The sequence below is a fragment of the Oncorhynchus kisutch genome, unplaced genomic scaffold, assembly GCF_002021735.2.
Source record: "Oncorhynchus kisutch isolate 150728-3 unplaced genomic scaffold, Okis_V2 Okis09a-Okis19a_hom, whole genome shotgun sequence".
In the NCBI taxonomy this organism is placed as follows: Eukaryota; Metazoa; Chordata; class Actinopteri; order Salmoniformes; family Salmonidae; genus Oncorhynchus; species Oncorhynchus kisutch.
In genome coordinates this window covers 14,237,893-14,347,892 of record NW_022261985.1, presented here as the reverse complement: position 1 = coordinate 14,347,892, position 110,000 = coordinate 14,237,893, and the positions used below count along the sequence as shown (strand labels likewise).

At 44.8% G+C, this 110,000-nt stretch overlaps 2 protein-coding genes across 8 annotated transcripts; both read right to left on the bottom strand.

The window, feature by feature from the left end:
* Nucleotides 1-41,913: 41,913 nt before the first annotated feature.
* On the bottom strand, nt 41,914-87,377 carry LOC109886565 (serine/threonine-protein kinase B-raf). Of its 5 annotated transcripts, XM_031815392.1 has the most exons (19): nt 87,178-87,377; nt 80,800-80,901; nt 75,645-75,932; nt 70,462-70,565; nt 68,989-69,091; nt 68,406-68,554; nt 67,342-67,461; nt 66,812-66,971; nt 63,239-63,278; nt 62,510-62,638; nt 57,972-58,108; nt 56,811-57,013; nt 52,738-52,914; nt 49,783-49,829; nt 48,214-48,332; nt 45,593-45,724; nt 45,176-45,310; nt 43,750-43,900; nt 41,914-43,247 (listed from the first exon to the last, which is right to left on the bottom strand). In XM_031815392.1, the coding sequence occupies exons 1-19, from the start codon at nt 87,331-87,333 to the stop codon at nt 43,225-43,227; spliced, it is 2,475 nt and encodes an 824-aa protein (XP_031671252.1). In that variant the 5' UTR covers nt 87,334-87,377; the 3' UTR covers nt 41,914-43,224. The 5 variants fall into 5 exon arrangements, with proteins under 5 accessions (XP_031671252.1, XP_031671253.1, XP_031671256.1 ...); XM_031815393.1 differs by lacking the exon at nt 62,510-62,638 and having other exon boundaries at nt 87,178-87,376; XM_031815396.1 differs by lacking the exons at nt 80,800-80,901; nt 87,178-87,377 and adding an exon at nt 80,292-80,334.
* Nucleotides 87,378-98,068: 10,691 nt separating this feature from the next.
* LOC116360573 (28S ribosomal protein S33, mitochondrial-like) lies at nt 98,069-107,034 on the bottom strand. Of its 3 annotated transcripts, XR_004207023.1 has the most exons (4): nt 106,095-106,283; nt 100,144-100,364; nt 98,992-99,169; nt 98,069-98,826 (listed from the first exon to the last, which is right to left on the bottom strand). XR_004207023.1 is itself a non-coding variant. In XM_031815404.1 (3 exons), the coding sequence occupies exons 2-3, from the start codon at nt 100,356-100,358 to the stop codon at nt 99,064-99,066; spliced, it is 321 nt and encodes a 106-aa protein (XP_031671264.1). In that variant the 5' UTR covers nt 100,359-100,364; nt 106,806-107,034; the 3' UTR covers nt 98,069-99,063. The 3 variants fall into 3 exon arrangements, 2 of the variants coding, with proteins under 2 accessions (XP_031671264.1, XP_031671263.1); XM_031815404.1 differs by lacking the exon at nt 106,095-106,283 and adding an exon at nt 106,806-107,034 and having other exon boundaries at nt 98,069-99,169; XM_031815403.1 differs by having other exon boundaries at nt 98,069-99,169; nt 106,095-106,327.
* Between the last annotated feature and the right edge of the window lie 2,966 nt (nt 107,035-110,000).

Sequence of the window (110,000 nt, the reverse complement as noted above, 5' to 3'; positions counted from 1 at the left end):
ATCTAAAGGTTGTCTGGTCCTCATTAAAGTCCCGTAGATCACTTCCTACTCATCACTATATCCTGTATCTAAAGGTTGTCTGGTCCTCATTAAAGTCCAGTAGATCACTTCCTACTCATCACTACATCCTGTATCTAAAGGTTGTCTGGTCCTCATTAAAGTCCCGTAGATCACTTCCTACTCATCACTATATCCTGTATCTAAAGGTTGTCTGGTCCTCATTAAAGTCCCGTAGATCACTTCCTACTCATCACTATATCCTGTATCTAAAGGTTGTCTGGTCCTCATTAAAGTCCAGTAGATCACTTCCTACTCATCACTACATCCTGTATCTAAAGGTTGTCTGGTCCTCATTAAAGTCCAGTAGATCACTTCCTACTCATCACTATATCCTGTATCTAAAGGTTGTCTGGTCCTCATTAAAGTCCAGTAGATCACTTCCTACTCATCACTATATCCTGTATCTAAAGGTTGTCTGGTCCTCATTAAAGTCCCGTAGATCACTTCCTACTCATCATTACATCCTGTATCTAAAGGTTGTCTGGTCCTCATTAAAGTCCCGTAGATCACTTCCTACTCATCACTATATCCTGTATCTAAAGGTTGTCTGGTCCTCATTAAAGTCCCGTAGATCACTTCCTACTCATCACTATATCCTGTATCTAAAGGTTGTCTGGTCCTCATTAAAGTCCAGTAGATCACTTCCTACTCATCACTACATCCTGTATCTAAAGGTTGTCTGGTCCTCATTAAAGTCCCGTAGATCACTTCCTACTCATCACTATATCCTGTATCTAAAGGTTGTCTGGTCCTCATTAAAGTCCCGTAGATCACTTCCTACTCATCACTATACCCTGTATCTAAAGGTTGTCTGGTCCTCATTAAAGTCCCGTAGATCACTTCCTACTCATCACTATATCCTGTATCTAAAGGTTGTCTGGTCCTCATTAAAGTCCCGTAGATCACTTCCTACTCATCACTACATCCTGTATCTAAAGGTTGTCTGGTCCTCATTAAAGTCCAGTAGATCACTTCCTACTCATCACTATATCCTGTATCTAAAGGTTGTCTGGTCCTCATTAAAGTCCCGTAGATCACTTCCTACTCATCACTACATCCTGTATCTAAAGGTTGTCTGGTCCTCATTAAAGTCCAGTAGATCACTTCCTACTCATCACTATATCCTGTATCTAAAGGTTGTCTGGTCCTCATTAAAGTCCAGTAGATCACTTCCTACTCATCACTACATCCTGTATCTAAAGGTTGTCTGGTCCTCATTAAAGTCCCGTAGATCACTTCCTACTCATCACTATACCCTGTATCTAAAGGTTGTCTGGTCCTCATTAAAGTCCCGTAGATCACTTCCTACTCATCACTATATCCTGTATCTAAAGGTTGTCTGGTCCTCATTAAAGTCCCGTAGATCACTTCCTACTCATCACTATATCCTGTATCTAAAGGTTGTCTGGTCCTCATTAAAGTCCAGTAGATCACTTCCTACTCATCACTATATCCTGTATCTAAAGGTTGTCTGGTCCTCATTAAAGTCCCGTAGATCACTTCCTACTCATCACTATATCCTGTATCTAAAGGTTGTCTGGTCCTCATTAAAGTCCCGTAGATCACTTCCTACTCATCACTATATCCTGTATCTAAAGGTTGTCTGGTCCTCATTAAAGTCCCGTAGATCACTTCCTACTCTTCACTACATCCTGTATCTAAAGGTTGTCTGGTCCTCATTAAAGTCCCGTAGATCACTTCCTACTCATCACTATATCCTGTATCTAAAGGTTGTCTGGTCCTCATTAAAGTCCAGTAGATCACTTCCTACTCATCACTATATCCTGTATCTAAAGGTTGTCTGGTCCTCATTAAAGTCCCGTAGATCACTTCCTACTCATCACTACATCCTGTATCTAAAGGTTGTCTGGTCCTCATTAAAGTCCAGTAGATCACTTCATTATTTCCTTTCTGTTTACAAAGCTCTAATATACAAGCTTCTGACTTACCTAACTTGTTAAAGTATAAAAACATGAGATACCAAATACTTGTTATTGTGTCTTGTAGTTTTAGTCACGACCTGATGTTTCACCTGTCTTTGTGATTGTCTCCACCCACCTCCAGGTTTCCTGTCTTGTTTCCCCCGTTAGTTCAGTGTATTTATCCCTGTGTTTCCTGTTTCTCTGTGCCAGTGTATTTATCCCTGTGTTTCCTGTTTCTCTGTGCCAGTGTATTTATCCCTGTGTTTCCTGTTTCTCTTGTTCAGTGTATTTATCCCTGTGTTTCCTGTTTCTCTGTGCCAGTGTATTTATCCCTGTGTTTCCTGTTTCTCTGTGCCAGTGTATCTATCCCTGTTTCCTGTCTCTCTGTGCCAGTTCGTCCTGTTTTCCCCGTTAGTTCACAGTGTTTTTATCCCTGTGTTTCCTGTCTCTCTGTGCCAGTTCGTCCTGTTTTCCCCGTTAGTTCACAGTGTATTTATCCCTGTGTTTCCTGTCTCTCTGTGCCAGTTCGTCCTGTTTTCCCCGTTAGTTCACAGTGTATTTATCCCTGTGTTTCCTGTCTCTCTGTGCCAGTTCGTCCTGTTTTCCCCGTTAGTTCACAGTGTATTTATCCCTGTGTTTCCTGTCTCTCTGTGCCAGTTCGTCCTGTTTTCCCCGTTAGTTCACAGTGTATTTATCCCTGTGTTTCCTGTCTCTCTGTGCCAGTTCGTCCTGTTTTCCCCGTTAGTTCACAGTGTATTTATCCCTGTGTTTCCTGTCTCTCTGTGCCAGTTCGTCCTGTTTTCCCCGTTAGTTCACAGTGTATTTATCCCTGTGTTTCCTGTCTCTCTGTGCCAGTTCGTCCTGTTTTCCCCATTAGTTCACAGTGTATTTATCCCGGTGTTTCCTGTCTCTCTGTGCCAGTTCGTCCTGTTTTCCCCGTTAGTTCACAGTGTATTTATCCCTGTGTTTCCTGTCTCTCTGTGCCAGTTCGTCCTGTTTTCCCCGTTAGTTCACAGTGTATTTATCCCTGTGTTTCCTGTCTCTCTGTGCCAGTTCGTCCTGTTTTCCCCGTTAGTTCACAGTGTATTTATCCCTGTGTTTCCTGTCTCTCTGTGCCAGTGTATTTATCCCTGTGTTTCCTGTCTCTCTGTGCCAGTTCGTCTTTTCTTGCCAAGTCAACCTAGCTCCTATTTTTTCCCAGTCTCAGATTTTTCCTATCCCTCCTGGTTTTGACCCTTGCCTGTTGTGACACCGAATCCGCCTGCCTGACCACTCTGCCTGTCCTGACCTCTCGCCTGCCTATCCCACTGGTACTGTATGGACTCTGACCTGGTTGATGAACTCTCGCCTGTCCTGACCTCGAGCCTGCCTATCCACTGGTACTGTATGGACTCTGACCTGGTTGATGACCTCTCGCCTGTCCTGACCTCGAGCCTGCCTATCCACTGGTACTGTTTGGACTCTGACCTGGTTGATGACCTCTCGCCTGTCCCCGACCTGCCTTTTGCCTACTCCCTTTTGGTATAATAAATATTGGAGCTCAACCATCTGCCTCCTGAGTTTGCCTTTGGGTCTCGCCTTGTGCCCTTGTAGTTTTACCTTGTTGTTACATCCTCATGGCACCATTGGAAATGAGACTCTGGTCTCAACTGGTCTCCTCACATTAAATCAGTTAATAAAAACAAGAGAGTTGAGAGAGACTCAGTTGTCACTTCTTTTTTTAAATCGAGTCACTTTGTCCCGCAGAGGGCTGTCTGCGACACCCTCAGGTGTCAATCTAAAGAGAAGGACGAGAGAGAGGGAGAGCGTAGAACAATTAACTGACATATCAATCTGAAACTTATTTTAGAGACGCTTCTTCTCTCCCGGTGGTATAGTTGAAGTGGAACACACTCACGAACCCGCGCCCCACCTCACCTCGTCTCACCTCACCTCACCTCGTCTCACCTCGCCTCACCTCACCCAGCCTCACCTCACCTCGCCTCACCTCACCTCACCCAGCCTCACCTCACCTCGTCTCACCTCAACTCGTCTCACCTCACCCAGCCTCACCTCGTCTCACCTCACCTTGTCTCACCTCACCTCAGCGCGTCTCACCTCACCTCAGCGTGTCTCATCTCACCTCGTCTCACCTCACCTCGTCTCACCTCGTCTCGTCTCACCTCACATTCCTTACCTAAGAGGAGAGGGATGACAGAAATGTAATTTCTCTCTCTCGTGTATCTCTGTGGAGAAACATATGAAGCTGTTGAGGTGTGACTGCAGGATGAAAGGATGGCATTAACTGGATTCACTCTTGAGGATCCTTTCAGATAATGAACTCAAACAGACTCCCAGATGTTTTGCATGGAATAATCTGCACTTATTTTGCCCCGCAGAACGTTGCATACGTGTAGTTCATTCTGATGAAAACACTATGAGACATCTCTAGTAATGGGGGGAAAAAAAAGTTTATACCCAAAACGCACTTCAGCCCAGTTTAAACACGAAAAGGAGAATCAGTTGAAGTATCCTGGGGTTAAGGAATGTTCTCTGGACATGTTCATGGCAAGTGGGAAACAGGGAGAGAAACTGTCACGTCAACTTCACGTCATGTCACCGTGGCGTAATATACCAGCCCCCTCTACTGGTCACATGTAGACATGACAACCAGTTGACAGGGTTCCCAGCTGAGGGTCTCCTAGTATTATAGTGGGCAGCTTTGTTTAGGGACTTTAACCACACGAAGACCATTACTTGTGAAACGACTGAGGAATGAGAATAGACAGCTGAATCCAGGAAGAATCATAAGTGTTTATGTCAGTTTGGAAACGACATTGATTTACTGAGGACGTGAGGACTTCTAGGAATGTGACGTTGTACCAACCTGTCACTTAAGTTGTCAGTAGCTCCCCTGTGTTCCTATTCATCATTATAGCTACATCTGTTCTTCAGACATTAGGAATCTGTGACAGTCAACTCTCTCAACCAAACACACTGACAGGGAGAGGGGCCACTGTGGCAGTAAACACGTTCTCCCGTACCAGACACAGAGACTGGCCTGTCATACCAGACTCTGATACACAGAGACTGGCCTGTCATACCATACACAGAGACTGGCCTGTCATACCAGACACAGAGACTGGCCTGTCATAGCAGACACAGAGACTGGCCTGTCATACCAGACACAGAGACTGGCCTGTCATACCAGACTTTGATACACAGAGACTGGCCTGTCATACCAGACACAGATACTGGCCTGTCATACTATACACAGAGACTGGCCTGTCATACCAGACACAGAGACTGACACAGAGACTGGCCTGTCATACCAGACTCTGATACACAGAGACTGGCCTGTCATACTATACACAGAGACTGGCCTTTCTAGGGAGTTTTTCCTAGCCACCGTGCTTCTCCACCTGCATTGCTTGCTGTTTGCTGTGTACTCTTCCTAACCTTTCTATACAACCTACCCCACATGACCCGACCCGGCCTACCACGCCTGTCCCGCTGTCACAGAGAGAGGGGGGGGTCTTTCTCATGGCCTACCCATGTATTTCTATACAACCTACCCCACATGACCCGACCCGGCCTACCACGCCTGTCCCGCTGTCACAGAGAGAGGGGGGGGGGGGGGGGGGTCTTTCTCATGGCCTACCCATGTATTTCTATACAACCTACCCCACATGACCCGACCCGGCCTACCACGCCTGTCCCGCTGTCACAGAGAGGGGGGGGGGGGGTCTTTCTCATGGCCTCCCCATGTATTTCTATACAACCTACCCCACATGACCCGACCCGGCCTACCACGCCTGTCCCGCTGTCACAGAGAGAGGGGGGGGGGGTCTTTCTCATGGCTACCCATGTATTTCTATACAACCTACACCACATGACCCGACCCGGCCTACCACGCCTGTCCCGCTGTCACAGAGAGAGGGGGGGGGGGTCTTTCTCATGGCTACCCATGTATTTCTATACAACCTACACCACATGACCCGACCCGGCCTACCACGCCTGTCCCGCTGTCACAGAGAGAGGGGGGGGGGGTCTTTCTCATGGCTACCCATGTATTTCTATACAACCTACACCACATGACCCGACCCGGCCTACCACGCCTGTCCCGCTGTCACAGAGAGAGGGGGGGGGGGTCTTTCTCATGGCTACCCATGTATTTCTATGGAAATATAAAGTTTATTTGGAAAGTAATAAATATATATATATATATTTTTTAAAGCATTCATGATTTGCGTAAATATAATATACTAACTATTACTCTTGATAAAAATATGAAATTGTATTAGGTTTGGTGAAGAGCACATTATGACTTGTTTAGGACTCAAAACTCAAAGTTTAGGACTTGAGACCTGACTTGATACTTGACGGTCTTGACTTGAGACTTGACACGGACTTGCCTGTCTTGACTTGGGACTTGCCTGTCTTGACTTGGGACTTGATTGCTAAGACTTGAGACTTACTTGTGACTTGTTAAACAATGACTTGGTCCTACCTCTGTGATTAACTGTTCAGCAGTCTAATGGCTTGTTGGTAGAAGCTGTTCAGGTGCCTTTTGGTCACAGACTTGGCACTCCGGTACTGCTTGCCTAGATGGACCTGGAGGACTGAAGAGTGAGTGGTTCTGTTCTCTCTATCTATCTGTATGGTTCTGAACCCCCTCTGTTCTGTTCTCTATCTGTATGGTTCTGAACCCCCTCTGTTCTGTTCTCTGTCTGTATGGTTCTGAACCTCCTCTGTTCTGTTCTCTGTCTGTATGGTTCTGAACCTCCTCTGTTCTGTTCTCTGTCTGTATGGTTTTGAACCCCCTCTGTTCTGTTCTGTTCTCTCTATCTATCTGTATGGTTCTGAACCCCCTCTGTTCTGTTCTGTTCTCTCTATCTATCTGTATGGTTCTGAACCCCCTCTGTTCTGTTCTCTGTCTGTATGGTTCTGAACCCCCTCTGTTCTGTTCTCCATCTATCTGTATGGTTCTGAACCCCCTCTGTTCTGTTCTCCATCTGTCTGTATGGTTCTGAACCCCCTCTGTTCTGTTCTCTATCTGTATGGTTCTGAACCCCCTCTGTTCTGTTCTGTTCTCTATCTGTCTGTATGGTTCTGAACCTCCTCTGTTCTGTTCTCCATCTATCTGTATGGTTCTGAACCTCCTCTGTTCTGTTCTCCATCTATCTGTATGGTTCTGAACCTCCTCTGTTCTGTTCTCTGTCTGTATGGTTCTGAACCCCCTCTGTTCTGTTCTCTATCTCTCTGTATGGTTCTGAACCCCCTCTGTTCTGTTCTCTATCTCTCTGTATGGTTCTGAACCCCCTCTGTTCTGTTCTCTATCTCTCTGTATGGTTCTGAACCCCCTCTGTTCTGTTCTCTCTATCTATCTGTATGAGGGGTTATGTGAAGTAATTCATATCAGTCTCCCGGGTAACTGAGGGATTTAGGAAAGTTAAACAGATTGATTATGTGCATAATGTAATGTAACGTAGCATAGCGGATGAGGGTCCAGAGAGAGAGAGAGAGAAAGAGAGAGTCAGACAGACAGACAGAGCGAGAGACAGAGAGAGACAGACAGTCTAAAGACACCCTGAGACAACTACTAATGGAGACACCCTGAGACTACTACTAATGGAACTAAAGACACCCCGAGACTACTACTAATGGAACTAAAGACACCCTGAGACTACTACTACTAATAGAACTAAAGACACCCAGAGACTACTACTAATGGAACTAAAGACACCCTGAGACTACTAGTAATGGAACTAAAGACATCCTGAGACTACTACTAATGGAACTAAAGACACCCTGAGACTACTACTAATGGAGACACCCTGAGACTACTACTAATGGAACTAAAGACACCCTGAGACTACTACTACTAATGGAACTAAAGACACCCTGAGACTACTACTAATGGAACTAAAGACACCCTGCGACTACTACTACTAATGGAACTAAAGACAACCTGAGACTACTACTAATGGAACTAAAGACACCCTGAGACTACTACTAATGGAACTAAAGACACCCTGAGACTACTACTAATGGAACTAAAGACACCCTGAGACTACTACTAATGGAACTAAAGACACCCTGAGACTACTACTAATGGAGACACCCTGAGACTACTACTAATGGAACTAAAGACACCCTGAGACTACTACTAATAGAACTAAAGACACCCTGAGACTACTACTAATGGAACTAAAGACACCCTGAGACTACTACTAATAGAACTAAAGACACCCTGAGACTACTACTAATGGAACTAAAGACACCCTGAGACTACTACTAATAGAACTAAAGACACCCTGAGACTACTACTAATGGAACTAAAGACACCCTGAGACTACTGCTACTAATGGAACTAAAGACAACCTGAGACTACTACTAATGGAACTAAAGACACCCTGAGACTCCTACTAATGGAGACACCCTGAGACTACTACTAATAGAACTAAAGACACCCTGAGACTACTACTAATGGAACTAAAGACACCCTGAGACTACTACTAATAGAACTAAAGACACCCTGAGACTACTACTAATGGAACTAAAGACACCCTGAGACTACTGCTACTAATGGAACTAAAGACAACCTGAGACTACTACTAATGGAACTAAAGACACCCCGAGACTACTACTAATGGAACTAAAGACACCATGAGACTACTTCTAATGGAACTAAAGACACCCTGAGACTCCTACTAATGGAACTAAAGACATCCTGCGACTACTACTAATGGAGACACCCTGAGACTACTACTAATGGAACTAAAGACACCCTGAGACTACTACTAATGGAACTAAAGACACCCTGAGACTACTACTAATGGAGACTCCCTGAGACTACTACTAATGGAACTAAAGACACCCTGAGACTACTACTAATGGAACTAAAGACAACCTGAGACCACTACTAATGGAACTAAAGACACCCTGAGACTACTACTAATATAACTAAAGACACCCTGAGACTACTACTAATGGAACTAAAGACACCCTGAGACTACTACTAATGGAACTAAAGACACCCTGAGACTACTACTAATGGAACTAAAGACATCCTGAGACTACTACTAATGGAACTAAAGACACACTGAGACTACTACTAATAGAACTAAAGACACCCTGAGACTACTACTAATGGAGAAACCCTGAGACTACTACTAATGGAACTAAAGACACCCTGAGACTACTACTAATGGAACTAAAGACATCCTGAGACTACTACTAATAGAACTAAAGACACCCTGAGACTACTACTAATGGAACTAAAGACACCCTGAGACTACTACTAATGGAACTAAAGACACCCTGAGACTACTACTAATGGAACTAAAGACACCCTGAGACTACTACTAATGGAACTAAAGACACCCTGAGGCTACTACTAATGGAGACCCCCTGAGATTACTACTAATGGAGACACCCTGAGACTACTACTAATGGAACTAAAGACACCCTGGCTCTACTACTAATGGAACTAAAGACTGCGACCTCAACTAACGGGCTAAGGATTTTGTCTGAAATGGCATCCTGTTCCCTATATAGTGCACTATGCGGCCTGTTCCCTATATAGTGCACTATGCGGCCTGGTCAAAAGTAGTGCACTATATAGTTGACAGGGTTCCTTTTTGGGACACAGCAGCACTATTATACAAGGTGAAGGAGAGGATCAATACACTATGTGTAATTATGAACCCACTGTCATTAATAAGGCCACATTGTAAATCAACATCTCCTTGGCAGTGACATATACCCAAACCATAGATATCTCGTAAAGTCTTATCAAGGTAGACACAAAAACTTCTTTTTTTTGTTCATGTGTAGTTTCATCACTGTCTGAAAAGCTCCCTGCCTTAAAATATAGCTATTCATCGTGTGAGCCCTTAAAAATCAATCAAAGATTAAATGAAGTGTGTTATAGAGCCTGCTCTGTAAATCAGAGGGATTAGAGTCTTTAGAGCAGTGTATTATTGAGCCTGCTCTGTAAATCAGAGGGATTAGAGTCTTGAGAGCAGTGTGTTATAGAGCCTGCTCTGTAAATCAGAGGAATTAGAGTCTTGAGAGCAGTGTGTTATAGAGCCTGCTCTGTAAATCAGAGGAATTAGAGTCTTGAGAGCAGTGTGTTATAGAGTCTGCTCTGTAAATCAGAGGGATTAGAGTCTTGAGAGCAGTGTGTTATAGAGTCTGCTCTGTAAATCAGAGGAATTAGAGTCTTGAGAGCAGTGTGTTATAGAGCCTGCTCTGTAAATCAGAGGAATTAGAGTCTTGAGAGCAGTGTGTTATAGAGCCTGCTCTGTAAATCAGAGGAATTAGAGTCTTGAGAGCAGTGTGTTATTGAGCCTGCTCTGTAAATCAGAGGGATTAGAGTCTTGAGAGCAGTGTGTTATAGAGCGTGCTCTGTAAATCAGAGGGATTAGAGTCTTGAGAGCAGTGTGTTATTGAGCCTGCTCTGTAAATCAGAGGAATTAGAGTCTTGAGAGCAGTGTGTTATAGAGCCTGCTCTGTAAATCAGAGGAATTAGAGTCTTGAGAGCAGTGTGTTATAGAGCCTGCTCTGTAAATCAGAGGAATTAGAGTCTTGAGAGCAGTGTGTTATAGAGTCTGCTCTGTAAATCAGAGGGATTAGAGTCTTGAGAGCAGTGTGTTATAGAGTCTGCTCTGTAAATCAGAGGAATTAGAGTCTTGAGAGCAGTGTGTTATAGAGCCTGCTCTGTAAATCAGAGGAATTAGAGTCTTGAGAGCAGTGTGTTATAGAGCCTGCTCTGTAAATCAGAGGAATTAGAGTCTTGAGAGCAGTGTGTTATTGAGCCTGCTCTGTAAATCAGAGGGATTAGAGTCTTGAGAGCAGTGTGTTATAGAGCGTGCTCTGTAAATCAGAGGGATTAGAGTCTTGAGAGCAGTGTGTTATTGAGCCTGCTCTGTAAATCAGAGGAATTAGAGTCTTGAGAGCAGTGTGTTATAGAGCCTGCTCTGTAAATCAGAGGAATTAGAGTCTTGAGAGCAGTGTGTTATAGAGCCTGCTCTGTAAATCAGAGGAATTAGAGTCTTGAGAGCAGTGTGTTATAGAGCCTGCTCTGTAAATCAGAGGGATTAGAGTCTTGAGAGCAGTGTGTTATTGAGCTTGCTCTGTAAATCAGAGGAATTAGTCTTGAGAGCAGTGTGTTATAGAGTCTGCTCTGTAAATCAGAGGGATTAGAGTCTTGAGAGCAGTGTGTTATTGAGCCTGCTCTGTAAATCAGAGGAATTAGAGTCTTGAGAGCAGTGTGTTATAGAGTCTGCTCTGTAAATCAGAGGGATTAGAGTCTTGAGAGCAGTGTGTTATAGAGTCTGCTCTGTAAATCAGAGGGATTAGAGTCTTGAGAGCAGTGTGTTATAGAGCCTGCTCTGTAAATCAGAGGAATTAGAGTCTTGAGAGCAGTGTGTTATAGAGCCTGCTCTGTAAATCAGAGGAATTAGAGTCTTGAGAGCAGTGTGTTATAGAGCCTGCTCTGTAAATCAGAGGGATTAGAGTCTTGAGAGCAGTGTGTTATTGAGCCTGCTCTGTAAATCAGAGGAATTAGTCTTGAGAGCAGTGTGTTATAGAGTCTGCTCTGTAAATCAGAGGGATTAGAGTCTTGAGAGCAGTGTGTTATTGAGCCTGCTCTGTAAATCAGAGGGATTAGAGTCTTGAGAGCAGTGTGTTATTGAGCTTGCTCTGTAAATCAGAGGAATTAGTCTTGAGAGCAGTGTGTTATAGAGTCTGCTCTGTAAATCAGAGGGATTAGAGTCTTGAGAGCAGTGTGTTATTGAGCCTGCTCTGTAAATCAGAGGAATTAGAGTCTTGAGAGCAGTGTGTTATAGAGTCTGCTCTGTAAATCAGAGGGATTAGAGTCTTGAGAGCAGTGTGTTATAGAGTCTGCTCTGTAAATCAGAGGGATTAGAGTCTTGAGAGCAGTGTGTTATAGAGCCTGCTCTGTAAATCAGAGGAATTAGAGTCTTGAGAGCAGTGTGTTATAGAGCGTGCTCTGTAAATCAGAGGGATTAGAGTCTTGAGAGCAGTGTGTTATAGAGCCTGCTCTGTAAATCAGAGGAATTAGAGTCTTGAGAGCAGTGTGTTATAGAGCCTGCTCTGTAAATCAGAGGAATTAGAGTCTTGAGAGCAGTGTGTTATAGAGCCTGCTCTGTAAATCAGAGGGATTAGAGTCTTGAGAGCAGTGTGTTATTGAGCTTGCTCTGTAAATCAGAGGAATTAGTCTTGAGAGCAGTGTGTTATAGAGTCTGCTCTGTAAATCAGAGGGATTAGAGTCTTGAGAGCAGTGTGTTATTGAGCCTGCTCTGTAAATCAGAGGAATTAGAGTCTTGAGAGCAGTGTGTTATAGAGTCTGCTCTGTAAATCAGAGGAATTAGAGTCTTTAGAGCAGTGTGTTATTGAGCCCGCTCTGTAAATCAAATCAAATCCAATTTTATTTGTCACATACACATGGTTAGCAGATGTTAATGCGAGTGTAGCGAAATGCTTGTGCTTCTAGTTCTGACAATGCAGTAATAACCAACAAGTAATCTAGCTAACAATTCCAAAACTACTACCTTATAGAGTAGATCAGAGGGATTAGAGTCTTTAGAGCAGTGTGTTATAGAGCGTGCTCTGTAAATCAGAGGGATTAGAGTCTTTAGAGCAGTGTGTTATAGAGCCTGCTCTGTAAATCAGAGAATGAGTCTTGAGAGCAGTGTGTTATAGAGCCTGCTCTGTAAATCAGAGGGATTAGAGTCTTGAGAGCAGTGTGTTATTGAGCTTGCTCTGTAAATCAGAGGAATTAGTCTTGAGAGCAGTGTGTTATAGAGTCTGCTCTGTAAATCAGAGGGATTAGAGTCTTGAGAGCAGTGTGTTATAGAGCGTGCTCTGTAAATCAGAGGGATTAGAGTCTTGAGAGCAGTGTGTTATAGAGCCTGCTCTGTAAATCAGAGGAATTAGAGTCTTGAGAGCAGTGTGTTATAGAGCCTGCTCTGTAAATCAGAGGGATTAGAGTCTTGAGAGCAGTGTGTTATTGAGCCTGCTCTGTAAATCAGAGGAATTAGTCTTGAGAGCAGTGTGTTATAGAGTCTGCTCTGTAAATCAGAGGGATTAGAGTCTTGAGAGCAGTGTGTTATTGAGCCTGCTCTGTATATCAGAGGGATTAGAGTCTTGAGAGCAGTGTGTTATAGAGCCTGCTCTGTAAATCAGAGGAATTAGAGTCTTGAGAGCAGTGTGTTATAGAGCCTGCTCTGTAAATCAGAGGAATTAGAGTCTTGAGAGCAGTGTGTTATAGAGTCTGCTCTGTAAATCAGAGGGATTAGAGTCTTGAGAGCAGTGTGTTATAGAGTCTGCTCTGTAAATCAGAGGAATTAGAGTCTTGAGAGCAGTGTGTTATAGAGCCTGCTCTGTAAATCAGAGGAATTAGAGTCTTGAGAGCAGTGTGTTATAGAGCCTGCTCTGTAAATCAGAGGAATTAGAGTCTTGAGAGCAGTGTGTTATTGAGCCTGCTCTGTAAATCAGAGGGATTAGAGTCTTGAGAGCAGTGTGTTATAGAGCGTGCTCTGTAAATCAGAGGGATTAGAGTCTTGAGAGCAGTGTGTTATTGAGCCTGCTCTGTAAATCAGAGGAATTAGAGTCTTGAGAGCAGTGTGTTATAGAGCCTGCTCTGTAAATCAGAGGAATTAGAGTCTTGAGAGCAGTGTGTTATAGAGCCTGCTCTGTAAATCAGAGGAATTAGAGTCTTGAGAGCAGTGTGTTATAGAGTCTGCTCTGTAAATCAGAGGGATTAGAGTCTTGAGAGCAGTGTGTTATAGAGTCTGCTCTGTAAATCAGAGGAATTAGAGTCTTGAGAGCAGTGTGTTATAGAGCCTGCTCTGTAAATCAGAGGAATTAGAGTCTTGAGAGCAGTGTGTTATAGAGCCTGCTCTGTAAATCAGAGGAATTAGAGTCTTGAGAGCAGTGTGTTATTGAGCCTGCTCTGTAAATCAGAGGGATTAGAGTCTTGAGAGCAGTGTGTTATAGAGCGTGCTCTGTAAATCAGAGGGATTAGAGTCTTGAGAGCAGTGTGTTATTGAGCCTGCTCTGTAAATCAGAGGAATTAGAGTCTTGAGAGCAGTGTGTTATAGAGCCTGCTCTGTAAATCAGAGGAATTAGAGTCTTGAGAGCAGTGTGTTATAGAGCCTGCTCTGTAAATCAGAGGAATTAGAGTCTTGAGAGCAGTGTGTTATAGAGCCTGCTCTGTAAATCAGAGGAATTAGAGTCTTGAGAGCAGTGTGTTATAGAGCCTGCTCTGTAAATCAGAGGGATTAGAGTCTTGAGAGCAGTGTGTTATTGAGCTTGCTCTGTAAATCAGAGGAATTAGTCTTGAGAGCAGTGTGTTATAGAGTCTGCTCTGTAAATCAGAGGGATTAGAGTCTTGAGAGCAGTGTGTTATTGAGCCTGCTCTGTAAATCAGAGGAATTAGAGTCTTGAGAGCAGTGTGTTATAGAGTCTGCTCTGTAAATCAGAGGGATTAGAGTCTTGAGAGCAGTGTGTTATAGAGTCTGCTCTGTAAATCAGAGGGATTAGAGTCTTGAGAGCAGTGTGTTATAGAGCCTGCTCTGTAAATCAGAGGAATTAGAGTCTTGAGAGCAGTGTGTTATAGAGCCTGCTCTGTAAATCAGAGGAATTAGAGTCTTGAGAGCAGTGTGTTATAGAGCCTGCTCTGTAAATCAGAGGGATTAGAGTCTTGAGAGCAGTGTGTTATTGAGCCTGCTCTGTAAATCAGAGGAATTAGTCTTGAGAGCAGTGTGTTATAGAGTCTGCTCTGTAAATCAGAGGGATTAGAGTCTTGAGAGCAGTGTGTTATTGAGCCTGCTCTGTAAATCAGAGGGATTAGAGTCTTGAGAGCAGTGTGTTATTGAGCTTGCTCTGTAAATCAGAGGAATTAGTCTTGAGAGCAGTGTGTTATAGAGTCTGCTCTGTAAATCAGAGGGATTAGAGTCTTGAGAGCAGTGTGTTATTGAGCCTGCTCTGTAAATCAGAGGAATTAGAGTCTTGAGAGCAGTGTGTTATAGAGTCTGCTCTGTAAATCAGAGGGATTAGAGTCTTGAGAGCAGTGTGTTATAGAGTCTGCTCTGTAAATCAGAGGGATTAGAGTCTTGAGAGCAGTGTGTTATAGAGCCTGCTCTGTAAATCAGAGGAATTAGAGTCTTGAGAGCAGTGTGTTATAGAGCGTGCTCTGTAAATCAGAGGGATTAGAGTCTTGAGAGCAGTGTGTTATAGAGCCTGCTCTGTAAATCAGAGGAATTAGAGTCTTGAGAGCAGTGTGTTATAGAGCCTGCTCTGTAAATCAGAGGAATTAGAGTCTTGAGAGCAGTGTGTTATAGAGCCTGCTCTGTAAATCAGAGGGATTAGAGTCTTGAGAGCAGTGTGTTATTGAGCTTGCTCTGTAAATCAGAGGAATTAGTCTTGAGAGCAGTGTGTTATAGAGTCTGCTCTGTAAATCAGAGGGATTAGAGTCTTGAGAGCAGTGTGTTATTGAGCCTGCTCTGTAAATCAGAGGAATTAGAGTCTTGAGAGCAGTGTGTTATAGAGTCTGCTCTGTAAATCAGAGGAATTAGAGTCTTTAGAGCAGTGTGTTATTGAGCCCGCTCTGTAAATCAAATCAAATCCAATTTTATTTGTCACATACACATGGTTAGCAGATGTTAATGCGAGTGTAGCGAAATGCTTGTGCTTCTAGTTCTGACAATGCAGTAATAACCAACAAGTAATCTAGCTAACAATTCCAAAACTACTACCTTATAGAGTAGATCAGAGGGATTAGAGTCTTTAGAGCAGTGTGTTATAGAGCGTGCTCTGTAAATCAGAGGGATTAGAGTCTTTAGAGCAGTGTGTTATAGAGCCTGCTCTGTAAATCAGAGAATGAGTCTTGAGAGCAGTGTGTTATAGAGCCTGCTCTGTAAATCAGAGGGATTAGAGTCTTGAGAGCAGTGTGTTATTGAGCTTGCTCTGTAAATCAGAGGAATTAGTCTTGAGAGCAGTGTGTTATAGAGTCTGCTCTGTAAATCAGAGGGATTAGAGTCTTGAGAGCAGTGTGTTATAGAGCGTGCTCTGTAAATCAGAGGGATTAGAGTCTTGAGAGCAGTGTGTTATAGAGCCTGCTCTGTAAATCAGAGGAATTAGAGTCTTGAGAGCAATGTGTTATAGAGCCTGCTCTGTAAATCAGAGGGATTAGAGTCTTGAGAGCAGTGTGTTATTGAGCCTGCTCTGTAAATCAGAGGAATTAGTCTTGAGAGCAGTGTGTTATAGAGTCTGCTCTGTAAATCAGAGGGATTAGAGTCTTGAGAGCAGTGTGTTATTGAGCCTGCTCTGTAAATCAGAGGGATTAGAGTCTTGAGAGCAGTGTGTTATTGAGCTTGCTCTGTAAATCAGAGGAATTAGTCTTGAGAGCAGTGTGTTATAGAGTCTGCTCTGTAAATCAGAGGGATTAGAGTCTTGAGAGCAGTGTGTTATTGAGCCTGCTCTGTAAATCAGAGGAATTAGAGTCTTGAGAGCAGTGTGTTATAGAGTCTGCTCTGTAAATCAGAGGGATTAGAGTCTTGAGAGCAGTGTGTTATAGAGTCTGCTCTGTAAATCAGAGGGATTAGAGTCTTGAGAGCAGTGTGTTATAGAGCCTGCTCTGTAAATCAGAGGAATTAGAGTCTTGAGAGCAGTGTGTTATAGAGCGTGCTCTGTAAATCAGAGGGATTAGAGTCTTGAGAGCAGTGTGTTATAGAGCCTGCTCTGTAAATCAGAGGAATTAGAGTCTTGAGAGCAGTGTGTTATAGAGCCTGCTCTGTAAATCAGAGGAATTAGAGTCTTGAGAGCAGTGTGTTATAGAGCCTGCTCTGTAAATCAGAGGGATTAGAGTCTTGAGAGCAGTGTGTTATTGAGCTTGCTCTGTAAATCAGAGGAATTAGTCTTGAGAGCAGTGTGTTATAGAGTCTGCTCTGTAAATCAGAGGGATTAGAGTCTTGAGAGCAGTGTGTTATTGAGCCTGCTCTGTAAATCAGAGGAATTAGAGTCTTGAGAGCAGTGTGTTATAGAGTCTGCTCTGTAAATCAGAGGAATTAGAGTCTTTAGAGCAGTGTGTTATTGAGCCCGCTCTGTAAATCAAATCAAATCCAATTTTATTTGTCACATACACATGGTTAGCAGATGTTAATGCGAGTGTAGCGAAATGCTTGTGCTTCTAGTTCTGACAATGCAGTAATAACCAACAAGTAATCTAGCTAACAATTCCAAAACTACTACCTTATAGAGTAGATCAGAGGGATTAGAGTCTTTAGAGCAGTGTGTTATAGAGCGTGCTCTGTAAATCAGAGGGATTAGAGTCTTTAGAGCAGTGTGTTATAGAGCCTGCTCTGTAAATCAGAGAATGAGTCTTGAGAGCAGTGTGTTATAGAGCCTGCTCTGTAAATCAGAGAATGAGTCTTGAGAGCAGTGTGTTATAGAGCCTGCTCTGTAAATCAGAGAATGAGTCTTGAGAGCAGAGCGGGCTCAATGGCCCTTTTGCACAACGTAGCAACGCCCACTTCCGCTCATTCTGATTGTAGCTATAACAAACTTGAAGTCGCTCGTCTTATCATTAACTCAGTATATTAATATAATCATATTTCTATAGTGTTTATCATTAACTCAGTATATTAATATAGTGTTTGTCATTAACTCAGTATATTAATATAGTGTTTATCATTAACTCAGTATATTAATATAGTGTTTATCATTAACTCAGTATATTAATATAATTATATTTCTATAGTGTTTATCATTAACTCAGTATATTAATATAATCATATTTCTATGTATCGGGTAGGAAGTTATGCGGAAGTGGGCGTTGCTACGCTGTGCAAAAGGGCCATTGAGCCCGCTCTGTAAATCAGAGGACAAGTGTCTTGAGAGCAGTGTGTTACTGAGCCCTCTGTCTCCTCTCTGCCTCCTCTCCTCTCAGTCTCCTCTCCTCTCCTCTCTGCTTCCTCTCCTCTCAGTCTCCTCTCCAACTCCTCTCCTCTCCGTCTCCTCTCCTCTCCTCTCTCTTGGCAGTGGCACTGATCCTGTCTAGAGTCCAACAGCACAAACCACTCCAGTGATTCAGCCTAGTGTTTGTAGGACAACACTTCCAGCTGCTCTCCAAGGCTCTTCTTTTCGCTGTGATTCTGATCCAAGTGTCAAGCCATTGAGAAAGAGACATTAAAGGGCCTGCAATTTCTCTCCGGATAGACAGTTTGCTAACCAAAGTGGTCATGTCCAGGCAGCACCATCCACAGTCAGACAGCTCCATCCACCGTCAGGCAGCTCCATCCACAGTCAGACAGCTCCATCCACTGTCAGCCAGCTCCATCCACTGTCAGGCAGCTCCATCCACTGTCAGGCAGCTCCATCCACCGTCAGGCAGCTCCATCCACAGTCAGACAGCTCCATCCACCGTCAGACAGCTCCATCCACTGTCAGGCAGCTCCATCCACTGTCAGGCAGCTCCATCCACTGTCAGGCAGCACCATCCACTGTCAGGCAGCTCCATCCACTGTCAGGCAGCTCCATCCACCGTCAGACAGCTCCATCCACAGTCAGGCAGCTCCATCCACCGTCAGACAGATTGAAATGGAGACATGGTCCTCTCCCTGCAGTCAGTGAGTCTAATCCCCATAGTTTGGTCATCACATCACCAGACGACGGCTTGTCTCTAACAGACTCCCTGACAGAACTGAGATGGACCTGATGTTTACTTTCTGTAGCGTATAGACACTGTTTCCTGAATAATAATGTCTCTGGATGAGACTGCTGATACTGAGTAAGTGAGCTAGTTGACACATGAACACTTTGTCTAGATACAATAGCGATCTCTCTCAGAGTCTATCAGATAACTTTCTTTCCATCAGTAGTCAGAGTTTTTAAAGATAGTCTTCTAAATGTGTCTGTTTCTCCTCCCCTCCTTCCTCCTCTCCTCTCCTCACCCATTCCCCTTCTAGCTCCTTCCTCCTCTCCTCTCCTGCCTCTACTCTTCTAGCTCCATCCTCCTCTCCTCTCCTCTTCACCCTCCTTCCTCCTGTCCTCATCCATTCCTCTTCTAGCTCCATCCTCCTCTCCTCTCCTCTTCTCCCTCCTTCCTCCTGTCCTCATCCATTCCTCTTCTAGCTCCATCCTCCTCTCCTGCCTCTCCTCTTCTCCCTCCGTTCCCCCTCTCCTATCCTCCTCCTGCCTCTGCCCCTCCTCCCCTCTCTCCTTCCCGCTCTCCTCTCCTGCCTCTCCTCTTCTCCCTCCGTTCTCCCTCTCCTTCCCCTCCTCTTCTCAATCCTTCCCCCTCCTCTCCCCCCCATCCAGTTTTCTGGTGCTGCTGATACAGATGAATGATTACACACTTACACTCGCACAAACGCACTCACCCACACGCACTCACACACACCCACGCACACACCCACTGACCTTCAGAATCAGTGAATACGTTTCAGGTTAGCGTTTTTTGGTCATGAATATGGTTCTGGAGGCATTTCTGCAGAGTGGTCACTAGCTGGTTTTAACCATAACCTTATCCACACTGCTAACCCTAATGCCTAACCTTAACCACACTGCTAAACCTAATGCCTAACCTCAACCTTATCCACACTGCTAACCCTAACGCCTAACCCTAACCACACTGCTAACCCTAATGACTAACCTTATTCACACTGCTAACCCTAACCCTAACCACACTAACCCTAACCACACTGCTAACCCTAATGCCTAACCTTAACCTTATCCACACTGCTAACCCTAACCACACTGCTAACCCTAATGACTAACCTTATCCACACTGCTAACCCTAACCACACTAACCCTAACCCTAACCACACTGCTAACCCTAACCCTAACCACACTGCTATCCCTAATACCTAACCTTAACCTTATCCACACTGCTAACCCTAACCAGACTAACCCTAACCACACTAACCCTAACCAGACTAACCCTAACCACACTAACCCTAACCAGACTAACCCTAACCACACTGCTATCCCTAATACCTAACCTTAACCTTAACCACACTGCTATCACTAATACCTAACCCTAACCACACTGCTAACCCTAACCAGACTAACCCTAACCACACTGCTAACCCTAACCAGACTAACCCTAACCACACTGCTAACCCTAACCAGACTAACCCTAACCACACTGCTAACCCTAACCACACTGCTAACCCTAACCCTAACCACACTAACCCTAACCACACTGCTAACCCTAACCACACTAACCCTAACCACACTGCTAACCCTAACCACACTGCTAACCCTAACCCTAACCACACTAACCCTAACCACACTGCTAACCCTAACCACACTAACCCTAACCACACTGCTAACCCTAACCACACTAACCCTAACCACACTGCTAACACTAATGCCTAACCTTAACCTTAACACTTCTTAGGGCTGCAATCCCGTTAACGGGATCGATATGACACCAGCCAGTGAAAGTGCAGGGCGCCAAATTCAAAACAACAGAAATCTCATAATTAAAATTCCTCAAACATCTTATAGCGTTTTAAAGGTAGTCTTGTTGTTAATCCGTTAGTCCGATTTCAAATGGGCTTTACAGCGAAAGCACCACAAACGATTGTTAGGTCACCACATAGCCACAGAAAAACACAGCCATTTTTTCCAGCCAAAGAGAGGAGTCACAAAAAGCACAAATAGAGATAAAATGAATCACTAACCTTTTGATGATCTTCATCAGATGGCACTCATAGGACTTAATTTTACACAATACATGTATGTTTTGTTTGATGAAGTTCATATTTATATAAAAAAATCTGAGTTTACATTGGCGCGTTTACGTTCACTAGTTCCAAAAATATCCAGTGATTTTGCATAGCCACATCGATTCAACAGAATCAGAAATACTCATCATAAATGTTGATGAAGATACAAATGTTACACATGGAACTATAGATATACCTCTCCTTAATGCAACCGCTGTTTCAGATTTCCCCAAAAGTTTATGGGAAAAGCAAACCATTCAATAATCTGAGACGGCGCTCAGGGAAAAAAAACAATTATCCGCCATGTTGGAGTCAACAGAAATCAGAAATAACATTATAAATATTCCCTTACCTTTGACGATCTTCATCAGAATGCACTCCCAGGAATCCTAGTTCCACAATAAATGTTTGATTTGTTCGATAATGTCCATTATTTATGTCTACTTTTGTTAGGGCGTTTAGTACACAAATCCAAACGCTCGTGCAGGTCCAGCCGAACGTGGGACGAAAAGTTCAAAAAGTTATATTACAGGTCATAGAAACATTTCAAACTAAGTATAGAATCAATCTTTAAGATGTTTTTATCATACATTTTCAATAAAGTTCCAACCGGAGAATTCCATTGTCTGTAGAAAAGCCATGGAACGCAGGTCGCTGTCATGTGAAATGCGTGTGACCAGGACCTGGCTCTTTGCCAGACCGCTGACTCAAAGAGCTGCCATCCGGCCCCACATCATAGTAGAAGCCTCATTCAAGTTTCTAAAGACAGTTGACATCTAGTGGAAGCCCTAGAAAGTGCAACATAACCAATATCCCACTGCGTATTCAATAGGGCTGAGTTCAAAAACTACAAACCTCAGATTTCCCACTTCCCGTTTGGATTTCTTCTCAGGTTTTTGCCTGCCATATGAGTTCTGTTATACTCATAGACATCATTCAAACAGTTTTAGAAACTTCAGAGTTTCTAAAACTTCAGATACTAATCATATGCATATATTAGCAACTGGGACTGAGGAGCAGGCCGTTTACTCTGGGCACCTTATTCATCCAAGCTACTCAATACTGCCCATGCAGCCATAAGAAGTTAACCACACTGCTAACCCTAATGCCTAACCTTAACCACACTGCTAACCCTAATGCTTAACCTTAACCACACTGCTAACCTTAACCTTAACCACACTGCTAACCCTAATGCCTAACCTTATCCTTATCCACACTGCTAACCCTAATGCCTAACCTTAACCACACTGCTAACCCTAACCACACTGCTAACCCTAATGCCTAACCTTAACCACACTGCTAACCCTAATACCCAACCTTAACCTTAACCACACTGCTAACCCTAATTGCCTAACCTTAACCACACTGCTAACCCTAATGCCTAACCTTAACCACACTGCTAACCCTAATGCCTAACCTTAACCACACTGCTAACCCTAATGCCTAACCTTATCCACACTGCTAACCCTAATACCCAACCTTAACCTTAACCACACTGCTAAACCTAATGCCTAACCTTATCCACACTGCTAACCCTAATGCCTAACCTTAACCACACTGCTAACCCTAATGCCTAACCTTATCCACACTGCTAACCCTAATGCCTAACCTTATCCACACTGCTAACCCTAATGCCTAACCTTAACCACACTGCTAACCCTAATGCCTAACCTTAACCACACTGCTAACCCTAATGCCTAACCTTATCCACACTGCTAACCCTAATGCCTAACCTTAACCACACTGCTAACCCTAATGCCTAACCTTAACCACACTGCTAACCCTAATGCCTAACCTTAACCACACTGCTAACCCTAATGCCTAACCTTATCCACACTGCTATCCCTAATGCCTAACCTTAACCACACTGCTAACCCTAATGCCTAACCTTAACCACACTGCTAACCCTAATGCCTAACCTTAACCACACTGCTAACCCTAATGCCTAACCTTAACCACACTGCTAACCCTAATGCCTAACCTTATCCACACTGCTATCCCTAATGCCTAACCTTAACCTTAAATTAAGACCAAAAAGCTATTTTTAGTTTTTGTGAATTTTTCACAATAGAGGCCCATTTTGACTTTGCAAGCTGACCCATCTTAGCGGAAATCTCTCAGTTCTGCCTTCGGTACAAGACTCATCCCAAAACAACATCCACCTCCGAATACATTACCAGTGGCGGGGGAACAACGATTAATCTCCTTACCCTTTAATGCCACCCTGTAGATAGGAGATACAACTCCAAATGAATCAGATCTGTCTTAGGAGAGTATTGAGCTCTGGGGGTAATTGAGTACCTTAGTTCCACACGCCCTTTTTTTACTCTAAGATGGTAGTTCCCCTGAAACGACATATCACACAGCTGGAGAAAACCCCCTATACACTATTATACTATACTATACATTGAGCCAGGTGCTGTTAGTCTGCGAGGTGATCTATAGCATCAGTCGATATCATCGGTCTTCCACAGCACATTGATCTATAGCACGCTGCTCTCAGGTTCAACGCCCCCCCATTACAGACCAATACATCACATTGTTAGTGGGGGCGTCGGCATGGAGACAGAGGAGGAACCTGTGAGGGCGAACAGGCATCACACCGAGCCTCTGTAATTAAAATGGCGTTGGGTGAAATATGATGAGGGGTCCACCTATAAACTGTGAGAGGGTGTTGGGGGAATCCAGGTCCCAGGTCTCCATGTATCGACACTGGGGGTTCATAAATCTCACAGGACCCCCATACCTTCTCTATCATCTCATCCCTCGCTTTCTCTTTCATCCCACCTCTCTCTCGCTGTCTCTCTCTATCCTCCCACTTATTTCTCTTTCATCCCACCTCCCTCTCTCTCTGTCTCTCTCTCTCTCTGTCTCTCGCTCTCTCTCTCTATCACCTCTCTCTCTGCTGAAGTATGACCCACTTACAGCCCAGCTAATCTTCTTCCTATGTGTGTGAACTTGTGTGCAATTAAGTGTTAGGAAATAGTAGACACGCAGGCCTGCAAGGAGCAGAGAGTTGTCTATCCCTGGATTACAAAAACTATTAAAGTGTCACCCAAGACTCGTGATGACAGAGGATCTTCTCCTTGTCCATCCTAGTCTATGCTGCTGTCTGAGTGGGTGGGTGTCTGAGTGAGTGGGTGGGTGTCTGACTGAGTGGGTGGGTGGCTGTCTGAGTGGGCGTCTGAGTGGGTTGGTGTCTGAGTGGCTGTCTGAGTGGGTGGGTGTCTGAGTAAGTGGGTGTCTGAGTGGGTGTCTGAGTGGGTGTCTGAGTGTGTAGGTGTCTGAGTGGCTGTCTGAGTGGGTGTTTGAGTGGGTGGGTGTCTGAGTGGGTGTCTGATGTACTACTGGGGTAGTGATGATGGGAGCCTGATGGGAGCCTGATATAAACTTGGTAAAAACTGTGGGTGTCTGATGTACTACTGGGGTAGTGATGATCGGAGCCTGATGGGAAACTTGGTAAAAACTTCAGGTCGTAGTGAAGTAAAGTTCAGCTGACATGTTGACTTTGTGACTTCATCTGATACTAATGAGTTTTTTCTCTCGTCATCTCTCCGTCGATCTCTTTCTCTCTCCATCTATAAATATCTCTCCCCTTTTCTCTCTCCTCTCTCTCTCCATCTATAAATATCTCTCCCCTTTCCTCTCTCTTCCTCTACCCGTCACTCTCTCATTCCCTCTCCCTCTCTCTCTCTCTCCCCCAATTTCGATTTCTGTCTCTCCCTCTCTCATCCCCTATTCCGTACACGTAGCGCTCTCTTTGCTGGTACTGCCCTAGGCGTTGCCTCTCTTGAGTGATTAATTGTCTTTCAAGGCTGCTTCTGCTCTCTCTGCAGTCCTGTCCCAACTCACACCCTCCTCCTGCTGATTAATGTGAGAGGAGAACTTCCACTGAGACAGACAGCAGTACAGTATGAGAGGAGAACTTCCACTGAGACAGACAGCAGTACAGTTTGAGAGGAGTACTTCCACTGAGACAGACAGCAGTACAGTTTGAGAGGAGAACTTCCACTGAGACAGACAGCAGTACAGTTTGAGAGGAGAACTTCCACTGAGACAGACAGCAGTACAGTTTGCAGAGTTACTGGAAGATAAACAGGACATAACATTCAACATTCCTTTTAGCCATTTTCAATTAAAACCTATTTTTGCACAGATTTTGTCTCATAACAACCCAATTAGGAGAGGAGCGGTATGGTACCAACAACAAGACACCAGAGAGACGCCTATAACCACGGAGGAACATGGAGACTCAGAATGCATCACAAATAGCCCTCTGTTCCCTTTATAAGGGCTATCTGGTCAACAGGTTCTGGTCAACAGTAGTGGACTAAGAAGGTAATAAGTTGCCATTTGGGACCAACCTCAGAGATGCTCAATACAGAAATTCCCAATGCCGACTCTGACCTTGGATGTGTTCTTTGTCACACGTTGGAACACTTTGCTCATCAACCCACATCGGTTTAAAAAAAATCACCATAAATGTATGTGATATGCCTGTTAGCAACATGCTAATGTCTCAAGAGAGAGATAGTCTGTCCATTATTATAATGCTAACCGCGGCTAGCATTAGCAGCACGGGGGACTTTGAACTCAGAAAGTCAAAAACAATGTAATTATAATATGAAGGACTAGCTGGTAGGGCCTATAAAGTATATGCAGTGAAATACCTGGGGATTTGACTACAGTCAAAAACAATGTAACTATAAGATGTCATGCTATGTTGTTGTCTTAGGTCTCTCTTTATGTAGTGGTGTCTCTCATGTCATGCTATGACAGAGCCCTATTCCCTATATAGTACACTACTATAGACCAGAGGCCTATTCCCTATATAGTACACTACTTTAGACCAGAGCCCTATTCCCTATATAGTACACTACTTTAGACCTACAGGGAATGCCATTTGGAAGATAAACGTTCTTTAATCTACCCACCGAGGGAAACGTTTGTGTCAGACAGAGAGGAGCTCCAATCCTCTCTCCTTAATTTCCTCATTAAAATAACAACGCAGGATATTGACAGTGTTGCGTTAACCGCCCTGCAGCGCAGTTTCAATCCACACATTGATTACTTCATTTAATCTTTGGCTCCCGTGAATAGCTTTCCACTCCGGTTTAAGAGTCGCTTTAATTTGGTGTGTTTGTCTCTCTCTGTGTGTGTGTGTGTGTGTCTGTTTGTGTCTGTCTGCGTGTGTATGTGTGTCTATATTTGTGTGTGTATCTGTGTGTGTCTGCATTTGTGAGTGTGTGTGTGTGTGTCTGCGTGTGTGTCTGTTGTGATGACAACACTGCGCCTCAAAGCAAAACAACTTGATAAATCAATAGGTGGATGAAGACATTGTAACAACGTTGTTGTATGTCATCAATCAGACCAAGATGTTTGTGCCCCAACATCCACTATACAGCAGTATGTGGACACCCCTTCATACACTATATATACAGCAGTATGTGGACACCCCTTCATCCACTATATATACAGGACACCCCTTCATCCACTATATATACAGGACACCCCTTCATCCACTATATATACAGCAGTATGAGGACACCCCTTCATCCACTATATATACAGCAGTATGAGGACACCCCTTCATCCACTATATATACAGGACACCCCTTCATCCACTATATATACAGCAGTATGAGGACACCCCTTCATCCACTATATATACAGCAGTATGAGGACACCCCTTCATCCACTATATATACAGCAGTATGAGGACACCCCTTCATCCACTATATATACAGGACACCACTTCATCCACTATATATACAGCAGTATGAGGACACCCCTTCATCCACTATATATACAGGACACCCCTTCATCCACTATATATACAGCAGTATGTGGACACCCCTTCATACACTATATATACAGCAGTATGAGGACACCCCTTCATCCACTATATATACAGCAGTATGAGGACACCCCTTCATCCACTATATATACAGGACACCCCTTCATCCACTATATATACAGCAGTATGAGGACACCCCTTCATCCACTATATATACAGCAGTATGAGGACACCCCTTCATCCACTATATATACAGGACACCCCTTCATCCACTATATATACAGCAGTATGTGGACACCCCTTCATTCACCATATATACAGCAGTATGAGGACACCCCTTCATCCACTATATATACAGGACACCCCTTCATCCACTATATATACAACAGTATGAGGACACCCCTTCATCCACTATATATACAACAGTATGAGGACACCCCTTCATCCACTATATATACAGCAGTATGAGGACACCCCTTCATCCACTATATATACAACAGTATGAGGACACCCCTTCATCCACTATATATACAGCAGTATGTGGACACCCCTTCATCCACTATATTTCCAGCAGTATGTGGACACCCCTTCATCCACTATATATACAGCAGTATGTGGACACCCCTTCATCCACTATATATACAGGACACCCCTTCATCCACTATATATACAGCAGTATGGACACCTCTTCATCCACTATATATACAGCAGTATGTGGACACCCCTTCATCCACTATATATACAAGACACCCCTTCATCCACTATATATACAGCAGTATGGACACCTCTTCATCCACTATATATACAGCAGTATGAGGACACCCCTTCATCCACTATATATACAGCAGTATGTGGACACCCCTTCATCCACTATATATACAGCAGTATGAGGACACCCCTTCATCCACTATATATACAGCAGTATGAGGACACCCCTTCATCCACTATATATACAGGACACCCCTTCATCCACTATATATACAGCAGTATGAGGACACCCCTTCATCCACTATATATACAGGACACCCCTTCATCCACTATATATACAGCAGTATGAGGACACCCTTTCAAATGAGTGGATTCGGCCTGGGCCATCTGTCTCCCTGATCTGCTTCAGAAAAAAGCAGAACCCGTTTTAGGAGCAGGGATGCAGACTGGTGAGGGCCCAAAAAAGGAGACACCTAAAACATGCAAAATAAATCCCTGTTAGGGGGGAAATGCAGGTTTTAACTAATTAAACAACGAAGAATATGATCTATATGATCAGTCTGTCTGTAAAACTAAAAAGTGGTTCATGTGAACCTAATTCCCAGCTAAAAAAATGTAAAGAAAGCAATCCAATGATATTTGTTGTCTAGACTTTACAGTAAATGACACTCAAGTCTTGAGACAAAACAATACACTAATATTACAGTTACCATGACAGCCTTTATAACAGAACGCTTGTTACCACGACAGCCTTTATAATAGAACGCTTGTTACCACGACAGCCTTTATAATAGAACTCTTGTTACCACGACAGCCTTTATAATAGAACGCTTGTTACCACGACAGCCTTTATAATAGAACTCTTGTTACCATGACAGCCTTTACAATAGAACGCTTGTTACCACGACAGCCTTTATAATAGAACGCTTGTGACCACACACCTAAATATTGCACTTGGGAGAAAAACATCTTAAAAGTAGAAATAGAATGAAACAAACAGGAATTCTATTTTTGCTCTATTATAGTAGCCACTATACCAAACATTATCAAGTCAAATAAAACCAAATCTAATTTGATTGGTCACATACACATGGTCAGCAGAGGTTAATGCGAGAGCAGTGAAATGCTTGTGCTTCTAGTTCCGACCGTGCAGTAATATCTAACAAGTTATCTAACAATTTCACAACAACTACCTTATACACACACAAGTGTAAAGGAATGAAGAATATGTACATAAAGATATATGAATGAGTGACGGTACAGAACGGCATAGGCAAGATGCAGTAGATGGTATAGAGTACAGTATATACATATACATATGAGATGAGTAATGTAGGGTATGTAAAAATTATATAAAGTGGCATTGTTTAAGGTGGCTAGTGATACATATTAAAGTGGCTGGAGATGAGTCAGTGTGTTGGCAGCAGCCACTCAATGTTAGTGGTGGCTGTTTAACAGTCTGATGGCCTTGAGATAGAAGTTGTTTTTCAATCTCTCGGTCCCAGCTTTGATGCACCTGTACTGACCTCGCCTTCTGGATGATAGCGGGGTGAACAGGCAGTGGCTCGGGTGGTTGTTGTCCTTGATCTTTTTGGCCTTCCTGTGACATCGGGTGGTGTAGGTGTCCTGGAGGGCAGGTAGTTTCCCCTGGTGATGCGTTGCACAAGGCTACATGTGTGCAAAAAGAAATAATGTTCACTGAGTAAAACATGTAATAATCCCCTCTCACTCACACGTGTGTTGCTGTCAAGTTCAACACAACAAAAGGCATTATCTTTGGGCTACACATTATCACATTGTACACTTTCTGCCTGCGGACGTCTGTTCTACAATGTGCCAGCAGAGCATGATACCCTTTGTTGGCATAATTGATCTCATTCAGACAGAGAGTAACACCTGACATACCCCTTTTTATCCACTGTATTGAAGAAGTGAGAAAGAGGGAAAGTGTGTGTTGTTCCATTCACCTCTATAGTGGCATCCAGCTAAAACCAGGCCCAGCTCCAGCTACACTTGATCCCAGAATCCACTTGTTTAACAAGCAACGCCTCATTTTCTCCTAATTCTCTCATTCTGAAAATCAACCACATCGTTACTATAGAGGGAAAACATCCGTTCACATAGTAGTTAGCTAGTTAACTAGTTAACATTTCACACAGATAGTTAGTTAGCTAGTTAACTAGTTAACAATTCACAGATTGCCAGGCTCCAGTAAGCAACTAAGGCGTTATAACTTGAGGAACGTGAAGGAGTTGTATGCCAGTTAATACTATAGCGAATTGGTTAGGTTACTAATGTTAGCTCACCTGATGTTGTAACGTTAGCGCATCTGACTTTATTAATCAGCTAATTTTAACTTAAAAAATAAATAATTTGATCAGTTAAACTGGCTAATGTTGCTCAACATTTCACTGGCTAGCTAACGGTGAATTCGATCCAGCTAGCAAGATACTAAACAATACTTTCCCCACAACACTTTCTCACTCACCTCAAACTTTCGAAATGCAAGTATTTTTTGGTTATAGTTCACGTTTCATTACCTTCTCATCCCCGGTCTCTGTGGTCAGGTTTCTCACCTACCTCTCCGTTACCGTTCAGGGGACGTGCTGCTGTAAGTGAACTGGTAAACTGCCTTTCCATTCTCCCGCTCTTTCCAGAGCGCGCGCTGATGCTGTAACTAGAACATTGGTTTTCTCTTCTGTCGCGTGCGGCGTTCTGTTGTTATGGGAACGATTGGCTGAGCCTTGGATACAGATAGTATTGTGCTGCGTTCTGTTGTTATGGGAACGATTGGCTGAGCCTTGGATACAGATAGTATTGTGCTGCGTTCTGTTGTTATGGGAACGATTGGCTGAGCCATGGATACAGACAGTATCGTGCTGCGTTCTGTTGTTATGGGAACGATTGGCTGAGCCTTGGATACAGCCAGTATTGTTCTGCGTTCTGTTGTTATGGGAACGATTGGCTGAGCCTTGGATACAGACAGGATTGGTCCAAACGCGCATCACTCGTTCGTTTACAGCCAGTAGTGATCCAAAGCCCCCCCCCCCCACCCGTCTAAACTTTTCTCATAGGATCTACACAAATCACATAGGTCACCTATTTAGGATTCAAAACAGGTGAATTTCGCAGAAAGCTGACTAGTTTGTATCCCTGAGATAGACAAGTCGGGGCTCACTGGACAGACAGACAGGTCTACTGCTGCTAGACAGCTAATACTGCTGGACAGGCTCTACTCTCTGAGGGGGCACGTTCAGTTAACCCCTCTGTCTGTCTCTCAGTGACAGGGTCATGGCAGATGGGTGCAGGGGGAGGAGGGAAGTTGAGAGACACAGCCTTTCTGCTGACAGGCTCCATAGCAAATTCAGGCAAACTTAAATGTGTTTTATCTCATTTCTACCAGCATGTCACATGTGCAACCAGAGGGGGAGGGGGGGGATGCATACAAAGCTCTCCCTCACCCTCCATTTGGCAAATCTGACCATAATTCTATCCTCCTGATTTATGCTTAAAAGCACAAATTAAAGCAGGAAGTACCAATGACTCGGTCTATAAAAAAAGTGGTCAGATGAAGCAGATGCTAAACTACAGGACTGTTTTGCTATCACAGACTGGAACATGTTCCGGGATTCTTCCGATGGCATTGAGGAATACACCACATCAGTCACTGGCTTTATCAATAAGTGCATTGAGGACGTCGTCCCCACAGTGACTGTACGTACATACCCCAAGCAGAAGCCATGGATTACGGGCAACATTCGCACAGAGCTAAAGGGTAGAGTTGCCGCTTTCAAGGTGCGGGACTCTAACCCGGAAGCCAATTTGCATGCCGCCCAAACAGATTCACAGACGATGCAATCTCTACTGCACTCCACACTGCCCTTTCCCACCTGGACAAAAGGAACACCTCTGTGAGAATGCTGTTCATTGACTACAGTTCAGCGTTCAACACCATAGTACCATCAAAGCTCATCACTAAGCTAAGGACCCTGGGACTAAACACCTCCCTCTGTAACTGGATCCTGGACTTCCTGACGGGCCGCCCCCCAGGTGGTGAGGGTATGTAGCAACACATCTGCCACGCTGATCCTCAACACTGGAGTCCCCCAGGGGTGCGTGCTCAGTCCCCTCCTGTACTCCCTGTTCACCCACGACTGCATGGTCAGGTACGACTCCAACACCATCATTAAGTTTGCAGACGACACAACAGTGGTAGACCTGATCACCGACGACGACGAGACAGCATATAGGGAGGAGGTCAGAGACCTTGCGTGATCAAGACTAAGGAGATGATTGTGGACTACAGGAAAAGGTGTCCACATCACCAACAAACTATAATGGTCCGATGGCATTAATGGTCCAAACACACCAACACATTCGTGAAGAGGGCAGGACAAAGCCTATTCCACATCAGGAAACTAAAAAGATTTGGCATGGGTCCTGTGATCCTCAAAAGGTTCTACAGCTGCAACATCGAGAGCATCCTGGTTGCATCACTGCCTGGTGCGGCAATTGCTCGGCCCCCGACAGCAAGGCACTACAGAGGGTAGTGCGTAACGGCCCAGTAGATCACTGGGGCTAAGCTTCCTGTCATCCAGGACCTCTACACCAGGCGGTGTCAGAAGAGGTCGCTAAAAATTGTCAAAGACCCCAGCCACCCCAGTCATAGACTGTTCTCTCTACTACCGCATGGCAAGCGGTACCAGAGTGCCAAGTCTAGGTCAAAAGGCTTCTCAACAGTTTTACCCCCAAGCCATAAGGCTCCTGAACAGGTAATCAAATGGCTACCCGGACTATTTGCATTGTGTGCCCCCCCCCCCAACCCCTATTTTATGTTGCAGCTACTCTCTGTTTATCATATACGCATAGTCACTTTAACTATACATTCATGTACATACTACCTCAATTGGCCTGACCAACCAGTGCTAACCGGGCTAACTGCATTGTGTCCCACCACCCGCCAACCCCTCCTTTTACACTACTGCTACTCTCGGTTCATCATATATGCATAGTCACTTTAACCATATCTACATGTACATACTACCTCAATCAGCCTGACTAACCGGTGCCTGTATGTAGCCTCTCTACTGTATATAACCTCTCTACTGTATATAACCTCTCTACTGTATATAACCTCTCTACTGTATAGAGCATCTCTACTGTATAGAACCTCTCTAATGTATATAGCCTCTCTACTGTATATAACCTCTCTACTGTATATATCCTCTCTACTGTATATAGCCTCTCTAATGTATATAGCCTCTCTACTGTATATAGCCTCTCTACTGTATAGAGCCTCTCTAATGTATATAGCCTCTCTACTGTATAGAGCCTCTCTACTGTATAGAGCCTCTCTACTGTATATAGCCTCTCTACTGTATATAGCCTCTCTACTGTATAGAGCCTCTCTAATGTATATAGCCTCTCTACTGTATATAGCCTCTCTACTGTATAGAGCCTCTCTAATGTATATAACCTCTCTACTGTATATAGCCTCTCTACTGTATATAGCCTCTCTACTGTATATAACCTCTCTACTGTATATAGCCTCTCTACTGTATATAACCTCTCTACTGTTTATAGCCTCTCTACTGTATATAGCCTCTCTACTGTATATAGCCTCTCTACTGTATAAAGCCTCTCTACTGTATATAGCCTCTCTACTGTATAGAGCCTCTCTACTGTATAGAGCATCTCTAATGTATATAGCCTCTCTAATGTATATAGCCTCTCTACTGTATATAACCTCTCTACTGTATATAGCCTCTCTATTGTATAGAGTCTCTCTACTGTATATGGCCTCTCTACTGTATATAGCCTCTACTGTATATAGCCTATACTGTATATAGCATCTCTACTGTATATAACCTCTACTGTATAAAGCCTCTCTACTGTATATAACCTCTACTGTATATAGCCTCTCTACTGTATAGAGCCTCTCTACTGTATATAACCTCTACTGTATATAGCCTCTCTACTGTATAGAGCCTCTCTACTGTATATAGCCTCTATATAGCTTCTCTACTGTATAGAGCCTCTCTACTGTATATAGCCTCTATATAGTCTCTCTACTGTATATAGCCTCTCTACTGTATATAACCTCTACTGTATATAACCTCTCTACTGTATATAGCCTCTCTACTGTATATAGCCTCTCTACTGTATATAGCCTCTACTGTATATAGCCTCTCTACTGTATATAACCTCTACTGTATATAACCTCTCTACTGTATATAACCTCTCTACTGTATATAACCTCTCTATTGTATATAACCTCTACTGTATATAGCCTCTCTACTGTATAGAGCCTCTCTACTGTATATAACCTCTACTGTATATAGCCTCTCTACTGTATATAGCCTCTCTACTGTATATAGCCTCTACTGTATATAGCCTCTCTACTGTATATAACCTCTACTGTATAAAGCCCCTCTACTGTATATAACCTCTACTGTATAGAGCCTCTCTACTGTATATAACCTCTACTGTATATAACCTCTCTACTGTATATAACCTCTCTACTGTATATAGCCTCTACTGTATATAGCCTCTCTACTGTATAGAGCCTCTCTACTGTATAGAACCTCTCTACTGTATATAGCCTCTACTGTATATAGCCTCTCTACTGTATAGAGCCTCTCTACTGTATAGAACCTCTCTAATGTATATAGCCTCTCTACTGTATATAGCCTCTCTACTGTATAGAGCCTCTCTACTGTATAGAACCTCTCTACTGTATAGAGCCTCTACTGTATAGAGCCTCTCTACTGTATATAACCTCTCTACTGTATAGAGCCTCTCTACTGTATATAGCCTCTACTGTATATAGCCTCTACTGTATATAGCCTCTCTACTGTATATAGCCTCTCTACTGTATATAGCCTCTCTACTGTATATAGCCTCTACTGTATATAGCCTATATATATATATTGTTGTATTCAGCATTTCACTGTCAGGTCTACTACACCTGTTGTATTCAGCATTTCACTGTAAGGTCTACTACACCTGTTGTATTCAGCATTTCACTGTCAGGTCTACTACACCTGTTGTATTAAGCATTTCACTGTCAGGTCTACTACACCTGTTGTATTCAGCATTTCACTGTGAGGTCTACTACACCTGTTGTATTCAGCATTTCACTGTAAGGTCTACTACACCTGTTGTATTCAGCATTTCACTGTAAGGTCTACTACACCTGTTGTATTCAGCATTTCACTGTAAGGTCTACTACACCTGTTGTATTCAGCATTTCACTGTAAGGTCTACTACACCTGTTGTATTAAGCATTTCACTGTCAGGTCTACTACACCTGTTGTATTCAGCATTTCACTGTGAGGTCTACTACACCTGTTGTATTCAGCATTTCACTGTAAGGTCTACTACACCTGTTGTATTCAGCATTTCACTGTAAGGTCTACTACACCTGTTGTATTCAGCATTTCACTGTAAGGTCTACTACACCTGTTGTATTCAGCATTTCACTGTAAGGTCTACTACACCTGTTGTATTCAGCATTTCACTGTCAGGTCTACTACACCTGTTGTATTCAGCATTTCACTGTAAGGTCTACTACACCTGTTGTATTCAGCATTTCACTGTCAGGTCTACTACACCTGTTGTATTCAGCATTTCACTGTGAGGTCTACTACACCTGTTGTATTCAGCATTTCACTGTAAGGTCTACTACACCTGTTGTATTCAGCATTTCACTGTGAGGTCTACTACACCTGTTGTATTCAGCATTTCACTGTGAGGTCTACTACACCTGTTGTATTAAGCATTTCACTGTAAGGTCTACCACACCTGTTGTATTCAGCATTTCACTGTGAGGTCTACTACACCTGTTGTATTCAGCATTTCACTGTGAGGTCTACTACACCTGTTGTATTCAGCATTTCACTGTGAGGTCTACCACACCTGTTGTATTCAGCATTTCACTGTGAGGTCTACTACACCTGTTGTATTCAGCATTTCACTGTGAGGTCTACTACACCTGTTGTATTCAGCATTTCACTGTAAGGTCTACTACACCTGTTGTATTCAGCATTTCACTGTGAGGTCTACTACACCTGTTGTATTCAGCATTTCACTGTGAGGTCTACTACACCTGTTGTATTAAGCATTTCACTGTGAGGTCTACCACACCTGTTGTATTCAGCATTTCACTGTGAGGTCTACTACACCTGTTGTATTCAGCATTTCACTGTGAGGTCTACTACACCGGTTGTAGTCAACGCCCGTGACAAATAAACCTCGATTTGATCCCTGGTATGACACTCTTGAAACAATTCCACGTTAGCTTAGTAGAACACATGATCCAATATGATGCTGAATAGCCATTATATTCACAATAAAAGACACATACAAACAGAACCGTTTTCATGCACTTCTTTAATAGATAAGGGTTTTAAATATTCACAACAAATACATTAAGCTCTTTCATCATCTTCTTATATAATACAGTTCTTAAATTATTTTAAACATTTTTACACAACATTTCTTTTTTCTCAGAATGTCATTCTATCAAAACGTCTTTCTCAATCCTTTTATTTCTTCATTTTATATATATGTGTATCTCATTCCATGTTGAGAGTCACCATGCCTCCTATTTTCAAAAACGGCCAGTATCTCCTTTATACAGCTATATACAGATGACGACGATCAGGAGGATGAAGGTGTCGTTTGGGAGGTGGCTTGTGGAATACGTCGGCTTCAGGTGCAGGCAAGGACAGATATGGGGTTCGAAACGACTTACAGTAAAGTAACACAAATAGAAGTAAACCAGAACAGGCAACAACGCTTTGATGGAGAGGAGGACAACTCAACAGGTTATCAGAGTCTCATAGCTTTGATGGAGAGGAGGACAACTCAACAGGTTATCAGAGTCTCATAGCTTTGATGGAGAGGAGGACAACTCAACAGGTTATCAGAGTCTCATAGCTTTGATGGAGAGGAGGACAACTCAACAGGTTGTCAGTAGAGTCTCATAGCTATGATGGAGAGGAGGACAACTCAACAGGTTGTCAGTAGAGTCTCATAGCTTTGATGGAGAGGATGACAACTCCACAGGTTGTCAGTAGAGTCTCATAGCTTTGATGGAGAGGATGACAACTCCACAGGTTGTCAGTAGAGTCTCATAGCTTTGATGGAGAGGACAACTCAACAGGTTGTCTCCATAGCTTTGATGGAGAGGAGGACAACTCAACAGGTTATCAGAGTCTCATAGCTTTGATGGAGAGGAGGACAACTCAACAGGTTGTCTCCATAGCTTTGATGGAGAGGAGGACAACTCAACAGGTTGTCAGTAGAGTCTCATAGCTTTGATGGAGAGGAGGACAACTCAACAGGTTGTCTCCATAGCTTTGATGGAGAGGAGGACAACTCAACAGGTTGTCTCCATAGCTTTGATGGAGAGGAGGACAACTCAACAGGTTGTCAGTAGAGTCTCATAGCTATGATGGAGAGGAGGACAACTCAACAGGTTGTCAGTAGAGTCTCATAGCTTTGATGGAGAGGAGGACAACTCAACAGGTTGTCAGTAGAGTCTCATAGCTTTGATGGAGAGGAGGACAACTCAACAGGTTGTCAGTAGAGTCTCGTAGCTTTGATGGAGAGGAGGACAACTCAACAGGTTGTCAGTAGAGTCTCGTAGCTTTGATGGAGAGGAGGACAACTCAACAGGTTGTCAGTAGAGTCTCATAGCTTTGATGGAGAGGAGGACAACTCAACAGGTTGTCAGTAGAGTCTCATAGCTTTGATAGACCAATGCTTGTGAAGACATCCACAGTCTGCTGCAACAGCATATATATCATAACATAAAGAACATGGCTGTATGCATCCTAAATGGAACACTATCAAATGGAACCCTATCAAATGGAACCCTATCAAACGGAACCCTAGCAAATGGAACGCTATCAAATGGAACCCTATCAAATGGAACCCTATCAAACGGAACCCTAGCAAATGGAACCCTATCAAATGGAGCCCTATTCCCTACATAGAGCCCTAATTCCCTACATAGAGCCCTATTCCCTACATAGAGCCCTTTGGGCCCTGGTCAAAAGGGGGCACTATAAAGGGAATAAGGTGCCATTTGGGATGCCTGTCGATCTGTAAAATAATAAGAGCACTCGTAACAGCTCCTTCCTGCCGTTAGCTCCTTCCTGCCGTTAGCTCCTTCCTGCCGTTAGCTCCTTCCTGCCGTTAGCTCCTTCCTGCCGTTAGCTCCTTCCTGCCGTTAGCTCCTTCCTGCCGTTAGCTCCTTCCTGCCGTTAGCTCCCCCCGGGGTCCTATTGATTCATATTTACAATGATGCCCTAGCACCGGGCCAAACCCGGACCACCCTGGGCCAATTGTGCGCCGCCCCTTTGGGACTCCCAATCACGGCCGGGTTGTGATACAGCCCGGAATCGAACCAGGGTCTGTAGTGATGCCTCTAGCCTTGGATTGCTGCGCCACTCAGAAAAACCCTATATTTTACAGATTCCTGCTGTTAGTCCCTCGGGGGTCATATCGGCTGTTAGTCCCTCGGGGGTCATATCGGCTGTTAGTCCCTCGGGGGTCATATCGGCTGTTAGTCCCTCGGGGGTCATATCGGCTGTTAGTCCCTCGGGGGTCATATCGGCTGTTAGTCCCTCGGGGGTCATATCGGCTGTTAGTCCCTCGGGGGTCATATCGGCTGTTAGTCCCTCGGGGGTCATATCGGCTGTTAGTCCCTCGGGGGTCATATCGGCTGTTAGTCCCTCGGGGGTCATATCGGCTGTTAGTCCCTCGGGGGTCATATCGGCTGTTAGTCCCTCGGGGGTCATATCGGCTGTTAGTCCCTCGGGGGTCATATCTTGGGTTGGGTCACAGTGAACTGAAGACCCAGTGTAATGGAAACGATGTCCTTCAGAAAAATCCATAACATTATACATCTCATGGCAGAAGTCCACATCTCTATTCTGGTTAAACCTCCAGTATTATAATGTTCTCCTCCTGGGCCTAATCTATGACCCAGTTTCCCTAGACACAGTTTCCCTAGAGACAGTTTCCCCAGACACAGTTTCCCCAGACACAGTTTCCCCAGACACAGTTTCCCCAGACACAGTTTCCCCAGACACAGTTTCCCCAGACACAGTTTCCCCAGACACAGTTTCCCCAGACACAGTTTAAGCAATGTCCTAAACTGATCATGTCAAATGGTAGATTCTCCATTGACTGTTCTTCTACAGCGGAGAAACCAGCCATATCCGTCCGTTCATAGGAGGTCCTCGTCACGTGACGACCGGTGTCTTCGTCCCAAATGGAGACCCTCTTCCTTCTCCGGGGAACACTACCTGAGCCAACCGAGTGCAGGGTAAAGTGAATGGGGAACCGTTTTGGGGACGTAGCCGATGCCCCATCTTACACAGCTTTTTGGCTTCCCCAGCAGAACATCAACTGTGTTCCCTTTACAGACGGAACACGATGCGTTTGGAAATTGAGTTTAGGGGTGTTAGTCAACAACTTAAAAATTCATGTTGTGACGGGATTTATTTGTTAATAAAAAAATAAAAAATAAAAGGGAAGTCTCTATTTTTGCTTCTTCGATACATCCCTCCCTTCTTCGATACATCCCTCCCTCACAAAGACACAGACGGAGTTAAAACACTAGATGGCTCTCCTGGTCTCAATAACCACAATTCAGAAAATGTCATTAACAAACGACTCAATAGTTTTACAGGCCTGCCTGTCTACAAAATAATAAAAGGCAAAACGACATCGACAAAAGATGAGTAAAAAAACATCTCCTTCAACACCCTGGAATGACCGCTGCATGACTATAGAAAGGACTGATGGATAGGCAGAAAGGACAGATAGGCAGAAAGGACAGATAGGCAGAAAGGACAGATAGGCAGAAAGGACAGATAGGCAGAAAGGACAGATAGGCAGAAAGGACAGATAGGCAGAAAGGACTGATGGATAGGGAAGAAAGGACAGATAGGCAGAAAGGACAGATAGGCAGAAAGGACAGATAGGCAGAAAGGACAGATAGGCAGAAAGGACAGATAGGCAGAAAGGACAGATAGGCAGAAAGGACAGATAGGCAGAAAGGACAGAAAGGCAGAAAGGACAGATAGGCAGAAAGGACAGATAGGCAGAAAGGACAGATAGGCAGAAAGGACAGATAGGCAGAAAGGACAGATAGGCAGAAAGGACAGATAGGCAGAAAGGACAGATAGGCAGAAAGGACTGATGGATAGGGAAGAAAGGACAGATAGGCAGAAAGGACTGATGGATAGGGAAGAAAGGACAGATAGGCAGAAAGGACAGATAGGCAGAAAGGACAGATAGGCAGAAAGGACAGATAGGCAGAAAGGCAGAAAGGACAGATAGGCAGAAAGGACAGATAGGCAGAAAGGACAGATAGGCAGAAAGGACAGATAGGCAGAAAGGCAGAAAGGACAGATAGGCAGAAAGGACAGATAGGCAGAAAGGACAGATAGGCAGAAAGGACAGATAGGCAGAAAGGACAGATAGGCAGAAAGGACAGATAGGCAGAAAGGACAGATAGGCAGAAAGGACAGATAGGCAGAAAGGACAGATAGGCAGAAAGGCAGAAAGGACAGATAGGCAGAAAGGCAGAAAGGACAGATAGGCAGAAAGGCAGAAAGGACAGATAGGCAGAAAGGACAGATAGGCAGAAAGGACAGATAGGCAGAAAGGCAGAAAGGACAGATAGGCAGAAAGGACAGATAGGCAGAAAGGACAGATAGGCAGAAAGGACAGATAGGCAGAAAGGACAGATAGGCAGAAAGGACAGATAGGCAGAAAGGACAGATAGGCAGAAAGGACAGATAGGCAGAAAGGACAGATAGGCAGAAAATCAGACACAGGATCCATTTCAAAAACACAGCTTGGGGAATACGTTTCCCCCTTGGTACAGCTCTAGGACCAGCTCCCCCCCCCAATCAGAACCTTAACCAATGGGGAGGGAAATTCAGAAGTGACCCAAGACCCCCCCACCCCACCCCCCCAATCAGAACCTTAACCAATGGGGAGGGAAATTCAAGTGACCCAAGACCCCCCCAATCAGAACTTTAACCAATGGGGAGGGAAATTCAAGTGACCCAAGACCACTGACTTTACCCCCCCCACCCCCACATCAGAACCTTAACCAATGGGGAGGGAAATTCAAGTGACCCAAGACCACTGACTTTACCCCCCCACCCCCACACCCCAATCAGAACCTTAACCAATGGGGAGGGAAATTCAAGTGACCCAAGACCACCGACTCCCCCCACCCCCCCAATCAGAACCTTAACCAATGGGGAGGGAAATTCAAGTGACCCAAGACCCCCCCAATCAGAACTTTAACCAATGGGGAGGGAAATTCAAGTGACCCAAGACCACTGACTTTACCCCCCCCACCCCCACATCAGAACCTTAACCAATGGGGAGGGAAATTCAAGTGACCCAAGACCACTGACTTTACCCCCCCACCCCCACACCCTAATCAGAACCTTAACCAATGGGGAGGGAAATTCAAGTGACCCAAGACCACCGACTCCCCCCACCCCCCCAATCAGAACCTTAACCAATGGGGAGGGAAATTCAAAAGTGACCCAAGACGACCGAACCCCCCCCCCCCCCCCCCACCATTAAAATCACACTAGTCTTTCAGGTAGGTGACAGCAGCCATCTTGTTCACAGGTGCAACAGGTGAATGGAGCTTCTGCTTCCTCTGTCTGCGATATTAAAGTCCACGACAAGAAGAGTTGGGGGGGTGGGGTTTGATTGGATGAGTTGGGGGGGTGGGGTTTAATTGGATGAGTTGGGGGGGGGGTGGGGTTTGATTGGATGAGTTGGGGGGGTGGGGTTTGATTGGATGAGTTGGGGGGGTGGGGTTTGATTGGATGAGTTGGGGGGGTGGGGTTTAATTGGATGAGTTGGGGGGGGGGGGGGGGGGGGGGGTTTGATTGGATAGTGTTCTGGGAATGTAACCAAGCTGAGAGGAGGAGCCGTGTCTCGTTGAAGGAGAGCAGTCAAACTTGTAACAGCACAACGCAAATGTAAAACCTTGGACAACAGCAGCTGCTATCCAACATCTAGACTAGAGCAGAACCGCTATTCAATCATTCCCTTCTGACGGGAATATCAGGACGCAGTCCTGGCTCTTCCTTCCTTTAGACTTCACTCTGACCTTCAGCTAGAGGGAGTACCATTGTACAGCGTTCTTGTAAGCTTCCATCCTTCCTCGTACAAACTCACTAGAAAAAAGTCAGTGTCCCCCCCCCCCTCCAAAATAAAACGGTCAAAGAGTCTCTCCGTCCTCCACACCCCCTGTAAACTCGGTCCTAGAGGATTGTGATCGGGATCTCCGTCCTCCCCCCCTCAAAACACCAAGTCAAAACACCAAGTCTGAAGAGGCACTGGCAGCCATCTTAGATTCACACAGTTTCTTTTTCTAACAGACCTGTTGTTGTCCCTTCCAAAACAACGGTCCTCGGCTGATTTCATAAAGGCTCTTTGTGACGCTAACGTTGCGAGCGGAGTTCCCCACTTCTGGTTTTCAGGGGAAAGGGAAGTTAGGTTGAACACACTGTGTGTCCCTGAAAAAAAAAGCGTCTGTTGGCGTTTTTCCGGTCGACTCCACATAAACTAATCCAAATGATCCAAACAAGGGGTTAACATGGAGCTGCTGTGAGCGAAATGACAAAGGCAAGATCCCGGAGTCTGGAAAAAAATGTGGAAAAGCATCCTTCATTGGAAAATGGATCTGTGAGAGAGAGCGCTGAGGGGACAGTCTCAGAGTCGCTGTCCTTTCAGTGAGGCTTGAGTCGAGACAGATCTGTGAGAGAGAGCGCTGAGGGTACAGTCTCAGAGTCGCTGTCCTTTCAGTGAGGCTTGAGTCGAGACAGATCTGTGAGAGAGAGCGCTGAGGGGACAGTCTCAGAGTCGCTGTCCTTTCAGTGAGGCTTGAGTCGAGCATATTCGTGTCTATCACCGGGTAGGAATGCTTTGTAGTGACAGTAAAAACATCAACAATCTCGTCAACAAAAACAAAAACAACATAAAGCTCAGAGCCCCCCCCCCTCCCCACATATCCTTAAAATCCCAAAACAAACAAGAACTGGGGATTTTTTTTCTTCAAATAAATAAATTCTTTCAAGTCCTCTTCCCAAAGGGTCGACTCCGCCCCCCTGGGAAATCCAGCTCATCAGCGATTGGCTCAGACCTGGCCCCTTCATCTCGGGTAACCAATGAGCAGCCAGGAAAAGAAGTGTGGTTTCCTGTTTCTGTAGCTCCTCCCTCTTCGTCATGGAGGGGAGTGAGAAGGCGTGTGCTGCCCAAACCCATCGACCTCTAACCTCTCTTGACCCCTAACCCCAATCCTGTCCTTGTGCTCTCAACAGTTACATTCCTCCTTCATCAGTCCTAGAATCAAGAAGTGCTGTTCTCTCCTTTTACAGTTCTCTCTTCTTCCTCTGGTTTGGTTTCTTCAGTGTGTCTGGTTGTGTGTCATTCAACTTTTCTTTTCCTTGTTTCTAAAATCAGATGTTGTAGTTTTTCCCCGATGTGGTGATTCCCCAGATCTCATCTGTAGAGCTCCTGAGACGTGGCTCGGAGAGAGGAAGAGGCTGGCCGTCTGTCTCTCCAGGTGTGGAAAGTAGAAAACAGCACGTTCTTTTGAGACTAGGATGTTGGTTTTTGGTTAAATGGATGAAGAAATCCACCGCAGGAACACAAGACTTGTTGAAGAGGGACGAGGGATGGACTGGCTGAACTGGTGGAATCTGGATCAGCATCTTATTTAAATGCTGAAAACTCCCCTGGAATGAAGAGAAGAGAGAGACGATCAGGTTGGAAGAGAGGAGAGAGAGACAGCAGTACAGAGTGGGAGAGAGAGAGAGAGAGACAGCAGTACAGAGTGGAAGAGAGAGAGAGAGAGAGAGAGAGAGAGGAGAGAGAGACAGCAGTACAGAGTGACGAGGGATGGACTGGCTGAACTGGTGGAATCTGGATCAGCATCTTATTTAAATGCTGAAAACTCCCCTGGAATGAAGAGGAGAGAGAGAAGATCAGGTTGGAAGAGAGGAGAGAGGAGACAGCAGTACAGAGTGGAAGAGAGAGAGAGGAGAGAGATAGCAGTACAGAGTGGAAGAGAGAGAGAGGAGAGAGAGACAGCAGTACAGAGTGGAAGAGAGAGAGAGGAGAGAGAGACAGCAGTACAGAGTGGAAGAGAGAGAGACAGCAGTACAGAGTGGAAGAGAGAGAGGAGAGAGAGCAGTACAGAGTGGAAGAGAGAGAGAGGAGAGAGAGCAGTACAGAGTGGAAGAGAGAGAGAGGAGAGAGACAGCAGTACAGAGTGGAAGAGAGAGAGGAGAGAGAGCAGTACAGAGTGGAAGAGAGAGAGGAGAGAGAGCAGTACAGAGTGGAAGAGAGAGAGAGGAGAGAGACAGCAGTACAGAGTGGAAGAGAGAGAGATCTATTATTTCAACAGTAACACTCTGTACATGGAGAAACTACAGGACCCCCAGGGCGTGTGGCCCCTCACCGTATCCCCCCTGTATCGGGGTTTTGGGGGAGGAGCAGGCGTACAGGCTGAAGTCCTCCGTCTGGAACCCGGCTCGGTTCAGTGAGGGTTCCGACGCGGAGCGGTGGATCTTGGGTAAAGAACGCGCCAGCAGCTCAATGGAAGCCAGGATCTGACAGAGGAGGTCAGAGGTAAAAAAAGAAAGAAAAAAAAGGTCACCACCAACAACATCAGGAGAAAACACAGGAGGTTATTAGGTCATCCCTAGCCAATCACCTCTCTCGAATCACTCGTCTCAAATAGGGACATAGCTGACAGCCAAGTCAGAGAAACTTAGATTGAGGCTGTCAGCAGAACCTCACCTGGGCTTTCCAGTAGCTTTTAAAAACACAGTGAGACGTTAGTGTGAATGTATTTCTAGTACTCTGAGGCCACCTGGTGGTGGAAATAACACATTCTCCTTCATACATACAAGTTAAACAACGCCAAGGAGGCGTTAACCTCATGAGCAGGAAGAGGTTTCTGGTGAGGTGAATATCTTGGTGGGGTGGATAGTCTTGGTCATTTTAAAAGATTCAGCTCAACCCCTGGCATGTACAGTGAAGTGTTCTCCGTCGTTACCGGAGGGAATAGGGGTCCCGTCTCCATAGTTACCTGAGGGAATAGGGGTCCCGTCTCCATCGTTACCTGAGGGAATAGGGGTCCCGTCTCCATCGTTACCTGAGGGAATAGGGGTCCCGTCTCCATCGTTACCTGAGGGAATAGGGGTCCCGTCTCCATCGTTACCTGAGGGAATAGGGGTCCCGTCTCCATCGTTACCTGAGGGAATAGGGGTCCCGTCTCCATTGTTACCTGAGGGAATAGGGGTCCCGTCTCCATAGTTACCTGAGGGAATAGGGGTCCCGTCTCCATAGTTACCTGAGGGAATAGGGGTCCCGTCTCCATAGTTACCTGAGGGAATAGGGGTCCCGTCTCCATAGTTACCTGAGGGAATTGGGGTCCCGTCTCCATAGTTACCTGAGGGAATAGGGGTCCCGTCTCCATAGTTACCTGAGGGAATTGGGGTCCCGTCTCCATAGTTACCTGAGGGAATAGGGTCCCGTCCTCCGTCGTTACCTGAGGGAATAGGGGTCCCGTCCTCCGTCGTTACCTGAGGGAATAGGGGTCCCGTCTCCATAGTTACCGGAGGGAATAGGGGTCCTGTCTCCATAGTTACCGGAGGGAATAGGGGTCCAGTCTCCATAGTTACCGGAGGGAATAGGGGTCCAGTCTCCATAGTTACCGGAGGGAATAGGGGTCCCGTCTCCATAGTTACCTGAGAGAATAGGGGTCCCGTCTCCATAGTTACCGGAGGGAATAGGGGTCCCATCTCCATAGTTACCGGAGGGAATATGGGTCCTGTCTCCATAGTTACCTGAGGGAATAGGGGTCCAATCTCCATAGTTACCTGAGGGAATAGGGGTCGTTCCTCTCTCTTCTTCTTCATACAGTCAGCCATCAGCCTCCTCATGGCTTTAGGACAGTTGGAGCGCACCTTACTGAGGTCAGGAGACAGGTATCCCCGACCCACCATGAAGATTATCTAGAGGGGAGAGGTGGAGGGTTAGAGGTCAGAGGTCAGGAGACAGGTATCCCTGACCCACCATGAAGATTATCTAGAGGGGAGAGGTGGAGGGTTAGAGGTCAGAGGTCAGGAGACAGGTATCCCCGACCCACCATGAAGATTATCTAGAGGAGAGAGGTACAGGGTCAGAGGTCAGGGGTAGGAGACCTTGCTCAGGTAGGACAGGACCCCAGACATCAATTCCTAGAGAACATTATAAATGAATATTATAGATGTATATAAAACAGGAGAGATATCTACCTGGTCTCTGTTATTGATGTTGGAGTAGGGCAAGGCCCCAGACATCAACTCGTAGAGAACTATCCCGAAGGCGTAGACGTCAGACTGGAAGCTGTAAGGGTTCTTATCCTGCAGACGGATGACCTCTGGGGCCTACAGGCAGACGGGGGGGACAGCAGAGTCACACAGTTTACCAAGATATACAGCCTTCATTGGGCAGGGTTGGGCTCAATTACAGTCAAGTCAAGAAGTACACTGACAATTACAATTCTCTTCAAATGGAGGAACATTTGGAATTATAATTTTTGGGTTTACTTCCTGAATTGATTGGAATTGACCTTTCACCCTGTACACTGGGTCTCAAAAGTATCGTCCTTGCGCCTTCCGTCCTCGCCTCCTCCTCAAACCGCACTGGAGGAGAAGATTTGAGGTACCGCCCCCCCCAGACCCTCTCCACCAATGAGCTTTGAGATGGAGGCCAGAAGAGGGTAAGGAATTGAAGAAAGACTAATTGCGTCCCATTAAGACTGATGCGTCCCGAGCTCATGTCCCATTTAGACTGATGCGTCCCGAGCTCATGTCCCATTTAGACTGATGCGTCCCGAGCTCACGTCCCATTTAGACTGATGCGTCCCGAGCTCACGTCACATTTAGACTGATGCGTCCCGAGCTCACGTCACATTTAGACTGATGCGTCCCGAGCGCACGTCACATTTAGACTGATGCGTCCCGAGCTCATGTCACATTTAGACTGATGCGTCCCGAGCTCATGTCACATTTAGACTGATGCGTCCCGAGCTCATGTCCCATTTAGACTGATGCGTTTATTGACTTTGTTTCCTAGAAACCAACAGATATCTGATCCTTTCAGAGCAGCTCTGATCACGTAGATTACACATTCTGACAACGCAGATTACATTCTGACAACGCAGATTACATTCTGACAACGCAGATTACATTCTGACAACGCAGATTACATTCTGATAACGTAGATTACATTCTGACAACATTCTGATAACGTAGATTACATTCTGATAACGTAGATTACATTCTGATAACGTAGATTACATTCTGATAACGTAGATTACATTCTGATAATGTAGATTACATTCTGATAACGTAGATTACATTCTGACAACATTCTGATAACGTAGATTACATTCTGATAACGTAGATTACATTTTGACAACGTTACGTTCTGATAATGTAGATTACATTCTGACAACGTCACATTCTGATAACGTAGAATACATTCTGACAACATTCTGATAACGTAGATTACATTCTGATAACGTAGATTACATTCTGATAACGTAGATTACATTCTGATAACGTAGATTACATTCTGATAACGTAGATTACATTCTGATAACGTAGATTACATTCTGATAACGTAGATTACACATTCTGACAACGCAGATTACATTCTGACAACGCAGATTACATTCTGACAACGCAGATTACATTCTGACAACGCAGATTACATTCTGATAACGTAGATTACATTCTGACAACATTCTGATAACGTAGATTACATTCTGATAACGTAGATTACATTCTGATAACGTAGATTACATTCTGATAACGTAGATTACATTCTGATAATGTAGATTACATTCTGATAACGTAGATTACATTCTGACAACATTCTGATAACGTAGATTACATTCTGATAACGTAGATTACATTTTGACAACGTTACGTTCTGATAATGTAGATTACATTCTGACAACGTCACATTCTGATAACGTAGAATACATTCTGACAACATTCTGATAACGTAGATTACATTCTGATAACGTAGATTACATTCTGATAACGTAGATTACATTCTGATAACGTAGATTACATTCTGATAACGTAGATTACATTCTGATAACGTAGATTACATTCTGATAACGTAGATTACATTCTGATAACGTAGATTACACATTCTGACAACGTAGATTACACATTCTGACAACGTAGATTACATTCTGACAACGTAGATTACATTCTGATAACGTAGATTACATTCTGATAACGTAGATTACATTCTGACAACATTCTGATAACGTAAATTACATTCTGATAACGTAGATTAATGTGGTTAGAGGGTTGGGCCAGTAACCGGAAGGTTGCTGGATCGAATCCACGAGCTGACAAGGTAAAGAAATCTGAGCAAGGCAGTTAACCCACTGTTCCCCGGGCCCTGAGCAAGGCAGTTAACCCACTGTTCCCCGGGCCCTGAGCAAGGCAGTTAACCCACTGTTCCCCGGGCCCTGAGCAAGGCAGTTAACCCACTGTTCCCCGGGCCCTGAGCAAGGCAGTTAACCCACTGTTCCCCAGGCGCTGAAGACGTGGATGTTGACTAAGGCATCCCCCCCGCACCTCTCTGATTCAGAGGGGTTTGTGGGTTAAATGCGGAAGACACATTTCAATTGGACAACTGACTAGGTATCCCCCTTTCCCTAGATTGAATTCTAATAATGTAGAATAATGTAGATTGAATTCTAATAATGTAGAATAATGTAGATTGAATTCTAATTATGTAGAATAATGTAGATTGAATTCTAATAAATGTAGAATAATGTAGATTGAATTCTCTTTCTGGTTGTTTAGTCTATTCAGGTTCTCCTCTTAATCCCTGCAGTATCACTCACCATCCACAGGATGGAGCCAGAGAGCTGTTCAAACTGGTGGGAGCCGCTCCAACGGGACTTCACTGTGGCCAGGCCGAAGTCTCCTATCTTCACGGTCAGGTCCTCGTGTAGGAAGATGTCTGGGAGGGGAGGGGTTAAGGAACAGAAAGCTAAGGGACCGCTGTCTGGGAGGGGTTAAGGAACAGAAAGCTAAGGGACCGTTGTCTGGGAGGGGAGGGGTTAAGGAACAGAAAGCTAAGGGAGGGGAGGGGTTAAGGAACAGAAAGCTAAGGGACCGTTGTCTGGGAGGGGAGGGGTTAAGGAACAGAAAGCTAAGGGAGGGGAGGGGTTAAGGAACAGAAAGCTAAGGGACCGTTGTCTGGGAGGGGAGGGGTTAAGGAACAGAAAGCTAAGGAACCGTTGTCTGGGAGGGGAGGGGTTAAGGAACAGAAAGCTAAGGGACCGCTGTCTGGGAGGGGAGGGGTTAAGGAACAGAAAGCTAAGGGAGGGGAGGGGTTAAGGAACAGAAAGCTAAGGGACCACTGTCTGGGGCGAGGGGGAGCGGGGGAGCTCCGTCTGGGGAGCGGGGGAGCTCCGTCTGGGGAGCGGGGGAACTCCGTCTGGGGAGAGGGGGAGCTCAGTCTGGGGAGAGGGGGAGCTCAGTCTGGGGAGAGGGGGAGCTCAGTCTGGGGAGAGGGGGAGCTCTGTCTGGGGAGAGGGGGAGCTCTGTCTGGGGAGAGGGGGAGCTCTGTCTGGGGAGAGGGGGAGCTCTGTCTGGGGAGAGGGGGAGCTCTGTCTGGGGAGAGGGGGAGCTCTGTCTGGGGAGAGGGGGAACTCAGTCTGGGGAGAGGGGGAACTCAGTCTGGGGAGAAGGGGAGCTCAGTCTGGGGAGAGGGGGAGCTCAGTCTGGGGAGAGGGGGAGCACAGTCTGGGAGGGGAGGGGTTAAGGAACAGAAAGCTAAGGGACCGCTGTCTGGGGCGAGGGGGAGCGGGGGAGCTCCGTCTGGGGAGCGGGGGAGCTCCGTCTGGGGAGCTCCGTCTGGGGAGCGGGGGAGCTCCGTCTGGGAAGCGGGGGAACTCCGTCTGGGAAGCGGGGGAACTCCGTCTGGGAAGCGGGGGAACTCCGTCTGGGAAGCGGGGGAACTCCGTCTGGGAAGCGGGGGAACTCCGTCTGGGAAGCGGGGGAACTCCGTCTGGGAAGCGGGGGAACTCCGTCTGGGAAGCGGGGGAACTCCGTCTGGGGAGAAGGGGAGCTCAGTCTGGGGAGAGGGGGAGCTCAGTCTGGGGAGAGGGGGAGCTCAGTCTGGGGAGAGGGGGAGCTCTGTCTGCACCAACACTTGTCTCTGTCTCACCTAGTCCACCTGAAGATGGAGGCACTAACTGTAGGTCCCTCTGAATAACAGCGTCCTGCTAAATGACTACCATGTAAAAACAGATCTGAACACAAAGACTATGTCCTATCGAAGACATGTTGATTAGGTGACACAGCGGAGAGAGGTGATTATGACTGCCTTCCTTATAGAATGGGTCAAAGGTCAGACAGACTGAAAGGTGCTTGTTGGAAAAAAGGTGAAAGGTCAGAGAGGATACTGTTGCTCTTCAGGTCTCTGTGGATGATGGATTTGGCGTGCAGGTAACTAGGGAGGAAAACCACAACAATGCCATGTTAGTTAGTAAACAAACACTGGTACACTAGACATATTTACAGTCCCAGGTTAGTTAGTAATCAATAAACACTGGTACACTAGACATATTTACAGTCCCAGGTTAGTTAGTAATCAATAAACACTGGTACTATCCACGTTAAGACTCTCCTAACCTCCACTGTACCAGTCTGTCCACGTTAAGACTCTCCTAACCTCCACTGTACCAGTCTGTCCACGTTAAGACTCTCCTAACCTCCACTGTACCAGTCTGTCCACGTTAAGACTCTCCTAACCTCCACTGTACCAGTCTGTCCACGTTAAGCCTCTCCTAACCTCCACTGTACCAGTCTGTCCACGTTAAGCCTCTCCTAACCTCCACTGTACCAGTCTGTCCACGTTAAGACTCTCCTAACCTCCACTGTACCAGTCTGTCCACGTTAAGACTCTCCTAACCTCCACTGTACCAGTCTGTCCACGTTAAGACTCTCCTAACCTCCACTGTACCAGTCTGTCCACGTTAAGACTCTCCTAACCTCCACTGTACCAGTCTGTCCACGTTAAGACTCTCCTAACCTCCACTGTACCAGTCTGTCCACGTTAAGACTCTCCTAACCTCCACTGTACCAGTCTGTCCACGTTAAGACTCTCCTAACCTCCGCTGTACCAGTCTGTCCACGTTAAGACTCTCCTAACCTCCACTCTACCAGTCTGTCCACGTTAAGCCTCTCCTAACCTCCACTGTACCAGTCTGTCCACGTTAAGACTCTCCTAACCTCCACTGTACCAGTCTGTCCACGTTAAGACTCTCCTAACCTCCACTGTACCAGTCTGTCCACGTTAAGACTCTCCTAACCTCCACTCTACCAGTCTGTCCACGTTAAGACTCTCCTAATCTCCACTCTACCAGTCTGTCCACGTTAAGCCTCTCCTAACCTCCACTGTACCAGTCTGTCCGTCTTAAGACTCTCCTAACCTCCACTGTACCAGTCAGTCTGTGTTAAGCCTCTCCTAACCTCCACTGTACCAGTCTGTCCTTGTTAAGACTCTCCTAACCTCCACTGTACCAGTCAGTCTGTGTTAAGCCTCTCCTAACCTCCACTGTACCAGTCTGTCCACGTTAAGCCTCTCCTAACCTCCACTGTACCAGTCAGTCTGTGTTAAGCCTCTCCTAACCTCCACTGTACCAGTCTGTCCTTGTTAAGACTCTCCTAACCTCCACTGTACCAGTCAGTCTGTGTTAAGCCTCTCCTAACCTCCACTGTACCAGTCTGTCCACGTTAAGCCTCTCCTAACCTCCACTGTACCAGTCAGTCTGTGTTAAGCCTCTCCTAACCTCCACTGTACCAGTCTGTCCTTGTTAAGAATCTCCTAACCTCCACTGTACCAGTCAGTCTGTGTTAAGCCTCTCCTAACCTCCACTGTACCAGTCTGTCCACGTTAAGCCTCTCCTAACCTCCACTGTACCAGTCAGTCTGTGTTAAGCCTCTCCTAACCTCCACTGTACCAGTCTGTCCTTGTTAAGACTCTCCTAACCTCCACTGTACCAGTCAGTCTGTGTTAAGCCTCTCCTAACCTCCACTGTACCAGTCTGTCCACGTTAAGCCTCTCCTAACCTCCACTGTACCAGTCAGTCTGTGTTAAGCCTCTCCTAACCTCCACTGTACCAGTCTGTCCTTGTTAAGAATCTCCTAACCTCCACTGTACCAGTCAGTCTGTGTTAAGCCTCTCCTAACCTCCACTGTACCAGTCTGTCCACGTTAAGCCTCTCCTAACCTCCACCGTAGCAGAGTTGTGAGTTCTGCAGGTACCTACAGTAGTTCAGAGGCTGACTCATTTAAATGCAGCTCTATCTGCTCTGTTGTGTTGGCCAGAGACTGAGCACATCAATGCCTTATGAGACAGACAATGGAGAGTAGGAGAGTCAGCGTAGGGGACGAGGGAGTCAACCAGGAGAGGCAGCGTAGGGGACGAGGGCGTGAACCAGGAGAGTCAGCGTAGGGGACGAGGGCGTCAACCAGGAGAGTCAGCGTAGGGGACGAGGGTGTCAACCAGGAGAGTCAGCGTAGGGGACGAGGGCGTGAACCAGGAGAGTCAGCGTAGGGGACGAGGGAGTCAACCAGGAGAGTCAGCGTAGGGGACGAGGGCGTAAACCAGGAGAGTCAGCATAGGAGACGAGGGCGTCAACCAGGAGAGTCAGCATAGGAGACGAGGGAGTCAACCAGGAGAGTCAGCGTAGGGGACGAGGGCGTCAACCAGGAGAGTCAGCGTAGGGGACGAGGGAGTGAACCAGGAGAGTCAGCGTAGGGGACGAGGGCGTCAACCAGGAGAGTCAGCGTAGGGGACGAGGGCGTGAACCAGGAGAGTCAGCGTAGGGGACGAGGGCGTGAACCAGGAGAGTCAGCGTAGGGGACGAGGGCGTGAACCAGGAGAGTCAGCATAGGGGACGAGGGCGTCAACCAGGAGAGTCAGCGTAGGGGACGAGGGAGTCAACCAGGAGAGTCAGCGTAGGGGACGAGGGCGTGAACCAGGAGAGTCAGCATAGGGGACGAGGGCGTCAACCAGGAGAGTCAGCATAGGGGACGAGGGCGTCAACCAGGAGAGTCAGCGTAGGGGACGAGGGCGTCAACCAGGAGAGTCAGCATAGGGGACGAGGGAGTGAACCAGGAGAGTCAGCGTAGGGGACGAGGGCGTCAACCAGGAGAGTCAGCGTAGGGGACGAGGGCGTCAACCAGGAGAGTCAGCGTAGGGGACGAGGGTGTCAACCAGGAGAGTCAGCGTAGGGGACGAGTGTGTGAACCAGGGGATGCATCCCAATAGCAGCCTATTCCCTATGTCTGGGACTAGTTCTGGGAACAGGGTGCTAGTCGGGGTACATCCTGTGTGTTGTGGACTAACTCACTCCATGCCCTGTGCGGTTTGCCGGGCGATGTCTATGAGCTTGATCATCTCAAACTTGGTCTCTATGATGTGTAGATGGTGGTAGAGGGAGGAGCCCTCACACCACTGGGTCACGATGGCCAGCTGAGGCTTGGTGGTGTAACCCATGAACAGCAGGATGTTGACGTGACGCGTCTTCCTGTTAGGAAGCAGGGAGAGGATGTCAAAACCACTGAGAAGGAGCTTTTAGTTACCTATCCAGCTATTTCATGACAAAACACAGAAGCCCTGCTATTTCATGACAAAACACAGAAGCCCTGCTGTTTCATGACAAAACACAGAAGCCCTGCTGTTTCATGACAAAACACAGAAGCCCTGCTGTTTCATGACAAAACACAGAAGCCCTGCTGTTTCATGACAAAACACAGAAGCCCTGCTGTTTCATGACAAAACACAGAAGCCCTGCTGTTTCATGACAAAACACAGAAGCCCTGCTATTTCATGACAAAACACAGAAGCCCTGCTATTTCATGACAAAACACAGAAGCCCTGCTATTTCATGACAAAACACAGAAGCCCTGCTATTTCATGACAAAACACAGAAGCCCTGCTATTTCATGACAAAACACAGAAGCCCTGCTATTTCATGACAAAACACAGAAGCCCTGCTATTTCATGACAGAACACAGAAGCCCTGCTATTTCATGACAAAACACAGAAGCCCTGCTATTTCATGACAAAACACAGAAGCCCTGCTATTTCATGACAAAACACAGAAGCCCTGCTGTTTCATGACAAAACACAGAAGCCCTGCTGTTTCATGACAAAACACAGAAGCCCTGCTGTTTCATGACAAAACACAGAAGCCCTGCTGTTTCATGACAAAACACAGAAGCCCTGCTGTTTCATGACAAAACACAGAAGCCCTGCTGTTTCATGACAAAACACAGAAGCCCTGCTGTTTCATGACAAAACACAGAAGCCCTGCTATTTCATGACAAAACACAGAAGCCCTGCTATTTCATGACAAAACACAGAAGCCCTGCTATTTCATGACAAAACACAGAAGCCCTGCTATTTCATGACAAAACACAGAAGCCCTGCTATTTCATGACAAAACACAGAAGCCCTGCTATTTCATGACAAAACACAGAAGCCCTGCTGTTTCATGACAAAACACAGAAGCCCTGCTGTTTCATGACAAAACACAGAAGCCCTGCTGTTTCATGACAAAACACAGAAGCCCTGCTGTTTCATGACAAAACACAGAAGCCCTGCTGTTTCATGACAAAACACAGAAGCCCTGCTGTTTCATGACAAAACACAGAAGCCCTGCTGTTTCATGACAAAACACAGAAGCCCTGCTGTTTCATGACAAAACACAGAAGCCCTGCTATTTCATGACAAAACACAGAAGCCCTGCTATTTCATGACAAAACACAGAAGCCCTGCTATTTCATGACAAAACACAGAAGCCCTGCTATTTCATGACAAAACACAGAAGCCCTGCTATTTCATGACAAAACACAGAAGCCCTGCTATTTCATGACAAAACACAGAAGCCCTGCTATTTCATGACAAAACACAGAAGCCCTGCTATTTCATGACAAAACACAGAAGCCCTGCTATTTCATGACAAAACACAGAAGCCCTGCTATTTCATGACAAAACACAGAAGCCCTGCTATTTCATGACAAAACACAGAAGCCCTGCTATTTCATGACAAAACACAGAAGCCCTGCTATTTCATGACAAAACACAGAAGCCCTGCTATTTCATGACAAAACACAGAAGCCCTGCTATTTCATGACAAAACACAGAAGCCCTGCTGTTTCATGACAAAACACAGAAGCCCTGCTGTTTCATGACAAAACACAGAAGCCCTGCTGTTTCATGACAAAACACAGAAGCCCTGCTGTTTCATGACAAAACACAGAAGCCCTGCTGTTTCATGACAAAACACAGAAGCCCTGCTGTTTCATGACAAAACACAGAAGCCCTGCTGTTTCATGACAAAACACAGAAGCCCTGCTGTTTCATGACAAACACAGAAGCCCTGCTGTTTCATGACAAAACACAGAAGCCCTGCTGTTTCATGACAAAACACAGAAGCCCTGCTGTTTCATGACAAAACACAGAAGCCCTGCTGTTTCATGACAAAACACAGAAGCCCTGCTATTTCATGACAAAACACAGAAGCCCTGCTATTTCATGACAAAACACAGAAGCCCTGCTATTTCATGACAAAACACAGAAGCCCTGCTATTTCATGACAAAACACAGAAGCCCTGCTATTTCATGACAAAACACAGAAGCCCTGCTATTTCATGACAAAACACAGAAGCCCTGCTATTTCATGACAAAACACAGAAGCCCTGCTATTTCATGACAAAACACAGAAGCCCTGCTATTTCATGACAAAACACAGAAGCCCTGCTATTTCATGACAAAACACAGAAGCCCTGCTATTTCATGACAAAACACAGAAGCCCTGCTATTTCATGACAAAACACAGAAGCCCTGCTATTTCATGACAAAACACAGAAGCCCTGCTATTTCATGACAAAACACAGAAGCCCTGCTATTTCATGACAAAACACAGAAGCCCTGCTATTTCATGACAAAACACAGAAGCCCTGCTATTTCATGACAAAACACAGAAGCCCTGCTATTTCATGACAAAACACAGAAGCCCTGCTATTTCATGACAAAACACAGAAGCCCTGCTATTTCATGACAAAACACAGAAGCCCTGCTATTTCATGACAAAACACAGAAGCCCTGCTATTTCATGACAAAACACAGAAGCCCTGCTATTTCATGACAAAACACAGAAGCCCTGCTATTTCATGACAAACACAGAAGCCCTGCTATTTCATGACAAAACACAGAAGCCCTGCTATTTCATGACAAAACACAGAAGCCCTGCTATTTCATGACAAAACACAGAAGCCCTGCTATTTCATGACAAAACACAGAAGCCCTGCTATTTCATGACAAAACACAGAAGCCCTGCTATTTCATGACAAAACACAGAAGCCCTGCTATTTCATGACAAAACACAGAAGCCCTGCTATTTCATGACAAAACACAGAAGCCCTGCTATTTCATGACAAAACACAGAAGCCCTGCTATTTCATGACAAAACACAGAAGCCCTGCTATTTCATGACAAAACACAGAAGCCCTGCTATTTCATGACAAAACACAGAAGCCCTGCTATTTCATGACAAAACACAGAAGCCCTGCTATTTCATGACAAAACACAGAAGCCCTGCTGTTTCATGACAAAACACAGAAGCCCTGCTATTTCATGACAAAACACAGAAGCCCTGCTATTTCATGACAAAACACAGAAGCCCTGCTATTTCATGACAAAACACAGAAGCCCTGCTATTTCATGACAAAACACAGAAGCCCTGCATTTCATGACAAAACACAGAAGCCCTGCTATTTCATGACAAAACACAGAAGCCCTGCTATTTCATGACAAAACACAGAAGCCCTGCTATTTCATGACAAAACACAGAAGCCCTGCTATTTCATGACAAAACACAGAAGCCCTGCTATTTCATGACAAAACAGAGAAGCCCTGCTATTTCATGACAAAACAGAGAAGCCCTGCTGTTTCATGACAAAACAGAAGCCCTGTTATTTCATGACAAAACAGAGAAGCCCTGCTGTTTCATGACAAAACAGAAGCCCTGCTGTTTCATGACAAAACAGAAGCCCTGTTATTTCATGACAAAACAGAAGCCCTGTTATTTCATGACAAAACAGAGAAGCCCTGCTGTTTCATGACAAAACAGAAGCCCTGCTGTTTCATGACAAAACAGAAGCCCTGTTATTTCATGACAAAACAGAAGCCCTGTTATTTCATGACAAAACAGAAGCCCTGTTATTTCATGACAAACCAGAAGCCCTGCTATTTCATGACAAAACAGAAGCCCTGTTTACACTATACTTGTCGGTTATACTCTAAGACCTATAAGGTAGCAGTTAATTACCTCGACGTCTGAAGGTAAAACTAGTATTCCACCACTGTGTACATGCCGAGCTTTTCATGACATGACTTCACCGTTAAAACGTGTCTTACCGGAGGACACCCACTTCGTTCTTAAAGGCCTGTAGCTGCTGTGGGGTGGGAGCTGTCACGTTCAACATCTTCACAGCCACGTCTCCGTGCCACTTGCCCTTAAAGACGGTCCCAAAGGATCCAGAGCCTATCCTCTGACCCAGGGTGATCTGACCTTCTGGGATCTCCCAGTCGTCACTAGAGTCCCGTCTGCCCAGGGTTTTCTACATGGGACACACACACACACACACACACACACACACACACACACACACACACACACACACACACACACACAGATGGTTTTACTTCCTGCTTTACAACAGAGCCGGTCTTAAAGTGGCTGCGCACGGCGACAGGCTCTGTGCGTGTCACCACACTGTGTGTGTTTTTACTAGGTCTTTCTCCAACTGAATACCTGGACATCTTGACAACTCCTGTAGTCATTGGTTGGCATCTCAGTCATATTGTAAACTTATTGATCCTGCTTTGTGATACACCAATCAGCTCTAAGGTCTGTGTTCCTTATACACCAATCAGCTCTAAGGTCTGTGTTCCTTATACACCAATCAGCTCTAAGGTCTGTGTTCCTTATACACCAATCAGCTCTAAGGTCTGTGTTCCTTATACACCAATCAGCTCTAAGGTCTGTGTTCCTTATACACCAATCAGCTCTAAGGTCTGTGTTCCTTATACACCAATCAGCTCTAAGGTCTGTGTTCCTTATACACCAATCAGCTCTAAGGTCTGTGTTCCTTATACACCAATCAACTCTAGGGTCTGTGTTCCTTATACACCAATCAGCTCTAGGGTCTGTGTTCCTTATACACCAATCAGCTCTAGGAAGGTCTGTGTTCCTTATACACCAATCAGCTCTAGGAAGGTCTGTGTTCCTTATACACCAATCAGCTCTAGGAAGGTCTGTGTTCCTTATACACCAATCAGCTCTAGGGTCTGTGTTCCTTATACACCAATCAGCTCTAAGGTCTGTGTTCCTTATACACCAATCAGCTCTAAGGTCTGTGTTCCTTATACACCAATCAGCTCTAAGGTCTGTGTTCCTTATACACCAATCAGCTCTAAGGTCTGTGTTCCTTATACACCAATCAGCTCTAAGGTCTGTGTTCCTTATACCTCAATCAGCTCTAGGAAGGTCTGTGTTTTGTAGTGGTTGTGTCTCACCATCTTATTGCGGTCGTCAGACGAGGACGATGACTTCCTCTCTCTCTGTGGACACGGAGACTTCTGAGGAGCCTTCACATTGGTCAATGAGCCAGGCAGCGAGGCTGGGGGCGTGGCCGACAGCCCTGCAGTCGACCCTAATTGGAAGTAGGAGAGGGAGGGAGGGGGTTAGGGAGGGAGGGAGGGAGGGGTGGAGGAGGAAAACAAAAGAAAAGGAAAGATGAGGATGAGGAGGAACGGAGGGCAAACAGAAGGCGGTAGGAGGAGGAAGAGGAGGAAGAGGAGGAAGAGGAGGAAGACAGGGCTTGAGTGATAGAGAGAAGGGATATGTCCAGTCCCAAACTGACCCCTAGACCCTATGCCCTGGGATCGACCCCTAGACCCTATGCCCTGGGATCGACCCCTAGACCCTATGCCCTGGGATCGACCCCTAGACCCTATGCCCTGGGATCGACCCCTAGACCCTATGCCCTGGGATCGACCCCTAGACCCTATGCCCTGTGATCGACCCCTAGACCCTATGCCCTAGGATCGACCCCTAGACCCTATGCCCTAGGATCGAACCCTAGACCCTAGGATCGAACCCTAGACCCTATGCCCTGGGATCGACCCCTAGACCCTATGCCCTAGGATCGACCCCTAGACCCTATGCCCTAGGATCGCCCCCTAGACCCTAGGATCGACCCCTAGACCCTATGCCCTATGCCCTAGGATTGACCCCTAGACCCTATGCCCTAGGATCGACCCCTAGACCCTATGCCCTAGGATCGACCCCTAGACCCTATGCCCTAGGATCGACCCCTAAGGTCTAGGGTCTGATCACAGGCTCTAGGGGTCCGCTCACAGGCTCTAGGGGTCCGATCATAGGGTCTAGGGGTCCGATCATAGGGTCTAGGGGTCCGATCATAGGGTCGATCATAGGGCAAGGTTCCCCAATGGGCGATTTTATTTGGCTCCCAAAATGTTCAGATCCAAAAATATTTTGTACATATTTTATTAATAATAATAATAGTTCATTAATGAAACATAAAGAAACTGTAAAATCAGAAAATGAGCTCAGGGATTTTACATTGAGGAAATCTGTCCAACTATTCCAACGCATAAAGAGACTGACATGTAATCAAGGCTTGAAATGATGTTTCCTCTAATATATATCTATCTATCCATTTGGGATCCTTGCGGTCAATTTGCAGCGATACAAATGATAACTATAACTATGATAACTATAACTATGCTCCAGCAACCCCTTACCATCCGCTCAAGGATGAAGAGGGATCCTTGGCGTAAGGTCTAGGGGTCTATTTGGGATTGGGCCATAGAGTGGGTTTCAGAGAACAGGAGGGTTGAGGGGAGTCGGAGTGTTGTGTCCTGGTGGTGTTGGAGGTGAGGGGTGATGTCACAGTGGGAGGTGAGGGGTGATGTCACAGTGGGAGGTGAGGGGTGATGTCACAGTGGGAGGTGAGGGGTGATGTCACAGTGGGAGGTGGTACTGATGGTTTAACAGAACTGATGGCTTCTACGCTTGTGGCTAGAGCACAGCACTGTTCTCCCTAACCTGAACCTGATTCTCCTAACCTGTCAAATTCTCTCTATCCCGCCACCTCAAATCCTCCCTAACCTGTCAACTTCTCCCTAACCCACTACGTCAACTTCTCCCTAACCCACTACGTCAACTTCTCCCTAACCCGTCAACTTCTCCCTAACCCACTACGTCAACTTCTCCCTAACCTGTCAACTTCTCCCTAATCTGTCAACTTCTCCCTAACCCACCACGTCAACTTCTCCCTAACCCACTACGTCAACTTCTCCCTAACCCGTCAACTTCTCCCTAACCCACTACGTCAACTTCTCCCTAACCTGTCAACTTCTCCCTAATCTGTCAACTTCTCCCTAACCCACCACGTCAACTTCTCCCTAACCCACCACGTCAACTTCTCCCTAACCCACCACGTCAACTTCTCCCTAACCCACCACGTCAACTTCTCCCTAACCCACCACGTCAACTTCTCCCTAACCCACCACGTCAACTTCTCCCTAACCCACCACGTCAACTTCTCCCTAACCCACCACGTCAACTTCTCCCTAACCCACCATGTCAACTTCTCCCTAACCCACCACGTCAACTTCTCCCTAACCCACCACGTCAACTTCTCCCTAACCCACCACGTCAACTTCTCCCTAACCCACCACGTCAACTTCTCCCTAACCCACCACGTCAACTTCTCCCTAACTCACCACGTCAACTTCTCCCTAACTCACCACGTCAACTTCTCCCTAACTCACCACGTCAACTTCTCCCTAACCCGTCAACTTCTCCCTAACCCGTCAACTTCTCCCTAACCCGTCAACTTCTCCCTAACCCGTCAACTTCTCCCTAACCCGTCAACTTCTCCCTAACCCGTCAACTTCTCCCTAACCCGTCACCTCCTCCATCTAGCCACAACCGTAGAAGCCGTCAGTTCAGAGGAAACCATCAGTGCCACCGGTGTGTGAAGGAGAGGGTGTTGCTGAGATGGGGGGAGGTGCCTGGTGCAGTAGGCAACTCTGGGTAATGTAGTACTTTAACTGCATCCTCTACTTTATAACCAATACATCTCAATGTGGCTTCCAACAATACATTAAAAAGACAACAACCTACTCACTCTGGAAGGTAGTGAATACATTACACTGTCAACTACAGTCAGTCAACACTGTCAGTCGACACATTACACTGTCAACTACAGTCAGTCAACACAGTACACTGTCAACTACAGTCAGTCAACACAGTACACTATCAACTAGTCAGTCAACACATTACACCGTCAACTACAGTCAGTCAACACATTACACCATAAACACAGTACACTGTCAACTACAGTCAGTCAACACAGTACACTGTCAACTACAGTCAGTCAACACAGTACACTGTCAACTAAAGTCAGTCAACACAGTACACTGTCAACTACAGTCAGTCAACACAGTGTACTGTCAACTACAGTCAGTCAACACAGTACACTGTCAACTACAGTCAGTCAACACAGTACACTGTCAACTACAGTCAGTCAACACAGTACACTGTCAACTACAGTCAGTCAACACAGTACACTGTCAACTACAGTCAGTCAACACAGTGTACTGTCAACTACAGTCAGTCAACACAGTACACTGTCAACTACAGTCAGTCAACACAGTACACTGTCAACTACAGTCAGTCAACACAGTACACTGTCAACTACAGTCAGTCAACACAGTACACTGTCAACTACAGTCAGTCAACACAGTGTACTGTCAACTACAGTCAGTCAACACAGTGTACTGTCAACTACAGTCAGTCAACACAGTGTACTGTCAACTACAGTCAGTCAACACAGTGTACTGTCAACTACAGTCAGTCAACACAGTGTACTGTCAACTACAGTCAGTCAACACAGTGTACTGTCAACTACAGTCAGTCAACACAGTGTACTGTCAACTACAGTCAGTCAACACAGTGTACTGTCAACTACAGTCAGTCAACGCAGTGTACTGTCAACTACAGTCAGTCAACACAGTGTACTGTCAACTACAGTCAGTCAACTACAGTCAGTCAACACAGTGTACTGTCAACTACAGTCAGTCAACACAGTGTACTGTCAACTACAGTCAGTCAACACAGTCAGTCAACACAGTGTACTGTCAACTACAGTCAGTCAACACAGTGTACTGTCAACTACAGTCAGTCAACACAGTACACTGTCAACTACAGTCAGTCAACACAGTGTACTGTCAACTACAGTCAGTCAACTACAGTCAGTCAACACAGTGTACTGTCAACTACAGTCAGTCAACACAGTGTACTGTCAACTACAGTCAGTCAACACAGTCAGTCAACACAGTGTACTGTCAACTACAGTCAGTCAACACAGTCAGTCAACACAGTGTACTGTCAACTACAGTCAGTCAACACAGTGTACTGTCAACTACAGTCAGTCAACACAGTACACTGTCAACTACAGTCAGTCAACACAGTGTACTGTCAACTACAGTCAGTCAACACAGTGTACTGTCAACTACAGTCAGTCAACACAGTGTACTGTCAACTACAGTCAGTCAACACAGTGTACTGTCAACTACAGTCAGTCAACTACAGTCAGTCAACACAGTGTACTGTCAACTACAGTCAGTCAACACAGTTACATGGTATGGCAGTTCTGAGGACATGTATATAATGTTCTATAGATCTATAGTGTATTTTCCCATTCCCTGATCAGAGCCTGGATCCAAAGGTCCTAGAGCCGCAGCCCTACTCAGAGATGCTTTGTGGACACAGGCCCTGAAACACAAAAACCCTCCCATATGAGAGTTTTGGAAGCAGAGGGAGGGAGGGGGGGGGGGTCGGTAGTGACAGTGTGAGGGATTATGGTAGGGAGAGAAAACATAAGGAAAGAGAGTGAAGAGCGAAACACAGACAGACAGTGGAGGGCCAAAACACAGGTGGGAGATGAGGACACACACACATCACCACAATACACACAGACCACAATACCACACACAGAGTCACGCCACAGAGGCCTAGCTACCTCGGAACACAGGCTCGGACTCAAAATCAAAGACTATGTCATTGGGGTAGGAGTATAGGAGGGGGCTTGAGATCCGTGTTCGGTGCTTCCTCAAACAGCGGGCGGGTGGGTGGGTCTGCAAGGGGGGGGCTGCAGGAGGGGGGGAAAGAGAGACAGACACAGCAGGATCACTGGCCCTGAAGACCAGCTACTGGGCCCACTTCTCTATGGTACCTACTGTAGGCCCGATCCAAAATGGACGCCTAGTCACTGTACTGTGCTCTACTTCTGGCCAGAGCCCAATGAGTGCCAACGAGGAGAATGCATGAATCCGTCTCCGTGGACCAGTAGAAAGTTAGGGAGGTTTTTCCACACATTATCACTGGCAAAAAGTAGTGCACTAGATAGGGAATAGGGTACCATTTGAGACTGGCCCTATAGTAAGTAGTCTACACTCTTTCAGAGGGAGCATGGATGGGCAGTAGAAATCAGAGAATGTTAGGGGAATAAAAAGGCTCTCTTAAAGGGGAAGTCTCCTTAAAAAGGGACAAGAGTTTTACAGTCTAAGGACAAATATTCTAAATATGCATCAACAAGACTAGTAGAATTAGAATTCTGACTGGACAAAATGAGTTTCGAGGAACTTGTAAAAAAAAAGAGAGAAAGAGAACACAGATGCAGGATATGGGGGTGGTGGTGGTGGGGGGGGGGACTTGTTGATTGAATTAGTGATGATAATAGCTTCCTTACCTCCTTCTGATCTCTGTAAACCTTGATCTCGAATCAAGTCCTGAAAGAAAGAAAGAGACAGAGAGAGACAGAGAGAGAGCGAGAGAGCGAGAGAGAGAGCGAGGAAATAACAGAGAATCACAATACTGTGAAGACTACGAGTCATCTCAGATTCCAGACAAACGCTACAGATTGGGGTACATCTTGATAGCTTGTATAACACTTAGTGGAACTGACTACTTTTGCAGATATGAAAACAGTCAACACTGTTTTCATAAAATTATATATTAGTCAAAAAATATAAAAATTCCCAGTTTATGTATACAAAACCAACTTTATTAAAGAGGTTTTAAAAATAGGTAATATTTGACTCAAAATGTTATGATGTACACTAAAAGGCACTGACGGCAGAACAGATGGATTTAGTTCAATGTATGATTAATATAATAAACGAATACATTTCCCAAAACATATTGCTATCGGGTTGTAAATCACAACGGGCCTGATACCATAAGGAATGCACTGTCTCAGTTTCAATGGCTCAATATTTTGGAAAAAAACTCAGCAAGTCAGCAATAACATGGCTGATAGGCTAGCGTATCTAGTTATGTAGCGAGCTAAAAACACGGAGCCTAACGTTAGCTAGCGAGCTAAAAACACGGAGCCTAACGTTAGCTAGCGAGCTAAAAACACGGAGCCTAACGTTAGCTAGCGAGCTAAAAACACGGAGCCTAACGTTAGCTAGCGAGCTAGCTGCTAGGAGGATACCATGTCATTGGAAGAGTGGGTGAGTGACTGACTCTTCCGTCATCTTGTTTTTCGGTGGCTATACACGGCTAGAGATGCAGGTGTCATTGGGTAAAGCTAGCAAGAACTAGAACGGCTTATCCAGTTAGCATATCTCTCGCATTCATAAAATTCAGAGAGCAGAATAACTGATGCATTTACAAACGTGAAACACCTGCTGAGTTTAACCCGGGGTCAGTAAACTTAGGAAAAGAAAGTAAAAGTTAGTCAAGAACGCTCTCGGTAACATGTAAACAGCTCTGCTGTGTCTGGAAGTAGCTAGCTAGCTAACCAACTTTAACTAACTTTAACTAGCTAACAAGCCTTGCATTGTTGGCAGGCAAACTGCAGAAAGACGAGGAGGCTACAATTCCCCATCGTTTATCAGTGCAATTTTGACAGCCAAATTAGGTGAAAAGGTTTTAGAGGGTTTATTTAATGTTACTTCGTTAGATGTTAGCTCATCTTTCTCTGGCTAGCATTAGCTGTAGATCTTGTTGTTGTTGATGTGTTTAACTTCTTGGATATAGGGGGCGCTCTTTTAATTTATGGATAAAAAAACGTGCCCGTATTAAGCGCAATATTTTGTCAGGAAAAGATGCTCGACTTGCATATAATTGGCAGCTTTGGAAAGAAACCACTCTAAGGTTTCCAAAACTGCAAAGATATTATCTGTGAGTGCCACAGAACTCATGCTACAGGCGAAACCAAGATGAAACTTCAACCAGGAAATGGGCAGAATTTTTGAAGCTCTGTTTTCCATTGTCTCCTTATATGGCTGTGAATGCGCCGGGAATGAGCCTGCCCTTTCTATCGTTTCTCCAAGGTGTCTGCAGCATTGTGATGTATTTGTAGGCATATCATTGGAAGATTGGCCATAAGAGACTACATTTACCAGGGGTCCGCCCGGTGTCCTTTGTCTAAATTGGTGCGTAATCTACAAGCTGCACGCAGTCATCCAGTGATTGAGAGGAGAGAGGAGGCTTTCAACGAATGATATATCATGAAGAGATATGTGAAAAACACCTTGAGGATTGATTCTAAACTACGTTTACCATGTTTCAGTCGATATTATGGAGTTAATTTGGAAAAAAGTTAGGCGTTTTGAAGACTGAATTTTCGTTTTTTTTTGGTAGCCAAACGTGACGCACCAAACGGAGCAATTTCTCCTAAACAAATAATCTTTCAGGAAAAACTGAGCATTTGCTATCTAACTGAGAGTCTCCTCATTGAAAACATCTGAAGTTCTTCAAAGGTAATGATTTTATTTGAATGATTTTCTGGTTTTTGTGAAAATGTTGCCTGCTAATGCTAACGCTAAATGCTACGCTAGCTGCGCTAGCTGTTACACAAATGCTTGTTTTGCTATGGTTGAGAAGCATATTTTGAAAATCTGAGATGACAGTGTTGTTAACAAAAGGCTAAGCTTGAGAGCTAGCATATTCATTTCATTTCATTTGCGATTTTCATGAATAGTTAACGTTGCGTTATGGTAATGAGCTTGAGGCTGTATTCATGATCCCGGATCCGGGATGGCTCGACGCAAGAAGTTAACTGAGGGAGAGAGATACTGCCTTTTCATGGTTGTTTGATCAACAGGACTGTAAAGTTCCCAAATGTAAGAGGACTCCCTGATATTTACATATTTACAGAAATTCATTTTAGGTGTATTTTGGTGAATGTGTTCTATTGATCTAGTCGTGCTGCAAGCTACTGCCTGTAAACACACAGTCCAGTTCAAAGGGACTGACAGGCCCTACTGCCTGTAAACACACAGTCCAGTTCATAGTGAATGATGACAGGACCTACTGCCTGTAAACACACAGTCCAGTTCAAAGTGAATGATGACAGGACCTACTGCCTGTAAACACACAGTCCAGTTCAAAGTGAATGACAGGCCCTACTTCCTGTAAACACACAGTCTAGTTCATAGTGAATGATGACAGGCCCTACTGCCTGTAAACACACAGTCCAGTTCAAAGGGACTGATGACCGGCTCTACTTCCTGTAAACACACAGTCCAGTTCAAAGTGAATGATGCCAGGCCCTACTTCCTGTAAACACACAGTCCAGTTCAAAGTGAATGATGACAGGCCTCTGTGCAAATGGCTTATTTGTATATAAGCCTACTGTAGTTCTGATTGGCTATGGGGCACCAGTCTGCGTAGACTCTGGTCCTGGACGAGACAGATGTTTTATTTACTGCAGTGTCTACTAATTGTCTAAACGCACGGCCACGTTCCCTCTATATTGCTATAGCATTTTCACAAATGGCCAAACTTTCTATAAAATGTATGAAAAGGTGAAATGACCATAAAAGGGCACGGTTCTTCCTGGGGTGAATATGAAAAGACTAAGATTTCACGTTGCTAAAGAAATGCTGTCATTTCCTCTTTAAGGGGCTCCCGAGTGTTGCAGCGGTCTAAGGCACTACATCTCAGCACTACAGACACCCTGGTTCGATTCCAGGCTGTATCACAACAGTCCGTGATTGGGAGTCCCATAGGAGCGGCGCACAATTGGTCCCAGCGTCAGCGTCGTCCGGGTTTGGCCCGGTGGTAGGCCGTCAACGTAAATAAGAATTTGTTCTTAACTGACTTGCCTAGTTAAAATAAAAAGGTATGATTACCATGTTGTATTTGGCCAAGAATTACAGAACACGACTCGACCCAGATGAGCACCCCCTTCACTAGAAGCCTTTCACTAGTGCTGCCACATACACATTCTACAGTAGCAGTGCTACTTGTCTCCAGCAGGGGGAGTGTCTGAGCCATCGGACACACAGACAAAAGGGGATATTGGACTCACGTCTATGTTGACGGGTTCGATGGTGTTGATGTGGACGTTGGGAGCGGAGGACGAGCGGTCTCTCTGTCCAAACTGGTTCCTGTGGTCCTCTTCTCCGGGCCTGAAATTCTGGGGGATAGGGATGGACTTGGACGGGGACACGCTGGCGTGGCACAGGGACCTGGGGGTCAGAGAGAGGTCAGTGGTCAGGGAGGTTGGGGGTTGAAACTCTGGGGGGGATGGAGATGGACTTAGACGGGGACAGGAACCTGGGTTCAGAGAGCGGTTAAGAGGGGAGGATCATCTCACTGGGGACATGTGGCACATCTCACTGGGGACATGTGGCACATCTCACTGGGGACATGTGGCACATCTCACTGGGGACATGTGGCACAGCATTAGCAGAGATTCCAGTCTACATTGAATTTATCAAGGAGATATAAGATTATCAAGTCTGTTTCATTAGTCTTCAAAAATGGCTTCCTCTCCTCGTTTCCTTTCCTTCAACTGTGCCGAGGTGAGAATGGGATCAGGACAGCTGTGAGACTCACCCGGTGGAGTCGGACGGGGGCAGTGACGGGTAGGCCTCGGACACGGGGGTGGTGCCCTCTGACGACACCTCCTCCTGGGTGATGGGGTGGTGCTCAAAGAACTTCGACACCAGCAGCAAACTGCAGCAGAGACCCAACATTCAGGATATAACTGGGACACTAGAGACCCAACATACAGGATAGAACTGGGACACTAGAGACCCAACATACAGGATAGAACTGGGACACTAGCAGAGACCCAACATACAGGATAGAACTGGGACACTAGCAGAGACCCAACATACAGGATAGAACTGGGACACTAGCAGAGACCCAACATACAGGATAGAACTGGGACACTAGAGACCCAACATACAGGATAGAACTGGGACACTAGCAGAGACCCAACATACAGGATAGAACTGGGACACTAGCAGAGACCCAACATACAGGATAGAACTAGGACACTAGCAGAGACCCAACATACAGGATAGAACTGGGACACTAGAGACCCAACATACAGGATAGAACTGGGACACTAGCAGAGACCCAACATACAGGATAGAACTGGGACACTAGCAGAGACCCAACATACAGGATAGAACTGGGACACTAGCAGAGACCCAACATACAGGATAGAACTGGAACACTGGGACACCAGCAGCGACCCAACATTCAGGATCGAACTGGGACACCAGCAGAGACCCAACATACAGGATAGAACTGGGACACTAGAGACCCAACATACAGGATAGAACTGGGACACTAGCAATAAGCTGAAGGGGCAGATCAAGCTAACGTCCGTCTCGGGGACAGGTCAAGCTAACGCCCGTCTCGGGGACAGGTCAAGCTAACGCCCGTCTCGGGGACAGGTCAAGCTAACGCCCGTCTCGGGGACAGGTCAAGCTAACGCCCGTCTCGGGGACAGGTCAAGCTAACGTCCGTCTCGGGGACAGGTCAAGCTAACGTCCGTCTCGGGGACAGGTCAAGCTAACGTCCGTCTCAGGGACAGGTCAAGCTAACGTCGATGGATAACTCACTCTAGCTGGTCGTAGTTGAACTGATCAAATCGATGGATAACTCACTCTAGCTGGTCGTAGTTGACACACATGAGCGGCACCTCGGTGCTGCAACGCTGGTGGAACTTATAGCCACACGTCTGACATCGGAACCCCTGGAACAGAAGCTTCCGGCAAAAATCGCAGAAGGCCAACGTAAAAAACGTCTTCCTCACCTGGGGGAACAGAAAGAAACAGAGAGAGAGAGAGACAGTTAGAAAATAGATCAGGAACGACAGTAACTAGTGACTGGTACCTTCTGTCCATGGAGATGGAAAGACCACTCATCTGTGTAAAAGGCCACTTAACTGCAAAAAAATTTTTGTCACACAGAACAATGACACAGATGTCTCAAGTTTTGGAGTGTGCAATTGACATTCTAACTGCAGGATTGTCCACCAGAACTGTTGCCAGAAAATGTAATGTCGCTTTCTCTACCATAAGCCCAAGGGGTATTTTTGTCTGTAATAAAGCTCTTTTGTTGGGAAAAACTCATTCTGATTGGCTGGGCCTGACTCCCAAGTAGGTGGGCCCACGCCCTCCCAGGCTGCACCCCTGCCCAGTCATATGAAATTCTAGTACCAATTCCATAGTTTCAAGTCATACTCACAAAGTTGTGTGTGGTCAGAGGAACATTCTCCAGCACTTCCACGTGTAGCTCCTCCCCTGTCAGCCAGGAGATGTCTGTGTCCCAGCCAAGAGGCTTCTTCTCTCTGAGACAGGTGACAGGAAGAGGAGTTCACTGGGTTGTGGTTGAGTTTAGTACACATGTGTAGGTTGTTGTTGTAAAAGAGAATGTGTTCTCAATGATTTACCTTGTTCAACAAAGTACAATAAAATAAACTGAATTGTGGGACTGTACATTGGCCCCTTACTGTGGGACTGTACATTGGCCCCTTACTGTGGGACTGTACATTGACCCCTTACTGTGGGACTGTACATTGACCCCTTACTGTGGGACTGTACATTGACCCCGTTAATTGACCCCGTACATTGGCCCCTTACTGTGGGACTGTACATTGACCCCGTACATTGACTCCTTACAGTGGGACTGTACATTGACCCCGTACTGTGGGACTGTACATTGACCCCTTACTGTGGGACTGTACATTGACCCCTTACTGTGGGACTGTACATTGACCCCTTACTGTGGGACTGTACATTGACCCCTTACTGTGGGACTGCACATTGACCCCTTACTGTGGGACTGCACATTGACCCCTTACTGTGGGACTGCACATTGACCCCTTACTGTGGGACTGCACATTGACCCCTTACTGTGGGACTGTACATTGGCCCCTTACTGTGGGACTGCACATTGACCCCTTACTGTGGGACTGCACATTGACCCCTTACTGTGGGACTGTACATTGACCCCTTACTGTGGGACTGTACATTGACCCCTTACTGTGGGACTGTACATTGACCCCTTACTGTGGGACTGTACATTGACCCCTTACTGTTGGACTGTACATTGACCCCTTACTGTGGGACTGTACATTGACCCTTTACTGTGGGACTGTACATTGACCCCTTACATTGGCCCCGTACATTGACCCCGTACATTGACCCCTTACTGTGGGACTGCACATTGACCCCTTACTGTGGGACTGTACATTGACCCCTTACTGTGAGACTGTACATTGACCCCTTACTGTGGGACTGTACATTGACCCCTTACTGTTGGACTGTACATTGACCCCATACTGTGGGACTGTACATTGACCCTTTACTGTGGGACTGTACATTGACCCCTTACTGTGGGACTGTACATTGGCCCCGTACATTGACCCCGTACATTGACCCCTTACTGTGGGACTGCACATTGACCCCTTACTGTGGGACTGTACATTGACCCCTTACTGTGGGACTGTACATTGACCCCTTACTGTGGGACTGCACATTGACCCCTTACAGTGGGACTGTACATTGACCCCGTACATTGACCCCGTACATTGACCCCTTACTGATCTCCACTGTTCTGAAATGATTACAAAGTTGTACAGGAGCTTCAATTGACAGAATGTGAAATGGCTTTTGGCCAAGGTATACATGTGTGTGTGTGTGTGTGTGTGTGTCTTACCCATCCTGTATCCTGTAGACAGCACAGCATTCAGGGATTAGTCCCCTCATCATTAAAGCCTTCTTCAGAGAGTCTCTGACCGTCATGCCACAGCGGGCTGGGACCTGGGACAGACCGAGAGGAACCATACAGATAGTTTCAGAGACTGGACAGCAGGTATAGACCATACACAACTAGAACAAGATCACTATATACAGATAGTTTCAGAGACTGGACAGCAGGTATAGACCATACACAACCATAACAAGATCACTATATACAGATAGTTTCAGAGACTGAACAGCAGGTATAGACCACATACAACTATAACTACATAACAAGATCACTATATACAGATAGTTTCAGAGACTGGACAGCAGGTATAGACCATACACAACTAGAACTACATAACAAGATCACTATATACAGTTGAAGTCAGAAGTTTACATACACCTTAGCCAAATATATTTAAACTCAGTTTTTCCACAATTCCTGACATTTAATCCTAGTCAAAATTCCCTGTCTTAGGTCAGTTAGGATCACCACTTTATTTTAAGAATGTGAAATGTCAGAATAATAGTAGAGAGAATGATTTATTTCAGCTTTTATTTCTTTCATCACATTCCCAGTGGGTCAGAAGTTTACATGCACTCAATTAGTATTTGGTAGCATTGCCTTTAAATTGTTTAACTTGGGTCAAACGTTTTGGGTAGCCTTCTACAAGCTTCCCGCAATAAGTTGGGTTTTGGCCCATTCCTCCTGACAGAGCTGGTGTAACTGAGTCAGCTTTGTAGGCCTCCTTGCTCGCGCACGCTTTTTCAGTTCTGTCCACACATTTTCTATAGGATTGAGGTCAGGGCTTTGTGATGGCCACTCCAATACCTTGACTTTGTTGTCCTTGAGCCATTTTGCCACAACTTTGGAAGTATGCCTATGGGCAATGACCACTTGGAAAACCCATTTGTGACCAAGCTTTAACTTCCTGACTGATGTCTTGAGATGTTGCTTCAATATATCCACATCATTTTCTCTCCTCATGATGCCATCTATTTTGTGAAGTGCACCAGTCCCTCCTGCAGCAAAGCATCCCCACAACATGATGCTGCCACCCCCGTGGTTCACAGTTGGTGTTCTTCGGCTTTCAGGTAATGTCGATATAGGACTCGTTTTATTGTGGACCACCTAACTTTTAAATTAAAATGACTAATTTCTTATTTTAATTTTATTTCACATTGAATTCACATCAGTTGACAACTCAACCAAAAGTAAATCAAAACTAGACGTTGAACTGACGTCTTTGCTCTGAGCGATGTGATTCGGCTCATTTCTGAGCCGGTGGAAAGTATGTTTTAAAATGGTGTAGAGATGTTGAAACCGTCCCGACAGGCTCGGACACATTACAATGCAAGAAGATACCACTTAGTCCGAAACAGAAGGGTTTGTGGTTGTGTATGACATCAGCTAAAAACAAGCTGAATGACTCAATGCATGTCACACTCCTATTTATTTTACTAGGCAAGTCAGTTGAGAACAAAATCTTATTTTCAATGAGGCCTAGGAACAGTGGGTTAACTGGTCTAGGAACAGTGGGTTAACTGGTCTAGGAACAGTGGGTTAACTGGTCTAGGAACAGTGGGGTTAACTGGTCTAGGAACAGTGGGGTTAACTGGTCTAGGAACAGTGGGTTAACTGGTCTAGGAACAGTGGGGTTAACTGGTCTAGGAACAGTGGGTTAACTGGTCTAGGAACAGTGGGTTAACTGGTCTAGGAACAGTGGGTTAACTGCCTGTTCAGGGGCGGAACGACAGATTTGTACCTTGTCAGCTCGGGGGGGGTTTGAACTTGCAACCTTCCAGTTACTAGTCCAACGCTCTAACCACTAGGCTACCCTGCCGTACAGGTGAATAATATGCATTCACCTGTACTGAGAATAAAGACCTAGTATACATCTTGATTTACCTGTTTTAAAAAAACGTCTTCTTTTTTAAAAATCAATAAAGATTTACTGTTCAAAAACAACATTCTGAAACGGTGACAACACTCCTCTGCATTGGTTCAATGTCATGTTGAAGTATAGAATGGGAGGAGTAGGTCACAGCATTACAGTAGAGAACCAAGAGTACATCTACCAAGACACAGACTGGGCTCCAATCACACAGACGTCAACAGAACTGTGCTTATTATCGTCAAGGAGCTAATAGCCTAGCATCACAACCCTAAATCCTGTAGCTTAAGTCATCTGTACTTTAGGCTCCACCCCCCCCATGACACTTCTAATGAAGACTTCACCTTCCAGTAAAGAAAACAGGAAACTACATGTATAAAACAACACCGAGGAGGTTGGTGTTGTAATTATGGCAAAAGGCTGTGGTTTTTAAAACTGACGTAACATACGATGAAGAAATGCATCAATGCAATAAAGAGTGAAACAACTACAGAGATCGAGAGTAGGCTGCCACCTGCACAGCAGAGGCCCAGGCCATCTCTCCCTAACGACTGTCTAGTGTCACCAAGACAGGCCATCTCTCCCTAACGACTGTCTAGTGTCACCAAGACAGGCCATCTCTCCCTAACTACTGTCACCAAGACAGGCCATCTCTCCCTAACGACTGTCACCAAGACAGGCCATCTCTCCCTAACGACTGTCTAGTGTCACCAAGACAGGCCATCTCTCCCTAACGACTGTCTAGTGTCACCAAGACAGGCCATCTCTCCCTAACGACTGTCTAGTGTCACCAAGACAGGCCATCTCTCCCTAACGACTGTCACCAAGACAGGCCATCTCTCCCTAACTACTGTCACCAAGACAGGCCATCTCTCCCTAACGACTGTCTAGTGTCACCAAGACAGGCCATCTCTCCCTAACAACTGTCACCAAGACAGGCCATCTCTCCCTAACGACTGTCACCAAGACAGGCCATCTCTCCCTAACGACTGTCTAGTGTCACCAAGACAGGCCATCTCTCCCTAACGACTGTCACCAAGACAGGCCATCTCTCCCTAACTACTGTCACCAAGACAGGCCATCTCTCCCTAACGACTGTCTAGTGTCACCAAGACAGGCCATCTCTCCCTAACGACTGTCTAGTGTCACCAATACAGGCCATCTCTCCCTAACGACTGTCTAGTGTCACCAAGACAGGCCATCTCTCCCTAACTATTGTCTAGTGTCACCAATACAGGCCATCTCTCCCTAACGACTGTCTAGTGTCACCAAGACAGGCCATCTCTCCCTAACGACTGTCTAGTGTCACCAATACAGGCCATCTCTCCCTAACGACTGTCTAGTGTCACCAAGACAGGCCATCTCTCCCTAACGACTGTCTAGTGTCACCAAGACAGGCCATCTCTCCCTAACGACTGTCTAGTGTCACCAAGACAGGCCATCTCTCCCTAGCTATTGTCTAGTGTCACCAATACAGGCCATCTCTCCCTAACTATTGTCTAGTGTCACCAAGACAGGCCATCTCTCCCTAACTATTGTCTAGTGTCACCAATACAGGCCATCTCTCCCTAACTACTGTCTAATATCATCAATACAGGCCATCTCTCCCTAACTACTGTCTAATATCATCCATACAGGACAGGCCATCTCTCCCTAACTACTGTCTAATGTCACCAATACAGGCCATCTCTCCCCAACTACTGTCTAATATCATCAATACAGGCCATCTCTCCCTAACTACTGTCTAATGTCACCAATACAGGCCATCTCTCCCCAACTACTGTCTAATGTCACCAAGACAGGCCATCTCTCCCTAACTACTGTCTAATGTCACCAATACAGGCCATCTCTCCCCAACTATTGTCTAATATCATCAATACAGGCCATCTCTCCCTAACTACTGTCTAATATCATCAATACAGGCCATCTCTCCCCAACTACTGTCTAATATCATCAATACAGGCCATCTCTCCCTAACTACTGTCACCAATACAGGCCCTCTCTCCCTAACTACTGTCTAATGTCACCAATACAGGCCATCTCTCCCTAACTACTGTCTAATATCACCAATACAGGCCAACACTCCCTAACCCCTCCCATAGCCTACACCAACCCCTCCCCCAGCCACCCTAACCCCTCCCCCAGTCACCCCAACCCCTCCCACAGCCTACACCAACCCCTCCCACGGCCACCCCAACCCCTCCCACAGCCACCCCAACCCCTCCCACAGCCACCCCAACCACTCCCACAGCCACCCCAACCCCTCCCACCTACACCCTAACCCCTCCCACCTTCTACACCAGGAGGTATATGTATTATAACCACCCCTTACTCACCACGGTCTGCTGTTTATTGGGCAGGAACACCCTGACCTCTCCCACAGTCACTCTGACCCCTCCCACAGTCACCCTAACCCCTACCACCTTCTACACCAGGAGGTATATGTATTATAACCACCCCTTACTCACCACGGTCTGCTGTTTATTGGGCAGGAACACCCTGACCTCTCCCACAGTCACTCTGACCCCTCCCACAGTCACCCTAACCCCTACCACCTTCTACACCAGGAGGTATATGTATTATAACCACCCCTTACTCACCACGGTCTGCTGTTTATTGGGCAGGAACACCCTGACCTCTCCCACAGTCACTCTGACCCCTCCCACAGTCACCCTAACCCCTACCACCTTCTACACCAGGAGGTATATGTATTATAACCACCCCTTACTCACCACGGTCTGCTGTTTATTGGGCAGGAACACCCTGACCTCTCCCACAGTCACTCTGACCCCTCCCACAGTCACCCTAACCCCTCCCACAGCCACCCTAACCCCTCCCACCTTCTACACCAGGAGGTATATGTATTATAACCACCCCTTACTCACCACGGTCCGCTGTTTATTGGGCAAGAACACCCTAACCCCTCCCACAGCCTACACCAACCCCTCCCACAGCCACCCGAACCCCTCCTACAGCCTACACTAACCCCTCCCACAGCCTACACTAACCACTCCCATAGCCTACACTAACCCCTCCCACAGCCTACACCAACCCCTCCCACAGCCACCCTAACCCCTCCCACCTTCTACACCAGGAGGTATATGTATTATAACCACCCCTTACTCACCACGGTCTGCTGTTTATTGGGCAGGAACACCCTGACCCCTCCCACAGTCACCCTAACCCCTCCCACAGCCACCCTAACCCCTCCCACCTTCTACACCAGGAGGTATATGTATTATAACCACCCGTTACTCACCACGGTCCGCTGTTTATTGGGCAGGAACACCCTGACGATGGGTTTCTGAGGGGAGCGGGGATTGGCCCGTCCGTCTGTAGGGGTCTGGAGGACAGCCAGGGTGTTGGGGGCGGAGGGGAGAAGGAACTGGGTGCCCCCGGATCCCCCAGAACAGCTCAAACCCCCATCCAGGAGGGAAGGGGGCGTAGGGGAGGAGGAGTAGAAGTCAGTCCCGTTCCCCATGGCCTCCAGGAGCTGCTGCTCCCTCTGCTGTAGAGAGTCCAGCTTACTGGTGTACTCCTCATAGGCCTACAGAGACAACACACAGACACACAGCTTACTGGTGTACTCCTCATAGGCCTACAGAGACAACACACAGACACACAGCTTACTGGTGTACTCCTCATAGGCCTACAGAGACAACACAGAGACACACAGCTTACTGGTGTACTCCTCATAGGCCTACAGAGACAACACACAGACACACAGCTTACTGGTGTACTCCTCATAGGCCTACAGAGACAACACACAGACACACAGCTTACTGGTGTACTCCTCATAGGCCTACAGAGACAACACACAGACACACAGCTTACTGGTGTACTCCTCATAGGCCTACAGAGACAACACACACACAGCTTACTGGTGTACTCCTCATAGGCCTAGAGAGACAACACACACAGCTAACGGTGTACTCCTCATAGGCCTACAGAGACAACACACACACACACAGCTTACTGGTGTACTCCTCATAGGCCTAGAGAGACAACACACACAGCTAACGGTGTACTCCTCATAGGCCTACAGAGACAACACACACACACACAGCTTACTGGTGTACTCCTCATAGGCCTACAGACAACACACACACAGCTTACTGGTGTACTCCTCATAGGCCTACAGAGACAACACACACAGCTTACTGGTGTACTCCTCATAGGCCTACAGGGACAACACACACACACAGCTTACTGGTGTACTCCTCATAGACCTACAGACAACACACACACAGCTTACTGGTGTACTCCTCATAGGCCTACAGAGACAACACACACACAGTTTACTGGTGTACTCCTCATAGACAACACACACAGCTTACTGGTGTACTCCTCATAGGCCTACAGAGACAACACACACACACAGCTTACTGGTGTACTCCTCATAGGCCTACAGAGACAACACACACACACAGCTTACTGGTGTACTCCTCATAGGCCTACAGGGACAACACACACACAGCTTACTGGTGTACTCCTCATAGGCCTACAGAGACAACACACACACACACAGCTTACTGGTGTACTCCTCATAGGCCTACAGGGACAACACACACACACACACACACACACACACACACACACACACCTTACTGGTGTACTCCTCATAGGCCTACAGAGACAACACACACACAGCTTACTGGTGTACTCCTCATAGGCCTACAGAGACAACACACACACACAGCTTACTGGTGTACTCCTCATAGGCCTACAGAGACAACACACACACAGCTTACTGGTGTACTCCTCATAGGCCTACAGAGACAACACACACACAGCTTACTGGTGTACTCCTCATAGGCCTACAGAGACAACACACACACAGCTTACTGGTGTACTCCTCATAGGCCTACAGAGACAACACACACACAGCTTACTGGTGTACTCCTCATAGGCCTACAGAGACAACACACACACAGCTTACTGGTGTACTCCTCATACCCCTACAGAGACAACACACACACAGCTTACTGGTGTACTCCTCATAGGCCTACAGAGACAACACACACACACAGCTTACTGGTGTACTCCTCATACCCCTACAGAGACAACACACACAGCTTACTGGTGTACTCCTCATAGACCTACAGAGACAACACACACACAGCTTACTGGTGTACTCCTCATAGGCCTACAGAGACAACACACACACACAGCTTACTGGTGTACTCCTCATACCCCTACAGAGACAACACACACAGCTTACTGGTGTACTCCTCATAGACCTACAGAGACAACACACACACAGCTTACTGGTGTACTCCTCAAAGGCCTACAGAGACAACACACACACACAGCTTACTGGTGTACTCCTCATAGACCTACAGAGACAACACACACACACAGCTTACTGGTGTACTCCTCAAAGGCCTACAGAGACAACACACACACACAGCTTACTGGTGTACTCCTCATAGGCCTACAGAGACAACACACAAATTTTTTAAACATCCATCCATCCATAACCAGTCAAAAGTTTGGACACATCTACTCATTCCAGGTTTTACTATTTTCTACATTGTAGAATAATCGTGAAGACATCAAAACTATGAAGTAACATGTATGGAATCATGTAGTAACCAAAAAAGTAAAAATCAAAATATATTTTAGATTCTTCAAAGTAGCCACCTTTTGCCATGATGACAGCTTTGCACACTCTTGGCATTCTCTCAACCAGCTTCACCTGGAATGCTTTTCCAACAGTCTTGAAGGAGTTCCCACATATGCTGAGCACTTGTATTCCTTCACGCTGCGGTCCAACTCATCCCAAACCATCTCAATTGGGTTGAGGTCGGGTAATTGTGGAGGCCAGGTCATCTGATGCGGCACTCCATCACTCTCCTTCTTGGTCAAATAGCCCTTACACAGCCTGAAGGTGTGTTGGGTCATTGTCCTGTTGAAAAACAAATGATAGTCCCACTAGATGGGATGGTGTATCGCTGCAGAATGCTGTGGTAGCCATGCTGGTTAAGTCTGCCTTGAAGTCTAAATAAATCACAGACAGTGGCGCCAGCAAAGCAGCCCCACACCATCACACCTCCTCCTCCATGCTTCACGGTGGGAACCACACACCTCCTCCTCCATGCTTCACGGTGGGAACCACACACCTCCTCCTCCATGCTTCACGGTGGGAACCACACACCTCCTCCTCCATGCTTCACGGTGGGAACCACACACCACCTCCTCCATGCTTCACGGTGGGAACCACACATGCAGAGATCAACCGTTCACCTACTCTGGTCTCATAAAGACACAGCGGTTGGAACCAAAAATCTCAGATTTGGACTCATCAGACCAAAGGACATATTTCCACCACTCTAATGTCCATTGTGTTTCTTGGCCCAAGCAAGTCTCTTCTTATTATTGGTGTCCTTTAGCAGTGGTTTCTTTGCAGCAATTCGACCATGAAGGTCTGATTCACACAGTCTCCTCGGAACAGTTGATGTTGAGATGCGTCTGTTACTTGCACTCTGTGAAGCATTTATTTGGGCTGCAGTCTGAGGTGCAGTTAACTCTAATGAACTCATCCTCTGCAGCAGAGGGAACTCTGGGTCTTCCTTTCCTGTGGCGGTCCTCATGAGAGCCAGTTTCATCATAGCGCTTGATGGTTTTTGCGACTGCACTTGAAGAAACTTTCCAAAGTTCTTGAAATTTTCCGGATTGACTGTCCTTCATGTCTTAAAGTAACGATGGACTGTCATTTCTCTTTGCTTATTTGAGCTGTTCTTGCCATAATATGGACGTGGTCTTTTACCAAATAGGTCTATCTTCTGTATACCACCCCTACCTTGTCACAACACAACTGATTGGCTCAAACGCATTAAGGAAAAAAATTCCACAAACTAACTTAACAAGGCACACAAGATAATTGAAATTCATTCCAGGTGACTACCTCATGAAGCTGGTTGGGAGAATGCCAAGAGTGTGCAAAGCTGTCTTCAAGGCAAAGAGTGGCTACTTTGAAGAACCTCAAACATAAAAGGAGTTACCCTCCTCCTCACAGGGTAACTCACCTCCAGGTATATGGACAGAGGGGTACATCCTCCTCACAGGGTAACTCACCTCCAGGTATATGGACAGAGGGGTACCTCCTCCTCCTCACAGGGTAACTCACCTCCAGGTATATGGACAGAGGGGTACCTCCTCCTCCTCACAGGGTAACTCACCTCCAGGTATATGGACAGAGGGGTACCTCCTCCTCCTCACAGGGTAACTCACCTCCAGGTATATGGACAGAGGGGTACCTCCTCCTCCTCACAGGGTAACTCACCTCCAGGTATATGGACAGAGGGGTACCTCCTCCTCCTCACAGGGTAACTCACCTCCAGGTATATGGACAGAGGGGTACCTCCTCCTCCTCACAGGGTAACTCACCTCCAGGTATATGGACAGAGGGGTACATCCTCCTCCTCACAGGGTAACTCACCTCCAGGTATATGGACAGAGGGGTACATCCTCCTCACAGGGTAACTCACCTCCAGGTATATAGACGGAGGGGTACATCCTCCTCCTCACAGGGTAACTCACCTCCAGGTATATGGACAGAGGGGTACCTCCTCCTCCTCACAGGGTAACTCACCTCCAGGTATATGGACAGAGGGGTACCTCCTCCTCCTCACAGGGTAACTCACCTCCAGGTATATAGACGGAGGGGTACCTCCTCCTCCTCACAGGGTAACTCACCTCCAGGTATATGGACAGAGGGGTACCTCCTCCTCCTCACAGGGTAACTCACCTCCAGGTATATGGACAGAGGGGTACCTCCTCCTCCTCACAGGGTAACTCACCTCCAGGTATATGGACAGAGGGGTACCTCCTCCTCCTCACAGGGTAACTCACCTCCAGGTATATAGACGGAGGGGTACCTCCTCCTCCTCACAGGGTAACTCACCTCCAGGTATATAGACGGAGGGTTACCTCCTCCTCCTCACAGGGTAACTCACCTCCAGGTATATAGACGGAGGGGTACCTCCTCCTCCTCACAGGGTAACTCACCTCCAGGTATATGGACAGAGGGGTACCTCCTCCTCCTCACAGGGTAACTCACCTCCAGGTATATGGACAGAGGGGTACCTCCTCCTCCTCACAGGGTAACTCACCTCCAGGTATATAGACGGAGGGTTACCTCCTCCTCCTCACAGGGTAACTCACCTCCAGGTATATAGACGGAGGGGTACCTCCTCCTCCTCACAGGGTAACTCACCTCCAGGTATATGGACAGAGGGGTACCTCCTCACAGGGTAACTCACCTCCAGGTATATGGACAGAGGGGTACCTCCTCCTCCTCACAGGGTAACTCACCTCCAGGTATATAGACGGAGGGGTACCTCCTCCTCCTCACAGGGTAACTCACCTCCAGGTATATGGACAGAGGGGTACCTCCTCACAGGGTAACTCACCTCCAGGTATATAGACGGAGGGTTACATTCTCCTCCAAACTTGTCCAGTAGTGCCTCTAAGTGCTCCTGTGTCAGCTTGATCATCTGTTTGATATTCCAGATCTAAGAGGAGACACACACACACACACACACACACACACACACTAATTATGAACGTCACATCATACCGTTATATAGCCTAATTACATTGACTGAGATGGTGACTATAGACATTGCAGAGGCATAGCATGTCTCTGTTCCAAATGGAGCCCTATTCCCTATATAGTGCACTACTTTAGACCAGAGCCCTATTCCCTATATAGTGCACTACTTTAGACCAGAGCCCTATTCCCTATATAGTGCACTACTTTAGACCAGAGCCCTATTCCCTACATAGTGCACTATGGGTCCCTATCGGTCGTGGTCAAAAGTAGAGCAGTAGGCTAAACAAAGGGACTAGGGTGGCGTTTTGGAAGCAGCCATTAGACACTAGTAGTGGAAGACTAAGTTACTGGTTGTTCTGTCTCTTCGCTGCGTCCCAAACTCCACAACCGACTGTCAACATTAAAATACACATCATTACACAACCGACTGTCAACATGAAATCACAACCGACTGTCAACATGAAATCACATCCGACTGTCAACATGAAATCACAACCGACTGTCAACATGAAATCACAACCGACTGTCAACATGAAATCACAACCGACTGTCAACATGAAATCACAACCGACTGTCAACATGAAATCACAACCGACTGTCAACATGAAATCACAACCGACTGTCAACATGAAATCACATCCGACTGTCAACCTGAAATCACATCCGACTGTCAACCTGAAATCACAACCGACTGTCAACCTGAAATCACAACCGACTGTCAACATGAAATCACAACCGACTGTCAACATGAAATCACAACCGACTGTCAACATGAAATCACAACCGACTGTCAACATGAAATCACAACCGACTGTCAACATGAAATCACAACCGACTGTCAACATGAAATCACAACCGACTGTCAACATGAAATCACAACTGACTGTCAAAAGAGTGGGGTAATGGGAAGGGGTCAGTCTCCTCTCCACCCTGGGAGAGCAGGGGTGGGTCAGTCTCCTCTCCACCCTGGGAGAGCGGGGGGAGGGTCAGTCTCCTCTCCACCCTGGGAGAGCAGGGGGGGGGGGGTCAGTCTCCTCTCCACCCTGGGAGAGCGGGGTGGGTCAGTCTCCTCTCCACCCTGAGAGAGTGGGGGGGGGTCAGTCTCCTCTCCACCCTGAGAGAGCGGGGGGGGTCAGTCTCCTCTCCACCCTGGGAGAGCGGGGGGGGTCAGTCTCCTCTCCACCCTGGGAGAGCGGGGGGGTCAGTCTCCTCTCCACCCTAGAAGAGCGGGGGGATCAGTCTCCTCTCCACCCTGGGAGAGCGGGGGGGTCAGTCTCCTCTCTACCTTGGGAGAGCGGAAGGGGGTCAGTCTCCTCTCCACCTTGGGAGAGCGGAAGGGGGTCAGTCTCCTCTCCACCGTGGGAGAGCGGGGGGGGGGGGGGGTCAGTCTCCTCTCCACCCTGGGAGAGCAGGGGGGGGTCAGTCTCCTCTAAACCTTGGGAGAGCAGGGGGGGGGTCAGTCTCCTCTCCACCCTGGGAGAGCGGGGTGGGTCAGTCTCCTCTCCACCCTGGGAGAGCGGGGTGGGTCAGTCTCCTATCCACCCTGAGAGAGTGAGTGGTCAGTCTCCTCTCCACCCTGGGAAAGTACTCAGACCCCTTGACTTTTTCCACATTTGGTTACGTTACAGCCTTATTCTAAAAATCGCTTTAAAAATGTTTTTTTTAAATATTCCTCAATCTACACACAATACCCCATAATGACATCCCAATACCCCATAATGACATCCCAACACCCCATAATGACATCCCAACACCCCATAATGACATCCCAATACCCCATAATGACATCCCAACACCCCATAATGACATCCCAACACCCCATAATGACATCCCAACACCCCATAATGACATCCCAACACCCCATAATGACATCCCAACACCCCATAATGACATCCCAACACCCCATAATGACATCCCAATACCCCATAATGACATCACGACACCCCATAATGACATCACGACACCCCATAATGACATCACAATACCCCATAATGACATCACAATACCCCATAATGACATCACGACACCCCATAATGACATCACGACACCCCATAATGACATCCCGACACCCCATAATGACATCCCGACACCCCATAATGACATCCCAACACCCCATAATGACATCCCAACACCCCATAATGACATCCCAACACCCCATAATGACATCCCAACACCCCATAATGACATCACAATACCCCATAATGACATCACGATACCCCATAATGACATCACGATACCCCATAATGACATCACGACACCCCATAATGACATCACGACACCCCATAATGACATCACGACACCCCATAATGACATCACGACACCCCATAATGACATCACAATACCCCATAATGACATCACAATACCCCATAATGACATCACGACACCCCATAATGACATCACGACACCCCATAATGACATCACAATACCCCATAATGACATCACAATACCCCATAATGACATCACAATACCCCATAATGACATCACAATACCCCATAATGACATCACAATACCCCATAATGACATCACAACACCCCATAATGACATCACGACACCCCATAATGACATCACAATACCCCATAATGACATCACAATACCCCATAATGACATCACAATACCCCATAATGACATCATGACACCCCATAATGACATCACAATACCCCATAATGACATCACGACACCCCATAATGACATCACAATACCCCATAATGACATCACGACACCCCATAATGACATCACAATACCCCATAATGACATCACAATACCCCATAATGACATCACAATACCCCATAATGACATCACAATACCCCACAAAGCCAAAACAAGTTTTTAGAAATGTATTAAAAACAAAACAGAAACAGCTTATTAACTTTAGTATTCAGACCCTTTTGCTATGAGGCTCGAAAATGAGCTCAGGTGCATCCTGTTTCCATTGATCATCCTTGAGATGTTTCTACAACTTGGAGTCCAGCTGTGGTAAATTCAATTGATTTGACATGATTTGGAAAGGCACATAACTGTCTATAAAAAGGTCCCACAGTTGCCAGGGCATGTCAGAGCAAAAACCAAGCTATGAGGTCGCTGGAATTGTCCGTAATCCTCCGAGACAGGATTGTGTTGAGGCACAGATCTGGGGAAGGGTAGCAAAAAATGTCAGCAGCATTGAAGGTGCCCAAGTGCCCATCATTCTTAAAATGGATGAAGTTTGGAACCACCAAGACTCTTCATAGAGCTGGCAACCCCGCCAAACTGAGCAATCGGGGTAGAAGGGCCTTGGTCAGGGAGGTGACCAAGAACCTGATTGTCACGGACAGAGCTCCAGAGTTCCTCTGTGGAGATGGGAGAAGCTTCCAGAAGGACAACTATCTCTGCAGCACTCCACCAATCAGGCCTTTATGGTTGAGTGGCCAGACGGAAGCCACTCATCAGTTAAAGGAACATAACAGCCAAACAGGCACTTGAAGGACTCTTAGACCACGAGAAACAAGATTCTCTGGTCTGATGAAACCAAGATCGAACTCTTTGACCTGAATGCCAAGCGTCATGTCTGGAGGAAACCTGGCACCATCCCTACTGTGAAGCATGGTGGTGGCAGCATCATGCTGTGGGGATGTTTTTCAGCGGCAGGGGCTGGGAGACTGGTCAGGATCGAGGGAAAGATGAACGGAGCAAGGTACAGAGAGATCCTTGATGAAAACCTGCTCCAGAGTGCTCAGGACGCTCAGACTGGGGAGAAGGTTTACCTTCCAACAGGACAACGACCCTAAGCACACAGCCAAGCTAGCTTCGGGCCAAGTCTCTGAATGTCCTTGAGTGGCCCAGCCAGAGCCCGGACTTGAACCCGATCAAACATCTCTGGAGAGACCTGAAAATAGCTGTGCAGCGATGCAACCCACACAGAGCTTGAGAGGATCTGCAGAGAAGAATGGGAGAAACTCCCACTTTTAATACGGTATGACTACTTGCATAAAAACTGTGGATAGAAACGTGAAGCCGGCGAGTACTGTTTCATGAAAATAACTCCAAATGCGCACATCATGTGTATATCTGGAGCAGGTGGATGTGACACCTCTGGACTCTAATTGGCCTCAGTCTGGACAATGTTTTACTGTTTTGGGGCAATAGGACTTGTGATCAAAAATGATAGAATTCAAATTCAATGACATTCTCTGATTCTATGACTATTAAAAGAGATTCTCCGGTACCTTTTAGCCAGTAGTTCTGAAAGTAACGCTCACTAGCCAATAGCGGTTCTCGATAAAATTGCGTACTACGTCACATCGGAACAGATATGTCATTACTCTCTCCACTCTGCATCTTGATTCGTTATCACTCAAAATGGCGAGGGGCTGAAGCTCATTGGCTAGAAATCAAATTGCTAGGGGGCTAGCCCATATGGGAGGGGGGGGGGGGATGAAGCAGCACAGCTTCCAGAAATACTGTTGCTTTCAAACTCTGGATTCCGTGGCTAATTGAGGTAAGACAGTAATTATTGCGCATAGATTATGCATGTATGAACTACACATTGACACATCCTGCCCAAAGCTGGAGGTTTCAAAAATAGTTACCAGTAGCCAAAGTTCTGGAGCCTGTCTAACTGTTCTATTTGAATTCTGTTTGATTCTATGTGCATTCTATTTGAATTCTGTTTGATTCTATTTGAATTCTGTTTGATTCTACGTGCATTCTATTTGATTCTACGTGCATTCTATTTGAATTCTGTTTGATTCTATTTGAATTCTGTTTGATTCTATGTGCATTCTATTTGAATTCTGTTTGATTCTATGTGCATTCTATTTGAATTCTGTTTGATTCTACGTGCAATTCTATTTGAATTCTGTTTGATTCTATTTGAATTCTGTTTGATTCTATTTAGATTCTGTTGACTGCTGAATGGGGGCCAATATTATTCACTAAGAATGGAAGATATCCTGAAGATTTGCAGATATCCCGCGCGAACAAAATTTCAACAGACAATAAAGATATTGTATTTATTGAGAAGGCATACAATAACATCAATCAGTCAAGCACTTTTGGGAAGGAGAAAGTTTAGCTATCTGAATATACCTTTAAATAAATAAAAAAAATCGTACTAATTTGGCCTACTAATTGATGTAATTACCTGGATCCCAGGTGAATTGGTTTATGAGTTGTACTGTAACCAGAGAAACCACTAGTATCAAACAGCAGGTTACTCAAGGTCCCAAAGTTAAGCTGACAGGGAATTGATTGATGATTTTGGTTTGGCTCGTTGCACAACTTACAGCGTTTTCTATTTGACTAATAGATACAATATGATGCGATTGTGATTTTGGCATTATTTTATATTATGGTCAATTGGATACGCTTGATATGTCACCTCACAAAATACCTTTTGACTGTTGCATCATGTTCTTTATTTGAATTGCATGTCTTCGATACAGGCCTTCTTGCTTTGAAAGCAAAAATATTTTTTGAAATAGCTGTCGAAAAATAAGTTTTAACTTTACATAAATGTAACGTTAGCTAGGAGCATATCATTTGAGCCATGGCGATGGAAGAGGCCTAGCTTAGTGAATAGCTATTAATATTCGTGCGCTAATAATTCTGCATGAACCTCCATAACATTGGATCTATATTGTAAAATAATGTACATTTTATCAACCAAAACAAAGCCGATCTGTGCACAGACATATCAGCTCCCGTCGACAGCCCACGAAGGGGTTCTCTGCATCGAATTGACGAAAATCCCTGATGAATTGTTCATATATATAAATAACAGTTTGTCCGTTAGCTATATCGATATAAAACGATGTATTATCAAGCCGTACGCGGTAGATCGTTGAAGTCAAACGGTGCCAGGTAGCGAACAGAGAGCTGGGATGCAGCCGCCGCAGAGAGAGAGAGAGAGAGAGAGAGAGAGAGACCTGCTGGAGAGAGAAAAAAAACTCGAAAAGCAAATGAAATATAGGCAGGCCTGAAATAAACACTGCCGTCAGCGTACTATTACACAAATCTAACGTGATCGATGTAGTCTAACGCAAAATGCACCTTAAGGAATAACGGCAAATACAAAGAGGACGAAGGAGACGTTAGTGATGGAAATCATTTCCATTTTAGTGCATCATCTCGCCCCCTGCAATGCATCCCCACGATCCATATTACAGCCGGTGTTTCCTAAAGATCCCCATCCAGCAACCTCCACTCGGTACCCCCGTGTCGCCATGCCCAGCTTCACCCCCGTCTCCCCGGTCCATACCTCCTCGTCCTGCGGACATTCCTGGATCCCCACCGAACAGGCGGGGTCCAGGCAGGCTCCCAGCTCCTCCAGTCCCCGCTCCCGCTCCGGGTCTCGGTCCATCGTGTCACCGTTGAAGACGGGCGGTGGGGACTCGGCGTTACTCAACGCCGCCATTTTAAACTGCGATCAGCTGAGTGGAAAATAATCGAGGAGAGGAGACAGGAGGGGGAGACAGATTCAAGAAATGTAACTGCCTAGTAAAAGCAACCGGGATGTGATGGTTTTGGGGTACACGAGGAAATCAGGGTACCACTTTCCTCCTTTCTGTGTCAGTGACTATTTCTATTGGTTTATTATGTCAATAACGAGTATTTAATTTGTTGCAGTGACCGCATATGATTTTGCTTACTGATTAGTAGCTGGTCCAATTACAACTGCATCAAGTGCACCTGCAAAATAAAACGCTTCCCAACAAAATACAAAAAAAAACACTAACCACAAAACAAATGTATAGCACCAACCTTTGTAGGTCTACCACCATACACAGACAGGCAAGCCAAACTCTGATAACATTTTAAAATTACATTTTTAACAAAATGGTGGGCTGGGCCAAGACTGATCAGCTCAACTAACCATTAAAAATAATATTGTAAGAAGATAATTAGTTTCAGTCAATGTAAGGTTTAACTACTCCAGTAGTTAAAATCTCAGTTAGACCAGAGAGGGTAAAAAGGCGAACCGAGAGGGGTAATTTGGCCCAAAATCTGTCTCCTCCAGCAGGTGGCGTTGTTTCGTCCGCCAGGCGAGGAGTATTTATAATGGAGACCAACGTAGCCACAGGAAAAGGGGAACCAGTGAAGAACAAACACCATTGTAAATACAAACCATAGTTATGTTTATTTATTGTCCCTTTTTGTACTTTAACTATTTGCACATCGTTACAACACTGTATATATACATAATATGACATTTGAAAGTTATTTAATATTTTGGAACTGTTGTGAGTGTAATGTTTACTGTACATTTTTATAGTTTATTTCACTTTTGTTTATTATTATTATTATTATTATTATTATTTATTATTACTTCACTTGCTTTGGCGATGTTAACACATGTTTCCCATGCCAATAAAGCTCCTTAAATTGAAATTGAATTGATTATCTCTACTCTGTCAGAGATACGAAGCAGAGACAGATCCTTACCAAGTACAGGCTGAGTGACCTCCGATTGACATAGAAACCGGCAGACATAAAAAGACATGGCTCCCCAAAGAGGAGCGTGTATGTGGTCACTGCATGACAGGGGAGGTAGAAACAGAGATGCACTTTCTCATTTACTGTGAGAAATATAATCCTCACCAAGAGATTATTATTCATTATTCGTAGAAATTACTACATTTATTCCACATTTGATCTTATTAAAAGGAAAAACAACAAATACTCATAGGTGAAGGAGCAACGACTCCTCTTGCAGCCAAATACTCATAGGTGAAGGAGCAACGACTCCTCTTGCAGCCAAATACTCATAGGTGAAGGAGCAACGACTCCTCTTGCAGCCAAATACTCATAGGTGAAGGAGCAACGACTCCTCTTGCAGCCAAATACTCATAGGTGAAGGAGCAACGACTCCTCTTGCAGCCAAATACTCATAGGTGAAGGAGCAACGACTCCTCTTGCAGCCAAATACTCATAGGTGAAGGAGCAACGACTCCTCTTGCAGCCAAATACTCATAGGTGAAGGAGCAACGACTCCTCTTGCAGCCAAATACTCATAGGTGAAGGAGCAACGACTCCTCTTGCAGCCAAATACTCATAGGTGAAGGAGCAACGACTCCTCTTGCAGCCAAATACTCATAGGTGAAGGAGCAACGACTCCTCTTGCAGCCAAATACTCATAGGTGAAGGAGCAACGACTCCTCTTGCAGCCAAATATGGATTTGCCTCCCGAAGCCTGAGACATTGAATAATTAACTTAATTATTATTATGGTTGTGATTATTATTCCTAATAGTAGTGGTACGAGTAGTAGGGGTGATGGTAATGATATCAGTTTAATTCATGATGGTTGTGGTAGTGATGGTATAGTATTGTTGATAATTCATGATGGTTGTGGTAGTGGTGGTACAGTACTGTATTAGTCATGGTGATGCTAGTGGTGGTATAGTATTGTATTAGTCATGGTGATGCTAGTGGTGGTATAGTATTGTATTAGTCATGGTGATGCTAGTGGTGGTATACTATTGTATTAGTCATGGTGATGCTAGTGGTGGTATAGTATTGTATTAGTCATGGTGATGCTAGTGGTAGTGGTGGTATAGTATTGTATTAGTCATGGTGATGCTAGTGGTGGTATAGTATTGTATTAGTCATGGTGATGCTAGTGGTGGTATAGTATTATATTAGTCATGGTGATGCTAGTGGTAGTATAGTATTGTATTAGTCATGGTGATGCTAGTGGTGGTATAGTATTGTATTAGTCATGGTGATGCTAGTGGTAGTATAGTACTGTATTAGTCATGGTGATGCTAGTGGTGGTGTAGTACTGTATTAGTCATGGTGATGCTAGTGGTAGTATAGTATTGTATTAGTCATGGTGATGCTAGTGGTGGAATAGTATTGTATTAGTCATGGTGATGCTAGTGGTAGTACTGATGTAATGGTGATGCTAGTGGTGGTATAGTATTGTATTAGTCATGGTGATGCTAGTGGTGGTGTAGTACTGTATTAGTCATGGTGATGCTAGTGGTGGTATAGTATTGTATTAGTCATGGTGATGCTAGTGGTGGTATAGTACTGTATTAGTCATGGTGATGCTAGTGGTAGTATAGTACTGTATTAGTCATGGTGATGCTAGTGGTGGTATAGTACTGTATTAGTCATGGTGATGCTAGTGGTAGTATAGTACTGTATTAGTCATGGTGATGCTAGTGGTGGTATAGTATTGTATTAGTCATGGTGATGCTAGTGGTGGTATAGGATTGTATTAGTCATGGTGATGCTAGTGGTAGTATAGTACTGTATTAGTCATGGTGATGCTAGTGGTGGTATAGTACTGTATTAGTCATGGTGATGCTAGTGGTGGTATAGTACTGTATTAGTCATGGTGATGCTAGTGGTAGTATAGTACTGTATTAGTCATGGTGATGCTAGTGGTGGTATAGTATTGTATTAGTCATGGTGATGCTAGTGGTAGTGGTGGTATAGTATTGTATTAGTCATGGTGATGCTAGTGGTGGTGTAGTACTGTATTAGTCATGGTGATGCTAGTGGTAGTATAGTATTGTATTAGTCATGGTGATGCTAGTGGTATTATAGTACTGTATTTGTCATGGTGATGCTAGTGGTGGTGTAGTACTGTATTAGTCATGGTGATGCTAGTGGTAGTATAGTATTGTATTAGTCATGGTGCTGCTAGTGGTGGAATAGTATTGTATTAGTCATGGTGATGCTAGTGGTAGTACTGATGTAATGGTGATGCTAGTGGTGGTATAGTATTGTATTAGTCATGGTGATGCTAGTGGTGGTATAGTATTGTATTAGTCATGGTGATGCTAGTGGTAGTATAGTACTGTATTAGTCATGGTGATGCTAGTGGTGGTATAGTACTGTATTAGTCATGGTGATGCTAGTGGTAGTATAGTACTGTATTAGTCATGGTGATGCTAGTGGTAGTATAGTACTGTATTAGTCATGGTGATGCTAGTGGTAGTACTGATGTAATGGTGATGCTAGTGGTGGTATAGTATTGTATTAGTCATGGTGATGCTAGTGGTGGTGTAGTACTGTATTAGTCATGGTGATGCTAGTGGTGGTATAGTATTGTATTAGTCATGGTGATGCTAGTGGTGGTATAGTACTGTATTAGTCATGGTGATGCTAGTGGTGGTATAGTACTGTATTAGTCATGGTGATGCTAGTGGTAGTATAGTACTGTATTAGTCATGGTGATGCTAGTGGTGGTATAGTATTGTATTAGTCATGGTGATGCTAGTGGTAGTGGTGGTATAGTATTGTATTAGTCATGGTGATGCTAGTGGTGGTATAGTATTGTATTAGTCATGGTGATGCTAGTGGTAGTGGTGGTATAGTATTGTATTAGTCATGGTGATGCTAGTGGTGGTATAGTATTGTATTAGTCATGGTGATGCTAGTGGTGGTATAGTATTGTATTAGTCATGGTGATGCTAGTGGTGGTATAGTATTGTATTAGTCATGGTGATGCTAGTGGTGGTATAGTATTGTATTAGTCATGGTGATGCTAGTGGTAGTGGTGGTATAGTATTGTATTAGTCATGGTGATGCTAGTGGTGGTATAGTATTGTATTAGTCATGGTGATGCTAGTGGTGGTATAGTATTGTATTAGTCATGGTGATGCTAGTGGTGGTATAGTATTGTATGAGTCATGGTGATGCTAGTGGTGGTATAGTACTGTATTAGTCATGGTGATGCTAGTGGTGGTATAGTACTGTATTAGTCATGGTGATGCTAGTGGTGGTATAGTATTGTATTAGTCATGGTGATGCTTGTGGTGGTATAGTATTGTATTAGTCATGGTGATGCTAGTGGTAGTGGTGGTATAGTATTGTATTAGTCATGGTGATGCTAGTGGTGGTATAGTATTGTATTAGTTGTGGTGATGCTAGTGGTAGTGGTGGTATAGTATTGTATTAGTCATGGTGATGCTAGTGGTGGTATAGTACTGTATTAGTTGTGGTGATGCTAGTGGTAGTGGTGGTATAGTATTGTATTAGTCATGGTGATGCTAGTGGTGGTGTAGTACTGTATTAGTCATGGTGATGCTAGTGGTAGTATAGTATTGTATTAGTCATGGTGATGCTAGTGGTGGTATAGTATTGTATTAGTCATGGTGATGCTAGTGGTGGTATAGTATTGTATTAGTCATGGTGATGCTAGTGGTAGTGATGGTATAGTATTGTATTAGTCATGGTGATGCTAGTGGTAGTGGTGGTACAGTACTGTATTAGCCATGGTGATGCTAGTGGTGGTGTAGTACTGTATTAGTCATGGTGATGCTAGTGGTAGTATAGTATTGTATTAGTCATGGTGATGCTAGTGGTAGTGGTGGTGTAGTACTGTATTAGTCATGGTGATGCTAGTGGTAGTATAGTATTGTATTAGTCATGGTGATGCTAGTGGTAGTATAGTATTGTATTAGTCATGGTGATGCTAGTGGTAGTGGTGGTATAGTACTGTATTAGTCATGGGGATGCTAGTGGTAGTATAGTACTGTATTAGTCATGGTGATGCTAGTGGTAGTGGTGGTGTAGTACTGTATTAGTCATGGTGATGCTAGTGGTAGTATAGTATTGTATTAGTCATGGTGATGCTAGTGGTAGTATAGCACTGTATTAGTCATGGTGATGCTAGTGGTAGTATAGTATTAGTCATGGTGATGCTAGTGGTAGTATAGCACTGTATTAGTCATGGTGATGCTAGTGGTAGTATAGTACTGTATTAGTCATGGTGATGCTAGTGGTAGTATAGCACTGTATTAGTCATGGTGATGCTAGTGGTAGTATAGTATTGTATTAGTCATGGTGATGCTAGTGGTGGAATAGTATTGTATTAGTCATGGTGATGCTAGTGGTAGTATAGTACTGTATTAGTCATGGTGACGCTAGTGGTAGTATAGTACTGTATTAGTCATGGTGATGCTAGTGGTAGTGGTGGTATAGTACTGTATTAGTCATGGTGATGCTAGTGGTAGTGGTGGTATAGTACTGTATTAGTCATGGTGATGCTAGTGGTAGTGGCGGTATAGTATTGTATTAGTCATGGTGATGCCAGTGGTGGTATAGTATTGTATTAGTCATGGTGATGCTAGTGGTGGTATAGTATTGTATTAGTCATGGTGATGCTAGTGGTGGTATAGTATTGTATTAGTCATGGTGATGCTAGTGGTAGTATAGTACTGTATTAGTCATGGTGATGCTAGTGGTGGTATAGTACTGTATTAGTCATGGTGATGCTAGTGGTAGTATAGTACTGTATTAGTCATGGTGATGCTAGTGGTGGTATAGTATTGTATTAGTCATGGTGATGCTAGTGGTAGTGGTGGTATAGTATTGTATTAGTCATGGTGATGCTAGTGGTATTATAGTACTGTATTTGTCATGGTGATGCTAGTGGTGGTGTAGTACTGTATTAGTCATGGTGATGCTAGTGGTAGTATAGTATTGTATTAGTCATGGTGCTGCTAGTGGTGGAATAGTATTGTATTAGTCATGGTGATGCTAGTGGTAGTACTGATGTAATGGTGATGCTAGTGGTGGTATAGTATTGTATTAGTCATGGTGATGCTAGTGGTGGTATAGTATTGTATTAGTCATGGTGATGCTAGTGGTAGTATAGTACTGTATTAGTCATGGTGATGCTAGTGGTGGTATAGTACTGTATTAGTCATGGTGATGCTAGTGGTAGTATAGTACTGTATTAGTCATGGTGATGCTAGTGGTAGTATAGTACTGTATTAGTCATGGTGATGCTAGTGGTAGTACTGATGTAATGGTGATGCTAGTGGTGGTATAGTATTGTATTAGTCATGGTGATGCTAGTGGTGGTGTAGTACTGTATTAGTCATGGTGATGCTAGTGGTGGTATAGTATTGTATTAGTCATGGTGATGCTAGTGGTGGTATAGTACTGTATTAGTCATGGTGATGCTAGTGGTGGTATAGTACTGTATTAGTCATGGTGATGCTAGTGGTAGTATAGTACTGTATTAGTCATGGTGATGCTAGTGGTGGTATAGTATTGTATTAGTCATGGTGATGCTAGTGGTAGTGGTGGTATAGTATTGTATTAGTCATGGTGATGCTAGTGGTGGTATAGTATTGTATTAGTCATGGTGATGCTAGTGGTAGTGGTGGTATAGTATTGTATTAGTCATGGTGATGCTAGTGGTGGTATAGTATTGTATTAGTCATGGTGATGCTATTGGTGGTATAGTATTGTATTAGTCATGGTGATGCTAGTGGTGGTATAGTATTGTATTAGTCATGGTGATGCTAGTGGTGGTATAGTATTGTATTAGTCATGGTGATGCTAGTGGTAGTGGTGGTATAGTATTGTATTAGTCATGGTGATGCTAGTGGTGGTATAGTATTGTATTAGTCATGGTGATGCTAGTGGTAGTGGTGGTATAGTATTGTATTAGTCATGGTGATGCTAGTGGTGGTATAGTATTGTATTAGTCATGGTGATGCTAGTGGTGGTATAGTATTGTATGAGTCATGGTGATGCTAGTGGTGGTATAGTACTGTATTAGTCATGGTGATGCTAGTGGTGGTATAGTACTGTATTAGTCATGGTGATGCTAGTGGTGGTATAGTATTGTATTAGTCATGGTGATGCTTGTGGTGGTATAGTATTGTATTAGTCATGGTGATGCTAGTGGTAGTGGTGGTATAGTATTGTATTAGTCATGGTGATGCTAGTGGTGGTATAGTATTGTATTAGTTGTGGTGATGCTAGTGGTAGTGGTGGTATAGTATTGTATTAGTCATGGTGATGCTAGTGGTGGTATAGTATTGTATTAGTTGTGGTGATGCTAGTGGTAGTGGTGGTATAGTATTGTATTAGTCATGGTGATGCTAGTGGTGGTGTAGTACTGTATTAGTCATGGTGATGCTAGTGGTAGTATAGTATTGTATTAGTCATGGTGATGCTAGTGGTGGTATAGTATTGTATTAGTCATGGTGATGCTAGTGGTGGTATAGTATTGTATTAGTCATGGTGATGCTAGTGGTAGTGATGGTATAGTATTGTATTAGTCATGGTGATGCTAGTGGTAGTGGTGGTACAGTACTGTATTAGCCATGGTGATGCTAGTGGTGGTGTAGTACTGTATTAGTCATGGTGATGCTAGTGGTAGTATAGTATAGTATTAGTCATGGTGATGCTAGTGGTAGTGGTGGTATAGTACTGTATTAGTCATGGGGATGCTAGTGGTAGTATAGTACTGTATTAGTCATGGTGATGCTAGTGGTAGTGGTGGTGTAGTACTGTATTAGTCATGGTGATGCTAGTGGTAGTATAGTATTGTATTAGTCATGGTGATGCTAGTGGTAGTATAGCACTGTATTAGTCATGGTGATGCTAGTGGTAGTATAGTATTAGTCATGGTGATGCTAGTGGTAGTATAGCACTGTATTAGTCATGGTGATGCTAGTGGTAGTATAGTACTGTATTAGTCATGGTGATGCTAGTGGTAGTATAGCACTGTATTAGTCATGGTGATGCTAGTGGTAGTATAGTATTGTATTAGTCATGGTGATGCTAGTGGTGGAATAGTATTGTATTAGTCATGGTGATGCTAGTGGTAGTATAGTACTGTATTAGTCATGGTGACGCTAGTGGTAGTATAGTACTGTATTAGTCATGGTGATGCTAGTGGTAGTGGTGGTATAGTACTGTATTAGTCATGGTGATGCTAGTGGTAGTGGTGGTATAGTACTGTATTAGTCATGGTGATGCTAGTGGTAGTGGCGGTATAGTATTGTATTAGTCATGGTGATGCCAGTGGTGGTATAGTATTGTATTAGTCATGGTGATGCTAGTGGTGGTATAGTATTGTATTAGTCATGGTGATGCTAGTGGTAGTGGTGGTATAGTATTTTATTAGTCATGGTGATGCTAGTGGTAGTGGTGGTATAGTACTGTATTAGTCATGGTGATGCTAGTGATAGTATTGTATTAGTCATGGTGATGCTAGTGGTAGTATAGTATTGTATTAGTCATGGTGATGCTAGTGGTAGTGGTGGTTTAGTACTGTATTAGTCATGGTGATGCTAGTGGTAGTATAGTATTGTATTAGTCATGGTGATGCTAGTGGTAGTATAGTATTGTATTAGTCATGGTGATGCTAGTGGTAGTGGTGGTATAGTACTGTATTAGTCATGGTGATGCTAGTGGTAGTGGTGGTATAGTACTGTATTAGTCATGGGGATGCTAGTGGTGGTATAGTACTGTATTAGTCATGGGGATGCTAGTGGTAGTATAGTACTGTATTAGTCATGGTGATGCTAGTGGTAGTACTGATGTAATGGTGAGTTAGTTTCATTTTCCATTTTTAGCTTTTTTTCCATTCCTATTATTTATTATTTTTCTACTATTAACTGTTACCCTTTAATTATTCGTATTATTTATTACCATTTTATTATTATTATTCTGCATTATTTTATTACAATTTATATTGTATACATTGTTGCTTGGGCAATATTGACGCAGTGTTTTTCATGCCAATAAAGCATCTTGGTTTTGAATAATGAGAATGAGTGTCGACTTTTGGTCAACAAAAAAGTGTAATGGCTTATTTGCTTCGTGAGGCTTATTTGATTGAATAGAAGATCTGTCATGTTTAGGTTGTTACGAGCGTGCTGATAAGTAGAACACGTGACATCCCGGCAACTTTGAGAAGAAAAAAAAAAAACACTTCAAATCAGTTTATCCCGGTTCTTGACAGTCCTGTTCATGAGTCGTCTCACTCTCCACGTAATTACAGACAGGTGACGTCAGGAACCCCTCATCGAATATTCAACAAAATATTCAAATAAACTAGATGTATCCACCAATCCAAAGAGAGGTGGGAGCGTGACAGGCAGTCTTCCCCGCTCTATGGACAAGTTTCCATTGTCAGGGTGGAGACATACATCTCTTCATTTTATCTGAATCTCTGGGTAAATCAAACGGCAGGTTTAATCTGTAGGCAAGTCAACCCTGTCAATTATACAGAACAAAAATATAAACACAACATGCAACTATTTAAATTATTTTACTGAGTTGCAGTTTATGTAAGGAAATCAGTCAATTGAAATAAATATGTAGTGCACCTTTCTAAAGTAGTGTACTATATTGGGAATAGGGCTCTGGTCTAAAGTAGTGTACTATATAGGGAATAGGGCTCTGGTCTATAGTAGTGCACTATATTGGGAATAGGGCTCTGGTCTAAAGTAGTGTACTATATTGGGAATAAGGCTCTGGTCTAAAGTAGTGCACTATATAGGGAATAGGGTCCTGGTCTAAAGTAGTGCACTACATAGGGAATAGGGCTCTGGTCTAAAGTAGTGCACTATATAGGGAATAGGGCTCTGGTCTAAAGTAGTGCACTACATAGGGAATAGGGCAAAGTTCTAAAGTAGTGCACTATATAGGGAATAGGGCCGCAACCTAGTGGTGCACTACATAGGGAATAGGGCAAAGGTATAAAGTAGTGCACTATATAGGGAATAGGGCTCTGGTCTATAGTAGTGTACTATATAGGGAATAGGGCTCTGGTATATAGTAGTGCACTATATAGGGAATAGGGCTCTGGTCTAAAGTAGTGCACTACGTAGGGAATAGGGCTCTGATCTATAGTAGTGCACTATATAGGGAATAGGGCTCTGGTCTAAAGTAGTGCACTACATAGGGAATAGGGCTCTGGTCTAAAGTAGTGCACTACATAGGGAATAGGGTTCTGGTCTAAAGTAGTGCACTACATAGGGAATAGGATGGACGTACCCAGTCAGTCTCTGGACAAGACCCACCACACAACTCACATGGCTTCACGAACGGTGTGTGTTTGTGTGTGTGTCAGCAACATTAAAGACATCCACGTATTGAGTGACATCCAAACTCCAGCCAGCCTCTGGGACTCGTTTGTCAACAGTTATCAGAGTTTCTCCTGTCAGATAAACAGACTAAATGATTAGAAATATAATGAATAGAACCGGCATCTATTCAGTTGATCCGATAGGAGAAATACAGATCACTTTTGAAAAACTGGGCCCTGGGCATTAATTCATAAAGAGAACAGATCAGGTTTTTAAGGTTACACTAAGTCACTAGTAACAACAGTGTATAACACAGTATTTGTATGGCAATAAACCAGTCACAAACTGGAGAGTCACATTTCAGCAGATTTGTTTTCAGTATTTTATTCATGACACCCGGTGTTACTCAGAACAGATGTGAAACACCAGCTTTGTCTCAAGTCAATAGGAACATACCAGCATCACAGTTCTATGTACCGATGCCCTCCAGATCTCCTTCACCCTTTCACTGTACAGAGACTATGAGAACAGAAAGCTGATAACAACGTGGACACAAGTGAAACATCTTGTAAAGCAATGAACAGAAATGCTTTATGTACCAAACACACAGTGGTCAAAGACTGGTCACTTGTCAGACAGGATCTTCTGTGATGGGGGTCATGAAAGGATTCTCTCAACACACATCATCAGCTGTTCCAAGGATCCATTCATTATGAATATCCTGAGTGGGGTCACATGTTACCGTTGTGAACACAGTTAGGGAGGCCATTCCTCTGGTGTCCCGAAGCAAACGAGGACTGTTGTGATTCCCCCACAGGTCCTATATGAGAGGGTAGGGCTGGGTTTATCCACAGGTCCTATATGAGAGGGCAAGGCTGGGTTTATCCACAGGTTCTATATGAGAGGGCAAGGCTGGGTTTATCCACAGGTCCTATATGAGAGGGCAAGGCTGGGTTTATCCACAGGTTCTATATGAGAGGGCAAGGCTGGGTTTATCCACAGGTCCTATATGACAGGGAAGGGCTGGGTTTATCCACAGGTCCTATATGACAGGGCAGGGCTGGGTTTATCCACAGGTCCTATATGACAGGGCAAGGCTGGGTTTATCCACAGGTCCTATATGAGAGGGCAGGGCTGGGTTTATCCACAGGCTGGGTTTATCCACAGGTCCTATATGAGAGGGCAGGGCTGGGTTTATCCACAGGTCCTATATGACAGGGCAAGGCTGGGTTTATCCACAGGTCCTATAGGACAGGGCAAGGCTGGGTTTATCCACAGGTCCTATATGAGAGGGCAAGGCTGGGTTTATCCACAGACTGGGTTTATCCACAGGTCCTATAGGACAGGAAGTGCTCATTTCTTCTTGGTGGCTCTCTTTCCCTCACCCTTCTTGGGTTTCCCTTTGCCTCTCAGTTTCCTCAGCCGACGCATCTCCTCCTTGAAGTCCTCGTGTTCATCTCTGGTGGGGGAGCAGGGAGGAAATGGTGTTACTGATGTGGGCTAAATTAATACTACACTGAAGCAGGTGTACAGAAGAACAGAGACAAACCGGGTCTGGAACACAGAGACAAACCGGGTCTGGAACACAGAGACAAACCGGGTCTGGAACACAGAGACAAACCGGGTCTGGAACACAGAGACAAACCGGGTCTGGAACACAGAGACAAACCGGGTCTGGAACACAGAGACAAACCGGGTCTGGAACACAGAGACAAACCGGGTCTGGAACACAGAGACAAACCGGGTCTGGAACACAGAGACAAACCGGGTCTGGAACACAGAGACAAACCGGGTCTGGAACACAGAGACAAACAGGGTCTGGAACACAGAGACAAACAGGGTCTGGAACACAGAGACAAACAGGGTCTGGAACACAGAGACAAACAGGGTCTGGAACACAGAGACAAACAGGGTCTGGAACACAGAGACAAACAGGGTCTGGAACACAGAGACAAACAGGGTCTGGAACACAGAGACAAACAGGGTCTGGAACACAGAGACAAACAGGGTCTGGAACACAGAGACAAACAGGGTCTGGAACACAGAGACAAACAGGGTCTGGAACACAGAGACAAACAGGGTCTGGAACACAGAGACAAACAGGGTCTAGAACACAGAGACAAACAGGGTCTAGAACACAGAGACAAACAGGGTCTAGAACACAGAGACAAACAGGGTCTAGAACACAGAGACAAACAGGGTCTAGAACACTCTCGTTAGAACAAAGAGACAAATAGGATCTAGAAAACTGTATTTTCCCTGTCTGTGGTTAGCCAGAAGAACCTTCTAAAGCCTATAGCAGTGGTTCTGGCTAGAGTAGGGCTGTAAACATTACTGCACACTGCCAAACACAGACATGCCAAAACAACCCAGATCCCTTTCCCATGAATAGCCCTATGGATCTATGAAGCCCATCACCACGTCATGTACTACCTGAAGAGTCCCATGTATCGTAGCTTCTGCGTAAGGGCATAGTAGATCTTGTGTTGAGGGTACCAGTCGTACACCTCCTTTTTCTGGGCCATGGGCGGCTCCTTGAACAGCTGGACCACCTTCATGGACTTGTTGTCCGTAGGACGCGCCACATCCCCAAAGATACGTGCACTGAGACGTGCCATACGTACGGCGTAGTTGGACAGGCTGGCCATAACTCGCTGAAAGACAAGAGGAAAGAGAAGCAGCAAACATCGGTCAAATATGTCCTAAAAAAATAATAACTTCTATAGACGGGTTAGCTGACGTCACAAAAAATTACACGCGCGCTTCAATGGGGCAGAAATCTGTGTTGTATTTCTGGATGGCCAGATATTGTTTCTATTGGCTTATATTGGACCTAAGATATTGTTTCTATTGGCTTATATTGGACCTAAGATATTGTTTCTATTGGCTTATATTGGACCTAAGATATTGTTTCTATTGGCTTATATTGGACCTAAGATATTGTTTCTATTGGCTTATATTGGACCTAAGATATTGTTTCTATTGGCTTATATTGGACCTAAGATATTGTTTCTATTGGCTTATATTGGACCTAAGATATTGTTTCTATTGGCTTATATTGGACCTAAGATATTGTTTCTATTGGCTTATATTGGACCTAAGATATTGTTTCTATTGGCTTATATTGGACCTAAGATATTGTTTCTATTGGCTTATATTGGACGTAAACTTGTCGCCTTTGTAACACCGACTTCCATTGGTAGAGCAGAGGCATGAGCATCTGGTAATTATAGACAGATCTCCGTTTTATCACCTACAACAGTGTAGGAACATAACATCTAAATTGGTTGTTTAAACCCATTCTACCCAGAATGTAATACTATTCCACCTGCTCTAGCCCCAGAATGTAATACTATTCCACCTGCTCTACCCCCAGAATGTAATACTATTCCACCTGCTCTACCCCCAGAATGTAATACTATTCCACCTGCTCTAACCCCAGAATGTAATACTATTCCCCCTGCTCTAGCCCCAGAATGTAATACTATTCCACCTGCTCTACCCCCAGAATGTAATACTATTCCACCTGCTCTACCCCCAGAATGTAATACTATTCCACCTGCTCTACCCCAGAATGTAATACTATTCCCCCTGCTCTACTCCCAGAATGTAATACTATTCCGCCTGCTCTACTCCCAGAATGTAATACTATTCCCCCTGCTCTAACCCCAGAATGTAATACTATTCCCCCTGCTCTACCCCCAGAATGCAATACTATTCCACCTGCTCTACCCCCAGAATGTAATACTATTCCACCTGCTCTACCCCCAGAATGTAATACTATTCCACCTGCTCTACCCCCAGAATGTAATACTATTCCGCCTGCTCTACCCCCAGAATGTAATACTATTCCGCCTGCTCTACCCCCAGAATGTAATACTATTCCGCCTGCTCTAACCCCAGAATGTAATACTATTCCACCTGCTCTACCCCCAGAATGTAATACTATTCCCCCTGCTCTAACCCCAGAATGTAATACTATTCCCCCTGCTCTACCCCCAGAATGCAATACTATTCCACCTGCTCTACCCCCAGAATGTAATACTATTCCACCTGCTCTACCCCCAGAATGTAATACTATTCCCCCTGCTCTTCCCCCAGAATGTAATACTATTCCCCCAGAATGTAATACTATTCCCCCTGCTCTACCCCCAGAATGTAATATAGATTATTTCCAGACCTCATTAGGAAGTGCATACAGGTCGTGACAGCAGTAATGACGATAGCTGCTCAGCGAAACTCCATTCTTTGGTAGCTCGCTTGCAAATGTATTGCGAGCACTTGGTCATATGGCCATTTTCACATGTTCATAAATGTTTGGCCATTTGTGAAAATGCTATAGCAATATAGAGGGAACGTGGCCGTGCGTTTAGACAATTAGTAGACACTGCAGTAAATAAAACATCTGTCTCGTCCAGGACCAGAGTCTACGCAGACTGGTGCCCCATAGCCAATCAGAACTACAGTAGGCTTATATACAAATAAGCCATTTGCACAGAGGCCTGTCATCATTCACTTTGAACTGGACTGTGTGTTTACAGGAAGTAGAGCCGGTCATCAGTTCCTTTGAACTGGACTGTGTGTTTACAGGCAGTAGGGCCTGTCATCATTCACTATGAACTGGACTGTGTGTTTACAGGCAGTAGGTCCTGTCATCATTCACTTTGAACTGGACTGTGTGTTTACAGGCAGTAGGGCCTGTCATCATTCACTTTGAACTGGACTGTGTGTTTACAGGAAGTAGGGCCTGTCATTCACTATGAACTGGACTGTGTGTTTACAGGCAGTAGGGCTTGTCATCATTCACTTTGAACTGGACTGTGTGTTTACAGGAAGTAGGGCCTGTCATTCACTATGAACTGGACTGTGTGTTTACAGGAAGTAGGGCCTGTCATCATTCACTTTGAACTGGACTGTGTGTTTACAGGAAGTAGGGCCTGTCATTCACTATGAACTGGACTGTGTGTTTACAGGCAGTAGGGCCTGTCATTCACTATGAACTGGACTGTGTGTTTACAGGAAGTAGGGCCTGTCATTCACTATGAACTGGACTGTGTGTTTACAGGAAGTTGCAACAACACGACTTTAGAGCAATAGAACACATTCACCAAAAGCCACAAATACACCTGAATGGATTTCTGCAAATACCACAGGGGTCCTCTTACATTTGGGAACTTCAGTCCTGTTGATCAAACAATCATGACAAGGTGGGCTCTTTTCACTATATACACACATCAACAAGATCAACAACTAATGCTAGTCAGAGCCAGATTAGCACAACCCCTCAAACTTTTTTTTGCTAGTTGGCCATCAACATTGCACTGTTAGGGCCTCTAGAGTGGTCAAAGGCACTGCATCACGGTGCTAGATGTGCCACTAGAGATTCTGGGTTCGAGTCCAGGATCTGTCGCAAACGGTCTCGACCGGGAGACCCATGGGGCGGCATACAATTGGCCGGGTTAGGGGAGGGTTTGTCCGGCAGTGATGTTCTTGTCCCATCGCGCACTAGCGACTCCTGTGGCGGGCCGGGCGTAGTGCATGCTGACACGGTCCCCAGGTGTACGGTGTTTCCTCCGACAAAATTGGTGCGGCTGGCTTCCGGGGTTAAGCGGGCATTGTGTCAAGAACCAGTGCGGCTTGGCTGGGTTGTGTTTCTGGAGAGAGCACGGCTCTCGACCTTCGACTCTCCCGAGTCCGTACGGGAGTTGCAGCGATGAGACAAGACTAACGACCAATTAGATATCAGGAAATTTACCAATTGACCAATTGAAAACCACTAACATGGGAAGAAAAATAGATAATGTAATAAAGCGACGGGGAATTGTAGCATCCTCGCCCTTCTGTAGCCTTCCAACCATGCAGGCTTGTCCCAACCAAGCACTCAAGCTAACTGGCTAAAGTTGGCTTGTTAGTTACTTCCAGACACAAAATGAGAGAACACCTCACCTCTGACCATTTGACTCCCACCTAGCAGAGCTGGTTAGGCTGTTTGTGTGGTGTCTAACTTAGCCTACATTTACTGACACCGGTCATATTCAGCAGGTGTTGCGCGTCGGTAAATTCAGCAGTTATTCTGCGCTCTGAAATCAAAAGTAGATAGCATATCTCTTGCGTTTGCAAATTCACTCTAATTTAAGAATAGTGATTCATATTTCTTGCTAGCTTAACCAAATGACACCTGCATCCCTAGGTCTGTAACCACCGGAAAAGTCAGTCACTCACCCACTCCTCCAATGACATCCTCCTAGCAACTAGCTATCTAGATTAAATGTAGTCTGTTTTATCTTGCTCCATAAATAGATACGCTAGCCTATCAGCCACATTATAACTGACTTGTGATCCTTGGCCTTGCTAGTTTGATTGAATCAAATCTTATTGGTCACATACACATTGTTAGCAGATGTAAATGAGAGTTCAGCGAAATGCTTCTACTTCCGACAGTGCAGTAATATCTAACAATTCCCCAACAAGTACCTAATACACAATCATCTAAAAGGGGTGAATGAGAATATTCACATATAAATATATGGATGAGCGATGGCCGAGCAGCATAGGCAAGGTGCAATAGATGGTATAAAATACAGTATATACACTTGATATGACTAACGTAAGATATGCAAACAAAATTAAAGTGTCATTATTTAAAGTGGCATTGTTTAAAGTGACTAGCGGTCCATTTATTAAAAAGTGGCCAGTGATTGGGTCTCAATGTAGGCAGAAGCTTCTCTGAGTTAGAGATGGCTTTTTAGAAAATCTGATGGCCTTGAGATAGAAGCTGGTTTTCAATCTCTCTGTGATTGAATTGAACATTCCCAGCCTTAGTTACATTTGTCCATTTTTGCCCCCAAAAAACATAATGAGCCATTGAAACAGACTGCATTCCGAATGGTACCAGGCCCGCTGTGACTTACACACACACACGTGCTTCTATACCTGCATTGCTTGCTGTTTGGGGTTTTAGGCTGGGTTTCTGGGTTTCTGTACAGCACTTTGAGATATCAGCTGATGTACGAAGGGCTATATAAATAAATTTGATTTGACTTAGCAATATTTTCTGGAGTACCAAGAAATGTATTCGTTTATTATATAAATCATGTGTTGAACCGCATGGACCTATTCTGACAACAATGCCTTGGTGTACGTCATGGAATGTAGAGTCAAATATAACCTATTTATAAAATCTCTTATAAAAGTTGGTTTCGTAGCATAAACTGGGAATTGTATATTTTTGACTGATATTGTGGATTGTCTGTTTTCAGTACTTTGAAGTACTGAAGAAAAAATACTTTAAAGTACTACTGAAGTCGTTTGGGGTATCTGTACTTTACTATTTAAAAATCAGTCAACTTTTACTTTACTACATTCGTAAAGAAAAGAAAATGTACCTTCTACTCCGTACATTTTCCCCGACACCCAAAAGCACTCTTTACATGTTGAATGCTTAGCAGGACAGAAAAATGATCTAATTCACGCATTTTCAAAGAGAAAAATCGCATGTCATCCCTACTGCCTCTGATCTGGCAGACTCACTAAACACAAACGCTTTGTTTGTAAATAATGTCTGAGTGTTGGTGTATGCCCCTGGCCATCAGTCAAAAAAAAATGTAAACAAGTAAATGGTGCAGTCTGGTTTGCTTAATATAAGGAATTTGAAATGAGTTCTACTTTAACTTTTGACACATAAGTATATTTATATCCAAACACTTACTCATGTAGTATTTTACTGGGTGACTTTCACTTGAGTCATTTTCTATAAAAAGGAATCTTTACTTTCACTCAAGTATAACAGTTTAGGTACTTTTCCCACCACTGTGTGTTTCATATCTGCAAAGTAGTTCCTCTTTAAATAGTCCAAGAGCCACCCATCAAAAATGTGCTGTACCTTGACCCAGGTAACTAAACGTCAACAACATCACTTAGATAATGTTATGAATGTATACAACGATTGGGTCTAATCCAGAATGCTGATTGGGTAAAAGCGCATTCCAGCCAGTGTCTATTCCACAAATTACCACTGGCTAAATCTACGACTTTAAAATTCCAATTTACTCAGTTGCATCTGACCGCAATCCACTGTATCATAAGCCCAGCCAGGCAATTTATGAACTTGATCTCCACCATAAAAAGCATCTAGACATTATCTCACGTTTCTTTTTAGGCCAACATTTAGTTTTCAACAGCAGAGATTTGTATAAACGTTGCTGTCTGCTTCTCCGAAATTTGCAACATGGTTTCAATATTCAAATTCCATCTCCAGCTGTCCCATATCAAAGTAATGAACAAGAGTCGCGACAGCGTTTCTCAGCTAGAGACAGACAGAAATTCCAATTGAAAAGAAGGTACAAGGTTGCAGCAGCCTAGACAGCTTCAGTGTTGGAACTGACCGTGTTACTGTCGCTGTGTTGTCGGCTAGCTGCTCTGAACAGAGAGCACATGTTCTGTGCCAGGGCGAAATCGCGCCTCATTAGCTCATTGTTATGTATGTATCCAAATAAATGTCACTAGACAACAGCTTAAAACAAAATGTAGATAATGTTCATCTGTTTGACGAGACTAAATTGGCCAGCTTGCAAACCAGGAAGAAGGGTTGTCTCGGATTTAACACCCGTGACAATATCCTGCAAACACCGGCTTCTCGGGCATTTTAATTTAAATGAACACTGTGGCTCAACTTGTAAAAAAGTTGCAATTATTATTTATTTTTTTAAATAAAAGTTAAGAATGTTTGCATCGAAATCCCAGCACATCTTGGGTTTATTTCCCTAAAAACATTTCGGTGTTGCCGTTTTACCTTGATTACTTTTGTTGCACACGGAACTATTTGTGCGCTCGGTGTTTGACACGTTACCGGTCTTTTTTTTGGCCGTGGGATTAAAATAAAAATCGCCATATTGAACGTCTTCTGTAAACCCAGTTTTGTCCCATAGTTTCTAAGCAACCAACCAGTTTATGAAAGCGCTTCATTGGTCATGGTTTAATACCAATCGAAAAATCATAGTCAAACACATCATCAACGTTCATGATCAGTTTTAAAACAGAGGAAAACATACACTGAATGACAAAATGACTCACTGCGTCCACAGCCAAATACATACCTGGAATCACCGCGACTTGTGTAGTAGCTTTGTTATATCCAAATGTAGATTATATTACCATGTTCTACACGATAATTGCATAACTTGCTACTCAGTTTGTGTGTCACTAGTAGATGTTATTGTATTTCGTTCAATATGTCGCTAACCTTCAAGCATGCCTCCACTTCTATAATATTCTTCTTCGATTATGTTTAACGGCGGTTGGCAGCCAATACATGTTGCATTACCGCCACCTACTAGACTGGAGTATAACTACCTTATACGTGGTTTGAAAACGTAAAATAAATACAAAAAAAAAAAAATACCCTACCATCTAACCCTGCACTCACTAAAAACCCACCACCTTACTCCACTATTTAAATCTCTCTAGTCCTACCTCAGACCAACAGCCTGAAAGGACGGGACACCATCACTCAACACACCCTGTAACTCTTCTGATGTCAAGTCTTGTACACCCAAATAGCTCACTGCAGCTGCCACCACGACCTCAATATCCAGCGACTTACGTTCCATCCCTACAGTACAGTTGATAACCACTGCTATAAATACTAAAAATCTTATCTTACTGAAGCATATTGTACCAGTCAAAAGTTTGGACACACCTACTCATTCAAGGGTTTTTCTTTATTTGTACTATTTTCTACACTGTAGAATATTAGTGAAGACATCAAAACTATGAAATAACACATGTGGAATCATGTCGTAACCAAAAGTGTTAAATTAAAATATATTTTAGATTCTTCAAAGTAGCTACCTTGACAGCTTTGCACACTTTTCACATTCTCTCAACCAGCTTCACCTGGAGTGCTTTTCCAACAGTCTTGAAGGAGTTCCCACATATGCTGAGCACTTGTTGGCTGCTTTTCCTTCACTCTGCGGTCCAACTCATCCCAAACCATTTCAATTGGGTTGATGTCAAGTGATTGTGGAGGCCAGGTCATCTGATGCAACACTCCATCACTCTCCTTCTTGGTTATTTAGCCCTTACACAGCCTGGAGGTGTGTTGGGTCATTGTCCTGTTGAAAACAAATTATAGTCCCACTAAGTCCCTCTAAGCCCAAACCAGATGGGATGGCGTATCGCTGCAGAATGCTGTGCTAGCCATGCTGGTGAAGTGTGCCTTAAAATCTAAATAAATCACAGACAGTGGCGCCAGCAAAGCACCCCCACACCATCACACTTCCTCCTCCATGCTTCACGGTTGGAACCACACCTGCAGCGATCATCCGATCACCTACTCTGGTCTCACAAAGACATGGGGATTGGAACCAAAAACCTCGGACTCATCAGACCAAAGGACAGATGAGCATGTTTTGAAACTGATCATGAACGTTTATGACTTGTTGGCTATGATTTTTCGATTGGTTTTAAAACCATGACCAATGAAGCTCTTTCATAAACAAGTTGGTTGTTTAGAAACTATGTGGCTAAAACTGGGTTTTCAGAAGACGTTCAATATAGTGATTTTTATTTTAGTCCAAGGGCCAAAAAGCATTGGTAGCATACGTTTCTTCAGTTTATTTTGATTTTGATGCCTGAGACAAATTCGTTCTTATCCCTTCTTGCTAGCTAGCCAACTACGGCTAACTTACAGTCACTTCAAAAAAAGAATAACACTGGCTACAGTTACATTTGTTTAAGCTGTTTTCTAGTGACGTTGATTCGGATACATGTACTCTCTCTTCAGGACACAAGTTGTTCAGAGGAGCTAGCCAACAACACAGCTACAGGAACAATATCAGTTTTAAACACAGACGCTGTAAAGGCTGCTGCAATTTGTTTCGTGACATTTCTTTGTATATATATATCCATAAAAATGATGCCAGATGATTCATGATTTTGGCTGGCTGAGAAACGCTGCCTGCCTGCCTGTCTCGTCGCGACTCTTACTTGTTCATTGCTATGATATGGGACAGCTGGAGATGGAATTTGAATATTGAAACAATGTTGAAAACGTTGGAGAGACAGCAAGGTTTATTCAAATCTCCACTGTTGAAATCGAAATATTAGTCTAAAAGAAATGTGAGATAATGTCTAGATGCTTTTTATAGTGGAGATCAAGTTTATAAATTGCCTGGCTGGGCTGATAAGACAGTGGATTGCGGTCAGATGCAACTGAGTAAATTGGAATTTTAAAGTCGTAAAGTCAGATCTTTATTTATTTAGATGATTTTTTAAAATTATAACATTTCAAATTACAATAAACTTTTATTTTCTCTGAAGAAACATACAATTACATTAAAAGCAAAAAATATATAAATACCACAAAAATTTACTTTCAAAAGTTAAAGTTACTAAAAGAAAAGGTCACAGTTGTACAAACATATGGTTGTTGTTGTAAGAATACAGTGTTTTTGTTGTTATTAATACATTCTAGAGATTTTATTAGATATTGGATTTCAAGTAAAAATGTATTGCATTTGGTGATAGATTTCAAATATTTGTTTTCGTGTAACTAACATTTACCAGAGAGAATGAAGAATGAATAACTCATTCAGTGGTCTTGTTTTCATTTGAATAATAACGTTACATTTTTCATTGTAAATACCTGGGTCTTATTGATGTAATAAAACATGTAACTACGTAACTCGCTCCAACATAACTTCACAGAGTCACACTCATAATTTTTTTTTTTGTATAATAGTTTCCCCTTTTGTCACAGAAAAGGCATATTTCTTTTACGTCAATGACTAGACAAGTTATTGCAAGGGTATATTTTGGTATATATTTTGGGTATATTTTGTGCAACATTTTAAAGTCAACTTATTTGACTTAATTCTATTTTTTAAATGTGTGAGGGAGCCAAGTTTTCTTCCGTTAAATTTCAGAAGAATTTCCCTCTAGGAGAGATCTGGTTGGAGTTATTATTTTTACATTTCTTATCCAGCAGGGGGAAACCTTCTAACATAAATTCCACATCTATCTTCTCCAAAACACAAATGACATTTCATGAATTGAGTAAATCTTGAAGGTGTTGCTTTGCAGATAGAATTACATTTATGTTTTGGTAAGTTCTATGTTTCCAAGACCTTCCTATAAAAGAGTATATTTCCTTACTTATCAAATAAATCAAGCAGAAATATAATATTTATTACAAACCACTTAGGAAAGAACAAAGAATTGTTTTTTTTAACAACAATATCTTTGTTGTTCCACAGAAGTGTCGTCTTGTGTGGTTGAAAAGTTGTAGACAT

Excerpts from the sequence above, each read along its gene's own strand:
- LOC109886565 (XM_031815392.1), bottom strand. The coding sequence starts at position 87,333 with ATGGCGGCGTTGAGTAACGCCGAGTCCCCACCGCCCGTCTTCAACGGT. Across the intron at positions 43,901-45,175 it reads AACGACCCCTATTCCCTCAG|ATCCTGGCTTCCATTGAGCT; the intron begins GTAACTATGGAG and ends CTCCTCTGTCAG. Across the intron at positions 43,248-43,749 it reads CCCGATACAGGGGGGATACG|GGGAGTTTTCAGCATTTAAA; the intron begins GTGAGGGGCCAC and ends TCTTCATTCCAG.
- LOC116360573 (XM_031815403.1), bottom strand. The coding sequence starts at position 106,175 with ATGAGGCGCGATTTCGCCCTGGCACAGAACATGTGCTCTCTGTTCAGA. Across the intron at positions 100,365-106,094 it reads AACACAGCGACAGTAACACG|CGAGTTATGGCCAGCCTGTC; the intron begins GTCAGTTCCAAC and ends CTTGTCTTTCAG. Across the intron at positions 99,170-100,143 it reads CGATACATGGGACTCTTCAG|AGATGAACACGAGGACTTCA; the intron begins GTAGTACATGAC and ends CTCCCCCACCAG.